At 38.8% G+C, this 144,179-nt stretch overlaps 2 long non-coding RNA genes across 5 annotated transcripts; both read left to right on the top strand.

Moving 5' to 3' along the window:
• The first annotated feature begins 23,326 nt into the window (after window positions 1-23,326).
• On the top strand, window positions 23,327-86,276 carry LOC117243662. Of its 4 annotated transcripts, none has more exons than XR_001520485.2 (3): window positions 23,327-23,448; window positions 80,456-80,563; window positions 84,192-86,276. It is a non-coding gene; the product is annotated as an uncharacterized LOC117243662 (long non-coding RNA). The 4 variants fall into 4 exon arrangements; XR_001520482.3 differs by lacking the exon at window positions 23,327-23,448 and adding an exon at window positions 44,780-46,428; XR_004496388.1 differs by lacking the exon at window positions 23,327-23,448 and adding an exon at window positions 68,313-68,960.
• Window positions 46,424-49,804, top strand: LOC107201917. Its single transcript, XR_004496389.1, has 2 exons — window positions 46,424-46,480; window positions 47,048-49,804. It is a non-coding gene; the product is annotated as an uncharacterized LOC107201917 (long non-coding RNA).
• Window positions 86,277-144,179: the final 57,903 nt, after the last annotated feature.

The raw sequence follows: 144,179 nt of genomic DNA on the forward strand, positions 1-144,179 counted from the left end.
AGTATCAGTAGCCTTAAGTGTTATTTTCACTGTTGTGGATACCACATTTGATAGGCGTAACAAAAATGTCGTTTTCAAGCTGACCCTTTTAAGGCAGAATAGCCTGAAGGAAATGCACCCATTCTGCTTCAAAGAAGATCTGTCTGTAGGAAGGAGGAATAATATGCATGCATAAGTAATTAATAATGATCTGAAGCTTTGATATTTTGTAAGGCCCAGAAAATTACATTTTTGCAGGCTGTAATATATTGTTGGGTTAAAACCACATGGCTTAATTCCATATGCTGTGACAAAATTTCTGTTGAGATAAATAGGAAGCAAGCTTGAATAAGGACAGAAGTATCAAAAGCACTGGTTTGACTGCTGTGTGTGTCCTTTTATTACACCAGTGAATACAGTTGTGGTATCACTGCAATCCTTAATAGGATAATATGGATGAGAAAGATCTTCAATACGGAATATAATGAGGTGCTCAAATAGTCTGACTTTTCACTTAATTTAAAGAATTCATTCCCCTGAAAAGCTCAATTTCTACATACCTAATAGTACAACATGAAATTCAGAGGCCAAATCTCATTGACTAGATTTTGTTTGAATATGTTTTAAAACAGCTTCTTTGACTTCATTAGATGTCTTTAATGTAGCCATTTGTAAAGTCCTTTTCTTGTATAATAGATTAACTTGCAAAGAGGAACCGGCTGATACAGCGATGCCTTCTGACAGTCCTATTTTTAGAATCAGAGGGAGGTACAGTCAAATAAAACATGCTGCAATTAATAAGCTAGATATCTAAGTGTGGATCATTTTGAGGAAACTCCCTCTGTATTTTAACAGTCTTCTGGGCCTTCCTGCCCACCTTATAACCACAGAGAATCCCACAGGATATTTTTACCTGGTGAGAAAGTACCTGTGCACTGTAACAGGTATATACATATATTTAGTTTTTACTCTTTTTTTTGTTCAGTGACAAAAGATGAGAACCTGATGATCAACTTCCACCATCCATTTATGCCTCCTCTCACACGTTGTTTCAGCAGGACATCAGGACACTGAACTAACAGGTAACCACCCTATTACATGCCATGGCTACAGCTACACCACTCTAGTACTTTACACAGATGGAGGTTTGAAAACCTGGGGGAATATGTTGTTATGATGTGTTCTGGGGTGGGGGGGTGTTAAACTACTCAGGACCCAAACTGGTCAGTTAAATAGAAACACTGAAAGATTCAGGAGATTTAACAGTAAAACACAAAATTTGTAGTAGAAGGAAAATTGCCATTCTGAGATCACAGGAAATGGACTGAGCATGGTGTGACTTTTGGTGAACTATTAGCACAGGGAAACAGGGAAAAGATCATCCTGATGGCAGTCTGATAGCAGGTTAGTTTAATTCTGTGCCTGAGATATAACTGGCAGAGTTTAGATGTTGTCTTTATTGAAATATTACACATTTAGAAATTTGAGTAGCAAGACAATAGTGTTTGCAATTGAAAACATCTCAGCATTTTTGTATGGATAAAGTTTCTTTTACATGCAAATTGGGCACTAGTTGATTTGATATTGCCAGATTATGGTTATTGCCCCAGAAAAGCTTTTCAATGAACATTTCTGCCCATTAAAGCTCTCAGGAAAGTAGGCATTCAAACCTAGACTTCCCTGACTGGAAGCTTGGATTGGCAAGATGAGGTTAGTTAACCTAATTTAGGAATCCATTCCTTTGGTGCACTGACAAATTGTCTGGTGAGAAAGGCTGGAGAAAGGTTTAATCTATAAATGCAACTTCCCTGCAGGTCAGCTACACTCAGTGCCTCTGTTCTTCTCTGTTCTTGGTGTACAATCCCTTTACCTTTTCCACAGATGCTTGGGCAAATTGCCTGTGCTTTCTCAGTGAGCACTGGACAAGAATGTGCAAAGCAGCTAATGGTGAAGGGGATGAACTCTCAGGAGTCCTTCTGATGCATTTCTTGATGGCATTTACCTCTGTCAATGCCGGTGCTTCAATGCTATGGCACATTCACTAAGTATATGAGGCATTCCTGTAATTTCCATTTAGCACATATTTTTAGCCACATTCAGACAGCACACTTTAAGGTTATTAATAAGCAACAGAGAGCTAAACAGGTGTTCCCAGGGAGCCAGACTTGTTACTTCTGTCTTCTTCAATCCATTGTCAGCACACTGACATTTTGTTTACTACTATTGGAACAGTTTGTTATCTAATTCTGTATACTTACACCCTACAAACAAGTTATCTATTCTAATGCTCTGTCTAGACAAAGACTTAGAGGTGTGATGTTAGCATGTGCAACCAGCTTTAACCCATGCTAACCTGTTAGAACCTAGGTTCCCTATGATTCTTTAAGACAGTCTATTCAGCACGTTTCAAAGGTAATGTGTCCTGTCTAAAGCTGAAGAAAAATATAGTTTGACAAAAGCTCTAAGAAGACAGCAGTGTGCATCACTAGTCTCTTTGTGTAGCTGCTAGGTTCCATCCACCTCCCCCCCTTCAAGTTGGCATAGTATTTTTTTGTAAAACAATGTGTCTTTGTTTTATTTATAAACCTGCCTATCACTTTTGCCTTTGTGGAAGACTCCACAGTTTTATCGAGGCTCTGTTCACAATGAATTTTTAACTGATGTATTTGCAGTCGCATTTAATCATTATTGTGGACTTCTAGTTCTGCACTGAGCCACAGTTAACCCTCAGAGTTCAACTCTACCACTAGTACTTTTTAACTAAGGTAGTGCATCTGCTTTAGGTAGTGTTGCAAGAGTTGTTCTATATAATCCAAGTTGTCCAGAATTATGTGGTCAGAGTCAAGTGTCTTATGAAATATATGTTGAATTCAGTTTTTCCCAGGGCAGCCATCACAGTAAAGGAGATTTTCTGAATATAGAAATTACTTGTAGGTAATTTGTCTGATCTCTCATTTATTAGAACAGTTGATTGATGTGCAGAGTACTTCATTCTGAATCAAATAAAACATGTGCATAACTTTTCTCTCTAGGAATATCTTGAATTTTCATATTTAAAATCTGACAGCTGAAACAAGAGGGATTTTTATCAGTGTGTAACCACTGCACAACCATAGTAATGCAAAAAAAAAAAAAAAAGAGAGAGGGAGAAAAAAAGGTTTTAATGTCTGTTTATAACAGCCAGGTTAATCTCCCTGTAGTGCCTTGATATTTTTTTTTTTTTGTTTTTTTTTTTGGTTTTTTTTTAGGTAAGGCAAAAATAGGAGTCATTCTTTGATAAACACCTTATGTGATAACATGTGTTTCTTATTTGTGCTGACTTGTTTACTTGATCACTGAATATGTTCAGGTATCAACCCTTTAAGACCGATAGAATTCTAAGCTCTTATTGATTTAGATTAATTTTTGTCTTTATTGTTTGACCATGATGATGGCAGATGCTATACTGCCATCTTTCTCTCTTATTCTCCAGTACACTGAAACCATTTTTTTGGACATATTATCTACTTATTTTAATGCTGGCCCTTGTAAAAATCTATTTCAGATCCTCAGACATTCTTATGTCCTCTGTCAAGGTCTCTGCTGGTTCAGTTTTCAGTATTCCTACATCATATTATTTTGCACTGCCACGCCCTTTACACATTTTTTTTTCAATGATTCTTCGTATACATAACTCACTAAAATCAGTCTCCATTTAATTCTCTTGCCTTGCTTTCAGTTCACTCCCACCTTTTATAGTGATTTTTTTTTTTTATAATATAATTTTAACCTCTTTGGTAAGCTGATTTGTGTTCCTTCTTGTATTCTTAAAAACCAGGACAGACCTGCTCTGAGTGATACATAGAACCAAATCAGTATGTCCCCTCATAACTTTATTTTTCTACCACTGAAATACTGCACTGTATTTCCAGTTAATCATTTAGAGTATGTAGAATAAGATCTTTGCTTTTATTTCACAACTGAAGGGTTCTGTCTGGTCTGTTCAGCAGCCAGAGAACCACATTGTATGAGCAGTGCTGGTGCTGCCAGCAGGTCCTCCAACTTCAGCATCCACAGCAGCTCTGCAGGATCAGTTAAGCAGCCCCAGGCCACCTGCTGACCTGCAAGGTAGTTCTTTTCTCACAACTCAGTCAACTGGAAACACTGTCTTTTTGTAATCCATACTCTGATAAATAGTATTCTTAATTAGCATTGGATTTATTCATGTAGCTGATTTCATTAGGCAGAAGGACGATGAACAATCATTCTGCTTCATAAATGTAAGTCGCACTAGCCTAGTGTCACAATCTGGTGTGAGTTACATGATCAGTGTTCTTGGGGGAGGAAGCTGCATTTCAAACACAGACAAAAGAAATCTGACACCATTTTAACTTGATGAGAGAAACATACAAGTGTCCTGTCATGGACTGGATGCTCTACTTTATCTTTTAGCAAAGAGATACCATTTCATCCATAATGCACACAAGCTGCTTCAAATGATAAGGCAGAACAAGAGGCTTGTTAAAGGATGGTCTGCTTTTGCCCAAGGTGGGCATGGAGTTCTTTCCTCCGTATTCCCTGTCATCTCCCTGCCAACATAACAGCAACGAGGTAGGAAAAACATTCCAGAACTTCATGTTATAAGATGGAGACTTTCAAGTGATAATTCTTTGGATATTCACTTGATTTTGTGGCTGAGGTTTTCTCTTAGGTGGAAGTGAGCCCATGTACTGGTTTTGTAGGTCTTTATCCCTTGCCCATAGAACCCAAGTATTCTTACAGAACAGTGGGGTACAGAATGATCTGTGGGATAGAGATTTATTTTCCCTCATGCTGCAGCCCTGAGTAGTGTAACATCAAGGAATAATTTTCTTTTAGGAAGAATAGATTCATTAAAAAGAATTCCCCTTTCTGCACAAAATGTGATGGTGTGATCAAGGTTATAGGTGCCAATACCATCTAGTTACTCTTGTTGTCTGTAAAATTCTAAGAACAGCTTTACATTCTTTCATTATTTTGAGACAGGTGGAAGCACTATTCATTAAAAATTTAGCACTCTTCTCATTTATTCAGATAAGATTAACATAGTGGTGCACTACTATAGGTTGTTGCATATGAAACTGGTGGTGCTGTTACCCTTGAGCCAGACATGTGGCTCTTTCTTAAAAGGATGCAGTAAATGCACACAGTTCTCTATCAATCACAGTAAATGCACTGGATTTTTCAGAAGTGTCTATTAGTTTCAGGTGCGTCACTTCTGTGGTGCTTATCTTCATACAGCTTAAGAGGAGTCTGATTTTCAAAGAGCAGGTGTCCATCATTTTGTAAAAATCCAGTTATATTAAAGTGTCAGTCAACTGGAGGTATCCAGATGCACTAAGCCATTTTTTGAAGTCTTGTTCAAACCAATGTCTTCTGCAAGACTTTGTAGTCTAATTCACCAAATACAATGTATAGAATGAAAACAAGATGAGGCTTGAGAAGAGAGAGACATCAAAGGGAACAGAATGAAAACACAGAATTTGTCATATCAGAGCAGACCGTTGATCTGAGGAGAACTGTGTTCTGCTTCCAGCTGTGGCCAGTACCCTGTGATTATAAAAGAAGGGCCAAAAAATGTGATTCATAGCTTGCCATACAAAAATCCCCCCCAAGGTTTTTGCTCGTGTTTTTCACTGCAAATACATTGGTTAAGTAAGAATGAAGTGGAACAAGAAGCCACGCATGCCACTTGATAGTTGATGTGAAGAAAGTGTATCTGTGTCTAACATCCTGGGAAAATGCTACAAGACTAGTTCACCCTTAGGCAGGTACTATTCCTGTAATGCTGCCACATTCAGTGCCAATGGTGGATTGTATCTGCCTTGAACAGAAACTGTAAAATTTGCATAGGGCATTTCTTTGGAATTATTTTTCTTAATTTTTTCTGATTGTTCAGAAAACTTTGTGTTATGTCATTCATTTCTCCTTTGTGCAGGAACTGTTGCGTAAGTTGGAAAACAGCTCATCAGCTAAGGCATTGCTTCCTCAAAATGCAGATGTAAAGTTGGGTACTGAAGGTCATCCTGTGTGTCATATCCTTCTTATTTCTGTATCACTTCTAACTTGCTTCTTCCTAATTATCACATTATAAGAAAGTCTGCGCAGTGTCATGGATTGCGGTAGGATAGAGGGGATCTTTGGAAGTTAGCTGGTCACCCCTCTCCTGCTCAAGGCACTGCTAACATTCGGTAAAAATGCTTAGGATCTTGTCTAGGAAAACTTTGAATATTACCAAGAAGTCTCATGACCTCTTTGTGAGCTTGTTCCTTTTTCTGCCTATTCTTATGTTTTGGGTTTTTGTTTTTTTTTGGTTTTTTCTCCCTTTTGCATGTCATTGCAGTTTCCAGTGATGTAAGTTTTGAGGACTGCCTCTTGGCCTTTTGCTGTGCACTGCTGAGAAGAAGCTATCTCTGTCTTCTCTCTGTCTCTTTTACCCTGTTTAGGAAGTTGAAAATAGAAACTAGACTCTCCTTATGCCTTTTATCTGGGTTGAACAAATCCAATTTCCTCAGCTTCTTGTCCTATGCTTCACCAGAGTGATGAAACTTTTTGTTTTTAAGTATCCATTTTGTTGTAGGGAACCCCAAACAACACACAGTGCTCCAGATGGGGTCCCTCAAGCGCTAAATTGTCAGGAATAATTGCTTATTTATAAAATGGGTCATGATTGTTTTCCCTCTCATTCTTCTACATTAATACAAAGGTAAAGACAAAGAAGAAAAACAAGATTTTGGGACTACTAGAAGGGAGAAAAGAGATGCTGTGCTTAATTTTTCCTTCTGGTTCTTTCAGTTTTGCTTTTTTTTCCCTGCATAGTGACACAACTTCAAAAGAAAGGGCAGATGGTGCTGTTACTGATCCCAGCTATCAAAGAAACACCCTCCTGGGAGGGAGGCAAGAGATAGGGGTTTCAGATAGTTCTATCTTGGTCCTGTCACTTGTTTGGGAGGAGTGTGCTATCCATTCAGAGATTATTTAGTATCAACTTGAATATTCCCACAGAGATCTTTTTGCATGCAAAAATGTTGTTTTGAATTTTGAGGCTTTTCTGCGTTTGCAGACAATCTTCTTGCCCCTATAACAAGTAAAATGTGTGTGAAACACCTTAGGCTGGATTTTTGTACCTTTAGATATACTGCATCTATTACTTTGTTTGAGAAAGGCAATGCTTTGGTGATTTAGACATAGGAATTGCTTTTCTAATTTCTAAATTTTATTGCAGTTTAGACCAGGGGAAAGCTCTGTGCTTGCTCAAGCAAGGTAGTTCCAGGACAAAATGAAAGCTGAGTCTGGCTGCTGTCAGCTGGGTTGCCCAGGTACATAAAATCCCACTTAATTGTTGAAGTCCTCTTGTGGGGAGGTCTAACTTCAAGAGTAAGTTTCTAGCAGTATTTAGGCAACTAAGTGAACAGGTAAGAACATAATGTGATTTAAGGAATTTTCAGCCCTTCCATCTCTCAATTTCCTGTTTTTGACATGGACATATTCACTTCTTGCGAGGGTGTTGTGGAGATGAAGTTACATATTCAGGTCTACAGAGTTCTCAGACACTATACTGTGTGCAGGACATGAAGCTATTTCACCAGGTACTATGATAGAGGGATTTAATGCTCCTCCTATCTCAATCCAGTCAATCCTCTGCTTTCCTTCTGCTTGTTTGCCTTTTCCCTCCTGTTTTATTGTGATATACTTCTGTTCCTTGAGAAGCATATGTTGACGAATACTGATGGGTGACTGAGTATTGTGGAAGAGGTACATACTCGTCAGATTTCTTTTTTTCCCATGGCAGTTCTACAAAAAATAACTGCAAACCCATTAATGAAAAAAACCCAGGCATTTGGTATCACTGTGCAGAGTATAAATCACCAAAGAGGCAGCCTTGTGTTTGACTTTCTAATATGCAACAGAAGTGCCTTCACATCATCAGATGTTGATGCTATGGCTGCCATTCCTAAGTTGTTCCCCCCACACCCCGAGCTGCTGCTAATAAATTACAAACACATTTGCTCTCATTAATCATTCTTTGGAATGGCAGAATAGTCTTTGCTGATTGAAAATAATTATTAGCTTCTCAAAAGGATTAAACAGCCTGTTTGGATTTTAATTTATATCACCATTTTGATGGAGTGATGTGGGGGTATGTACACAGCCTTTGTCTTAAAAGTAGTAATAATAATAATTAATGCTGTGTAACAAAGAGTTTCAGAAGGACTTCAGACAAAGAGAGAAAGAAAAGGCAGGCAAGGTGAGCTGTGGAATAAATGTAGGACACAGAACTGAATATAAGCTTGCGTTGGGCAAGAAGCCTCCTACTGTAGCAGAGCAGTGATAAACACAAAGGAAACGACAGCATTCTCTACATAGCAGTGGAGAGACTTGAAATTTCTGGCTAACATTACAATCTGAGCAGTGTAATTAATCTGGAATTGAAAGAATACCACAGATGTTTAAAATTATTTTTTTCTACTGAGTCAGTATCCTGCACATTTACAAATTGTAGGTTGTGAATTAATAGCCTCTGAGGTTCATTACCCGATGGGCCTTGCTCCAAGCTTTGAATTTACACTCAGCAAAGTGTATTTGGATTGAGACAATTTCCTGAAGTCAGGTCCCAAGGCTTTAAAATAAAGTGTGTTTGCTCTTAAAGTGTTTTGTGGGCACTGGGATGGGAGTGCTTGCTGGAGTGTTAGGGGTATTAAAATCAAAAAAAAAAGAAAGAAAAAGTACGGCAGGTAAGATTTAGCACATGTAAACTTCAGATTGGGATGAAATGTTGAGATTGCCAAATTGTATAACCATATTAATGTCTTATGCTCACATTGTAACACTGCTAATATGATATTTGCCTCCTGAAGGGCAGGACTTATTAACTAGATCAATGTTCTACATTAATTTGATTGCACTGTCTTGGGACCTGAGCTGACACATTGGTGCAGTGCAATACACCTCTCTGTGGAGGTACCAGCGACTGAGGGTTCTTCACTTGATACAGGCAGGCTTTCTAAGAATCTGAGTGCTACAGAAACACTATGGGTCATTTTTGGGTAGGGTGAATGCCATCAAAATCCCCGTGTTTGATATTTCCTGTTCATTCTCTGTAGGCTTCTCTCTGCCTTGACCCTCATTTTAGTTCTTTAAGTCATTCCTTAGAGTCTGTCATGGAACTTGGATGTGGAGCTGTTAAAATAAATCCCTCTGTGACTGTCACGTTTCATTCATCTTCAGTGGCATGCTTGAAGTGAAAGCCCAAACACTGGGAGACCAATAATGGATTTTCTTCACCCAGGGGGACGGGACATGTGGCATTCCAGTTGCTACTCAGAAATATTTACATAGATTTCGCAAAATGAGAAAATCCCATCAAGAAGAGTGGAGATGTGATCTCCTTGTCTGGAAGTAGAGACGGTCATGTAACAGCTGAATTAAACCTGTGAAGAAGCAGAAAGGACAGCCACTGCTATCAAGGAGAGGAGAATCCAGAATGGTTCTTCCATGTGCTGCTGTTTACTGATGTAGACTCCTGAGAGAGAGATGTGAGTACAGTGCCTTTCTCGATTCATTTATGACCAAATAATGAATGGTTGGTCACTATTTAAATGGTTGTGTGTCTAATCAACAGCACCTTACTAGCTTTAGCAGTGGAAGAACGGGGTATTTTAAACACTGAATGTTCAAACTATGCTTTAAATGTTTGGCTAAGGAGTCAAGCAGGTATTTTGTGACTCTAACTCTGGTCAGCCCCAGAACTCATTTCCTGATGGTAATCTTTGGATATGACTTTCACTGAAAAGAAATTGTACACAGATACAGTGAAGTAGTGTATCTTCTGTTCCTCGTCACAATTTGTACCAAGAATCACAATACAAAAGCTTATCTGAATTTATGGTTGGATAAATGATTTTGTGACATGGGTCAAGGAACCCTTGACCTAATTATTTAACTAGCCTCTGGAGCATCATTTCTCTGACTGTACAATAGGAATCTGAATTTCTCTTGGACTTTGATATGCTTAATTAATGTGCAAGATCTTCTGGCAGGTGTAATATCTTAAAATGTATGTAAGCATTTTGAGGACCTGTGCACTGAGATCCCCATTTCCACTGAGTGCTGCAGTTGAAACAGGCGACAAGATGGGCTGTGTGACAGGGTGCACAGCACAGGGTGCTCTCAACCATAAAGTTAAAGACACTGTGTACTCCAGACAGCTTGCAACCTAAATACTGGGGATTTATTTTAGCAGCTGTTTACATAATTCTTATATCAGTGTGAAAATTGTCTATGAAAATATTTAAAAGTAAATGCAATTTATTCTTCCAAAGTTCAGTATCCAGTTCCTAAACGTGGAGCTCCAGATGGAGGTTTATTTACTAGAAGTGTGTCTGTAACATTATGTGTGGCAGTATATTCTATTCATTCCCTTTTTACAGGGTAATATTCCTATATGAAAGTTCCATTTTGAACCTACTCCATACCAAGTATTTTCTTTTTCGGTCACCTAGGAAGACATTTCTGAAAACTGTATATACTGAAATAGGTTAACAACCTTCTTGTTTTTCTCACAGATCACCTTAATAAATGTTGCATTGATTCTTTACTATGTTAATTGGTACTTTTGTGTCCTTAATTCAGACCTTTCCACGTGCAGCTGTTTAAATGCACAGAGATCAAGAAGCATAGAATAGGTGAGATCCATCTGTATTTTGCATGCAGAGATCATTTGATTTTATGAGGGGAAGGAACTCATCTAACCTTATAACTAACAGTTGCTGGTGGATTTGCTTAATGAGCTGATTGCAAAGCTTTCCTTGTCAACAATTAAAAGCAACATTGGATTCAAATTTGCAAAGTTGCAGAGAACAATAAATGAAAATATACTGGACCTGGGAATTAAGGCAACAAAATATCTGTCTTCCACATGTTAGCCTAATTTCTACTTTCTCTGGATTGAGATCTCCTTTCCAAGTGACTTCATGCAATCAGATGGGAAAGCGTTTTCCTCACCTCCCATGTGTGCAGGGAAGATCCTCTCTCCAGTGAAAACCATGATCCCTTGATGGCACAGCCATCTGATGAGTAGGTGGGAGGACGCTTGACTGTGTCTCTTCTGACACAATCAGCATCATGTAGAATGGGAAGGAAGGTGTAGGAGATACAGAACTTTCTGAACTTTAAACCACAAAACTTTTTTTGTAAGTTGAATTTGGGCGCATGTCGGCTCCTCTCGGTATGCTCCTGTATGTTAGCACCCAGTTACATATTTCTCACACACAAGTCTTAAAATTAGATAGTGCATGTTATATTTTTTTAATGACTGAGATCTTTGGTTATGAACAATTCTACTATTACAAAGCAGAAACACGCAAAAAAATCAGGGAATGAAGAACATTAACCAAGAAGATTAAGTTTTTATACAATCATTGGCATGATCTACTAAAATATGGGATTTTATAGAACAAAATACATTTACATCTCTTAGAGACATTGAAAAAGTGGGAATAGTCAAAATGGCATTGAACATTCATTCTTTTTTAATGCACTTTATTAACTTGGGTTACCATATTTTATTATCAGCTGTTTTTATATTTATGTTTTTTATTTTATGCAGTTTGGGCCTGATCCAGTATCTTCTCACCAGTGAGAAGTATTCTTTGTATAGGGAAAATAGGATTTTATTCTTTTGTTTGTTGATTTTGACTGCTCATTAGAGTTCACTTCTGTTTGAGCTGTTAACAATATGTCACTATATCTTGAGAGTCTCTTTGGATTATTGCTTGATAATTGGGAGACTGTATAATAAAACAAATTATTTTTAAAAGGGTATAGGGCATAACAGAAGGCTGCTCTATAATTTGTTGTAATCATTAGATTGACTCATTTGTCTATTCTAAACAAATTTTACTATGTTATTGCAATTACTGTATGTCAAAAAATAGTATAACAAAAGAATCCCATTGGCTTCTATTTCAAGAGAGTTATTAACAGGAGAACCTGAACTTAACCGCAGCATTAAGATACAATATCTGGTTCTGGCTTTTTAAATCCAACAAAAGTCAAATAAATTGTGTGGATGAAACTGAAGTGTATTTCAATTGTTTTGTTTTGCTCGGTGCTAGGGTAGAATGTGAAACTAAATATGTTCATCCAAAGATAACTGAGAAGTTCCTGCTCCTGTTTAGATTTCATCGTCTGTTAGAAATCTCCTAGGTGATTAAACTAATGCACTGTAAAAGAATGAATCAGTCCTGCAGAGCTCCTCTCTGTACTGAGAATAACTTGCTCGGTTAAGTACTGTTGGGGTTTTACTAAATTAAAATCCCAGGAATTTTTGTACATAATATATTTTATCTGTGAAAGCTGAATAAAATTTTATATCTGACTCTCAAACTAAATTCCTATGGTAATTAATAAAGAAGATTTGAATACATTTCTGTTAGAGTAATCTTTGACCAATTTAATAACTTGATTTTCTTAACAGAGGAAAATCCTTATCTCTCAAGGCTTGTGGTAACATTGGGACACACCATGAAATTGTTAAGAGAATCAGAGAGTCTTTGTTGTGAGGAGATGAATTCAGATTGGAAAGTTATCATTTACTGGCTCAGGTGGAATACATTCTTAGTAATTATTTAATATTTATATTTCAGTTCTTCTGTAGATACCAGTAGATTCCTGAAACTCTTATCAGAAGCGTCATGTAGGCTGTTTGCAAAGCTGACTCATTTTAACTATTCACCTGTTTACAGATAAATACAAATATTGTTTTTTCACATGTCAGCACAGATAAGTAAAAAAACAGTCAGATGTATGTTCTTAAAGCATACACACACACACACACACACACACACACATTTGCCTTTTTTTAGTAGATTTATTAAATGTTACTTATCCCCACCCCCTCTTGGCCTATTTTTTTTGTGACTGGTATGGCAAGGAGGAATGACAAGAGCTAAAAAAGAGATAAGGAAATGATCTTATCAGCCCGCTCAGAGATGGCATTTCCTGAGTGGCATTTTGCAATTGTTGCATGGAATAAAAGTGCAGATATAAAATAAATTTATGCTTTTCAGTGGGTTTGTCTTTTAACACCTGATCTCCAGCTGCAACTTACTCTTGTCCACTTCAATCAGTGTAGTTGTGGATAAAGATTACAATAAATTAATTTAAATGAAACAAATGCTTCCTTTTTTTTTTATATGACATAGAATTTATGTATGTATTCACTACTTAATTCAATACACAAATCACAGTTTGATTTTTGAGTGTAGTGAACAGAAATAATTCTCACCTTTTTTTTTTAATATATGTCCTTTTCCAGTTTTTAAAGTTTTCTTTTAAAATTTCATGTAAACATCTTACTGTGCTGTACCCACCAAGTACCTGCAAGTGTGCACTTTTCTGTAAATTGCTAAATAAATGAAAAATCTGACTAAAATTGACTGAATTGTGAAAAAAACCCCACAATCAAATATATGCACCAATTTGAATTCCATAGTAAATTTTAATTCAATCATATTTGCTGCCCTTTTATGCTTTATGTTTGTGAACACTTAATAACTTGATTCTTGATGCTGAGATAATTTCAGGAACATTTAAGACTGAAGATTTTATGAAATAAATGTGTATTAGGGTAATAACAGGGTGAGATTCCTTTGGTCCTTTTGTAATAAAGCTTGTGATGGCATTGTGGAATGATGCTTGTCTTTATAAAGGGCTGGGTGATGTAGGACTTGATCTAGAAGAGGGCCTTTCATGGTAAAATTCAGTCGTCTTACACCAGCTAGGGAAAACTCCCATACTTAGGAAGTAAAGCAGACAGATTTTCATAGGAATGTTACAAAGTCTATTTGATTTACTTGAAATGACCAGTATTTTCAGAAAAGGGTTTCTTGTGCAACAACACTTGGCAGAAGGCAAAAGAGCATTGCACAGTCTGGAGAAAGGAGTTGATAGCAGCTCAGCACTCAGTGCTTTCCTTCATTATTTTGGAACGGTACGTTTAGTTGGCTTTTGACCTGGTGTCCTCCTAAATCAACATTAAAGGTCAGACAGATAAATAACAGAAATTTGATGCACTGGTAATTAAGAAGGTATTCTGATTCAGGGCAGAAACTTTGAGGAAATGAATGCAACCAGGCAGATGCAAAAGGAGGGGAGAGACTTTCCAAAGCTACTCCAACAACCTTTGAGCTCTGCTTCTGCAGGGTACAGTACTGTGCCTGCTGTGAAGGCTGGTTTAGTTCTCTCTCCTATTTTGTTTTCAGTGTTTTCACTCTGTTCAAAAGATGTTAGGGACATGGCAGATCTTGCTGCAAGTGAGGAGGAATGCCCACACTATTTTTATGTGTGAGTTCTATTTCCATGTATGTGTTCCATTTCCATGACAAACATTGACCCAAACTGGATAGCACTGGTAGCTGATAGATTAAGACAGGGCACATCCTGAAGGAAAGAGTTCCTTTCAAGAGATGGGGTTTTGACAACTGTCAAGTCAAGGAATTTCATCTTTATTGTAATGGAGACTTGGAAGTTCTTCCTACTCAGCTGCTGAAGAGCCCAAAGCCAGCAAAGCAATGGGTTAAGAACAGCATCAAGCTGGATGGAGCATAAATAGACATGTTAATGAACTGAAGAGTAAAATAGCTCCTAACTGAAATACACATTCTCTTACTTAAGTCAGCAATTGCATTGGAAGGTAGCAAACATTATATTTATAAAAAGCCTGCATAATAACCTGGAGAATTACAGAGCAGTAAGACTTACTTCAGTTCCTGGAAACTTAGCTGATAGGATGATTAAAAATACAGAAGCTATAAAAAAATCTCAGAAATACAGAGTTTGATGATATGGTAGGGAAAAAATGACACAAATTTTGTAAAGGATTATTGCACCTCACTAGTTCCTTAAATGTATAAATGGTACAGTAGATGAATGAATGCCAGTTGTTAAAATATATTTCTGTACATAATCACTGATACTTCTCGAAGTGACAGCTAAAGAAACAAAAGAATGGAATTTCCCTAGAAAGGTGGTGAGAGGAGATAGAAGACTGAGATTCAAGTATTCCTTCTGAATCAGTGCAGAAGATAGATTTAATCTTACATTCTCTGTATTCAAAATAACTGTTAAAATTGGTGGATTTCTGAGATACCAAGGAGTGAATTTTTTGTTCCCTTTGTTCTGATAGGATTTACAGTGCCTGGCAGAATGCCTGCTTCAGCTGAATTGATGCCTAAACCCCACCCATTTCCTCTGTTTCACTGCTTAGCGGTGTCACATTCAGCCAGCTTTGGGAATCTCTTTAGCTGCATATTAATTGCATGCAAGTATGCCATTAGGCATCAGGGCATGTCTGAGTTAGGCATAGTAACACTTTAGTATCTTTGATATTCTGAGCAGAGTAATACTCTGAGAAAGTAGCATCCTCTGTGGATAAAAAAGTACAAAGCAGAAGGAAAAAAAAAGTTCATTTTCCTCAGGGGAAAAAAATAACCTTTGGAGTATCTCAGATTCCAGTTTATGGGTGGAAGTTGGTCTATTTATTAATCATTTGGAAAATGGAAGACCAATGATGTATTAAATTATAAATATGCTCCAAATTAATTTAATTAAGGTTGAAGAAATGTGGACAAACTTCAAGTGGAACTAACAAAGCTGGCAGCAAAATTGCTGCAATGGCAGGATAAAATCAGATAAATCCCTAAATCATTTTATGCCAATGGACTGTTGTCACACCTTCTGTTTTGTCATAGATGGCTTTTAAATTTGTGAGTCCAATGAAGACAGCATCTGAAATGAGTAATGAGGTAGAGATGATAGAAAAAATCAGAAGAAATTCAAGATGAGTACTAGACATGCACTTTTTTCTCATCAGATTTTTAATGGAGGAATTACAGCGCTGTTTGATATGCTCCTATGGACAATCCACAACCTAGTTTTCATGGCTTAGCAGAACTCCATGGAAACCACAAGAATTTGGTTTGGGATCTCTTGGCCTAAGAAAGCACTAAATATTGAAAGGTACAATTGTGAGTATTTTTACAACTTAATGGTTTCAAAATCCAGTACCCTGGGAAATTTATTGTAGAGGTGAAGGCTTTTGTGTAATAAGTGCAAGTGTTCTGATATGAGGCCTGCTTTTTAAAGAATTTTTTAAATGACCCCTTACAGATCCCAGCAGTTATCCACAGATATCCAGGAATACACAGATTATGGAAAAAAAAAAAGCAAGCCCACCGGTTCAATAAGGGTTTCTAAAGGATCCTTTAGCTGAAAACACTGATGATTAGGATTAGAGCAATTGTACCTAAGCTTGTGATAAATTGCCTTTTGCATTTCCTGCCATAGTTATTTTTAACATTGCTACTTTATGTTTTTCAGTTTGAACACAAGCCCTTTGTTTTCAGTGAAGTTGGAAAGGAAGACATTCTGGAGTAATTAGAACACTTCTCCCTCTTTTCAGCTTTAGTGTTCCCTTTATTCTCACACTTTAAAAAAATCAAACTAGTGGACTTCAGAGCCTTGGTGGGTGCTTGGGCTGGGAAAAGCAGCAGGGAAGCAATACACCTAATGTAGCAAAGGGTGAGATAGCAAACTTTTATGTACCCTGGATACCGTGTATTAATCTCCTGATAACTGCTTTCACATTTGAACCTTCTGTCTCTTATGTGAGATCCAGCAATCTTTGCTTTTTTCTGTTCTGGGAGCAATTTTCTGAATCATTAATTTTCAGTGGCCAGGCTTCAATTAGCTTAATCAGGCATTGATTAGATTTCTCAAGTCCCTGGCATTTATTTTCCACCTTGCCTATATGGTTCCTTGACTCCATTACCTGATTGTTCACTTATTGCATATAAGGTTGATTCCTCTCCATTAACATTCCCTGATGAGAGGTCTCCTTAGCCATCCAGCTAGCCACTTTCATTAGTGATGGTGGCAATTCATGGTGAAGGCCAGTTTCTACTGCCCTTGCAAAACAGAATATTTTGTTCTAAGTTGCATCACTGTATCAGCAGTTTAGTCTTAGATGAAGGTGCTGCTTATGAACAGTTCTGGCCCAAAGGAAAAACAATTTATTCCAGGTTTATTTGGAATATGTTTCATATTTTGTTTAGAAAGTTGTGAAATTGTAGAGAATGAGGGAAGTAAGCCATTATTTTTTTCAAAGCATACTTAATCCAAATCTAGGTGTTATTTTATTATTTCTGCTTTTCTTAGTGTCTAGCCTGACATATTAAAAAACATTTCCACGGCCAGTGCTCCTGATTTCTGAGGGAGTTTGACAAAGTTTTATAATCAAGGCTGGTGTGAGGCACATGTAGGCTCCAAGTGCCCATAGATCGACCCATGCCCTGTTCCTAATACCATTCCTAGTTCCTAAAATAATTCCTAGTTGCTCAGCAGTAACAGCTTGTGCAGACTCATTCCTCATATACATATTTTGGAGAAGTGTGAGCATGCAGCAAGACAGGTAAAGAATGGGGCTGGAGGGGAGGGATTGAACAGAGCTGGAAAATGGGACTTCAGGCTCAGGTGAATTTTTCTAGGTTGAAAAGCACTTTATTTCTCTACATTCTACTGAGGCTTTCACATTGTCTGTGGTCAGCTCTGTACATTACATTTTGTTTTTGCAAATTATGTCTTCTAAAGGCACAGACCTCTTTCTGAAATTCTCTTTTTAAGCCATGTATTATATTGAACTAGACAGACCTGAATGTAAATGAGCTTGTGCCAAAATCAATAGCAGTAAAGTTTTAATAGCACAGTTTTAAGAACTTCATGTAATATATGCTAATTAAAAACTCTAATAAAAATTTTTATAATAATAAAACAAAACATGGAATCAGATCTTCAAGCTTTTTTTTTTTTTTTTTTTTTGCTGTAGGATCTTTGAGTTGGGAGAGTTGCCAAAATTTCCTTTTTTTATGACAAAACTGAAATTGTTTAACTTCAGTTTTGATGAGTCAACATTTCTGAAAAAATATGACATTTTGCCAGGCAGCTTCTAACCCACTCTAATCTTCACTCTAATCTTCAAATATATGATTTGTTTTATCACAGTCCTAGGACATATAGGTGCTTTCTAATTTAATTGATAAAGTATAAAAAGGGATCCTTTCAAGGTTTAATACTTGATGTTTTAGAGATTGTTCTCAGAAATATTTTGAGCATCAGCTGCAGCTTTTGGTCAAAAATGTTAGAGAAAATAGTAAAAAGCAATTAATGATCCCTTTCTTCTTAACAACTAGTTGCAACAGTGATTAGATTCAGTGTGAGACTGTTCTGAAGTTAATTTCCTATTTTTGTACTCTGTTTTAAAGATTCTTTGTGATTTGCTGGATTTTTAGACAAGGAGAGAGATCTCTTATTTTCACTTTGTTGTTTATGCTCCATGTTCTCATTATGGCCCCAAACCTGTAGCAATTTATTTAAGAAATAAAAATGTGGGGGGTTTTCTGTCTTGAAATTATTCTAAAATTATATTTTAGGGTATTAAAATCTCAAATATATGAGAAATATTTGGCATTCTTAAAACATCCCCCCTCCCCATTTTGAATCTTCCCCTCCCTTTCGAATATGAGGTCCCCTTTAGCAAAGAAATTTTCATGTGTCTAAGGCTGTCTTTCTATAGAAACCACGATCTTCTGTGATGAAAAAACCCTTTGAAAATATCTGACAGTTCATCTCTGCAATTAGTAATTTTCAATTACTACATTCAGAATAGCAAGGGGAATTAACATAAAACTATCTCAGAAATCACATCCAGTATCATCACTCCTTCAGTTTTGGTCATTTGCTGTCTCTGAGGTTTCTGGGCTTGCAGGGACCATTCTGGGGGCACAATCTATTTGGACCTTTATCTTTTCTAACTAGTGAAAGCCACTGCTGATTCATGGCATTACTTGGGCAGTTAATAATGCTCCGCGAAAGACTGCTAGGAAGAGGTATTTTGTCAGCGGCAGAGGCAATGATGTGGGGCTCCAGATGATTCTGGGTGCTCCAGAATCGATGGCACACCTCTGACAATCTTGCCAGCTGTCCAAGCATGTCTCATTTTGCGTTTTGCAGCTGTAGGTTATTGATGGAGTATGGGTAAATGGCGTTTTCAACAGAAATGCTTTCAGGCGTGGCTTTTTACAAGCTTCACCCAGCTGAAGCACCCTAGCACAAAGCACATGTGAAAATGCTTGCCCTGAGGTGCTTTTTCTTCCTTCTTGGATCGTCTAGGAGGACACTGTTGGGTGCTATACTTCAGTGCACCTTCTACAGGGGTATTTTAAGCATCAGTTTAGAAATCCCTCGACTCCAACATGCACATAAAATAACGTGCTTGGTGAAGGGAGAAGTGATAGTCCTTGGTGGACAGTGCTTGTTGGGCTCCTTGCCTACTTCTTGCTAGTCAGAAAACTGCTGCCGCACGTGGCCCCTCATTTCTGTTTTTCCTGCTGAAAAGGCAAATGGGCTTATTTATGTCAGATCTTCACCTTGCAACTCCTTTTTACCTTCTGACTGGTGGATGGAAATGTTCCTCCAACAAGCAATACCTTGAGTTCTCAAAACAGAGCTTATCATGGCTGCTTGATTTATTGAAGTGGGTTCTTAAGGAAGTCCTATGACATCCTGTTGCTGAAAGCACAGAGCTTCTGACTAAAGATGAAGTTATTTGTTTTAATTAGGGCTGATCTAGATAAAAGGACCAAAATCATAATAACATTCTCATAAAAGCTCATTTCCATTTTTCATCAAAGGTTTCTTTCCAATGAAATTTTCTTAGAGGCAGAGATTAGATCTATGTAAATTTAGGTGCTTAACTAAATTGCCAGAGACCAAAGCTTAGGGTTTTTTTATTCTCTTGGCAGTCAAGGGAGAGAGATGGGGAAATCTAGAAGGACTTTAAGTCTGGTTTACGTGGGCTGGGCTGTACATTGAAGCAATTTGTCTTTCTCCATTGACTATAGACGACAGATGCAAGAGCTGAGTGATTTGGGAGCTTGTGAAAATAAACTCAGATGAAGTGCAGAAATGCAGAGGGAATAATCTGGACCTAAGCATCTCTACTGCAATGTGAATAGGTTGGCTAGAACTCCAATTGTCCCATATGGTCTGCCTCAGGAAATGGACTTAGGTAGAGAGGTAGTGATGGAACAAGCAAAGTCATATGTTGCAGAAATGACCCAGGAAATATCTATAACTATTAAGCAAATCTGCTTCTGCTAGAGAGACAGCTGTAACTGAAAGGCTTCATCTGTCTCAAAGGGTTAGGTGTTGAGAATTTTATTCTTTAATACTTTTTTCTTTGAAGAGAAAAAGAACAAAAGCCAAGAGTTGGTCAAAATCCTAATACCTCCTTATCCCTAAACATTTTGAAGTAGCTTGAACACAAAATTTATTGCTGAAATTCAGTGCTGTATAAAACAAGAGGTTTACAATTTAAGTGCTTCATATACATTAGTTCCTATTTTGTCTTTAAAAAATAACAGACCAATAATGTGTTGTGATAAACATGCATGTGAGTATTGTAACTATGGGCATTAATGCTCTGAAACAGAAATTAATGCATACCTTATTAACTCCTTCAGCCTGTGTTATGGTTAGAAAAAGAAGTCATATATTCCTGCTAGAAATTAAAATAAATGTGGTACACCTTGTATAGTATCTAAATGGAAAAATTAGACAGTGAAGAGTACAGTTGTATATTTGTTGTATATATACATGAAGAGAATACATTATATCATGATGGGTGTTTTTTTCAGTGTGAATTTGGGACAGCCACATTGTTAATGATTAAAATATAGTGACTTATCTCTTGCTGGTATGAACAGTACCCTATACCTTTGCACTTTGTACATGAAATATGATGCATGTATTGTGCCAACAGAAAAAATATTTTCAAAGAAGTTATATTTAAAAAGTTGGAAAAAAAAATTCACTTTTTGCTTGTAAACTCTGGTACTTTCCACCTGTATATCTATCCAAAGCCTTTGAGGCAGCCATAAAAAATAACTTTAAAATATTGTGAGTTTGAAATTTGATATTTCAAGAAGTTTTAAGAGCTAAATGCAATCACAAGAATCTCTTGGGAAAGAAAGGGTTTCTCCTTTCAGTTACCTTTACTACTTTACAAGGCTGGAAAAATTTCTGGCTTCAAGTTATGATTTTTATTAATATACAATTTCTCTGGTATATATATATATGTGTGTGTGTGCGTATACATATGTGTGTGTGTGTAGACATGTATATGTATACATTGCCTGCCTTTGTCCTTAGAAGTAATTTGTGGATGTAGAAAATCAAAGATTTTTGGAACTTCTTTTTACCCTAATATATTAAAATAAATCCCAGAGAGCAGGATTGATTTTCAGAGGTCAAAGATCCTTGATAAAGGTATTTTTTACACAGTTAATTTCTCACGTAGCTTTTACTGAATGTGCTATCTTGCCATGTCACTCTACAGAGACAGCTGGGTAAATTTATTGGATGGTGAGCGTAGGAATTTCTGCAGCTGGAGAAACATTTCTCCTGGCCGATTGATTTGAAAAGAAAATGGTTTGTCAGTGTGCAAATGCATCTGGAGGAAGAAGGGTAAAGGAATGAATTAGAGGTCAGTCAGGATAATCATAAGTGAATCACACAAATGTCTGTGTGTGCTCAGGCTGTGTGGACCTGGCTGAGTATTCACTGTTCTCATGAATATTATTCTGGACTGGGATTTTCCTGCAGAATATTGCAGAATATTTATTCAGTGAAACCAAATCTTTTTGTAGATACATGCATAGTTTCACCTGGATTTGGCTGGGAATATCTTTAGGAATTAGGAGAGAATTAGGGTGGCAGAGGTACACCAGCGTTTTCACTGGAATAATGCATTGGCTGAGGCACCTGGCACGGAGGTGGGCAAAAGAGTGCAGAGTTACCCTGTGGGCATACCTGGCTGGAGGAGGTGAACCTCTCACCTTTGCCTGGGGTAGTGCCTTTCCTCACCCTGCTGGCACTGTACAAGGAGGTTGTGCTCACTGTGAGCTTTATAACTGGGACCGCTTTTAACAGATTCATGTGTTTTTGGGGTTTTTTTGGGGGGGGTTATTTTTATTTTGTTTTGTTTTATAATCTGTAAAGATATTCTTGACTGAAATTTCAGAGAGAGAAAATTCAGCATTTTTTTGCAACCTATCCTTGAATCCCCATATTTGCTTTTAGTCCTACTGCATATTTAAGCTTCTTCACTTAAGAGAGCACTATTTGATAAGTAAATCTCTACATATATTCCTCTCAGTGTGCCGCTGCTTCCTTTTGATTCCTCCTTTTGTGTTCTCATACTTCTGTATTCTGCCATAGATCCTCTGGACCTGATGTAGCCTCCTTTTCCAATACCCCTGTTTTCCCTAAAACTCCTGATCCAAACATTCCTTAACCGTCTTTCCTTCTTTTTTCTTCACCTCAGCTGCAATTCTCTCACACAGCTCTTCTGCATTGTACAGATGTGTTCTAGTTTTGTAGCTGGGTTTTTTCCTTCAGAGGTGTTCTTTTAAGATATCCATAAAGTTTTAAAGGTTTAAAGGCCAAACTTGAGAGGAAGATCTGGTAAGTGTGCAAGGGACTTTGCTATTCTTTCCTTTACCTCAATTTTTTCTTCTTAAAATATTTTTTTTCCATTTGCAGCTTTGCTCCATGAATAGCAGTGAGAAACCCCGGGGGCCTGTTTATCCAGACACCCCTATTCTTACACATTTGGGGTGCAATAAAATGGACTCCAGATACCATCCTGCTGTTGGGTAAAAGTCTGACTAATGTTATTTTGATAAAAACCAAAGACCCCTCCCCCTTCCCCCCAAGGGATTCTGTATTTATTTTATGCTTTTAAATTGTACAGAAAGGATCCATCATTTCATTAGCTTCTCCTCCCCCTCCTAGCTGGTCTTTGGAAGGTTGAGAAAGGTGGGGTGTAGTGTTGGAGCACCCCTGTTTTCGCATTAGCAATTCCCCGTGCCTCTCCTCCTCCCCAGGCGCAGAGAGGCACGCAGGCAAACAACACTCTATCTGCAACCCGGTTACCACTGTGAGCAACTACAGCTTTTTGTTTAACTGTATAATTGCTCTCTCGGTGGGTTGTGGGTTTTCTTTTCCCCATCTCCATTTGTTTTCTTAATAATTAAGACCAGTATATTTAAATGGTCCTTTTTTTTTTTTCTTTTCTTTTTTTTTTTTTTCTTAACAAGTATACCGGATGTAACAAGATAGGCAGCTAAAAACATTAATCATATTAAAACTAATTAAAAACTGAAAAGTTTCTGTGCATTCCAAGCACTGGGGGTGGGAGGGGGCGGGGAGGCCTTTGGTCTGAGCACTGGCGTTTCCTGAGCGCAAGCAAATGCCTGACACATGGACTTCACCGAATTCCAAAATGTAGCAAAACAGTGCCTGCATATTTGGCAGGAATCACCACCAGTTCAGGTCAGTGTCTGTTTCAGTAAAAGACGAAGCTCTGCATGTTAACAGAGGAAAATAATTCAGAGGAAAAGGGGAGGAACAACATGTGACATTTTGTAAGAGCAGCACTTGCGTTACCCAAGGCGCACCACTCTCTGTAAACACTTCCTCCAGTGCCAGTGCCTTCGGATGCATTTTTTCGGATTGGGGTGGGGGGAGGCAGCGGGAGGGGTGAGGGGGAGGTCAGTGCTTTCAAGCTGCTGGGATAGGAATGAGCCAGGGTTTTTTCCCCCTTTTTTAAAAAAAAGCAAAAACTTCTTCTTTTCACATGTTGAGTGCCATAAATGTTTTAAGGAGATATCCGTGAATCTGAGGCCGAAAAGATGGGCAAGCAGCGCTCCAGGACACCGAACCCCAACCCAGTGGGAACATGGGGAAGAGAAGGGGCAAGGCTGCAGGGAAGGGGGTGCAAATAGTGAGTGGGGCTCTGCAGTGCAGTCTCACAGCACCAGGTGCAGGGGAGGCCAGCTGGCAAGGTTGGGTGACCCTCTGAAGCCCCAGCACCTCACCTTGCTTCCACCTCGGTGCTCCGTAAGCCTGTGCCATGGGTCTCGGTCACTGGTCCCCGATGTTGGGATGGGACAACCCCTGTCCGCCTAGGGACATAGTCTGACTCCCCCTGTTAATTTAGAAGTAAACCCATTTCTTAAGCCCTTTCCTAGTAAAAACAAGAGTAGGTCATTAAGATTTAAAATACTGTTTTGGTCATTGTCTTCTTACTTCTTCCTTGAATTTTTGCACCTTAAGCTGCCTTTGTTTTTGAGGAACTTGCTATTTCTTCAGAGATAGGGCTGGATCACTTGTTATTGTAACACTTCTTGGTGATAAAGTTCAGTCTAAAAATTAAGCAGCTGCAATGTTGCAGCACAAATTAGTTTAATGTAAGCAGTCAGGAGCAGCTGTTTGGCTCGGGACTCTGCTCCGGCGGTGGGGGAAGGGCGCTGTGATGCTGACAGTGTTTTTTTCTCTACATAAACATTTTCGGCTGTTGCAGCTTTTGTGCCGATCATGTGACAGTGTCCCTAGGCAGATAATTTATTTCTGTAGCTTTCATGAGCAATCATTAACCTTCAGACACTGAGCTTGCTTTCTGCTTTGTGGCATTTGTTGTTTTTTTTTTTTTTTTGTATCCTAACTAGTTTAATTCACAGAGTGTCAGGAGAAAATTACAACCAATTTATAATAGACTGTAATGCGTAATACTTATGTTTCTATTAAAACCGACCTTGCTTACAAGACCATTCTTACGGCTTAGCTTGTGTTCATGGATCAGAATAATTATTTTCAGTGATGTAAGTGCAGCTGTCATCATGATACTCCCATAGTGTCTTATTCTGAATGCAAAGCCCTTCAGAGTCCCGATTTGGGACCACCCTTTTGAATTCCCCCTTTGCTGGAGACACTGCGAAGTTTATTGAGATGCAACAGGCTTGGGAGAAAGGGCATAGCATTTATTCTGGTGATTGCTATTCTCCCACCATGACCGGCTGCTGAACAGGTATTGACCGCCACAGAAAGTGTGTCTAGGGGAGAGGCGAGGCATTACTGATAACAATTACAGCTCCAGCCTGTGCTAACTTAGTCTGGGGTTTCAGAGCAGGCTCAGACGACAGCATTGGATCACAAAGCGGTTGTGACTGTCAGAAAAAGACTTCATTTTCATTGCTGTCCATTTTGTTACAGTAAGGGAAACAATAAATCAGGTGACTTTGTCAAGGTCACTGAAGAAATACATGTCAGGATAGGAATTTCCCTTTCCCTGATCCTTTTCCCCAAGTCCTTGGGGAAGGACTTTTGTCTAGGGAAGATGACAAAAGAGTGAAAAATACAGAGTCTTGGGCAAAAGAACTAAAAAGTAAGCAATAAAAAAGCGGGAGGTGGTGAGTGGGGGCTGGGAAGAGAAATCATAAAAAGAGCTGAAAGCCAGGGTGACTGCTGACTTACTGTGAATATAATTTTCCTTCAGATCTGAATGTGGCTTTTGCTTTTGTTCACTGCCTCTCTGCCATATCTTAATTCTTTTTTCTAACTGGTCACTCACTAGCACTGGCAAGTTCATCTTTTTTGTGCCAGAGAGCAAGATATGTTTGTATATGCCTCTGAATAGGTCTAATCTAGACATGCATATTCCTTGGTTTGTTTTTTATAAAACCATAAAATAGTTTGCCATAGTAGAATCAGACATTTGTGACAAAAGTGCTCCCAACATAATGTTGCAGATACAATGGACGAAACAGACATGGTGGAAGGGGGCAGAGATGGAGAAATAAAAAGATATTTCCAGTGCTCCAAGGATAAAAAGGGACTTCATTGTAGTCTCTCAGTGAAATAGCACTACTAACCAGATAGTTCAACAATTGCTTTATTTCCTTAGGACTCAAATGAAAGTTTGTCCATCCTATGATTGACCATTAACTTATGAAAAAGGTGTGTAACTGGAAGGAGACCAAAATATACTCTTAGTCTGAGATGTGACAGCAGTACTTGCTGTATCATCTTGTAAAACATACAAATGAGTAGATGGATTTTTGCTGTCAATGTCAGGAGAAGTATTGCTTCCTCATTAGTTTAAAATAATGTCTGAAATTGGTGTTTTACTGATGCTAGGTTTCTGTGTGGAAAGATGAATGAATGAGTAGCTCACTGTTTGAAACCTCCATCTTTCAAAATGTTTAATGAAAATGAAGGCACAACATACGGTAAATGTGGACTGAAATCAGGGATGAAAAAGCAGAAGCCTGGGATGGCCACTGAAGGGCAAATGGGACTATGGAGGCGCTTGGTGTTGTGTTACATACAGAAGTGAGTAACATTTCTGGATGTATTAGAGTGATTTAGGAGTTATCTTCCCATTGACTTTTGACTAGAGTCAGGATGTAACTGCCTAAGTCAATTCTGAAAATGGGAATTAGATTTCTAAGTCATTTTAAGGTGCTTTTGAAATTTTTAGCTCTAATCCCAGGTTGATTAATTTGTAACAAGGTGATTCATTCGTATCTTTCTTGTCTTCAGAAGCCTGAATGACACATTTGAGATGCACTCTAAAAGCACAGGTAATAGTCAGAGTGCTACCTCAGCGACTTTAAAAGACAATTAATTAATTTGAATTCATGCTTTTATTCACACTTTTAGAGGATTCTGAAATTAGTAATAGCACTTTGGAGCTGCTTGGTTTGAACTGTCACTTCCATGCCCTTGCCTTCATAAAGGTTTTCCTATTTTTTTTCTTTCTTTTTTTTTTCTTTTTCCTGAAAATTGTCGCTATCCCTCCCCATTGCTAACAGCAGTGCAGCCCTTCTGGTCACAGCAAAAGCAGGAGTTCTAAGACAGTAGCTGCTTTGCTGCATGGAATGGCTGAGTAGCTTTAGACAAAACAGTGTCCTGGAACCTGCTGTGAACTTGTCTCTACTAGTTTGCACTGGGAACGACAGGTACTTTTGCTGGAGCTGCCCTACAGTGAGCGATGCTGGGAGGAAGGGCAGGTTAGGTAAGTAGTAAGACAAGACTTTCTTCCAGTAAATTCAAACCACCTAACCTGCTAGTTTGTCCAAAACTAAAAAAAAAAAAAGACTGGTCTCTTTGGGTCTCTTGGGTCTTTCACCAGATTTTGTTAGAATCTTGCTAAGAACATACTGTAGTGTTTTATGAACTTAATTATTTCTGTTATTACTGTCTTAATCTACTGTTGAAAAGCTGAGACTATAGTCGTACTGGTATAGATTTGATCAAGACATTATATAAATCTATATATACTGCTGCCTTGCATCAGCAACATTATTGCAAAGGTCAGTTTGCATTGCTCCTACGAGCCTCTGTGTTTTAGGGTGTAACTGATGACACAAAATCCTTTCTGGAGTGGAAGGAAGACTGCCAAGCCTATCTGTAGGATTTCTCGAAAACATTAGTGCTTACCAGCAAAGCAAATCTAAGTATTTGACTTGACTGTACTTTCAGAATCAGAGGATCTGATGATCACAACAACTTTCCTTTCATCCCCCGGTACAACCACAAGCAAACAGACATCTCAAATTAATTTAGAAGTCAATGACTGGTATTTACTGTTTGCAGTAAGGAAACCTGGGCTTGCTTGAATATCTTCAAGGAGAAAAGTGGAGTGGAGGGACTGAACGAAATACAAGTTTGATTTATGGACTAATATCACCAACTTCTGACTGTGGAAATTGTTTTGTGGAAAGATCTGTTTCATGCAGTTTCAAAGTAATCTCCTTGAGAGCTAGGAAGTCACCTAAGTTTTCTGTGCTGCAGGCTGGAGAGAATCAAGGTCCCAGGGAGTCCTCCCACATTTCCCAGTTTCAGCAGTCTCAACCACTACACATCTTTGGATGTAAGAATTCCTCAAAGGTCCAAAGGAATACTGGGGACATCCAAATATCAGGGAAAACATGCCTCTAAGCACATACTCTAAAGCTCCCTACTCTCAATCACACGAGAGCAAGAGAAAGGTAAAACTTCAGCGCAGTCTGAGCTGCAGTATCTGGGAATTTCTTTTTCCTGAGTCCCTTGTCTGAAAAAAGTGCTGCACATTGTTTGGCTCTTGAAGAATGGAATGCTTTACATTGATAGCAACCCTTGCAGGCACTTCTGCCTCCCACTGTCATTTAGGACACCAAGCACTGAGTTAATGAGTGACAGAGCTTTCCTTCTCTGTAGCCCAGAACTGAAGAGGGTGTATCTAGATCTAAAGACTACCATGAATTTTACCACCTTCAGTTCCTTGAACTTGCTTTTTTGAAAATAAACTGACAAAACATGAATGTGTGTATATAATACTTAAACATATTTTAAAACAGATCCCGGACTGTGCACCATGCTCTCAGGAGAGAATGATAAAGCAGATTGATTTGTGCAGTAATAGACAGAGCTAGGAAATGGTGACAAACACAGGGTGAGAATGTGTACGGAGGATAGTAAACCTAGTCTTTGAGGGCTTGAACTGGTAAATTTCTTTCCCTTGCATTTTTCATTGGTTAAAGAGGGAAAAAACACCAAACACCCTCAGAAGGCAAAACCACAAGACAAAACTCTAACTCAAAACCCTGCAGAGGAAATGAAACCACAAGAACATTTTTCACACCAGCTAATTTCAAGGGTCTGCCATATACACAGCAAGCCTAGGAAATTCACAGGTGCACTGTATCATTCTCCAGAATGCATTGAGCTTTTTATCTCTTGACATACACACATGTGCTTTAATGTAGCTTTAACCATTTCTTTATTTTCACTTTGATTTTTTACCACCTGTAATCCACACATTCTTTTCACTGCAATGCAGCTGACTAGACCCAGAGGCTTCACAGTGGAGTAATCTGTCATCCCAGAATGTGTATAATGTAGGGAAAGTTGAGCATAATGAATTTATTTTCACAAGAACATGGGACAGTCCTTATTTTCACAAGGACTTGTAGTTTACAAATCATCAGTGTTTCATTTTATATGAACTGCAAAACATCAAAGAAGGGAGGAGCTAGCCAGGAACAGGAAGCAAAGATCTAGAAATGTATTTTGACAGTTATCCCCCCACTGAAAGCCGGCAACACAGAAAGAACAATGGCTTACTAACCAGAAGCACTGCAGAAGGCTCTGGGGAGACCTCACTGCAGCCCTCCAGTACTTAAAGACTGATTGTAAAATAGAGGAGAATGACTCTTTACACAAGCAGATAGTGACAGGACAAGGGGAAAGTTTTAAACTAAAAGAGATTTCAATTAGATGTTAAAAAGAAATTCTTCACTCAGCGGATAGTGAGGCACTGGAACAGCTTATCCAGAGAAGCTGTGGGTGCCCCATCCCTGCAAGTGTTCAAGGACAGGTTGGATGGGGCTGTGAACAACCTCATCTAGTGGAAGGTGTTCCTGGCCATGGCAGGGGATTGGAATTAGATGGTCATTAAGGTTCCTGCCTACGCAAACTATGGGTACCTGGTCTTAGGAGTCTGGCTACAGGCATGTATATTTTGTCCTATTTTTTACTTTTCCCACTTGAGAATAGTTGTCAGCTTAAAAGAAGGTGTCATGGTGAGACCAATATCCTTTTATGGAGAATATGTTTCAAAGAAAAGGATAAATCTCTCAGAGAAACAGCAGGAAACATCTTTATAATTTCATTAGCTCAATTTAAAGTTAATGTTAAGCTTCTGAAATGTGTTTATTCATTTGTTTGCTTGGCAGTCTGTTTGCACATTCTCTCTGCTTAACACTGGTTTGAAAACTTGTATTTTTATTTATGTGTTTTCCTCACTGTTTCCTGAGGTAAAAGAAAAATAATTTTCAATAAAACTTTTGTTTTCTTTACAGATGATTGAATGCTAAAGGTATTAGATATCTGAGAATGGGTGGGTGAAAATAAAGAGGAGCAACATGCATAATATAAGTTAACAATATTATTTAATTGTTATATTTATAAAACTGTGCCTACACAGTTTTCTCTTGCTACACTTTCTACTTCACACCATCATTGATGATATTTAATTGACTCTTCTACAAATGCCTTCTCCCAGGGACACTGAAATATCCAAAATATAGTTAGATGGAGAAAAATTCCCTGAATCTCCCAATTAGGAAAAATTTCAGAGGGAGGTATAAATAGAGCATAATTGAGACTTAAGTAGTACATATCCTGTTGTGACCTTTTGCAGAGAACACATTCACCCTTAGCTAACTATTTGAGCAAAGATATGCCTGGTACTGGTCCTGCAGTAAATAAAAGACATTCCTTCCCTTTAAATGTGAACTACTATGTGATTTGCAGCTCCGGCATGTCAGTTCAGTTTTCTTGGAGGGGAAGAATCTGGTGTCTGTAAGCTGCTTTTTAAGTGCTTAAGTGGATTTGAGAAGCAGGCAGCCATATACTTGGGGGAAAAAAAAAAGATTCCCTGAAGAAAAAAATTGATTTTCAGATTTCCCATTCAGAATTTAAAGGCAATTCTCTTTGTGTGCTCAATATGTAGTAAAAATAGGACCTATTATAGCCAATCGCTACTCTGAGTTTACATCCAGTTTCTTCACTGGAGCTCAGATTTAGCCCAATATCTGCCTTGGGAAAGAAATATGTATGTGAAAAGAAATGATGGAATTTGATGTAATACAGAAATAGTCCAACCAAGTATAACTAGAAATAAGGGGATGAAAGTGAACAAAGAAAAATCCATGCTGATAATGAGGAAAAATTTCATAACAGTGAGGTCTGTTAGTCTGCTGAATGGTCTCCCAAGGGAACGAGTTGAACCCTCATTGCTTTAGTTATTTTTAAAATGAACAAAACAGTCAAAATCCTTGCAAGGAGACACTCTTAATTAACAAGAAGACAGGAAAAATGACCTAATGGGTCTTTTTTTCCATCTCCACTGTTCAGGACTATTATTGTAGGCAAAACCAGGTTTGGCAATAAAATTATGGATTTCCAATTTTCATTACAATTTTGCAGCACTCTTATTCCATAATAATAGCAGTACTTTCCCACTTTTCATTTCCCTCTATAAACTTTTGTGTCTTACTTTTCCTTCAAAGAGTGCTATTTTGTAGTCCTCTGACTAAAAGTGGCTGTCAGGTAGCCTAATTTACTTTAAATAATACTGCTTGTAAGTATAAGATAAATATTTAGACATTGTACCTTCTAATTTTCACCAGGAACTCTTCAGTCAGACCTCAAGTCCAGGGTAACAGTACTGGGCAAAATGTCACTGCCTGTATCTATGGGTCATCCTATGAAATAAGGGGCTGCATGTACAGCCAAGTGTTGGGCTTTTGTTGATTTCCAAAAACATCATTTATGAAGCATGCAGCACATCTTTGTGATCAGTAGTTAAGGCTCCTTATATGATTTCAACATTTCTCTTCTTTCCATTGAAACCAGTCTTTGACCTGGACTGTTTTCACGCTAGCAAGAGGCCCAGCCAGGCAAAGGTGATTCCTGCTCCTTTGTCCAGGCATCCCCAGTACCCACCAATGCCCTGCATCCCTTCCCTTGTCCTCAGAAACCCCACACAGACTTGTATGGTGAGCTGGCTCAAACAAATGGTAACTCAGCAAAAATATCAGGTAAGAAATAGTGCAAGGAGAACAGCAATTGCACATGGTCCTTTATGGGCTTGCTTCTCAGCGGCTGTTTTGTTTTGTTCAGATGATAGTGACATGAATTTTCATGGTTAATACTGATGTCAAAACTGAAGTAATGCTGCAATGAGTCAGACCCTGCTTCTTTGAAATGCTGTGTAAATATTTGCCAGTTACTCTTCCCAGTAGCCAGCAAGCTATGCAACCTTGTTGCTGCTTTATCAGAAGACAGATTGATGGAGGTGCAATCCAGGAAGATCTGATTGTTATGTTACCGTCATACAGCAAGGATGGGCAAAGGGCATCGAAGCCCATACTTCATAATCAGCCCCAGATAAACCTGTGAGTAGTATGACCAAGATGACAAGAGTACAAAATAGAGAGACACATGGTGCTAATGTGTATTTATTAGTGATTTACTGAGATGAACGTTCATCCCAAGAGTTAATCCAGGAATACCCAAACCACTGTAATTATCCCTGCACAAAGGCTCTCTATTATTTGCCTGTTAAGTAACAAAGCCTTTTCATTACCTGGCACTGACATAACTTTAGCTGCAGTGGTAGGTAGGCAGTGAACTAGCTTCCCCTGTTTGTGGGGGATGGGATGTCATGGGATGAAGCCCTCCCCCATCCCTGCGAGCTCTAGCAGAATACAAACGGGATGGCCAAACTCTTCTCTGAATAAAAATTACTATCGTTGCTAATATGCCAAATTTTGTCTACCACAAACAATTGACATCTTATGAACTGTACAAAAAAGAACAAAGGAGCAAATTCCTGTCACACACAAAAATGAAAACGTTGAAGCACTGGCCACAGGAAGGTAACTGTATTAAAATTGGGAAAGGATCCAAAATCTGTAGTAGCTCTCTAATCTGCAAAACAGGAGCAAGGATTTTCATTATGTTTTGCATTCCACATGCGCCTTTGCTTTGGAACTCTTATGCAATTGTTGATGCAGTAAAACCATTGTATTCATAATGATTTCAAAGATGTGGATGCTTCCAGGGTTTGACCTATTTTACCACTCATACATTATACACCGGGTAAAGCTACTCTCATAAGGCAGAGTCATTAGTACTTAAAATGTATCTGTCTACTGCTGTCCCTTTTCTCTGCTAGGCTGCTGATTTTTTACAATTCTAAATCAATTATTCTTTATTAAATAATTTATGCTTACATGCATCAGTGGAAACTGCCCATGCACATTTTAAGGCAGAGCTTGGTATATATAGATAAATTAAGGCAGAGATCAGTGTGTAAAGATAACTGCTGTTAGCCCATAGCAAATATTCCTCTTAAGTCTAAATAGTTCTTTTCAATTTGTGATATTTTTTACTTTGGAGATATAAAAACATACCTGTGGTCATTACTTCCACACCAAGAATAAAACTCAGGTTTTTGGAGGCTCCGATTCAGCAAAACTCCTAATCCCATGCTTTGCTTTCAGTGGGATGAAGTCTTCCCTAGTTAAGCATGTTTGAGACCTATTAATGTCTACAGATCTCAAACTTTGCTCTGCACAGTCAGGTGCAAACACCTTCTTGAACATCACTTTAACGCTTCAGGATTTTTTTCATGAGCCAGACTGCAAATTTTGTGTGCTGCAGTCATCATTGCAAGGACAAACCTTCCTGCTTATTTTTGAAAAAAAGAATTAATAACTGATCACCAAATAGTGTAGTTCAGGGCTTGTTTTCTTTAGATCCTCTGAGCCATCCTGCCTGGTACTGTCAGCAAGCTTGAACTAAAGACAGACTGATTTCTCCAGGCTCTACTATGGATTGCCACAGTAAGTACAAGTCCAGGACAAATGCATTCTCCCACTGATGAAGTGTTACCACAGGGAAGGCATGGGAGATGATCTCCAGAGGTCCCTTCCAACCCTAAAAATTCAGTGATTCTGTGAGGTGATGAGTAGTCTCAGACCAAAAGTATGTTTGCAGTGGTGGGGGAAGCTAAGTGAATGCCACCCTTCCCCCCTCCTTCCTCCACAGGGATCTTGTTTTCTGTGGGTCAGTCTTCCCCTTTCTCCACAAAAACTGGATTAATCTCTCTGAAGCAGCTGCACAACAAAAGCTTAGATGTCTGCCCAGAAAATTTTCCCTCTTTACCAGCTGCACTAGTGGTATTAGGGCAGAGACCTTCCGTTTACCTGCTGGGCAGAGAGGCCCTTCCACATCCTGTCACTCCTTTTGGGTCATCTGACTTTTTGAAACCATAATAAGGGAGATGCCACCGCACTGCTGAAGATGACCCATCTGTTGGTCACTGCAGCACCAGAGCACAGACCAGAGCTGCTCACAGGGTTGAATTCAGGGCAGGACAAAGAGTTTTCCCACTTCCCTGTTGTAGTCTTACACCTCAGCTCTGGGCTGAGGTGGATGGTGTTTCTCTGCCTTGCTCTGGGCTCTTGAGTGCTCTGGGGCCGAAGTGTGGTCTCTAATGAGAAGTTAAATGAAACCTTTGCTGTTTCTGTGACCTCCAAAAATAGGAGCAAAGTGAAAACAGAGGCAAGAGTCAATCAGCCAGTGATTACGTTAAAGAAAATGGTTCTCTGCGGAAAGCATGAAAGAGAAAACAGACTGGGTGCTGGGACTGAAGTAAGGAAAACAAGACTTGTGGGGTTTTGAGGTCTTTTACTTTACTTTTAATCCTTTCATAGTGTATTTTAAATTCATAAATAATGGAATAAAAAAGACACCAACAAAACTCAGCTAAATGATCTTGAGCCCTCAAGCCTCGATCAAAAAATAAACACTATAATACTTTTAAAAGGAATTAGTAATGCACAATTATAGTATTCCATGTTTAAAAATAAAGCTGTTGAATAAATGAACAATACCATGGCTGAAAAGTATTTCGGCTGAAGAGTGAAATCCCTGCAGAGAGTGATCTGTGAGATTCTGCAGGAAATCTGCATTACAATACACCATTTCCATTTCCAGGGAGGGACTCACAGAAGGACACATGGAGGAGAAGAAAGAAATGAAAAAGCCCCAGTCCTTTATGCCTAGGTTGTAGGGGGCCTTGGCCCATCATTCTCATGCTAAACAGTTACTTCTTCTACAGGTACCCAACTTAAATGGGAATATTTTTGAAAGAATAGTGAATGTGAAAAAGGCTAGCAGAATTAGTTCTTAAGTTAAAGAAAACTGGCTCCATAGCTCACTTAGCAGACATGAGTTTACTTCTCTGTCTTCCTGAAAATGAAGTAAGGAGTGTGTCTGAGGCACTGGGATACTCTGCTGCTCTTTGTCTTCTGCCCCTCCATTCCAGCTACTGCACCTCTTGTTACTAATTACGTGTCTTTGCAGTGGAGGAAAGGTTTCAAGCTAGATCATTAGCCCACTAGTCAGCCAGATTATGAGGGATGCGGGATGCCGGGGTGTGAAGGCTGCTCCAGGGACAATCACAATCTGGTGTTGCTCTTCTCCAGTACAGGGGACTACAAATAGTGTCTGTCCTTTGGGCTTGAGTCTTCTGGCTGTAATTTAGCAGCTGGGGAAATGGCCATCCAGAGACTTGGATACACAAAGTCCTGGCTGACTGCCCCATCTGAAAACTAGGGTGCAATGGGACAGCCTCACTTGCATGTGGAAATATTTACACAAGGCTGGTTTCCTTTCACTGCAGAGTGGGAAAATTTGTGAAATCTTTGTCAAATTTGTGGGATAGGAAAAACGGAAAGGCAGCAAGTGGAAGAAAAAAGGAATAAAGTTCCTGGCTTCTAGTCCCCAGGTTACTAAGCCAGGCATAGCAGAGTGTGATTGGGTCACTGGCATTAGCATGTTCACATGGTTACATTGGTGGAGAGCAGCAGTAAACACACAGTGCTGTCTGCATCATGCGTAACAGGCAGAGAAAGTGTTTTGGCAGATGGAAAGAATGGGCTCATCAGCTGCATAAATCTGTTTGTTGCAGTCTGTACTATAACTAATACAATGGGCTGCTACCCTCTTTGTGGGATATGACAATCCTGAAGACAAGTAGATGCCGTGTTTCTATCTCCTTAGCATTTCATTACACACAGAATATCTTCTGCTTGGGCACGTATTGAAAGGAAGAGAAACCACAAGGCAATCAGCATCTGGTTATTTCTGCTAATCAGAAGTTTGTGGTGATTCCAAAAAAGACCCAAAATTTGCCCCTGAACTCTACTCCTGGAAAGCATTGACTGTCATATTTGCTTATAATTTATTGTGGCTCTGCATTATGCCAAAATATGATCTAATTAGGGATAGAATAATTTGAAATTTCTGCATTTGTACAAACACAAATACCTGCCCTCATACCTAGATTTACTCACATTTTATGTATGTGCATTATATCTATGGATTTGTGTTTTAGATTATATCTAGATTATATCTATGTATTTATGTTTGTGTGAGTGTGTGTATGAAGGAGTGTGTGTACATTTCAAATAGGTGTGTATGTGAGGAGGCAGTTTTAAAAGCATACCTTAAATGGTATAAAATAGACTGCTACATAAATCACAGGAAGAATTCCATCTCTAAATTGAAGTACACTCCAGAAAGAGCAATTATTGCCTCTAAAATGTTTCTGTTAAATTCATGAGACACCATACAATTTTATTCATGTTATCATCTACGGTTGCCTGAAAGTGTAAAAAAAAAAACAACTTAGCCACTAGCAGAGAAATGTGCAAAATACTGTCAAAGGAGTGGCAAAGGTCATTTCTATTGCCTGCCTTTTTATGCGTTCCATTTTTGTCTTTTTTTTTTTTTTCATTGCAGTTTGTTTGTGTACATTGCAAAACTTTAATGGAAGAAAATATGAGGGGGAAAAATAAATATAAAGAAACAGACTGCTGTTCAACAGTGCTGAGCTGGTATTTCCATGAATGATGTTAGGTTCGTGTTTAGAATGGGAATTCGGAAGGTCCACAAACAGAAGGTTGCAGCAGTGCTTTTCTCCTTTTCTCTCTCTTACACTTGATATATTTTAAAATTAACACGTATTTCTGTGTAGGTTGATAAATGTGTTATCATTAAGCACAGCAGTACTGATTCTGTGAGGCACAGAAAGTAGAGGCCTTGGAACAGCTGGACCATACATTTTCTTTGTTGCTGTAGATGGCCCATTGCTCCGTGCATGGGATTTTGTTTGTGCGGGTTCAAATTCCAAACTAGCTTGCTTAACCCCTACAGTAATAGCAACTGATTAGAGTTTAACATGGCAATAACAACATTTCCATATGCAGGTGCCCGACAGCAGGCATGAGAGCTCCATTTGAGATCCCTAAGAAAAGGAACCATTTTCCAGAGATGGCAGCAAGCATTTTCAGTTTTTGTGGAATTCGGTTGTATCAGCATGTCCTTCATTTCTCTGAGAAGGAGAAGCCCTTAAGTCTGGTTAATCAGTTGAAATATTATCTTGATTTTCTCAGTAAAGTGTCTTAAATTCAGACGAGCTTTTCTTGGTCAGAATCACGTTTAGCAACGTGCATAAATAATTGCGGAGGTAAAAGGCAAGACTGAATATAATCAGGTACTTAAGTGCTTTGCTGTATAAGGGCACATCTTAAGTATTTCCTTGAGTCAGTCCCTAATTGTCTGTTATGCCTGCCTTAAAATGATATTTACAACTGTTCTGGCAACGTTTAAAGGCTGTTTAGTTTAATTTCTCTGGCTACTTCTTTACTTTTTTTGCTGTAAGTTTGCTTTCTCCCTCCTTACTGAAACACTCCTAGCAGTAAAGAAAACTCCATGTGAAGTATGAGCACAGTCCTTGAATGAACACTTTATTCCTTGAGATCAGGAAAAACATTTTAAGTAAAATGTGATGGATAAGCTGACTTCTGTAAAAAACCAAAGTGTTCCTGTTTCCTCCTAAAATACCAATCAGTAGGTGATGGTACAGGTTCTTACCCCTCACAAGAGTCTGCATAGTTGCAAACCTCCAAAAGTGAAAAATGGTCTAGAAAAGGTGACATTACAAGTAGAGGCTGCACCTCCTGTGCAGATGCAGAAATGACGCCAAGCAGAGTTTGTGCAAGCGTTTCTCCAGAAGGTCACTGCAGGGGTGGGGTGAAATGGTAGCTGAAACAAGGGTGTTACTGGACAGTGCTTGAGTGCCAGGCAATCCCAGCTGTACTGCCAGGACCACAGCCAAGAGAGGTAACAACGTGCTGTATGCAAATATTTCTGTCAAGAGGGCAGAAATTCCTGAAATCTCCATATGTTGAGTAATCTTAAGAGAGTTCCAGCATAATTTGTGAGATCGGAAGCTTTAAACTTCCAGAGGTTTTAGATGTTTAGACTAACTGGACACTAGGACCTCTAGGTCGCTTTTATAGTCTAGAACAAAATACTGACACTCCAATCAAGTAATACAAATTTCTTGCTTAGTAGCAACAGTTTATTTCAAGGCATTTTCATATTTATTTCACCTATGGAGAAGCTTAGATCTGGGCAGGGAACCTATTCCCAGCCCTTTGAAACTGTTTATGGTTGAAATTGTTTTTCCTGTTGGAACAAACCCAACGTGCTTTCAGATTTTTTCATGAAGAGAAAGTATATCACCGAACTGTTAAGAGTCTGCTCATAGTGAGTTAAATCAGGTACCCTGCAGAACTCAGTATGGATTACTTGTGCTGGGATTTGTTTATTTGGGTTCTGGACAATCCATGTATGAACTTGTGGAACTGTGTTTTTACGATTAAAAAGACAGGGAGAAAATTATATCTCAGAAAATCACTGTTTACAACTAATGTCCCAACATGACTTGAATCCCTGTAGTGGAGACTACCTCATATCACTCAAACTGTTTTGTCTACCCAGATTTCTGGCTTTACTGCCCACCTGCTTAGACAGTAAATATGACTGGCACATTTCAGCAATAATGTAGAATTAAAGTATCAGAAGCTCCACATTTGCTTTCACCTGGTTCTGGACTGAGTGCAGCTCTGATTTCTGACATGAACAAAGCCCCAGATTCCTTAAATTAGCATTGGTTTCTGACTCAGACACTCCTACCTTCTCCCTGACCTGCAAACACTAGCCTAGGCCAGCCAGCTCCCCTTCCTACCAATATACCTATAACGATTTGTCTAAAAAAATAAATCATAAGTTCTCTGTTTGCCCCCCAGTAAAATAGTTTTGTCAGTCTGCATTTCTCAGGCCTTTATGAAAGGGACTTTCTTTTAACTGTGACTTGTGCAAGCAACTACATGCATAATTTCTGTTTGATAAACAGTAAAAACAATGCTAAAATTAAAACATTCTTTTTGTCAGCATATGTAGCTGGAATGCTGAAGGCTGTTCTTCAAGTAGGGAGAGATCTTGCACACATTTATTTATCTGGTTAAACTTTGTGGCTCATTTTTAAAGCCAGCAACTTCTCAACCCCAAGCAGCAGAGCACAAGTAAAGGCAGATGGTCGAATGAAGCAGAAAGACTGACTATAAAAAGCTCAGCCTTCCAATAATGTTGCTGCCTCCCAGTTTTTTCATACAAATCTCTCCATTTTGCCTTCCAGAGCCTCACAATTAAAATTCTATTCTGCCTGTCTAATCAAGACAGCAAATCTATTGAATTGCATAATGCTGGGGATAATCAAGGAAGGATGTGACATGAATCCATTTTTCTTTACAGGTAGAAAATGAAATATTTTCTCTCTTCCCCTGAAAACAGATGGGTGGCAGAGGAATTTTTATTTGGCCTATCTTCTACCTCTTGTTCCTTTCTACCTTTGGCACCAGCTACTCACTGCTGAGTACATCTGCTCATCAGGGACCACTGGCATGAGGGCACACAGGTTTCAGTGGTGACAGTGCCTTAGTGGTGTGGGACAGGCACTGCTTGTGGCTCTAGATGCAAGTGGATTTAAGTGGTGATGTTAATCGCCTCACTGCCCACCTTTTTACTTTAAGGTTATTTTTCCAGTAGCTGGGAGAACTGAGTAAAATGTGTATTTGCTCCCTGGTTTCTGTAGCTAAACTCTGATTATTAATGTACTCTGAAATCCCTTCTGCACCTCCTCTAATTCATCCTTTAGGACTGGTTGGGGCTCTGGAGAAGAAAACAGGGGCTTGCAGGGTTTGATCCTGCAGTCTGTGGGTTCTCACACTTAGTTAAGTGACCAAATGTAACTCTGGAGCAAGAGCACCTCACTCCCTCTCAGCTGTTTGAAGAGGACCTGCGTGAGCTTGTGCAACGACTGAAATTGGCACGTAGCTTCCTATCCACCAGTAAATCCCTGAGCATTGAGGTGAACAGGCAGAGTACTTTTTGTGTAAAGTCAGAGAGGGAATCAACCCAACTGAGCTGAATTGGTTTGTAACCCAATCACGCTTAATTTGGTTACAGGAAAAACAAGGCCCATGGAGTTTCAACCTTGTTCCTGTGCAACATCAGGAATCTGATTTGTGCCGATCTCATAATCGGGTGCAGACAACAAGGAAAACAAGTCCTTGCAGTGGTTTCTTTACTGAGCCTAACAAACCACATCTGATAAGCTATATAATTTGCTACAGCAATTTGTGCCAAAAATAAAAGGCACAGTCCTACAGGGCAGCACGTTTCTGAGAAAAACAGAACCCCACCTCTTGCCTTTGCAGCATCTTTCTCTTTCTTTTGCTCTCTCAGTGAGCTTGAGCAGATGCCTTCCATCCTGAATGACTGCCTCTGTGCTGCTGTGCCTGCTCTGCTCCCCAAACTGATTTTGGCTCCCTTCTTTGCAGGATGATCCAAGGTGATGGCACTAGCAGGGTTAGGAAATGATGACAGTGCCTTGATGACTTGAACAGAGAAGATTGTTTCTTGGCTGAGTGGCCCTGACTAGAGGGGAGGAAGCTGAAGATCTAAATCATCAAGTAATAAGCTATACAACTTCTTCTAAAAGAACCCAGGCTTTTTTTTTTTGTTGTTTTTTTTTTTTTTGTTGTTGATTTAACAGTTATTCTAATATTGCAAGAAATGTGTCTCTTTTAGGTTCAGTGACCAGAAAAGGAACTGGTTCTTCATGGGTATTTTATATATAATACATGGAGAAAAAAAAAATTCCTATGTTTTTTGGGGGGTGTGTCTGTTTTTTTCTTTGTCCTGTTGCTTACAGAGAGGGAGGGAAAGTAAAAAAGCAAACAATACAAAGTTCTGAAGAATGCAAGCTGTCAGCTATGCTGTGAAATAACTTGGAGGTTAAATGTGGGTCCCTGCAGTATATTTTCTAATTTGGATTTTTCCAAGGTTACCTTAAAAACCTTAATGCTTTTTGCAGTGTTTACAGCAGAAACTGCAGATGTGTTTCTTGGTTATTAAAGGGAAAGCATATGAGAGGGAGGTGGACTAAGAGGAAAGGAGAATGAAAGGTCAATGATTTTAATTCTACCTTGCTGAATTCCAAAGTTTGAAGGGATATATTTGCTTGAAAGGTCATGCTATGGAAGGTAAGCACCCTGAAAGCAGTGTGTTCGGGGTTGTACAGTGGAAATAAACAACAAGGTAACTTGCCGGGATGTTTGCGTGTCAAAGGTGACAAAAAACCTGCCTTTCTTTTCAAAGCCTCTCAGCCCTCTGCAAACTCATTGGGATCAGGACTGGAGTTTAAAGGCAACACACTGGTATTTGCTTTAACTCCTTAGACAAAAGCGCTATCCAGAAGCCAGCAAGATTTCACTCCTCACTGAAAACAACTAAAGGAGAGAGCAGCAGGCTTTGTATCAGAGTACTACTTGAAACTTTCAGTGTTTGTGAGTTCAGTGAGTTCACACTGTGCTCCCTAAAATATGAAAATTCTAGAAAAACAAATGCTGGGCACAAAGACCTGCAATGCTGACTTTGATTATGAAAGTCCTTCTGATGACAGTTTTGAAGCTAAATACATCATACTTTGGTCCTTTGCTTGCACATAACCCAGCATAATAGATTCCAAATTTATGACTATTGTCTCTGAGCACTACTACGACACAGCAGTACATACTGATAATGTTATTTATTCTTCAGTTAAAGCTGAAGAATGAACCTGGAAGGAGTGAGATCCTTTAAGTCAAGCATCAAGAAAGTTTTCCTTTAACACCCACCCCTTCTCTCTGCCCCCCTGGCCAATTCTTGCATGGTTCATTAATGGATTTTAACCATATAACAGTACTGGAAGGAAGGAAAGTTCTTACAGGCAAGGACGATGGAGGCTCACGACAGAATAAGTCACTTATACAAGGTCATGCAGGAAATCTGATGCTGTGCCAAGAACAGAGTGTAAGTTCCTTGAGTTCTAGTTAAGCTCTTTGTCCATTTACCCATCCTCCTGCCTGTTTGCCTAAGCCAAATAAACAATGACAGCCACACACACACACACACACACACACACACGCACACGTGTACCTACGTACATGTGCACACATTACAAGACAGTATTCCTGCAAACAAACTCAAATATTTGGAAGCAGCAAGCAAAGTGTGCTTGTGCACCTTTAGTTTAAGCAGCCCTGCCTGTATGCATTCTAATGCATGGTGCTTCCACACACTCAACAGTTTAAAACTGCAGCCCGTTGAGCATATGGACAGTGCAATCTTTGAAAGGGTTTTCATCTGGCAACATCTTGGTGGAATGTGGCTCATCCCAGGAATAAAGCACACTGGGTTTTAAGTGCCTTCCTCCAAGTGCATGGGGAACAAGGGCTTTTTGAAGGAGTTATCACTAGAGTATTTTAACATGGGAAACAGCTGATTTAGCCCTTGCCTCATTGTCAGAAATCTTTACTTAAGGCTGAAAAGTAGCACAAGCATTGTTAGCCTGAGCCATTACAGTCTGGCAGACACAAGCAATGGTAAACAGGATTGTATAATGGTGTCAGCAGCGTTAGGAGTTAGCTGGCGCTACTCAGTCTATATTTAACTGTACAGTGAATTTGACTCTCTGATTAGGCTCTACTCCTGTATCCCAGCAAACAGCTGAAATATTGTCTCCTGCCTTAAATGAGAGGAGGATCAGGCTTTAAAGAAAGGGGCTCTTATTTTTTGCAAAGCTGTACTCAATGAGCATGTTTTGGAAATACATCAGCATGACCTTTCAGCAATGTGCCAAAAAATGGGAAAAAAAGGGAAAGACTTTGGGAACTGCCAACCAGGAAACATTGTTTTGTTTGTTTAAAAAAGAAAACCAGAAACCCGTCCAAGAATTTTTGTGTAAGTTAGAGGCTAAGTCACTCTCCTTTATAATCACTCATCTTTTTCTGGATACTGTATTTTCAGTGAGGGTAGATAAAAATCTGGCAACATGCTTATTGGCTCTCTGTTTGGATTCAGTCCCCTTGACACTCATCTGCCTCCATAAACTTTCATCTCCTAAACTCAAAGCAAGTTCACCCAGGAAAGGAAAAAGAGGGAAAGGGGCTGGGGTGAAGGCTGGTGAACGGCACAATAAAAATCCAAATTGCAGCTTTTGCCATTTCTCAATGAAGAAAACATTAGCAATGGCCAAGAAGTGCAATAAAATGCCATTAATCACCCAGCTTTTATTTCCTGTATGTGAGCCCTACATGAAGATGAATTTCTGGCAATTTCTAGATGCACACAGGTTTTGCAAGTGTGATTGTTTCTTCAGGTTGTGTTGCACTGAGTAATTTCAAAACATGCGCAGAGAGTGAATTGAAGAGAGACCAAAAGGTGAAAAGCTATATATACTACTCCTTCCCCCTGCTCCCTTCCCCCTGTGCCGGCTGTTTTGCAGTGTCAGCCTTCCATGCATCATCAGCTCTCTACAAGCGGTACAAACCCCCTCCCTAGAAGTCAGAGGCCTTGTGCAAAGCCATAGGATTTGGTTATCCCAAATGCACTCTGGTGCATTTCTTATTCTCCTCCTCCCCCCTGTTTACATTCCAGCTCATTTCTCATTTTCCATGGGAAAGAAAGAGATACTAGCAGGTATAACAAGGGGCCCTTAAATATTTCCTGATTCCTGCTTGCTAATGGGACCCTGAAACTGTGTTTTACAGAGGTTCTCACACAATGTACTTTTAGTAGCAGCATAACTTTTATTGAAGTTTTGTCAAAGTAGGGAAAAAAGTTAAAAATAAATTATAAATTCTTTTAATGCTAATTGCTAATGTAAAGTGGAGTAACTGCCATTTTATTAAACACAAGCAAGTCTGACTAAGCCAGTCTTAAAATTTTACTTGGAGCTTGGTAATTTTTCTTAGGTGACTATTCAAAGGATTTAGACCCCAATTTAATTCACTTTAAGGCTTATTTGAATTTCGTAAGTAATTAGAGATACTTTTCTTCAGGTTAAACATACTTGATGTCACAGAACAATAACAAAATCCCCAACAATCAATGTTTAAATGGGACACACCAAAACAGCCCCCAACATTTTGTGCCCCCTCTAGCTTCACCAGTTGGCTAGTAAGCACCGAGCCAAATTCTGCCTTAGTGACACATATGCAGCCAGCCTCCCCCTGACATTAATGAGAGTTCTGTGCCTACGTCTAAGGGCAGAATTTGACCCATTTTTTCCCAGGGTGGTAAGGGGCTCAGATGCATCTTCCTTCTCCTATTTTGCGCTGCTGATGGATGAGTGCAGCACACCAGCACAAACAATCGTGGTATAGATCCTAAACATAAATGCGATGTTAATTTCAAGGTCTATTAGCAACACCACGAAAAAAAAAAATAAATGTTTGACAGGACAAAATCTGCAGGGGAAAAGAAAACATTACTCTCAAGCTTCAGGGAGGTTATTATTACAAACAATGGAGAATCGATAAATTATATTTAACACTATTAAAGGCAGTTGACAGTGTTCCTTTGAGCGAGCACACCGAGGTCCTGAACACTGTGTGACTGCTGCCCAGAGTGCCCAGAGCTTTCTAACTCACCATCGGGTCACGCTGGCAGCACTCTGCACAGCGTTTGTGGAAGAGCTGCTGGCAAGTGTGCTGTGCTGGGCACGCACACAGACAGACACACAGACACACACACACACACACACAGACACAGACACACACACACATCAATAAATTGAAACACAGTCTTTCCCTGCCTCAGCCCCCCCCCCTCCCCCTCCCGAGCTTGTTTTGCTTTATTTCTGAGTTGGTGAAGTGGGCTGCTGTGCACTCTCAGGGTTGTTTTTTGTTTCATTTGAAAGCAAGTGGAAAGGCAAAAGCAAACAGGGCTTTGGCTACGAAAGGATGACCTTCCTTGTAAAGAATTTAAGTCTTTTTAACTTCAGAGGGGAATGAGGCAGGAATGCTGTTTGTATCTGAACACTAACATGGTGAAGGGGAGTGGGGGGAGGGAAGAGGCATCTTCCTCCTATCACTTCGGTGCTTTCAAAGATCCCCATTTCCCAGAAGTACTTCTGTAGCGGGCTAATATAATTATTAGCAGCTGTTAAAACAAACAACAAACAAAAACCAAGAAGCGCAGGCCCGGACTGGCATGTCTGCACACGCCTGAGCGCTCTGACACTGCAAACTCCGCACAGGCCCCTTCCTTTCCCCGCCGCCCGCCTGCCTGTGGGCCTGCTGCGGCCCGGCCGCCCAACAGCGGGGCCACAACTGCGGCCAGAGGCGCTCATTTTCACCCATTTACCTTCATTTTCACCCATTCACCTTCATTTTCACCCATTCACGTTATGAATGCCGAGCACCCCTCCTCTGATGAGCGCAACATTCATTCTTTCGCTTCTCGGACGCGCTCTCCCATGAACAAAAGGCAGGAGAGATGACTTACTCGAGATTTAGAGAAACGCCGGGGGAGCAAATGAAGCAACAGAAGGGACAAATGCAAAAAGTTCCACGTTTTTAAAGAAGAACATGGGGATCGGGGGAGAAAGAGGTTAAAGGATTGTTTGCTCTGGTGGCTTTGAAAATGTGACAAGTGGTAGGATTTCTGATCACATCTTTTGTTGTCATGTGGCTCCTTCCTGGGACTGCGGAGGGGGGAGTGTTTTGGGGGGGATGCAGATCTTTCTCTCTTTCCCTTTTTAACAAGAGCCTTCAGGGCCTTGAATTCTGGCTAAAAGTTTATAAACATGATCCTGGGAATCTGTAAAATCCAAAAGCAAATAAAAGCATTCCCATGCGAATTGTTTATTAAAATCACATGATTTTTAAGTAGCTCTCACGATTCCTTGGGCCAGTTTCACGATTCCGAATGCTCAAGGCCGGCAGTATAAATTCTACCTGCTCCCTGGGACTACTTTTTGTGATTAGCCGGCTCTAGGCAGCTGCTTGGCCTGCAAATTCCTGTTCAGAATCCTCCATTCATTTATTAACAAGGCAGAGGGGCACAGGTAGAGTGTCAGCCCCATGAATATGAATGCCCTGCTCGACCGATCCGAGTGGCAGGCACCAAAGCAGCGACTCACAGCAATTTGAAACGTGACTGCCTCCACCAGTGCGCACCCTCCCTCTCTCGCTGCCTCCCTGCTCCGAGGATCCCATGTCCGGAACAGCGATCCGCTGTGTTAGTGCAGAGCCGCCCTTGATTTCGGCTGTTTCAGCCCTCAGCAGCGGCCGGGGCTGGGCTGTGCTGCCGGAGCTCCAGGGGAAGGCAGGCAACATCTGGCCCCGGGGCAGGGCGGGCAGCAGGGTTTGAAACCGCTGTAGCAGAATACACCGGCTCCCATCCCCGAGTCTGCAGCTAAAATGAAATGCAAAATGGCACATATCGCATGCATGTCCCCTTTGTCTGGGAGGGAGAGACTTCTCTCTTTAAAGGGGCAGCACGCAAAAGCAGCGAGATTTCTGACGCTGCTAAGCTTCCTGGAAGCTTTCCAGGCTGGATAATAATTGGCAAATGTCAAAGTCTTAAACAATATTTAGCGGTAGTTAAAAATGTGACTAAACTCCGAAGGTTGGTATTAAATCCAGACAAATCCCTTTAATATACTGGGCCAGACCTCCTGTAAGTATTTATAAAACTTTGCAGCTTGGACCCCTCTCCACTGATAATGACGGTCAGTCTTGTTATCATGGACCTCTTCCTTTGTCCTTCCCTTGCCTGCCAGGCAAAGAAGCTCTGCCGCTTACATTTTCTTCTTGACCCTCCTTGTCCTTTTCTCAAGTGCCTCTTATGCTGGTTAGATAAAAGGTAGCAGTGTTCTAAAACGCTGCCTCTGTAGTTTTGCTATGTAAAATGACATTCATTCTGAAGAGTGGTAAGAAAATAATGATCTCATTAGAAGAGAGTTTAGCTGTGTAGTGGTTCCTCTCTGTAGTGGAGATTAAATAGCAGCTAACTACAAACAATAGTCATTTAAACAAAGAGCCGGCATCAAAGTTATTATCTTTCTTTCTGCCCTTCAAGAACATCATCAGAAATTGATCCTTTCACCACTGCACATTTTCATCAAAGGTTCTGAATTTTAAGCTTGAAACACTAATTGTTTAGTGCATGCGTGCATGTGTCTGTGTATGTTCTAAACTGGTTTCTCGGGTTGGTGTTTTTAACTAATTATTGGTGACATTTCACTTTTGTGGCCATGAACTTTTTCCATTGTTGTTTTTTTTTTCTTTCTTCTCAGAAGGATAAAATACAAATCCTGTCTCAGAATACAATTCCTCTCTCAAAAAAACAGAGGTGAAGTGGCAGAAATAAAGGAAATAATAGTGCAAAGAGCTTTCTTCTGTGTATGAGGAATGGTTGGAGTGCATGGTCACTGCACATTTGGGAAATGGAATAAAAGAGATGGTTTAGAGCTGCAGATGCTGCTTGGACTGTAATCACAATAAGAGAAGGTTGGGAATGATGAACCTGGGCTTTCCAGTTTCGTGCTGCGTCTAGGAGAATGTTAGAGTGGAATTGCAAGACAAGAAACAAGGAAGCCTTGAAAATAAACAGGCACCCCTCTCTCCTCTGACCCAGCACCTTCCACCTCCTCAGGTGATGGTAAATAATTTGTTTCCTTTCTGAAATGAGGACCTGCTTTCCTTGGTTGATGCCTGCTCACAGCAGCGCGTCCGCTCTCAGCACTCATGCGGCTTTTGAGCTGTGGAAGGGGAGAGGCATGAAAAGCAAACCATCTTAAAACTGGAGCTGTCTGGTTGCTGCTCATGCTGTTGCAATTGGTGCCATGCAACACCAGTGAGGGCCCTGCGTTTCAGGGATGTCAACAAGCAAAGGAGTGGTGTATGATGATGATTGTGATGCTGGTTCATATATGCATGGAAGAAAAAAATTTTGAATTTTCTTCAAATTTTTTTCTTTGTGGTTGACTCAAATTCAAGCATACATTCTACATCAGTTAGGAAACAGCTTGTGAGAAAATTACGCTTGCTGTAGTGCATGAAAATGCTTCATTTTTCTAAACATCTTTCTTCAATGTGAAGAACCAGATTCATGAAAGACCCAAAATACACTGTTTTTCTAAGGGCAGATGCATGCAGTCACCTACATTTATCATGACCTCCAAATGCCTGTTATATCTCTGGGAAATTTGAAAGAAAAATGTCAGGCTTTTTGTTTGAGAATTCCTGTGAAAAGTGATAACTGAAGCAATAGCTTGGGTAAAGCCTCAGACTAGTTGGGATTGGTCTCATCTGAACTGATTTCTTTCTGGAACAATTCTCTTTGCTGTGAAAAACATTGTAAAGTATATTCTTTCTTATTACTTTCTTAAGTATTTTTCTTTCCTTGAAAGGACATTTTTATTGAAAGAGACTTTTTTTGTCTTTTAAATGAAAAATATTCTGACCAAGTCAGCTAGGGTTATAAAAGTGCCCAAATACTAGCGAGTCTAAATTTCTGCCCTCTGATCTGGAGAAGTTACTGAATGCATAATGTTGAAGAACAGCAAAAAGGGAAGAAGTATTATAAAAGATAATAGCAGTGACTTCTACTACCCACATCCAATCGAGAAAGAAGTTATCTAAGGACATTGTAGCACTCATAGAAGCAGCTAAAAAGAAAGCAGGAAGAAAGAGAAAACAAATTATGATTAAATGGCGAAGTTCAAAATGCTGTTTGAGGTAAGCAAGATCCTCTGGAAAATGGAGAGAGAGCAGGAATGAAGCCAAAAGTAAAGAGTGCAAACTATGATAAGAAAAAGGAAGATGAAAATTCTGAAGAATGGCAATTATTTGATACTAAGGGTTATTTAAATATGTGAGATACTGTAAGCCCATCTGTCCACAGGATTTCAAGGATGCAAGGAAAGCAATTAAGGGGAACAGGGTTCTTCCAGAGAGTTTTGACAACTCCTTTGATTGCCAGCGGGGTAGATGGTACAGAGGAATTCAGTGAATTTGTGGAAGAGTCAAATTAGTTACACATTGGTCCTGTGCAACAGTGCACAAAAGCATTGCCTTGCAATGCCAGGCCGTCTGTGCGACCTACCTGGGGTTGTGGCTGGAAACACTTCTTCCAGAACTGGTGACAACCTGCAGGATGGGGACTTGCGTGGATGGGCTGAATCCGTGGGAGCTGCCTCTGCTATTTCCGAAAGCTTTTTTCACGCTGTTACCAGCCTCTGGTAGTTCAGCTCTACTGCTTGCCCTGTCTCTCTGGGGAGCAAAGCAGTCAGGACAGCACTGGCTAATGAACGGAGCACAGCAGCAGGAGGTCTTCCACCCTGGTTTATTCATTGTGGCCCCAGGTTTTACTTAGCAAAACTCCCTCACTCACAAAACAAGTTTAATGCTGTCTCTGATACTGTGTATGGCTACTGTACCTTGACTTTCAATTACATTAAATCCTATTATAATCACTTTCTTTATAACAAATCCTCTTTAACACCTGAAAAGCTCAGTTCCCATGGGTGCAGTGCTGTGTTCTTGAAATAAAAAACAGTGGAATTCTAATGGAAATGCATTAACTGGGAGAATACTTTGAAAATGTGCCTGGCATGAAAGGCCTTCAGCACGCAGCTTACATTCAAATAGCAGAGGAGAAAAAAAATTTCCAGTGCCTAGCACTTGTATACCAGCTGCCTTAAGATAGAGTGTCTGAATCACTGTGTTATCACAGTAAAACATCTTGTATGGAAAATCATCACTATCCAAAGACAGGTCAAGTACAGGTTATCTAAGTACTGTTATTATAGAACTGAATGTTTTCCATCAAAACAGGAGCAAGAATTTGAAGAGATTTACAGTGATGGCCAAGAGACTCAGTGGCATAGTTGATAAACCATGGAGCTTCTTTGTGATTTTTTTTTATTTGTTGTTGCTGCTTTTTTTTTCCTGGCTGGTAGAAAGGCACCAAAAGTAGTATGCCACTATTTGTTAACAGTTATTTTCAGGGTTCTACCCTTCCTGGAAAAATAAAAGATTTTGTGCATGAATCACATGATATTTGGTTTTTCTTATATAAAAATTTCCCTGCTGATTTCTGTTAAAATGAGAAATAATGACTCAGTTGCACTTTATTGGGACAGAGAGAGAGAGAGAGAGAGAGAGAGAAAGAGAGGGGAAGAATATTTCTAATACAGATGCAAATCTTGTACCTCCATCCAAACAACTGGGTCTTTCTCAATGCGTTTTACATACAGCTTGAAAAGGAAATGCTCACTCAGGGGTTCTAGAGGATAGCAGGTAAAATGAATGACATGAATAATTCATGCCTTTAGGGTACCATATGAATCTTGGTGTGTTTCCCATGCTAGTTGAGTTTGCTGAGGGAACCTGAAAGCCTGAGCTACACCTTTATGCTTACAAACTACGTGTGGGGTTCCCTCACGCACTGGTTGAACACTGAAGAATAGATAACACTTTTGCATACGGTTTTTAGCAGTAGAAAAATCCTCAACCCTGATCTTATTCTGTCTGGGTACTGGTTCTTGCCTTTGCTTTCTTGGCACTACCCCTAAGTGCGGAATACACTGCAGACACAGTTTGTAGTAAATGCTTTCTTGTGTAGATCTTGCTTGTAAAATAATTTAACTTACACTTTAACTTACATGACCCCTCTTGGTATGTACATACCTTCTTTAAAAGTCACCAAATTTGGTTGCGTTCCAACCAAATTTCTGTCAGTGGTACTGGTAAATGCCATGCCGAACTAGGAGGACTACTCACGTGTCCTTCTAGACCACATCAGCAACAAAAAAATGAAATAATTATCACACTTTTCCAGTGTAGGCAGCTGCCTTCAGACCTAGAGCTCTGTGTTGGTGATAGTTGGGCCCCATATCAGCTTATGATGACACTAAACCTGCACCCTGAGGGACTGGAGTCTGTCATTAAGTATGTGCTCGCATTTCTCCTTTTTTTTTCAAGCTAGGGACACAATAGTGTATGCAGGCATGTTCTGCTGCTAGAGTATGGTAAAATGTGATGGCTTTGTTGAATGGCGAATGTGCACTGACATAAGGCAATACTCTCTTCCAAAGGAAAAGGAAAAAAAAAACCCATTATTTTTTTCTGCATAGAAATCTTTTTATAGATTATTGTGTGTATAATTCTGCGGAAGTAGCATACTTCTTGCAAAGTGGAGCTAAAAAATTGTCTGAATTTTGTGGAAAGGTTATGTAACTGTACTCTTTCTTTAAATAGTACTTTTTATTCATACTGCTTACTCTCTCATCAGTAGGAAAAAAAAAATATTTTCCTAGCACAATAGGTAATTTCCAAAGGACTGTAATTAGTTCATGAAAACTCTGCCTTTTGTCATATCTCCTCAGCTGAAATGGAAAAAAGGATGGACCTTTTTCTTTGTTAAAACAAAAACATAGCATATGAGGTAAGGGAGCCTAAAGGAATCATATGACAATTTATGTCTTAGGTCTACAGAAAATGATATTGCAGCAGTACTGTAGATTCATGACTTCTCACTTTGATTGCCAACTTTTGGAAAACCTAGAAGTGGCAACTGTCATCTATTTCTTTGCTCATCTCTCCTGAGAGAGAGCCTGGAGCCTTATGAAAAAGAGGTATAGTTCAAGTGCTAATGGGGAGATAAGAAGGAAGCTATAAAAGCCCTAATACAACAAGGTGACTCTAGCACAGTAACACTTTTGGTCTCTGAGGATCACCTGCATTCACCATAATTTTTTGGTCCCAAACAGGGGAAAAGGGGTGCTAACAGAAGGAAAAAGACTGCCATAGATTTGGGTAAAATTAAAGAAGAGAGATGAAGAAAGAAGAGAAAAGGCAAACATTGATGGCAGTGGATAATAAAGAATGGCACCTAAAAAGAATGGTCTGGCAGAAAGAATATTTAAAAAAATAAAGGTAATAATTTCATTTTGGGTGATGCTTTTTAACACTGTAAAAAGATCATAAATTTTAGCAATAGTCAAAGACAAGAAGAAAATAAAGAAATTATGGGAATAAGAATAACTGAAATCTTCTCACCCTCTCATGTTCATCTTTCTTCTATGTTCTTATTGTGAAGCACTGCCAATAAGTGATTTATTTTTTAATAACAAACACATGATGCAACCATTTCTGCTGCATCCCCTAGATTATGGTCATGGATGAAGAAGGGAGAAATATCTTCTGAACAAAGTTTCTTATTTACATAAAGATATAGCTAATCCTAAAATCATAAAAAATGATACTGTAAATAAATTTTGGGCCTATAAATAGAACTCAATTTTAAAGGGCTTACTTAAATAGGCTCAAACCACAAAATAGAAGTTTATTGAAATATGGTTTTAAATAGAAGTTTATTTGAGTAGGCACAAGCCATAAATTTCAAATACAGATTTAGAAACCCCCAAATTTTAGGAGTGTTTGGAGCTATGGTTTTTGTTCCATCCCATTATAATGGAGGTTACTTTTCATTTTAGATTAGGGTTCACATTTCATATGCATCCAAAATCTGGAGCTTGATTATGTGCTCTGCTTAAAAACTATAACTAAAGAATGAACAAGGACCTCTTTATTTTTGCCAGTTGTATTCTAGTCAAGTACTATGATTTTCTTTTGTAGTTCTGTTGCTCTGTAACAACCATTTTTAACCTGAGGTTTTCCAATAAGCATAAAGACATTGACCATTAAGTTAATGAAATTAGTGAAGGTAGGGAAACTATAAAATACATTATAAGGTGTTACTAAACATGCATCTAAGGAGATTGGGAATACTATATGGTTTATTACTTGAGAAGCAGCATGGGATATTGTAACTAAAATCTGCTTCATAATTCATGTACACAAGAGGATAGACTTAGGGTTGCAAATGGTGAAACTCAGCATAAATGTAATGGAACTACGCCAGTTTATAACAGGAGGCTCTCTGCATCTCAGAAGGGTTGACTTTTGCTTCTGAAAAGAATTATCAATGCAGTGACGGTGTCTCCCACTGCAGCTGGCACGGAGGGGCAAGGTGGCAAAAAGCTGGTGTTGCCCTTGATGGGAGCTGGCTCTGACTGCAAGCAGTGGCCATGCTTTGACTAAAGGCTTGTCCCTGTGGGGCTAGAGAAGAAGAGATGGGGTTTGATATTCCCTGAAGTAGGAAAGGCAAGAAAGATGCTGCAAGATAAGCACGTTGCCAAAACGGCAGCACCCAACATTGGTCTGCCTGTTTTCTCTGCTGGGAAGATGGGCACAGGGAAAAATGTTTGTGTAAGGGGGGCAAGGTAAATATAGCAGTAAATGGCAAAGCGATGAGTGACTGAAGCTTTTTGGTAGGGCTCCTGGCTAAATCTGATGAGTCATTATGCTTTGGGGAAGGAGAATAGCCCGTGTGAAATACAGGATCACGTTCACAGGGAGCTGCATCTTTCCTGCTGCAAAACTGCTGCTCCTGTGGCAGGTAAAGAGATGCCTCTTAAGAAATGACACCAGGTTGCTTGACATATCTGCTCTTTGGACTCAGTTCTGGTTTTCAGCAGCAAAGTGTGCTACAGGGTCCTTAAGTGAAAGCCTGACCGTGGTGAAACCCGTGAGTTTTTTTGTTATGACCTGCAGTGTAGCAGGGATTTTAGCCTTAGGTCAAATCTGCTCTGAAAAAGTCATGTGAAAAAAAAAAAAAAGTCTAGGTCTTCTGAGACGGGAAGTGCTTAAAATTCCCTTACTAAGATTGTGCTATTCTGCCCTTTGAATACTTTGCTTATGCCTTTGTAGGTGGCCTGACTGCACATAAGAGTTGGAAATTAGAGTGGAGGGCAGTCAGTATTAGCAGGTATTTGTTGATTATAACAGAATAAGCTAAGGGAAATACAGAAAAATGTCTTAATTTATCTCTAACTACATGGCCATCCTTACTCTGACTTCTCATAGACTCCTTGAAATTTTACTCGTGTGATTCAGTATTTAGCCATGTCTGCCTTCCAGTCAAGAAGAGTAAAAAGATCTTTTGCTTACCATTCCATTAATTCTTTAACACCTGCTCAAATGCATGCTTCTCCAGGCTGTAGCATGCTCAGAGATGTGAGCCTGCAAGATAAATACTAGCTAATACACTGGAAATAATGCAGTATCTCTGTGGAAGCAGAATTAAGTACTTTATTTTGGCTGGGTATATGGTGAGGCTGGTAGGAAGAATAAAAGAAGAAGAAGAAAAAAAAGGGATTGCAGAACCATGATACAGTGTTTTAGAAATTTTATAAACCTTCTTGTGTAGCTTCTGTAGGGCTGCTGTAGACCTAAAGGAAGCTCAGTTCAATTAATACAGGGCAGACAAACCTTTTCAAACAGCAGATAGCCTTTGAGTTTCAAAAATGTATCTTATGCTTTTGGCAAAGGTTGATGAGTCATATATATTCCTTGTGTGTTCAACATGAGGATCAGGCTAAAATTAACCCCATTTTGAGGCAGAAGGTAGGCAACTTGACACTGTGATCCATTATGCTAAAGAGAAATGTTTCTGTCTAAACCCAGAGGTAAACTGCACAGACAAGGAGTCATTGAAATGAATTATGTGGCCAATCTTGTTAGGCCTAGGTCAGAAGCAGAGCTATCTCTCTATTTCTGTTCTTCTACCTCCTAAGTACATTTAGCCTTTACACTATTAGACTTCCCTGGGCCCTTTTTTAAAATGTCACCTGCTCCACAAATTCCAGCATTTTGTATTTTTAGATGCTGGGGTCAGGATGAGTGCAAAAATAATGACATTTCTGCCCTTACAAGTAATTCCTTCATTTTATTGCTTGTAGGAATGAGCCATTATACAGAGTGAAGGAAAACTGCTTAACCATTTTAACCTCTCACAGTCTGAGAGAGAAATTACAAAGAAAAGGAGCCTCTTCCTAACCCAGTAACCTTCCTTGTACCTACCACCATCATGAAGAAGTCCATTCCTGGTGTGCTTTTGAAGCTGCTTGCATGGTGGACAATGGGGGAGTGTATTGTAAGGCATTTTGTCCCTTTAACCATTCTGGAAAGCAGATTTGCCAGAAACCCAGCTGATCTGATACTCTCATTTCTCCATTCACTTTTTTTTTTTTTTTTTAAAATTTCATTTAGCTTTTACTATTTTTCCCTCCCAGAGCAAGGTCAAATGCTTGTTCTAGGCTCTCTTTCTGACTTTGAATTAAGATCTTTTTCTCCCCCTCTGCCCCCCTTAATGTGCAAGGCTATGTCACCGCTCCTGAACAAGGAAGTGAAGCTGTTTTATGTGGAATCAATTATCACTGGCAGAGCCCAACACGCCATTTTCAAATGGAAAGATCTGGCTTAAAATTATTTTCTTCCAAGACAAGTCTGTCTGCTGAGTCCACAGTAATTCCCATTTTATGTGGGTGGGATATTTTCTCATACGAACTTCAACTTTCAAAACATAAATTAAAAAAAACCCATAACAACCCATTTTTTACTTTTTAACTAGAAGGTCCATTATATCTGAGACCTTGCCATAAGTGTGATAAGAGCTTCTGAGTGTTGCTGTATTTTAAGGTTTGGATCAGAAATACTGGTCTTTGGTGCTTAATTGTCTCAAAATGGTGTTTTATGTTCCTGCCTTTAGCTGGCTGAGTTTGCTTCGAAATACGAAGAGCAAGACTATCAAAGGGAAAAGACAATCTCACAGAGGTATTCTCAGAAACAGTGTATTAAACTGGGTCTTCTGGGAATACATTTTTAAAAAAGGATCCCATTTACCATAAGGCTGCCTTGCAGTGGTTAGCCTGGTGTAGTTTTCCTCAGGGGAATACATTCAAGTGTGTGGTGGTGGGGTAAAGAAAAGCATGTGTTTTTTATTAAGAACTTTTAGCCCTTCACCATTTCTGTAAGGAAACACCACCACAGATGATAACTGAGCAAAGGAAAGATCGTATTTTAAGTGAATTCCTATGCAATCAGTGATGATTTTTCATGCCTTTTCATCACTTTTATTAGTATTTTAAAGGAGCAATAAAGAATACATAGCTATTAAACCCATGAAACCCTCCACAAACCCTCCAGTGCAAAAAAAAGAAAGAAAAACAATCTAAACCATTCATTATAATTTCAGCGTTTGTTAAAAACATGATTTAAAAATAGAAAGGAAGGAGAAATTTCGTGTTGATCTATATTTAGTGTAATCAGGCTTTTGAATGAAGTTTTGAGGCTCATATTTTCATAATTGTGTGTGTGCAACTGATTGGAATTTTATGGCAGGCGAGCTTTCCTTGAGGGAGGGAGATAGATTACTGAGTCAATATTTGAGGGCTCTTTTGTTTTGCTTTGTTTTAATGTTATTAGAAAGTCTGGGTGGCAGCCATGATAAGTGCTTTACAGCTCACAGATTATTAAAAAAAAAGAAAGATCTAATTATTAAAAAAAAAAAATAAAAAAAGCAATCAATTGGTTGCACATGGCCAGTACAGGAGAGCAGTGGTTTAAAATATTTGTCGTGTGTGCTTTATATCCATAGAAATACCTTATGAAGCTGTACTAATGATCAGGATGATTTACTTGAGAAGAGACTTCTGGATCAAGTTAGTTTGTATTAGAAATTCAGACTTCATTTGAATGCTACCAGTGAGGCCTTTACTGAAATGAAGAGGCAGGGGAAGAAGGGTGTTGTTCTGTCTGCTAAATATTAATAAACAACGAAGTAGAAAGTTTTGCTCAACACAAAAGCTTTTAAAGTATACTTCTCCTGTGCTAAAAACATCCTTGGTATCTCAACAGCTTTGAGTAATTCTTAAGAATCTATTGAAAAAAAAGTATATCTTTATATATCATTACCCACTTCTATCCATGTATAAGAAAGTTTATTTCAGCAGGATGCAGGTGACCCTGAGACCACTACTGCCTACATACAATATTTTCAGAATTCTGGGAAACACATTAAGAAGTTACACTTCTGGAAACAATACTTCTCTGTCAAATCTCATAACGCAATACAAACCAGAGAGATTCCATAAACTTTGCAAGTTTTGTACAGCCATGTTTCTTGAAAAATGCACTCTCCTTTTGCCCTTGGCTCTGAGTAAACTTTTGGACTTGCCTTTTGCCATGCATTTGGAATAAAATGAATCCTTCAGCTTAATGAGATATTGTCAATTAAAGAAGCTGAGAGGCCAGATTTTATTCTTTTTTATTTCTTCTAAAATGCTTTAGAGAACCAAACATTAATTAAAGTATGTAGGTACACACGTGTGCCCACATATACACACACACATATGCAGATGGAGTCTTAAATGGAGCAGCATTTTATCTCCTAAAATTTCAACTAAGTATTTTTTTTAATACATATAAAATGAAGCCAACAACTATTTGAAAAACTTGACTTGAAATGTTGTGTTTGATTTTTTTTCGGTGTTGCCAGCCCTCTGTGTTTCCTGGAGCTGTGTAATCTCACTAGAGAAAAGATAAAGGATGTACAAACTGCAATTCATAAGTATGAAGTAACCTAAATCAATCGCTGCTTTAAGAAAAGTAGCCTTATTACCTTGTTGTTTCTCTGTCAGCTTATACAGAACAATTTTGTGCCAGACTGAGTACTGGATAATTTGTGTTAAAAAAAGTTGTAGAGTCATAATTTCTGGTTTATTCTCACATTAGTTTAGCCTAATAATAATAATAATAATAATAATAATAATAATAATAATAATAAATAATATCAACACTATCTAGCTCTTTTCTGAATCTTTAATTGAGGGGTCTGAGAGAGCATAGAAAATAAGGAAATACAGGAAAAAAAGAAGAAAAAAAATGTTAAGTATGTGTTTTCCTGATTTTAAAGTTGGGAAGCAGAGGCAAAGTAGAGAAAAGTGATTTTCTCAGTGTCACCTGTGAGGCCAGAGGCAGAAAGGGGGACAAAATCCCGATTTGCCAAGAACCAATATGACATGGTATCCACTTTCTCCCTTATCATGGGTGATATCACAAACGCTCTTCCTCAGGCTACTTGTCTACCAAGCATGCACAAGAATGATTTTTCTCTTGTTTATTATGACTGAATCTATTTTTTCCCCTAAAACTAAGCACAAGAGACCCATGCTAAATTTCACATCTCAGAATCAGACATTTTTGCAGGACCTGTGTTACCACCTTTTTTTATTTTTACAATGAGACTATATCCTTCGTTCTTCCATTCCTCATAAAACTGACAAAATCATTTCCATCAGGATTTCTTTCTAAGAATCACCCCAGGCACAATATAATAATGAAAAATTGAAAATAGTCGTAAGACTGAACGTTTGGAGAAATCATATCCATGATAATGGTGTCTTAAATGCAACATATTTTGTTTGGGGACACTTAGGAAGGCAGTCATATTCATGGCCATGGGCAGTGTTTGGGACACCCTACAATATTCCCTGTGTTCAAGGTGTGGCTGGCTGAGTTTTGCCCTCCAATAACAGAATGTTTCTTCTGGACTTATTTCTTGATAGCTGCCCTACATCTCATGGTAAAGGACTACATGTATTAAAAGCTGAAAATATATAGGTGAACACAACTTTAATTTCAGTGAGTCAGGTGGCAGATCACTTGAGAATTAGGCTGAGATGGTAACTGCTACCATTAAACCAGACTTTCGGAGGTAATAATGATCCAGCAATAAAGTGCTGACTGTAATAAGAAAAACCCAAAAAATAAGCCCAAACAAGTAAAAAACTCTATGTCTCTTACGTCTTTCAAAGGTCCATGTGGTTTTCTTTGTCAGATATCTGTAAAATAGAGCAGATATGGCATGATGTCTTGGCAGCAAGCTTTGGTGTGGTCCGGGGAAAATGGAACTGAAATTTTGGCATCAAAGATGTTTTGTGTGCATAGTGGAAGAGCTTGCTTTCACCTCTTCAGCTTTTGAAGATGACTGGAAGAGTGAGAAGGTTACAAAAATTGCACCTGATTTTCTCTGGCTGTGAAGCAACAGGGGGAGATCTGGACTTGGTGTCTTGTATCTTCATATTTTTCTTATGTTTTTCACAGGAGATTCAGCTCCAGTGGTGTCATCCCCTGGCTTAGTGATGACTTGGCAGTCATCTGACTTGTTACATTATAAAATTCATTGTCCTTACAGCCATATCCTGCCATGGAGTTGCATGCTTCTGACTTCAGTGGGAATTTTGTATATGAAACAGTGACTGGATATGCCTTTAAAATAGCATGTAGTGACATTATATCCCATGAAAGCAACAAAGAACAATAGCCAAAGTTCTTCCTAGGTAATAAAATTATGTCTGGTTTCTTTTTCTCCTCCCCCCATCCCAGGAAGCTTCCATAGTATGACATTTAAATTTTGGTGCTGTTAATTTCAAATATCCCTTTTCATTGAATGAGATCTTAAAAATATGCCACAATTCTATTGACAAAGTATCCAGTGAAGAAGCTTTTCATAAAAAAACAGACACAACTGACATTTGGTCTTGTAATTTTTTTTTATTCTAAAAAAGGAAATGAAAGAGTTTTATTTTGCTAAAATTAAACAATGAGCCCTAATAACAGGAATGATACTGGCCTTGGTCCAAAACCCTCTGAAGTTAATGCGGAAGCTTGCATTGATTCCAGTGGGCTTTGGGTCAGACCAATTTTGAACTAAAGACAGAATATTAGCTTTGTTACAGAAATGCACTTGTCCTCATTTACTTGGCATCACACACCTGCTGTTCACATAGTGCATGCATTTTTACCTGTTTTATCTTCTTCAGGTGTGACACAATTGGAATTGAAAGAAACAGCTGAACCTCCACCCATAACATGTGTGAATATTGTCCTGGAGAACAAAGAATCAACAAAATTAATGCTTCCTTAGAGATTTCTTTATAAATAAAGATATTATTTTTCTTGTTCTGGGTAGGGGATTTTCCTCTTCTACACGTACCTGGGCAGGGACTTCCCCCTAAAAGATACCCTTGGATAAAGAAGTGTCTCCCTCCAACTGCCCCCTTTTTCTCCCACACACTCTCAAGCCCAAATTCTTATTTGAGGAAACTGAGTTTTCTTAGCCGTTTTTCCTCCCAAGTTGTCCACAACAAACAGGATTCCTAAGAGTGAGGTATTGGTCACAAATGTATCAGCAAACTGCTCATTTACAGAAACCAGAATTTTTTCATTTATATGTCCACTTATTTGGGAAGGCTTTTCAAAATCGTTGCCTTTACAATGAGTGTGGCAATGTGAGATGACAGTTTCTTCCACATAAATTGACATCAGATTACCCCGCCCAGATAAACCAATAGCAAATGTGACTCCAATAGCCAAAATGTGTTTTTCTCTCTCATAGGGTAAAGCATCCATATTTTAAGTTTGCATTGCATCCTATCAGATAATGTTAGACCTTATAATCTAATGCAGTACTTACAATACCCATAAATCACTCAATCTGACATGAATGCAGAGAATATTAATTCTTTTCTTTGAGCAGAATGCAATCATGCCTTCATACTGCCTTAAAACCAGTGAGGAGTCATATCCAATAACTATCCCAATTATCTCTCAGCACAATGTTTTCCACCTGCAAGGAATGATTATGTGTCAGTAATGATGATAAAGTCCTTAAAGAGATGTTGATGCCTCATGGAAAAATTTGAAAGACATATTGTTCAGAGAGAGTTCTGCTTACAGACTGCATCACATATATCTGATGTATTTCTTTTCCCTATTTTTTATTACTAAGGACATATGCATAAAGAGATATTGTGTGTCAGGGAAATCATCATTATATAGCTAAAGTAGAAACTGGCAATCATGTGTGTTCTATTCTTATTTTGACAGAGAGTTCACAATGACCTTGGGGAAGTTTTGTAAATGTTGTGTGTCCTACTCCAGGGTGGAGACAATTTCTGTATGAGGCTAAGTGTCAGTTCATGGCAAGATGTTCCATACTGTTGATGGAATATGCCAGAAAAGGGTTAGAGCATGTTCTTACCATTTATACCACAAGTCGTTGGTCTCTTCCTATTGAGCCTAAATGCGGAAATTAACACCTGTCCATTACAGTTTTAGGTGCCATAGTAGAAGATGTACTGAAAAAATTGCAATTTAAGTAGTAAAAATCAAGGAAAAAAGGGACAGAGAAGAGAGTGATGTTGCGAGGGGACAGTCTTTTATCAAAGTTACAATAGTTTTATGTATCAAAATATGGAAAAGAATCTGTATTTCCTGTCTTAGTTGTTACCTCTGCGTGGGCAGGTAGAAATAGAGCTGTCCTAATCTCACTGAAGCTCCACTGCCAGAGATGTCAGATCATTGCATTAGCTGGAGCCTGCTGTTACATTAATGTAGCTGGATGGCTTCTAGACAGGAGCTATCAGAGGAGCTTTGGTCTCTCTGTGTGAACAACTCTGGGTCTCACAGCAAAAAAAAAGTTTTCTAAACCACAGCCCCTCTGACTGCAGGAGGTAGTGAATGTGCTTGCCTTGCAGAATTCAACTGATTTGCCGACCTCACCAACATTCACTCAAAATCTGCTTTCCTAGCAGCTTCATTCTGAGTGCGTTTTAATAATTAGTACCTCCTGCAAAACAAGCTAAGTACCAGAAACATATTGCTTCCAAGAGGTAGTTCCTTCCCTCTTTTCTTCCCTCTGTTTTTTCCTCTATTTCTCTCTCTCTTCTGGAACTCTTTGAAGAGACTCTCATCTTGTTATTTAAGGGCTTTCCAAAACATAGGCTCTAAATTTCAGGCTTCTCTTCACCTGTTTCTATTTTCAAAGCAACATGAACACCTTTATACTAAGTATCAGTTTTCACAATGACCAAATGGTAATTTCCAAAAACTAAATTTTCGGAAGTCAGACTCTTATATACAAAAGTTTTAACTACCTTGCAGCACCCAGTAACTTTAGCAGGATTAGCACTGACTGCCATTTCTATACAGAAAGTCACCTCTCTACACAGGTCTGTGTTTGAGTTTGCAGGACTTGTGTGGACAGCCAGGAGGAAAGTTATGGTTCTTTGCAGGGACCCTTCATCTTGCTTCCATGTGACTGACAGTCGGACAAGTGAACCACAAAAGTTTACATAATCACCTGGACTTCTAATTGCATCCCTGTCCTGAATTATCTCCTGTAATTTCTTTATTTATCTATATATATTTTTTAAAGTTTAATTTTAATTAATTAACAATTTTATTATCAATATATTAATATATTAATATAGCTATATATTAATACTAATTTATTTTTTTTTTTAATTGACAGTGCTTCTTGATCTGGCTGTCATCATGCAAACTGTATTGTTAAATGGTTCTAATAACTTCCTGCATGCAGGTAGTATGTACTTCATGCAGCAAGTAGTATCTACCATATGTTAAGGGACATACGTCAATCATAATTGACTTAAACTTAGTTTCATTGCTTTTGTGGGTTTAAATCAGATCCTTAATGCCACTTGAAAAATTTTTTGTGGTTACATTTTAATACTTTTTTCGCTAAACCTTCCAGAATTATGTCCTTTCCTGGTGGGTGATACATCGAATTTCCAGAGGGGGGGAAAAACCTACCATTGAAAAGCATGAAGATATGCATGACAGATTGTTCACTTGACTTGCACATTCAAAAATATCTAATTTGTGCTTACCAGAGTAAAATAGCTGCTTTGACATGATTGTGGTCTCTTGTATGATGTTAATCCATAGGGCTAAAGCCATTGTAATTCTAGTTCAGATGTGCATATTTTAAAAAAGAATTATTAAAGAAGGTAATTTTAAATACTTGGGCACTGACATTTTTATATGAATAATATTGGTTTTAATTTCTAAAAAATTTAGAAATATGTCACAATAGGGAACTTTTGGATTTAGTTAATCTGCTAGCTACAAAATTCCTTTTTAAAGAAGTAAACTTTGTAATCCAACTCTAGCAAGCTCATTATTTTCCAGAGGATGTTAGCATTCATGAAATGTATTTGATTTACAATTCTAGAACATCTGTTTGCTCAAAGAAAGCATTAGTGTAAACAGTAAAGAGGTCTTCATATTATTCTGCTAATATTTTGGCCTCAGTTTGAAGTAACTGTCTAGTTTCAATTTGCTCATGTCCACTGTCTGCTTAAACTCTTAGACACAGTTAATTGTTCTTTTCATTATTTACAATCTTTATACCTGTTCATTAGGAGTTGCAGGGAGTCACAATCAAATTTATGTTGTTCAGTCATTCTTTTAGAGCAACAAAGAGCAGCAATCCGGTTTCATCCACTGCCAAAGCATTTCCTGTCTGTTAACCCTATTTTATTACCAAAACCTTTTTGCACAGGATCATGTGTTTATTCTCAAAGCGTTCTTAGCACTAGGATGACATATAAATATTTAATATCAGTTTTCAAGTAATGTGAAAATGTTAGACTATTAAAAATGTTGGGAATAATATTTGAATAAATGGATCCTCTGTCGTCTGCAGTATCCAACTTCCTGATACCGTAGTGCCCAGTTTTTTCCTCTCTTGTTAGAAACTACTGAAGAGGTATAGCTCACTACTAATGTTGTCATCAAGAAAAACAGAAATTTTAACACTTTACAAGTGGCACAAATCAACACTTTAAATGTGAATGTGGGATCATGGTAATGATAAAACTCTAGAGGTCTGAACTGAGAAAACTATTAGGATTGCTCCAGCTTCAGTGAGCGGAGAAACTGAAAGGATCTTTCCAAAACATACTGGATAAATGCCAGAGGAAGGAGGTCCCACACCAAGCTGGGAAAGCACTCAAATGTTTATCTTCAGGACACCAAAACTCTTGGCCTAAATATTTTCTGTAAGAAATTATGTGATAAATTTTGCATTGCTCAATAGTATTGGAGGAAATCAGGCAAACTTTTAAAGCTTGAAAATGAGTAAACTGTGAGGGAAGGGTGCTTTAATTCTACATTATCTTGGTCAGAATCTAAAAGATGCAATACATTAACATCTGACTGTGGAAACAGGCAAAAGTGAAGAGAAATATGGTATGTCCTACATTTTGATCAGTCTCAGAAACGGGTTGGAAAAATTGCCAACATCATTTTATGTTATATGTGTTGATGTATAATCGGAAAAGCTGCCTGTCACACAGTGCACAATCCAAATAAAAACAAGGGCAACAGGTGTATTCAGAAAGATGAAGTGAGAGAAGACAAGAAAGGAATGATACAATAATGCTGAGAATTATATTTTCAGCATAGCAACAAACTAGTTCCTCAAAATCTTTTTGTAGGGTGAAAAATGTTTTTAAGATGAGCTGGTATAAGAGCAGACTTTGTGGGTTTTTATGAAAACTCCTTCCAAACTTGAGTGGAACCTTGGGTGAAGCATTCAGAGCCAAGGATAGCAATGAAGAGCCTTTAGAAGAATAAAGAAATACCTTCTATTGCAGCAGTAGAGAAGATGCAGCTGAAAAGATACGAAAAATAAATTAGTAGTTGGCAGAATCAGTTGATTAGGATGGTCCATGTGTATAGACAAAAGATGAAGTGTATAGACATGAGATCTACATAGGAAATGCTGCTTAGGAGATGTGGAGCACAGGATTTGGATATCTAGAGAAAGGTGCATGACATGGGTCTTCCTTAGCATTCACTGGAATAAAAAGTTGTGATACTTGGGATTAGAAAGAGGAATACATTCAAAGGTGATATAAAGCTGCATAAAAAGTGCATTAAAGGATATAAAAGTGAGGTTGTTCTGGCTTGAGTCAAGCAGACTGCTGTGGTGGGAGGCTTTGCTCTCTTTCTGCTGCTTTCAGCCTCAGGAGTGATACACTCCACTCTTCTTGCACATTAGATAGGAGCCTGGCTACCCTTCAGACCAGTCTTTCCTTTTAGGTCAGTTCTTAGCTTGCTTTCTAGCAACAGTCCGAGTTGGCTCTGAGAATTGGATCCAGCACATATAGCATGTAAGGGTAATACCTGTTTTGAGATTTCTACTGTAGAAAAAAGTAGTAATAATAACAATAATAATAGTAATAAAACCCTAATGCCTCCAAACTGAACAGTATGATAACCTTAGCTCTAAAATAGTTTCATATTGTGGCCTTAGGCAAAATGCTGAAATTTAGATTCTGTTATTTTTATATGTCATACATGAATTCAGATAAAGTACACTTCATACATATTTAAGATATTATAATCATAAACTGACCATGAAACAGCAAACAAGTTTCACTACCTTAGAAATATCCTGACTGACAGGATATAACTAAAATTTAGATTTTGCTCTTTGTGCTGTAATTGTTACTGTAAACTTATGGCGTTAATATATGAAGAACACTGTGTTCTGTATTTCCCATGCTATATATGTGATCATGTAACTTAGGTATGAGAGTCTCATATGACTTCTGAAATCATGGAAGAAATTGTAAACTAATCATATATTTTCTTTTAAGCTGAGTCAGAACCTTTCAAAATCTTGGGAAAGCGGTGTGGAGACTTACAACTGACTCCCATTCTTTTTCTTTTTTTTTTTAATAAAGCAGTAACACTAATTCCTAAAGGATGCTAACAATGAAGTGTCTTGCAGAAATAATGTTTTAAAGACTATAATGTTTCTGTCTCCTCAGAATTTGCGCCACAGAATTTATGCTGCTGCAGAAAAGTTTGTGTTTATGGTAGGTTGAAAAGAAAACAAATTTCTGATGTCTGAAATTGCAGCTTTGACCTGGGATCTTGGCTGAAGTAAAGCTCATTGCAAATCTCAGCTTCAAAACATAGAACATATCTTGGAGTTCGATGAAGGAGGGGTTTCTGGGATTCAGAACTTAGCCTATAGACCTAGAAAATGGAACAGATGGTGGATCCATGCTCTAAGTCAACCTTCAGGAGAATACAGCATTGGTTATTACAGAGGACACTATAGGATCACTGGTTACCTCAAGTTTACAAGTGCTATATCCAAAAAGGATATAGATATATGTATTTTCTCAATGGTTCCTTTATCTGAAACATTTATAGTTAAAAAAAAAAAACTAGAGTGGGGGTTTTTTTTAGGTAATAAAATATTTCAGTGGGTGCGTTTGTATGAGCAGCATGTTTTTCAATCAATTAATTAGCAGTTAATTAGAGGTAGGAAGAGATACAAAGGAATTGAATGATCAAAGGGAGGAGGGAGGTAAGTGTAGCCAAAGGGAGCCAGTATGGAAGAATTTTGAGTGTCACTAAGCTGGCATCACTAGGACCACTGGTCTCAGGTTGTTTTATTTACCCACTGACCACTTATTCTATTAAATTTTCCAATGGCTTCTTCAGATTGAAGAAAAATTGACCATAGTCGTGCCTGTCATGCCTATCTCAGATCTAGTTCACATCCTCAAGCTCTTCTTGGTTTATGCAGACTGAGTTAAATTACTTTTTTAATTGTATTTCAATGAGAACCTTTTCTTTCAAGTCAGTGCTCAACAGTGATTGATGGAAGGATGTAGGGAAACATTGGCTTTTCTCAGGATATACTGTAGATGACCTTATGTCCTATGTCCTTGTTTCATTTGAAAAGAATAATTACTAATCAATAGTGAAGGGTTAGGTGACACAGTAGGTTAATTTACTAGCCTTTTGCCTCTGGAGAGCTGGATTCTGGCTTAGGTCACTTGTAAAATGGGTTTGGTGGTTTCAGCCTCGTCCCTGGTGGATATCTGGCTATATCACAGAAAACAGGCATGAATTTGATATGTGTTAGATGCCTGGCAGTTTCTGCTTAGGGAAATCTCAGAGTTCAAGCTGTGGGGAGCCAGGCATGGGCAGGACGGGCACACACTGACATCTACAAGCAGAATTAGGGCCCAGCACCACAGCCTGCCTGGCATGGAGCACCCAACCCTCCAGCAGAGTTTGGGGCATGGCTCCCACTGCAGCCAGGTGCATGCACACTTTTAAAGACATGAGCTCCTCTTTCTCCCTGTAGCTGCTGAAATCTGACAGGGAATGCCTTTCAGGACATGCCTTTATAAATCCAGGATCACAGTTACCTTTTTCTCAGAAATACCCACCCAGGAAGCTGCTTTCAGTTTGTGCTTCAGGAAAGTTCATTTATGAGAGTTTTATGAGTAAAAATATCTTATCTGTTTATAAATTGGGACAATAATATAGTTTCAGACATTTTGTAAAAATTATTACATGTCTTTGTTCATCAGCTCCAGATATTTAATGTTTTGAATGAGCATCTTGACATTGTGTAGGAGGCTCCCCTGGTTGCTTATGTGATATAAACCATTATATGATTCTTTAATATCAGAACTGTTTTAAACTTGATAGCCTGTTGAAACTTTATTTTGTTTTCAAAGTGTAACTTTGATTGCAGTCATTAGTTTAATTTAGATTTTTGATGCTTGTAGCTGGTCTGTCACTGAAGTTTCTGACTTCACTGAGGGTAGAGAATGGGATTTGAGAAATTCAAGTTTGATTTGTGCTTTTTTGCTGTGCTCAGAGTGGTGCCCTCCCTTTAGTAGTCCGTCTCATTGAACTGCAGAAGGTGGGAAAAGAGTGAACAAGGAATTGCAGGCAGAGAAGAAGCCTCTTGTTCAGCACTCAGTTACATTTCAAGTTAAGTAGAACTATAATTTGAGTATATAAATAACTGTAAAATACATGATGTTAGGCACAGAAAACTAATGGACAATTTTGACAATTTTGGATTTACTCCCCTTTTTCTTCTGCTCTAAGATGGACTTTTAATACTCATTCTTCCCTTCAGGAGATTGTAAAGATTGGTGCTTGAGAAGGATTTAGAAGTGACTGTGAGTAACCTAATGAGGAATTGGAAGGGGTGAATAATTTTATAATCACTGCTGGTTTTGATAGGCATTAAATAAGTTCAAATAACCAATAAGGAAGATGAAATGAAAATTTGAATAATCACCCATTTAGATACTGTGCCAGGGGAAGTCTCATGGGGAGGAAAGTGTGTGAACATGAGTGAAGACAATCATGCTACATATACAAAAGGGGATAATGAAGGCTGGATAGACAATCTTAGTACTGGCATTCCCTAATCCTTGTAGGAATAAATGTGGTGTCCTTCTTCAGCTTTTTTTGTTTAATAATGTGGGCACGTTGCATAATAATTCAGACATGGCTACTGTTGTGTGTTCAGGCTGAATTGTCAATTGTCATCTGAATTTTCATGTTATCCCCCTGCAGGAACAGGCTGACTGTAGCACACTGTAATGCTGTCACTGCCTATATCTACCCTGGTGGGAGCTGCTTGTGTAGGCACAATGCCCTGCTGGAACCTGTACACTGAATTAGTCCTTCCATTGGAATGAGGAGGCAACTTGGAAAATAATTTCTTAAAAGGCTAAATGCCTCAGGCTTCATGGAGATGTTCCAAAGGGACTTCCCCACTGACACCATTTTGATTTGACCCCACGGCTCATTTTCTAAGCTATGAAGACTTTTTAAAAAGAAAATTTCTAACACATATTTCTAATTTGTAATATATACTTATTAGGTTTGCCATGTCACGCATTTTAATTGTGAGTTCTAACTGACTGGTTTAACGATACTTCGCAAAGTAAACTCAACATGCAGGTCATAAGTTCAGAATGAATGAATCCCTGGATGTTTACCAAACACCAAAATTAAATTACATTCTTAATTGTTTTGCAAATACTTTGGCCTAACTAATTAAATAGGAATGACTTTCTGCGTTGCTATAGTGCAAGGAATATTAAAGTCTTTAGGAGTAATTTCAAATTAGCAAACTCAACTACTTTCATTGTACACTATGTGGTCAGCTAGCACTTCAAAAATAGAAACCCCCGTATCCTCCCAAAGCAGACACACTAAAAAACCAATAATACGTTACAACTTCAGTTGTGAGAAATACCTCTTGAGGACAATTATTAGACTGAGTATATTCAGTGTTTCTAAATTTCCACCTACCTTCCCTGAGGCTCTTAGGGAGTCTTCCAGAGTATTCTAATGAGTTCCCAGACTAGGAAGAATACGTGTTAAGAGGTATTTTCTCTTTGTTTTCCCTGATCCTTTACCAAATCAGTGAGACACAGACCTCAAAATACACAGGTGGGAAGGTAATTCAAAAAGTAAGTTTAGCTGTTCGGTACAGCTGAGGTTGTATCTTGTCTTGATCTCTTCCAGACATGAACTTCAGCTTCATGTACTAGTTCCCTGTGTTCAAGAAACATGTTCCTCTCTCAAGGCTAACAGTTTCTTTGCTCTGGAATAATAAGGACAGGGCTGTGAACAGGGATACTCATGCAGGTGAGTATCTACAAAGGTTTCTGAAACCTTGGATTTGACTGTGCCCATCAGAGAACGAGAACAACATGAGCTGTGTATTCTCTGTGATAATGTGATTCTGAGCCTGTGGACTGTTCCTCTCAACTATGTATAACCTTTTGGTAGAAGACTCTCAAATTGTGTCATGTTGCAAGGGATTGCAATACACCAAGGAATTATGAAAATTTGGATTACACAGCAGCTGTGGATAGAAAGATTAAGATTCGGATGTCTAAACCTTAAGTGTATCCTTGTATATAAACCATAAACCCATGTGTATCCAGTGTATTCTTGCAAGAGTATGACATACAGACATCAAGGATTTAAAGAGTCCTTCTGGCTCTTCAGTAGAGTCATTTGCCCCTCTAGGAGATATCTTTATCCATTTGCTGTTTTCTTCCAAGCCCTTGTAGTCAATGCTATTGGTGTCTAACAAGACTGTCTGACAAATGTAACCTCTTTTTTGGAACTGGAGGAGAAAACTCTAACTTAGATTGTATGCATATACTTTGCTACTGGGATAAACATGGCCTCTGCAGGTCACGATAATACCCTTGAGTCCTGCTTGGGTCATTTACCGACTTATTCTGCAAAGCAAATTAAAAATGCAGAAGATAGAGAAAAAATATATAGTGTTTTGCATTGTTCTCAGAGCTAACCATTATTAAAATGTTAGTCCTGAACACAGCCATTAAGCTGTGCTGGGAAAAGAAAACTTGTGACCCTTTTGACCTCTCTCCTAGTATTCAGAAGAAATGGTTGTGTGTAAAGCATCTGATGACATCAACCATTAAAGTAGAAAATGGTTCTTCTACAGATGTCTGAACCAGAAAAATACCCCAGTCTGCTAAAACTTCCCAGAAGTTTTAAAGGGTTCTGCACTAGTTGGTTAACTGATGTTTCAGAGGGTGGCTGGGATGTCGATACTGGAACCTGGACTCACATGTAATGTTTTCTAGTTTTTTAATATGTTTTTCTTTGTTTATAAGGCCTAGTTGAACTCTTACAGGAAACTACATAAAATTTTTAAATTATGACAAAGGCCTGGCTAGCTCAGCAAGCAAGCAAGCAAGCGACTAGTACAATTCCCAGTATAAATGTCTGAATAAGAGGATTTTGAGGAACATGTTCAGCATCTGAAGTTCCACTGCAAGTTTAGGTGGTTTCTTTTAGTTGTATGATTTTACCTTTTCCTTAGAATAGAACCAAAGAACCTTCAAAATAACATCTTCCGAGAAAGGACCCCCCCCCCCGCCCCAAACCAAATAAGGACAATTAGTGTCCTTCAAAGTAAATTTTTAAAACTCTGTAAGAATAACAGTTTTGCTAAGGAATGAAGTATTTGTGCAGTCATACATGTGTCAGAGATAATTGTGCCTGTAAGACTGTTTGTGCATGCTGCAGCACTCTAACAAGTGCATATTCAATATCCTAAATTGGGATGGGCTGTGGAAAATTTAAGCTCAATGCTACCATTTTTGAAATTTTGTGTAAAAGAACAGATTTTGCTGTTATGAAATTCTTTACAGATCAGTGAAACTAATCTCTCAGGAGAGGAACATAGCAACGAAAACAAACAAAAATGTACACAAGATAATAGAGTTTTGAAATGGAAATAGAGCTTAAGCAACTTTTTTATTTTGAAGGAAGGAAAACAGAGCCCTTTTCAGAGAAATTATGCCTCTCAACTGATTTTACTTAGAAAATGAAGAAGGGTTTATTTGCTGGGTAGATTTCTTCTCATTGGAGAGGATGTATTTTCAGGTTTGTGTTGATGATTTTGAGTAATCATTTCCTGTTTCTACTAGCAGCTCTCAAACAAAGAGATTTCTTGAGTGATAGCTAAAGAAATGCCATATTCAGCCTTGCTGAGAATGTTCATAGTAAACAAAACTTTGTGGTTTATTGGTGTCAGTTGGGAAAGGGGCTCTTTGCTCCTTGTGTTGCTCATTGTATTTCTATTGTTTACCACAGCTCTTGGTTTTATTGTACTTGATGAGAGGCTACATTTTATATATGTGAAACAACAGTTTCAGTGCTTGATACAACTTTTTTTTTTTTTTTTTTTTTTTTTTTTTGTTTTTTTTTGTGGCAGAGCCCCACCTTGTTTTTCACTCACCATAGTATGGCTTGAACTTCTCTGTCCGAAGGTCCTTTGTTAGAGAGGCAGGAATCAAACATCTTGAAAAATATAATTTCCTTTAAGTAAATGCATTGTCATAAGAAAAGTACATCTATTTTTATATCAGATATCTTTTGGGACAGTTTTTTTTCCAGTATTATGTCTACTTCTGTCCTGAATGAAAACCTGATATGACCCTGAAGAGAGTTCATATTTCATCGTTTGTGACAAAAAGATTTACTTTTGTTAATAAAGGCCACAAAAATGAGAGAGTGCCTCAAAAAGATGTAAGTGCAAATATGATTTCAAAGTCCAGTCATATTATAGGAGAAAAGAAGTGAAACAGAGTCCTAATTTGTGTCTGACTGCCTTGTAATTTACAACACCTTTACAGACTGTCAACACTGAGAATTTGGATCATATTTGTAAATTACAACCTATTTTTCCCTAAGTGCTGTTTATCTCTAAATTTCCTTTTATTGCCAAGGTAAATATATATAGTACTTAGAACTGAGAAGTATACAGTACTTAGAAATAAATTTCTGGTTTCTTTATTTGAATAACCTCAGAGTTTCAAGGCACATAGCAGAAGAAATTCAGAGGAATAATATTTTTAGTGATTTTTTTTCTTCCAAGGACAGAGTATTCTGTGAGGCATACAATGACAGGAATTACTGTGCACAGCTTTTTGAGAAGGGTAGTGATTTAAAATAGTAAAATGGCTAACCATTTTTAATAGTGCATTCTAATTGCAGTAGCCTCTTTCTCTGAGCAGGCTCTACTAAGAGATAATTGACCTCTGCGTCTGTTAAGCACTCTCACATTTGGCTTGGGAAGCATAATTCACATCACAGCCAATTACCTTGTGATATAGCCTGCAAAAAACTCCTCAACTATTGGCATAGCCTTGCCATTTCTTTTTCTTTCTGTCTTCCTTACGTCTTTCCTTCTTGGCTATAATATTTGGGTTGTCATATTTGTCAGATGCCCTCTTTGTTCTCTTCCATCTATTCTTTACTGTAGGAATGCAAACAGAAGGAAATAACAGACTCAGAACGGCTCCACCATTTCAGTGCATAAATCTGAACAATGATTTACAGTGACATAGAAAATAACTCTCTGTTAAATATTGCTTTTAGTTAGTTTTGTGTTTAAAGCCTTTCAAAATAGCTGCTGAACTGTATGTGATAAGGAGATCTGATAAAAGAGATTCTGTGTTGCTTGCTGCTGTAGAATTGTCTGTTGTGGTAGGTATTTTTTAATAAAGATTTAAGCAAAGCCATTCAATTACTCAGGGCCCCTTAACTGTTTCTTTCATATCTACTATACTGACCATCCTGTTGGCACCTGGGCAACTTACATAAATTCAAAGAGTGTATAAGAAAATATGAGACCTTTGGGAATAAAAGTCTCACTAACTAGACCTATGCCTCTGTTACTAAGAATGGCCCAGAGGTCAACTGAATATCAGAGTGATTAATAGGTCTAGTAGAGTCTTGCAGACTGCCAAAGTCTGGTTCCCTACTGGAAATATTTAACTATTGGACCAGGCTGACCATAAGCCAAGAAATGACAGCAAAAGATGATCTGACTGGCAAATGGGTCTCAGTCCTACCTCAATAACTCATAATCAAAACCTTAAGCTGCTTTGCCCTAAGTGTCTGTACTTGCTCAAGCAGGCAGAAAAGTTCTGTCTCCACAGCCATTACAAACATGTTTGAAAAGCACCAGTTGGATTTCTGCTGGCATTATCTTATCTAGGCTGATCCTAGTTCCGGCTGTCCCTGTCCCTGCAACTTTTAGAAACTGGTAAACCACAGAAATACCGACGCTGCATAATTCTGGATACTGAATATTTTGGATGCTGAAAGAGTTATGACTCATGACTTTATTAAAACGTATATTGCCAAAAGCATTGAAATTTAGATTATGAGATTTTCAAAGATGCATCTGACACTGAAGAATCACTACTGCATACCAGAGACCTGACAGAAACTCAGTCAAAATCTCCAAAAGTAAAATACTTGTCATATTTCTGGGAAATAGTAACTTTCTATCAGCCACATTTTTCTGTGCCTTAACACCTCCTTGAGAATGGGAACTTAATGAATAACTTGCACTGGATGATAGGTTTATGAAGCAATCTTCTATACTCCAGTGTGTCAGGTTAAAAGCATAAGATACAGTGCTATTTTGTAGAGTAGAATTTCTGAAGTTCTTTCCAGGAATGCATTGATAATATTCTGTGACTGAATACACTTGCTAAGTCTTTAATTTGCTTAATATCTGTGACAAGATAGTTAATAGAGGTTTGAATTTAAAAGGTGGTGTAATATATATTGTATATACTGTATTTATATTATATTAATCCCATGCTTCAGGGCTCCCAGTGATTACTTTTAGGGCTAGACAGAATTTTCCTTCTTTGATCCATAATGGGAGTTCTTTTTTTCACCTGCCTTTGGGCAATGGAGGTAGAGATGTATAAAGTACTTTTAGTGGCATTAAATTTATACATGTCTGATTGGTGTATATTGCTCACACACTCAGGATTAAACCAGTGACCAGATTTGGGGTCAGGAAGTGTTTTTCCTGTGGCTGAGACTGACTGCCTCAGTGGTATTTTTAAAACCTTTTCTTGTACCATGGAACATCATGTGCTTCCTGGCATTTTGTTGAAATTTTATTTGAATAATTCCTTGCTGCCAGATCCTGGGAAGAAACTCTTAATTTTGTGGCACAATATATTTGTGTTCCTTGCCTTTTTATGAAATAACTGAAGTTTATTGCAGCACAGTTTTGGTAGCTGCCGTAGGTGTGGCATAAAATACAGATATTTTATGGACTAGTCTAGATGATAGGCATAAAGATATTTCTAATATAGTAGCCCATGACTGATGTTCTGGACAAACTGTTGCATGTATACCCTTCCACTCCTATTTTCTTGTGTTTTGGACAGTCACATCAGAGATGGGCTGGAAGTGATTTTGTTGTCCGGCACCAGGTTGTCAGCTCCAATCTTTCCTTTAGTTTTGTAGAGAGAAAATCAGACAAAGAATGGTAAGATGGGGATTTTGGGGGTGGAAATCCAGTGGTTGACTGCCTGTGTGCACCAGTGTTTGGAAGAGACACTGAGTACAGCTGGAGAGCAAATTGGCTGGAGTGGTGTAGAAGGTTTTGATTGTTTCCATTTCTGTTTTGTGTTGAAGAAAATGGCCTCAGTTGCTTCTAGGTTACACACAGTGCTTGCAGTCTCAAGCCTGACGCCTCATCTGTTTTTTCCTTTCTTCTACTAAAGCTAATAGTAGTGTAAATGTGGGAAATTGTAGATATGTTTCTGATTTAAATAGAGAATACAATGTGAACCTATTAGATTAATAGTTATAATGAAACCTGCATGCATTTTTCTTGGCAGTCATTTCAATCACTTCATTGTAAGCAATCCAACTTTCCTGTGTTTCCTCAGTGAAGCATATTTCTAGAGAATTCAGTCTTTCCAAGTGCACTGTCAAGTGCTGATAAATTTTTATGAGCTTCAGCTAGTGGGTGACAGCCACCATGGATATCAGAAATTATAGGAGAGCACTTAATGTGTTCTAGTCCTCCTCTGGAGTACATCTGCTTCAAGTGTCAAATCATGACTGGTATAATCTTTACTTTTTTTCCCTTGGTTGTTGGAATAATAACTAAAGCTCTCCCTAGAAAACCCAAACAAGGATCATTAGGATAGAAGACGTTTCATGTTAATGTCATGAAATCCAGCAAAAGCTGAGATGGTCTGGGGTGACAGACCACTGCATCTTTACTTACCTGTTCCTTGGTCAGGGTATAAAGTGAAACAAGCCAGGACCTAAACAATTCTTAAGTGACTGTCTCTTGTGCTGAGCTGGGACATGTTACAAAGATTACACCTGTCACAATAGGATTGGCTATCCACAGAGGCCAAAATTAATTTTATCCCCCTTTAGACAGCTGAGGTTTGTAACCTGGAAACAGAGAGGCTCTGCTATACATAGTGAAGGAGAAAAGGGATTTCAACCCCTAAGAGATCAATATTTACTCTAATATGGTTGTAAATGAGAAAAAAAAATCTACACATTTCGAGGCTAATAGAAGTATTGAAAGCAAGGGACATGAGAAAAGTAGAATATAATGACAAGCTCTAGCTTGATTATTTTTACATACTAAGCCAAGAAGTGGTAAGCACCCCAAAGGAAATTAGCTATCTTATAATGTTTATCATCCTGAGAACTCAAAGTATTTAATCAAAACTGTGAATGTAAAGTGGAGATAAAATGGCTTGCCTAAATATCATACAATAGAGAGAGAAGTGTCCTGGTCTATATAGTCTGTAATCTAGTAAACCATCTAAAAGATTGCATCATATTAGAAGAAGTTCCCCCAATGTTCTAATTATAATTTCTGGAGCCGATAGCTCCGAATTTTTGAGAGGAAGTTCCTTCAATCAAGTTTAAACAAGGTCTTCTGAGCTGGAAAGAAAGAAAAAGTTCTAGTGGAGCATGGCAAGAAGACAGAGAAGGGGTGATAAACAGATATGGTGAACTGGCATGTATAATCAAGAATTATGGACGGAGTAGGGGGAAATGTGGTAATTAGTTAATAGCGGCAGAAGCAGTTTCCGTATATAAATATTTGACTTATTTTGTGGAATAATTCACAGTGTAGTTGAAATATCCACTGACACTTAAGTATTTTGACTTCCATGAAGTGAATTCTGTACCCTTTAATGGTTTTGTCACATCCCTTGATATAATCCTTGCAGATTTGAGCACTGTTCACTTAATTTTTGACATATTTAGTTAGAATATAATGAGCATGTAAAGAAAATAAAACATCATTATATGTAACACAGATGTACCAGATTTTATTTTTACATTCCTATGAGTTATAACACTTACATTGCAGTACCATCTGTAATCCCTGGCAGAGCTGAGGCATTCTACAGATATATAAGAAATGACAGGTACCCTATGACAAACAGCTTACTGCCTAGCACACTGAGCAAGCTGATGAAAGAAAGAAGGTACAGAATATGAGCGAACAGGCTGAGCAAGCTAGCGAGGGAGGTAACAAAAAATAGAAAATTAAATTTACATAGGCATGCAAGTCATCTAGGAACCTACCTCAGAAGTCAGTAGGTTTCAAAACTGGATTTTGCATCATTGTTTTCCAGCAGATGTTAGTTTATTAAACACCACGCTATCACCAAAATGAGATGTTGGTTGTTATGCCAACATGTGGTCTATGGTGCATACCAAAGAAGGTGTGAGAGATGCTGGGAAAGCCTGGGAAGACATGAGAAATAACAAGTTGCACTTTATGTCCATACCTTACTGACGTCACTGAGTATTGAAACCTGCAGAGTCAGAGGGTAGACTTATACCTTCAACATCCCAAAGAATAATTTAATAAAGCATTAATTAAATAAAATATTAGGTTGCTAATTTGAATTAATTTAAAGGGACAGTCTCAGGTTCTTGCTAGGCTATTTATGTTCTCTGCACTTGCATTTACATTGCAAGTAAAGTCCAGGACATGGCTTGTCTGGAAAAAAGCTCATTGTGCTTATTCGTAAGAGAGATACCAGAGTCCACGGTATTTTGAAAACAATTAATTGGGTACATAGCACTACAGTGAAAGCATTGCAATATCACTTGATCCTGTGGGAGTACCAACAATACAAGAAGTGACTGAATATTTCCTTTTCCAGGATACTACACTCAATAGCTTTTGTTCAGTTTAAGAGGACTTCCACTTTGCTTTAATTATGGTATTTCATTACTGTCCATTTAATGAAAGAAGTTTATTGATGATATCAGCTTGGTGCATGATATATGCAATCAAAAACCATCAGTGAATCACCATGAAATAAAGGCCATGAACACAGGAAAGGCACCAGTCAAATGATGCTTCTGTGCTATGAACTAATGTGTCTGTATCAGCGTCCAGCCCCCCAAGGGGATTACTGAGTCTACCTTAAATTTTTTCTTCAAGATGTCTGAAAACAAAGAATTACTTGGCCATATTTATATACATTTAAATAGAATCACCAGTTCTAGAAGTGTAGGCATTTACTGCTGGTAGAAAACCTAGAGGATTTATATACTTTTTGGCATTCTTCCCACAGTGACAAATTGTCCTTTATTCAGGGATTCATTATTCCAGGTGATGAACTCTTGCCAAAATTTTCAAGCTCAAGTAACTAAAACTAGATACCCAGAGAAAAGGTTCCTAAATTGTTCACATAGAGTTCCAATTCCTGACAACAAATGAGATAAATTAAGGAGTGTTGCACACATGAAGCAATTTTGAAAAGAATTTTATTAAGTCATTTAGATGACAGAATGTGGTTGCTTAAGTATGGAAATGCCTGCAGATTTTACCTGAAAAAGCAAAATCCATAAAAGTTACACACAGGGAGGACAAGTGAATAAATTAAATGTTTTAATAAGCTGGAGAGTGATACGGCAAGGGAAAAAAAGTAAGTAAGTGGTAAATGATTTATCATTTTCTATGTAGCACATTTTTTTATGGTTCATTTCCTCCCCAATGTGAAATCTATAAAAAGAATCTTCAAGGAAATTGTGCAGAGTGTGGGGTTTCATTAACATATTACAATTACCCTGTGGCCATTCCTTGCTGTTAATCACAAGACCACAACAACTTCTAAAAATACAAACCCACAAAAGGGTAGCTGTTATGAACAGATTTCTCCCCTCGCCACAAAAAAACCTGGAGCTTAAGAAAAGAACACAGACTCTTCATCATAAGTAGGCTTTAATTTCTGTCTACACTGTGTGCTTCTTACTTCAATAACCTCAGAATTTGTGACTGAACAGCACTGTTTGGGCAGCCTATTGCCTACTTGAAAATCTCAGAAGCAATTACTTTCACAGAATTAAGATTTTATCATACAAACTGGACAACACAAGTGAGGCTATTTGTTAAGCATTTAATCATATTTTATCAATTGTCCAGAGTTTACATCTCACCACAGATAATATCTCACTTTGAATGTGAACAACAAATGGAGGAGAACCTTAACTAAATGAAGTTGTCTCTGATTGGTATTTGAATGGCTTTCTTGAAAACTGACTGCTTGCCTGAGGCAGGGAAGGCAAGGAGACGAGGGTGGGACCTGAGATGCTGAGCAGTGATTAAAACATTCATAGTTCACACACAGCTCCTTCAGTGGGAAAGACTTCAAACGGGTCACAGAAAAACGGAGCTGGTGAAGTGTCTGGAGCACAAGTCCTGTGAGGAGCAGCTGAGGGAGCTGGGGGTGTTTAGCCTGGAGAAAAGGAAGCTTCTCTTCAACTCTCTGAAAGGAGGGTGTAGCCAGGTGGGGGTCAGCCTCTTCTCCCAGGTAACAAGTGATAGGACAAGGAAATGGCCTCCACTTGTTCCAGAGGAGGCTTGGATTGGATATTAGGAAAAACTTCCTCATTGACAGGGTTGTCAGGGAACATTCTGCCCAGGGAAATTGCTACCATCCCTGTAGGTATTTAAAAGATGTGTAAATGTGGTGCTGAGGGCCATGGTTTAGTGGTGGACTTAGTGATGCTGGCTTAGTGGTTAGACTTCGATGCCCAATGCACTTGGTCTGATCTTAGAGGACTTTTCCAGCTGAAATGATTTTGATTCTATGTACGTGAGGTAAATTATGACCAGCTTTTCATACAGGGAACTGCAGTGGGGCTTGTTTTGTATGCAGATGTTGGGTAGCACTGCTTTTAGGTTTTTAGGCAATGGATTGGGAAAAAGATCTGACAAAGGAGAACTGGTCTCAAACATGTCTTCAACAGAAGCTGGTGCTATTGAGATTTTAATTTAGATGAGAAGATTACTAAAAGTATTACTAAAAAGTTGGTGAAATTTTACTCATGCCATGTCATCCAACATCACTTTTAATTCCATTTGTCTCTCTTGAAAAGTCTCTGTGATTGTTGCAGCTATACTGGTGGCACTGGTACTAGTCCAGGAGCAGCTTCTCTTTACCCCTCTGTGTTAATTTCAAAGCAAATACTGAATAATCACTATCAGGGCCAGCAAGCTCATTATGTGTGAGCTAATTTGTTAAAGTCAATGTTTTCCTTATAAACTGAAGCCATATTTTGTAAGCTAATTTTCATTAATAATTCTTAACAGTGCCTAATGATATTATTATAGAAACAATTTTTTTTGCCATGAAATTATTTTGTATTAATATTGTACAAACTTTAATATTTTTTGAACAGTAGGATGGACATTGTAGCTTATTAAGGTTTCCTCCAGTTTCTTTATAAAAAAATTCTATTACTATATATAAGAATATTGCTTTTCTTATTTACCTTTAGATATGGAGAATTATAATTCATTAAAATATTAAAGAATTTGGTTAGCAACCTATTTTTAGCATATTTTTTCCCCTCTAATTATGGTACAATTTTTCCCTTTTTGTCTGTCAGTAATATCGCACATTGACATGTATTCAGAAGGCATGTTCACACATTGTCCATGAACAGAGATATTTTATAATATATTTTTCTTTTCTAAGGTGTTCTAGGAGAAGAAATTTCAGCCTTAGATTGAAAGAAAGGGTTTGTAGTAACAGTAGATATAAATTCTTGATATAGATAAAAATTTCTTGTTCTTGCTATTCTGTTTTATGGCTGAGGGCCTAATCTTCATATTCCTGACTTAAACTGCAAGAAGTTTTGTTTAAGTATGGCTAACAAATGGGTGATTAATTATTAACTTGCAATCCCATTGCCTGAAAGCCTTGTACTTGGCACCCCAAGTATTGGTTTTGTTAATTTTATTCTTATCTGATAAATCTGACCTGATGTCTTCATACTTAAGAAAACAGTGAAAGACCCGAAGCTAAAAGCAAGCCTCTGCTTGGACAAAAACATACTTATGCTAAAGCCATTTGTTTAAAAAACATTTAAACTTATGAGTTCAATCATAATAAACTGAAGTCCTTCGGAAAGTCATTGAAGTTCTTCACGGTTATACAAACAGAGCAGACTCTGATTCTGCAATTAGATATACATCTGCTTAAAGGAACATTGACTTTAAGCAGTGTTTACAGGGCTTTCTCAAATACTTGCCAATGGTTTTACTAGCCTTCTCCTCCAGATGTGAATTATGATATCACATCAGATACTACAGGTAATTTCACCTTTTGATAATGTCCCCTGGAATTTATTCTATCCCTCCTCAGTACCTCTTTGTTGGACTCACTATAAAAGTGAAAACATTAATCTCATCACCTCAAACCTTGCTGCTTTTTTGCTACAGAAATTCCATCTTTCTCTGTGGATCTGCATATATATATATATTTCTTTTTTAGGTCTGAGGAATCACTGCAGTCTGAGTGTGTGTAGGTGGCCTCTACCCAGACAAAAGGCAGAGGAACACGTACAGCCCTGACCCAGCATCATGTACAGCCCAACCAAAGGTAATTTCTCCTAAATATGTTACAGATGAACCTCAGATAATGTCTCTGATTGGTTTTTGGTTTTTTTAAGCTACTGAAAGTATTAGGATAAGAGTTAACATGGAAGAGGAAGAAGGGAAGGAGAAATGGCTGGCTCTTGCAATGGGGAACAGATGAGGCTGCTACTCAGGATAGCAGGGCAGACACCTGGAGCATAACCCTGGCTCTGCACATGTTGGAGAATGCTCCAAGGCTGTGGCCAGGGAGGAAGTGCTAGTGCTACAGGTCCTGTCCTTGTAAAGCTTTTCTCTAAAAGTTCCTACACAGACCACATTGCTTCAGTTTGCCTGATCTGTATTAGGTTTTGTGGATTTCTTTGCTGCTTTTAGTTTATTTATGGTGTCATGTGAAGCAACACTTTAGGTGTAAATGGGTAGAAGAAAAGGTAATCACTACTGTTCTTAAAAAGGATAAATAATAGTAAAGCAGGTCCTTTTGGGGCATTCCAGCTAACCAGGTATCTGCTGGAGGGAGAACACGGCAGAGCAAAAGCAATCCTGGAGGTTCTTGGAATGTGTCAGTGACAATTTCCTTACACAAGTGATTGAGGAGGTGCCATACTGGACCTCACCAACAGGGAGGAGCTGGTAGGGAATGCAGTGCTCCAAGGCAGCCTTGGCTGCAGTGACCATGAGACGGTGGAGTTTGAGGCCCTCAGGGCTGTGAGCCGGGAAAGCAGCGAGCTCTCTGGAATTCAGGAGAGCAGGGTTTGGCCTCTTCAAATATCTACTCAGTGGAGGGTGATGGGATGGAAACATGGAAGGCAGAGGGGCCCAAGGATAAGGCTGATATTCAAGGATCACCTCCTCCAAGATCACAGACAATGGATCCCAACAAGGGGGAAATTGGGAAAAAATGCCAGGAGACCTCCACGGATGGACAATTAGCTGCTGAGTAAACTCAGAGTGAAAAAGAAGCTTTCAGGAGATGTAAACAAGGACAGTTAGACTGAGAGGAATACAGGGAAATTGTATGGGAAGACAGGCAAGATTAGGGAAGCCAAAGCCCAGACTGTATTGGGTCTGGCCTGTGATACTGAGGATAACAGGAAGGGCTTTTATAGATATGCTGCCAGCATGGGAAAGACTAAGAATAATGTGGGCCCTCTCCATAGGGAAATGGGAGACCTGTCTAACCTGGACAAAGAGAAGGGGGAAGTTCCCAATGACTTCTGTTCTTCAGTCTTCAACAGCACGTGCTCCAGCCATGCTGCCCAAATTGAGAAAGGCAAATGTGGGGAATGAAAACTCTAAATCTGCTGTAGGAGAGGATCAGATTTGAGACCATCTGAGGAACATGAATGTGTACACGTCTGTGGTACTCGATGAGATTCATTTGTGGGTCTGGAGGGATCAAGTTGCTGAGCTGCTCTCCATGATTTTTGAAAAATCATGGCAGTCAGGTGATGTCCCTGATGACTGGAAAAAGGGAAATATAACCCCCATTTTTAAAAAGGGGAAAACAGAAGACCTGAGGAGCTACAAGACCAGTCAGGCACATGGAAAACAGAGAGCTGATTGGTAACAGCCAAACACATAGCTTTAGAAAGGGGAAATCAAATTTGGTCACCTTCTGTGATGAGGCTACAACATTGGTGAATACAGGCAGAGCAACTAACATTGTCTACCTGGACTTAGGCAAAGTGCTTGAGACTGTCCCACACCTGCGTCCTTGTCTCCAGGTTGGAGAGACAGGGGTTTGATGGATGGACTGCTCGATGGATAAAGAACTGGCTGGATGGCTGCACACAAAGAATTGTGCTCAACGGGTCATTGTCCACATGGAGACCAGTGACTAGCAGAGGAGACAAAGAGGAGAAGGTTAGGTTGGATATTAGGAAAATATCTCTTACTGTGAGGGTGGGGAGACCCTGGAACAGGTGGCCCAGGAAAGCTGTGGATGCTCCAACCCTGTCAGTGTTCAAAGCTAGGTTGGATAAGGCAACCTGGTCCAGAGAGAGGTATTCATACACATGGCAGGTGGGTTGAGACTAGGTTGTCTTTAAAGTCCCTTCCATCCCCTTAACTCTTTATGATTTCATGACTACGTATGTAGAAATTTATTTGCTAGCCAAAAGTACAAACAGAATTCCTACCCTAAATTGTCATGGTAAATTCAGCTTTTTGATTTTTCTGTGGTCTTCTGTCATACTTAACATGTACCAGAAGGAACTGCCCATGGGTGGTTCACTGAGGCATCTTTAAAGACAGGAATTACTCATCATCATCCACCCTAAAGAATTAAAGTCATTATTTTCTATTCTCCCTATTAGATTTGCATATGCTGCAGAGCTAACCAACTTTAAGAGCAGAGAATAATAATAATTCCCTTTCCTTCAGCAAAACAACTTAATTTAATTTGACCAGCCACAGGGAAAAAAAAAAAAACAAAAAAAAACAACGCAAAGAAATAATCCCTTCAAGAAAAACATCACTCTTCTGCCAACTGTGTTTCCCAAAGTGTCACAGACTGAAAGCCAAAGTTAACACTGCCTTCTCAGTCATATAATGGCAAAGCAGGGAGTCCAGGTTGAATACAGGTCATCCAGTGAAAGAAACAGCTTCTCATCTCACTTGCCCACACTGCTGCATGACAAACATGCAATATTTAAATGGAAAATGCAATATTTAAATGGCAAGCCAGATAAGGCATCCCTCTTGTTATGATTACATTTTGACCTTTTCTGAGTTGCATAATATTAGAGTAATTGTATAATCGGTCTCATTTCTTCTGTGCTCTCCCTTGAAAGTACCCAACCAGCAGTGATTCTCACCCTCTTGTAGGCAAAAACTATTTCAAACCACCCACCTATCAGTTTTATCGCCTTCTCTCACTCTCAACTGGTTCATGCCCTTATTGGATATAATATACCTTCCTCCCTGATGGCATATTGATGCTACTTAAATTGACTTTTTCTGAATGCTATGAATATAGGATGCAGAAGCTATGAAACAGATGAAAGATTTGGATCACTAAATCTTTAAAAATTATTTCTGATTAGCAGGTAACATGCTTCAGACTAACTTTCCCTTTCCATAGCTGCTCCATTTCCTTCAATAGTTGCATTTTTTGGCAAGTTATGATATAATGACTATCCATATCATGATTTGAACTAGTGGTTAATCAAATTGTGTGTAATGAAACAGCAGGGTTTTTTGTTTGCTTCCTGTAATGCTGTTTGCTTTGAATTCAATCATTTTAAAATTTGTGCTGTAGCTTGGCTATGGTTCTGTTATAATTATTTCAGATGTTTAGTTAGCCATTTGAGAGATAGGCTGTTACCAACAGGAATATTGTCAAGGACACTTCTAAAGCAAATAACTAAACAGGACTTCTTAGGTGCTTTGATGTCCTTTGTTTTTCAAACATTTGCACTGACATATTTTCCTATATAATTATCACAATCACAAATGAGATCTGATCAAAGCATTCTGCTGTTTATGAAGGTTGAAACTTTTAACTTTTCATTTTTGGTTTTAGAGATCTTGTGCTTATGGTTTTAAAAGCATCTGGGGAAGCCCTAGTTGGCAGGTTTATATAAATTTGGGTGTCTCTGCTACAATCATATATTTTGTGATTTTATCTGCAGAGCAAGTACTGGATCTGCCTTCCGAGTTGATGGTGCTGCACTGCAGTGTAAATACTGAAAAACCAAAGCATTGTGTTTCAAGAGATTGCTAAGGAGGAAAGCTGTATCACGGCTGAGAAGAGTGATAATTTCTTCTGCATTATTCTATACTAAAAGTAAATATATAATATTTATATTATATTATTATATAAATTATATTATTCTATACTTATAAAAGTAAATACATGATTGACATAGATCTACTGGCATGCAGAAGTAAGAAAACAGTACATGAAAGTGGTTTCCACCCCCGTGGTCAGGTAGCCCACGTACATTGTTCCTGTAGCAGGGCAGGTGGGCTATCACACCATCTCAGTAGGCTTCAGATACCTCACTGGCCATGAGCTGAACGTGTCTGTGGCCACAGGACTTCAGGAAGCAGCCTGCCCACAGCTCTCCCTCACCAGCTGGCTGACTGTGTTACCTGTATCCAGAACTGTGATAATCTGTGAAACCAGTCCTGCAGCTACACAAACTGTGAGCACTTTGGCTGTGCTGCAGCAGGGTGAACAGGATGGTGCTCTCATCATGTGGCCTGTCCTTGACAAAACAGTTCTATTGTTGGCATTGCTACCACTCTTCCTGTTATCATGACTATTTTGCTACTTTCTCCACTCTTCTAATAGTTGCCCTTTGTTGATCTTCATTGAATCTTCCCGTCTTTCTTCTGCTTCCAGCTTTGCTTTTAATGTCTTTCATTACAAACACAGAAGGAGAAACAAACCTGTCATTTATTTTTGTGCCCGTATATGTTGTTGCCCATCCTCTTAAGTGCACTCTTTCAATGAAATTTAATTTAGCTGCTGCAGCTGTACTCATTGCTTAAAATAAATATATAAGGAAGTGTAGAAAATGGTCAGGTATTCAAGAAAAGTGGTTGCACTTATGCTTGTTGCTGACATTTGCAGTGCTCTTTAAGAGGCCTGAGCTATTGCAATATTTTTCTGCAGGATAAAATGACTTAAGATTCTATTTCCGTCTCTAATTTCTATTATTAAAGGAGCATCTCTGGTAAATTTAAGTTTCCAATGCATTTTCCAAGAGGAATAGGAGATAACCCAAGTGTCTTAAGCAATGTTTGAGTCACAATATCAGGATGGGAGATGAGCCAACATTAAGGTCTGTGTGGCAGCTGTCTCTCCCTAAGCAAGTTGACTTAATGCTCAGTGAGGGCTGAAGTTTAAGAGAACAGATTTAAAAGGATAACTTTCAATGTGACTTTCATGGAATTACTGAGATGCTTTAAGAAAGGTACATAACTAGAAGTTTACAAACTTTTTTTTTTTTTAATTTGTACCTTTTGAGTTGTGCTGGACACTTGGCTCCACATTGTGTTTTCTTGCTTTCTAGATGTAGCACCCTGCATGCTTCTAGGGTTAAAATAAATTGCTGGTTTTCAGTGTTGGAATAAAAAGCAGATTTAAAAAAAATGTGGGGAAGAAGTGATTTGCTCTGGATAGACATCCAAATGATACACACAGAGAATTATTATTTTTGAAGCTTAGGATGACAAAGTAAAGAAGGATATTTCATACTGTCCTATTGTATGTGGGGAAGTGTAATCCATCAACTACTTTGATAAGCTTTACCATTTTTTTGAAGATTGCTGTGAAATGATCTCATGAGCTGAATCAATTTAGACATTCCAAACAAATGTCTTTTAAAATGCCCAAATGATGTATATGAAGAAATGATTGTTGTGTTTGTGTCTAGAGATCAATGCATTTTTCTTCATTTGCATTATGCTCTGACACTGCTGTAGCTGCTGGAGTTGCATTTCAGTAGTACTTGCTGTTGATTTATTTTTAATTTGATCTTAATCAGCTCTGTGTTTTTATCTCCTTTCTTTTTGTCATTTTATTTACTTAAGTATTAGCACAGTTCCTCAATAAGAAGCTTGGAAAGAGAAAGCTCACATTGTCTGGCTTCAGTAACCATCAGCTGTATTACCACATGCACATCTATCAAGATTAGTTACTTTTCCAGTACATAAAATCCATTTATGTAACAAGAAAATCAAATAAACACCGCTGTGTTTTCTTAAAATCTCTAGTGTCCACATCTTTCTTTGGCCACATAAAAATGATTTCTGGGAATTTAACAGCATCAGGTTTGGTTGTTATGTTAAAGTCTCAAGTGAACTGAATAAAAAACTGGACCTGTCAATATCCTATCTGAAGAAGGAAAATAGGTGAGGTTGCCTTTTGTTTGAACAACGTGAATTTAAGTAAATGCTTTGTTATTTCAATATCATTTTACATCTGATACATAGACACTTGCCTGCCTCTCTCACCAATGAAAACACATTAGTCTCCTCCAATTGTTCTGGAGCAGACACGTGGAGCAGTCTCACATGCCTCCAAAAAATACTGGTCATCCAAGAGATCCTCAGGAGGTGAGTCAGTGATCTATCACAGTCCAAAAGCATGAGCTGAATAGACAATATGGCCAAGTTCAGAGTGAGGGGCAAACTTGGTTGCAGGGGCTCTGGGAGATGTGTCACACCTGTGGCTGGAGACCCACCTGGCTTGTCATGGACACCTCAACTTGGGGTGAGCTGTGGAGCTGAGTGGAGGTGGGAACAGAAGGGCTGGTGCCACTGCTGAGAGCACAGGCAAAGGTAAGATAATGTAACAGGGTCTCTCTTTAGGAGTTTTGGGAGGAGTGTCCTGCCTGCTCCCTCCTCTGAGACCTTGCACTGAATAGGTGGAGTGCATGGCAAGGCACTACAGATACCACAAAGTAGAGCAGCCTGTTTCTTCCTCAGACCATGGCAAATACTGACAGAAGGACTTTAAGATCTCACTAGACAGCTCTCTAGAGGGACACCTTCCTTTCCCTGCCCCAATTCTCCCTCCTCTTTTCCATTAACCTTTCCTGTACCCAGGATCCTGGCACCCTGTGTTGCCAGTGGGGCAGCTGACTAGGCTCCTGGAGTCCCTCACACCATACAAGTGCCTGTGCCAGTGGGAAGTTTCCTGTTTCCCCCTCAGTTTTCTGAGAAGGACAGCTCTAAGGAAGGTTGCAACAGTTCCCTGAAAAACAAAGATTATTACCTCTTATGTTTTCTTTTTTTTTTCAGGCACATTCATATGAGAAAATATGAGAAAAGTTCCTAGTAAAGTATGAAGATGGACATTTCACAGAGTCAAACTGGTGCCAAGACAGGCTTTTAAGGATAAAGAATACTGTGCAGGATTTATTTTAGGGCGGTTTCTGATTAGCTGCTCATCACTATTATGTCTGGATCACAGTATTGGCAGCTTTTACAGTCAGGTGTTTGGATAGCATGCTCATTATCCAAAGGTAAAGGAAATGTGGGAAAAAATTACTCTAAGAATTTCTTTTCTGCACCTTTTTTCTCTGTCTGATAATGTTCCTTTATTGCATATAGATTCTTTATAAAATTAAGAAGGGTTTCTAAATGGATTCCCTGTCAGCAGCAATAGAAATGGACTAAATTTTTAACATTTTCCTTAGATTTATGGGTATCTGGAACTCAAGGAAACATAGTATGAATACATGGAATTTTTTAATGCTGGTCTTTTCATATTTGATCCATAAATAAATAGCATTTGATTCTCTAGTTCTCATTTCCCTATCCACCAGTATCCATCTTCATTTCCCAGTGGAAGCCAATGCCATTCACTTTGGCATATTCTTTTTTGGGGTGGTATTTCTACATGGGAACCAGGATATGTGAGTCTTTGTGGGGAGGGGAATGACGGTTACCAAAACTGGGATTTGCTCCTGGAGTCCACAGAGCAGACATAGGTTATGTCAATATCCCACTATGGGGCACAGTTTAAGGCATTTCCCAGAAAACAGTCTGAAATTATTCTATTCAGGTCAGCTCCAGTTCTGGGGAAGCATGAGAGGGGATTCTTTGGTATTTTTAGGGCAAGCCCTTTACATGTTTCCTAACATGAATTTCATTTTTGGTACCTCTTACTTGAGAAAGCAAATGAACAAATATACATGTCTGTGTGAAAGGTGATCTATGGGGCACTCCTTAATTCAGAAGGTGTATTTAAAAAGAAAGCTAGTTCCTTCTTCACTGAGCATTCACCAAGTATAAGCAAGACATGACTGTTTTGTGAGCACTATTTTCACAATTTTTAAGCCAATAATGTTAATTTGAGGAAGGACCAGGAATTTAGGATGTTTCAAGTTAGAGATGAAGAACTTTTATGCTGGCTTCTGTGGATGTAATTTTCTCCAATGTACTGTGTTTGGCTCTAGTTAGGGTTATAAATCCTTCATTTCCACAAGCACTAAATTCACTGACAAATTTTGAAAAGTACCTTTCATTTTTTCTGAGTGCTGTGTCACAGAGGAAAGTTGAAGACATGAGAAATGCTTGGGCTAAATGCCTCCTTTGGAGTAGCTGATTTGGGTGAAATATCTAAGGAATGTTAATCCTTTTAGTTTTAGTCATGTTTACAACTAGCCATTTTAAAGTGATGCAATGTGAAAATTCAGATATCACTAAGCATGTTATATCTGCGGAGGATGGAGAATGATTTGTCAAGTTATTACCCAGTATCCTCTTAAGCTCTCATCATTGTGTGATGTTGCCAGGCTTGCAATAATTCACAAATGCAGTAGGTTCCTTCAGAGAGCCTTGCAAACCACCACTCGCAGGTAGTGTAATCTGACACGATCCTTGTAGGCTTTTGTTTACTCTCCACATGCACTAATAAATCCTCAGCAAGCTCTTGTTTACAGTTTGAGGAAAGGTGGTTTTTGAAGATAGCAGGGTCACACAATCCCTGGTACTGCTGCCCCCTTTTAACTGCGGGCTGGAGCAATCCATGTCAAGCCTCCCTGAAGGATTCCGCACTACAAAATGCAGCAGTAAAAAGACAATACTTGGACATTTAAGAAGTCAAGGATTTAAAGAAGCAACCAAAATCAATTGGACCTTGATCTAATGGGTCTGAAAACAGACACAGAGAAGCTTCAGGCACTTTGACTTGAAAAGAACATTGCATAGTGTAGCTGGTGTCTTTTATGTTTGGCAGGTGGAAAGCTCTTTAATGTTTCTAGAAAGCAATGTTCGTATGTGTTCTGAGCCTCGTGGCCTCCCCTTGTACTGCTGCCTGGGAGGACATACATCCTCCTAGAAAAAGAATGGTGAATTGCTTCTTTCCTCATTTCTGGGCCTGCATTGATATGAGAACCCTGATGGCTGGAGTAAATTACTTCATTTCAAGTAATTACTCCAATTTCACCAGTTACTGGGCCACTTGCAGGGGGTTGACCCTGACTGGATACCAGCACCCACCAAAGGCACTTTACCACTCCCCTCCACAACTGGACATGGGAGACAAAATATAATAAGGGGTTCATGCATTGAAATAAGGTCCAAGAGAGATCACTCACTGAATACCATCACAGGTAAAAAAGACTCTGCTTTGGAATATTAATTTAATCTTTTACTAACAAAATCAGAGCAGGATAATGAGAAGTAAAATATTCTAAAAACACCTTTCTCTCCAGCCCTCCCTCCTTCCCAGCTGTACCTCCTCCCCCTGAGCAGCTCGGGGAGATGGGGAAGGAATGGGGGTTGCAGTCAGTACATCACATGTCGTTCAGGGATGCTCTCTCTGCTCAGGGAGCAGAGTCCTTGCTGCCTGAGAGCCTTGGGTAGGGCTGTGTTCAATCTGAAACGCTTTCTTCGGACTTTGCTGAAGTTCAAATGCAGGTATGAACAAAATGTGTGATACTGCCTGGTTCAGAAGCTGAGGTTTCCTGAAGAAGTCGCATTATCGCACATATTAAAATATTCATGGCACTGTGATTCTTTCTATCTGTTTTTTTGCATTATTTCTCACCATTTCTTAGATTGTCCATCATTATTTTCTGTTTAGGCTAAACTTCTAGACAGAAGTTCAAAATATGTGGGTACACACTTGTCCTGAAGACTTCTGTTTTCTTTAAATTAAAAATGAAATCCAGTCAGTAGTATTCATTACAGACTTTTGCAATGCAGACACCCTGACTCTCTTGAAGTTTGTGGAGAAAAAGAGATATTCCCAGAAGGCAATTCATTTGGCTTGTGTGGATGATTACTCTGGGAGGTGATTCATGCTTTAAAAGTTCCTTTTTTTTTTTTTTTCCAATGGATTGTAAAAGACTCTATATGACTAACTTAGACCAGTACTTCATTCTTCTAAGTCATAGATGTCTAAATACTTATCAATCTTACCCTAAAGCTCCCCTATATGCAGGGAAAACAGCACAGGATGGGAGTAAAGGATTGGAATTAATGTGGGGTTTTTTTCAGTTTATTTTTTTCTGAATTTGATTAAGTTTTCCATGTCTGTCTTAAGGGTAATATAATAATTTTCAGAAGGAACATTGCGTGTTAGGGCCTCTGTGCCTACAAAAGGTGTAGCTCTTAGTAATAGAAATTTTGTTTTTCAAAATTGTAGACAAAATGTAGTTGCATGTAACATATCTATTAAAATCCATATATAAAAAAAATAGAGCATGGGGAGAGAACACATACATGCAAGTGTAACCTAGACTAACCCACAAAAATAGCAGTTTGAAAATTGAAAAGTCAATAGTGGAATCAAAATCAAAAATTTCTTCAATGTTGATATGCTTGTAATGATTTTTACATTCAGTTCACTTGAAGGGGAGCTGGATTCTAATCTGAGGTCCCTCCTCTAGATGATTTCTGAAATAATCAGTGATTTTTTTTGCCCTCAGAAATTCAGTCCACTGTTTCTTGTGCATGCCAACTCTCCAGTAACTCCCTGCAAAATTTCAGAGTTCACTCAGAGGTGAAGTAACTTTATAAATTGCAACCTGGCACTTTGTATTTCCTGACTGATTTTACTGGCATAACACTACAAAATCATAGAAATCTCCTCTTGCTTACCTGTAAAGCACCAGCCAGAAAGGGTGACTGATATTGTGCCAGCATAAATACTCAGTTTTTAATCTGTCAATAAGAATTTGCAAGCAGGGTAGCCACATGATTATTGGGAACCCCTCTTCAAAGCTATTCTTCAAGAGGCTAAATGCATGCAGCCTGCCTTTCAGCCACTCCACAATTGCATTGATTATGTCTCAAGGAGGAGACACTTGGCACTTAATTTGTGAAAAGCTTTTTGTCTGAGTTATGTCATGTTTGTTATAACAGTGCTATAACATTCTTTACTCCTGCAGATTTACAGTGTAATTTGATGGAGGAACTTCTGGCAGCAGCCCACATACAGCGTTCCTCCTCTTTTCTGGGTGTTTCTCACATTGCAGTGATAAAAGAAAGGTGGTGAAAGTTGCTGCTTGGAGCAGCCCTGCTTTTAGCAGGGAAAGGATCTCTTTCTATTTCTTCACTGCACATTCCATAATTACCTAAGTATGCACAAAACATGAGTGTGCTCTGGGCTTAGTGGCATGTTAGAGGGCTGTTGATATGTAACATGAATTGATGTGTGAGATTGGACTGTACTAATTGAACTGATTACGTAATTAACTGGAACAAAAGTGAATTGTTTGCATTACCTGTATTTGGAATTTGTAAATTTGCTGTGGGTATTTTGGATGGATAATTTTCAAGCTGAGTGCTGTTTGTAGACTGTCAATTTTAACTACTCACTTTTCAGGGCTTGCATTAATCATGAGGTTCAGTTTCTGTTCTTTAATTGCATGACTAAAGACTTAAACAAATTTATTTTTTTTCCTGGAAGATGGACTTTGGGTATGCAGTTTTGAGGATTCACACACTTTTTGAATGAAATTCTCATTTCAATATTCGTGCATAATGGGTATTATAAGGACAGATATAGTGTATTGAATTCAAGCTGTGTGCTAGATAAAGCACTTTGGGGATCTTTTCCCATCATTCAGCTTTAATTATTATACCTACATCTTTGTAATGATTGTGCATGTCAAAGATTGGAGATAAAGATCATCCACTGTGCAAGAAATATGTTTGTGAAGCTCTTCTCTTCATAGAGAGTTAGAGAGTATCTGGAAAATGGATACTTAGCCCTTAAACACTGACATCCAATAACCATCTCAATATGACTGGAAAATGTGTCAGATGGAACAAGTAATTAGTAAGTGGCATGAACAAAGAGAAATCACTCCTAGTTAAGTAGAATATTGTAAATAATGAATTTTATTCAAACAAGCAAGGTTCTGAATTACTATAAAGTAAATATCAATTATTCATTTAGTTGAATATTTTATTGCATCCCTCATAAACATTTACATTAGAACAGCAGTGAGCATACCCTAGAGATTCAGGCTGAGCAAACAAGCTCCCTTCCTGCTTCCCAGGCTTACAGCCTGACTGTCCATCACCATGCAAACCCTGGATGAAACGAGCTGAGAATTGTACCACTCCTCGAAACTCCAAGTAGTGACAAGCTGCTCCATCATGCAGGGAGCCAGTGGAGTATCTGGAACTCTAGTACCTTGCTTAGCATGAGATGCCTGGTATAATAATCTCATTTGGATGGCATATTTGTGTAGAAGTGAAGCAGCATGAAGAGAATTCTTAGAAGCACCTCTATATGATATTTTTGAGGTATCAGACTGAGAGATTACTGACTTACAAGAGTCTTGCTGAAAGAGAAAAGTGCCTGACTGAGAGTGAAGGACACAGATATATTCTTGTTTAGGCCAAAAGGGTCTAGATTTAGATGAAACCCTTGCACAGGGGCTCTGTCTGTGGGTGAAACGTCCCTGGAAAACTGCCAGAAGGAAAGCTCCAGGAACTTTTATACTTACTTTCCTACTGTTGTCTGAACCTTGCTAGGAGAGAATTGACTCTGAGGATATGCAGGTGATTCAGTTTTTGTGGCTTCATTTTGCCAGCATTTTCATTACTGTATCTCTATTGCAGGTTGCAGCTTAATATAACCTCATTGATGGAAAGCACCTAGCCATCACTGAATTGACTTCCACAAAGTCTGCTTTATTTTGCTTCTTAATGAAGGCTAGTTAGAGTATTTCTGAACAATAATTCAGTCAGCTGGCTGTGTAGATGTGCCACTAACCAGGGTATTAAGTTGTGGCTATTGTCTTAGCCATGCTGTGCAACAGCTACAAATACGCTGTAAGAAGTGGTTTTAGGCAATATATTCACTTCTCATGGGTCATTACACAGGCATGGCATAACAAGCTTCCATCAGTATCAAGTAGGGCCAGAAGTCAGGTAGTGCTGAGTACCATGCTCTACTTAAACTATCCCTTGATTAATTTGGAACACTTTTGTGGGGATGTGATTCCTTATTTTAATACCTCCTTATTTAGCAGCCTTTCCCCCCAAGTTTTCAGGCTTCTAATCTCTGTTTTAATACATGTCATATAGTGCAAAATAAAAATTAATTAGGTTGAAGGAGCAGATGGTTTGAGTGAAATCCTGGACAAAACATCCTGAGAATACAAGAAAGCAACCTGGCAATCTTGCAGAATGATGTTATCATAAAGTGCTTATTCTAGAAGAAGTAGCTAAGAAATCTGGGCAAGCTACTTGGTGCTCCACTGTTTGACTTCTGTGACTGAGGGCCGGAGTTTCACAGGGTGTATGACTCTAAAGTTGAAGGAAGGTATTTTGGAGGTTCTGCCAGGGTTTACAAATGAGTATTTTCAAGCACCTAACTCTCATGGAAAACCTCAGTCTGAAGATCCTTGGAAAAACAAAGGTGTCTTCATAACATCTTTGTGCCCTTTGGATTGCTCTCCCAGGAACATAGAGAGAGATTTAATTTTCCATCAGAATTATGGGTGTGTATGGTAGCACAGTAATCTTTAAAAGCCCTTTACCCCAAGTGCGAGCTGCACTGTTTGGTGGAGCTCTAGACTGACACCAACCAGGCAGCCAAGAGATCTGGGCTGTGAACCTAAACACTCCCTGCTTCTCTGAAAGCAGGAGCCTGAATGAAGGAGCCAACTCGACCAACACTATGGTAAGAAGCCAAATGATTTTGGCTGTCTTCTTTTCCAGTCTTTTGGATTTATCCAATTAACTTATTCCACCTAGTTCTGAAGCTTTTATGAGTGAATTTTTCAGATTTTAAGCTCCATGGCACGTGTAATGATCATGACTACATGTTTAACTATCATTACTTGGCAATGATTTAACATGACACAGAAAGTTCTTCATCATAATCATAAGAAAAGTGAATCTATTCTGAGGAACCAGCTTTCACTCAATTCACTAAAGACTGGATGTCAACTGGACATATTAAATTTGCTGTAAAAGCTCTTGTCTTGAGATGTACTTTTCCTCCTGGGATTAATTTTGTTATTATTCCATTTGAATGAGGAAAAAAATGCCCTTTGGGTAATACTTTATAATTCAGTTGTTTTAAAAGGCTCTTGTGGAACATTGCAGTTCCAGTATTTTATTGAAACAATGATATTTGGAGAGCTGAAAATGGTGAAGATTTCATGGAAATAAAAATGACATTAAGATTCTGAATTGTTGAAAACTGGTGCAAGTGGGCACTGACAGTTGTCTGTGAGTGCCTGAGGATTCAGAGATACACTTCCTGGGCACTTCTCTGTATTGAGTCCTAAGAAGTGGTGAATAAAGAATAATGGGCTGTTTCTCTTTTCAAGATAATACCAAGCTCATGAGAATGCCATATAAAGATTTGCTTCAGCCAGTCAGGTCTAAAGAAGTCTTTGATACTGGAATTCTCACCTGCAATTATTTTACTATCTCCTGTAAGCTTCCTCCAAAGCTGAAATCTATACAACAACAGGCAAGTGTCCCTCTCTCTGAAGGTGCACTGGCAGGAGTGTTTTTATCCCTGCAGCACAATGAAGTGTGTTTTACACCCTTGAAGAAATATTGCCTGTCCATAGCACTATGTTATGCTTGAAGAGGGTGAATGAAAGAGCCAGACAATTTGACTGTGATAGGGAGAAAGAAAAAGGAAGGAAAGGCACCTCACTTCAAAATGGGAGGTGGCAGGAAGATGGATGAACTGAGGAAGATGCATTTGGGAAGGGAAATGAGTTCTTTCAAGATGAGTGACCATGCTCTCCCTTTCATCTTGCTCACTGATTTCCTTAGGCTCACACTTCCCAAGCTCAGGTGACAGATGAAGCAGCCCATCCATGCACTTCCAGCTGGAGGAGCAAGGAAGAGGATTCAGAAGGGCAAAAGGCTGGGAAGATGCACCTTTGTGTCCCTTGCAGTGGCTAGCAAGAGGTCAAGTCTCACTTTCACCAAAGTGAAATCAGCCCTTGATCCCCAGCAGCTCTGCTGTGGATGCTACTGGAAGGTGTGAGTGTGTTGGTCAGAGGTGTCCCCCAGCCTCCACTTCACCTTCTGTGTGGGGAGAGCTCTGCCATGGCTGTGTCGGGCTGGGAGGGCAGAAGAGAGAGCGTGTGGCACTCAGGACAGCACTTCTGCAAGGTGCTGAGACATTTGTCTGAACCCAAGCATTCAACAATGTGCTAACCATTACTGAAGTGCCCCTGAGAGCTGGGTCTGCCTTTCCAACTCTGTTTCTTCTTGGGTGAAAGTGGGAGAGCAACCTTCAGGGTTTTTTTTCCATGTTCACTTAGTAAATACTTCAGATATTTACTGAATATTTACGCTCCTCTTTTGTTTGTGGGGTTATTCAGTAAGTGTAGTTGTTTGTTAGGCAAGCTGAAACTCTTCCATGGTGAAAGACCTTCTGCCAAGTATTAATATTTTGCAAATATAAACTGTATTTTGTGTAATACAAGACTTTTGTGTATAATTGTATTAATTTTGGCACTGTAAGTTCAAGGACAAGCTTGCCAACTCAGTATTCCTGGAATAATAAAAATAAAATATGTGATTTCTTAAGATTCTGTTTTCAATATATATTTTGAGGGCCTCATCTTAAACTAACAAGATGATGTAACCTGTTTTTGTCTCTTCCTCAGCAGATGTGCCTCAGGGCAAAGGTTGGTGTTCAAAGAAGGATTTTATTTTTTTAAAACAAAGTTGATTGTAACATGAACTGCCTAATCTTAAGAAGCCTTAACAGGATGTTTGGTGAATGTAAAAAATGTTAATTTACAACCAATGCCTGTGATATCCAAAAGAGTCTCAGTCAAGAGCATATTCTTACTAACTTTACAACTCCTATATTTGCTTAAATTAATTTAAAGATCAACTGAAGTTTGAAATTCCTGAAGCTGACTAATGCTATTCTTTCTAAAGACTGTGTGCTACTGGCATTATGCTTTTAATGTTAAAGCTCTTTTACCTGGGATGTGAGCACATGAGAATGAGAAAAGGCCTTTCTGAGTAAAAGAAATAAAAGATTACTGGTCTTTCACTCACAAAAATAATTAAATATTTCCATTTAATCTGTGAAGGGGTGATGAGTATGTTATCCTTAATGCTGGTCCCAGAAAAAACCTGGGAGTTGTAATGCTGCAATGAACAATGGCATTGGGTATAAAGGTGGATGTGTCACCAGTTTGGTGGTTCTACCCTCAGTATGGCTGGTCTGGCTAAAAGGTTTCATCAGCACTGTAGGGCATCTTGGTCCATTCCTGATGTTTGCCACACTCCTCTACTAGCCACAATTGTTCTCCCTCTTCCTCTGTAGTTTTTACAGAGATATTATTATTTTTTTATTTTTCAGTGATAAAAAGGATAACTGAAAGAATCTCACTTATCATTTCAGGGTCTTGGAGATTCTTCAGATATTTTTTTTTCTAAACCAAAGGGGTGCAGATTATCTATCTGTCTGTCTGTCTGTCTATCTCTATCCATATGTATGTAGTACAGTCCAAAATGACATGGTAGCCAGGTTTTGTGAGGCATTTTTAGAATGATTCATACAACTCATTCAGCACAGGCAGATAACTCCTTGGTATCCCATTACAACATTGTGTAATGTCTCAAAGGCCCCTCCAAGTCCCCCATTTACCATGTGTGCACACACCCCCCACCTCCAGTGAAGCAGGTGCACTAAAAACAGTTTAGCCAACAGCTCCTCTTCCCCCATTCTGCCACTTATACCTGTCGACCTAGCAATTTGCTGAATCCTATGTGAGCAGCTCAGAAGCTTTAGCACTTCTTTTCCCCTTCATGATAGCAGAGTGCTACAAGTGATCATATGTTCGTAACATCAGGATAAAATATTCTATCACTTTTCCAACATCTTAACAGCTCTGCTTTCCCTAAGATTAGGGGGTGAAAGTGGCAACAATAACGCAACTGACATTTATGATAATGCCAGATGCTGTCACTTAGAGTCAGACATCCTACAGGATTAGTAGTAAATGTTGTAAAAATGCCAGCACCTTCCTATGTATTGGGCCCAATTCCTTATTTTCTTCTGCCAGTGTTAATCCGTTGACTTTCTTTAAATGCCCAGCATTCAGGGATTTGTCATAGTCTGGAGGAAATCTTAGGCAAGTATAGCTCATGTCACTTCCCACTGATTCTTGTCTGATGTGTTATTTTGGTTACAAGTTCTGATATCTCTTCAGGGTGATTTTTTGGGTCTGTTTTACTTTATTTGGAAATTAATTAAATCAGTTCTGGGTACCAGCAGGCTTTCTGCCATCCATGAGCCTACCAGAAAATAAATCTTTCAGATGTTCAGTCTCTTTGGCTGGAACTTCACTTAGGAAGGCATTTGTAAGTTCTCATGATGAAGTCTAAGCCTGAAAAAAATTCTCAGTGGCGCGAAGGCACTTACTTGAAGGTTATCAGAATTTTCTTCTCTTTCTCTCTGTGTTCTCTGTATGGGTTTTGAAAGGCACTGTATTATGCTCTGACACTGTAGAAACCTTCTATCACTCTGAAGCACTTGGACTGAATCTGAAGGAATTAGAGTTAGCAATGACCAGCTCACTCTCTATTCTCTGTCTGATTTGGCTAAGTAAAAGCAACTTTTCCCAGGACCCCCTAGGGCTTTCCAGATGAAGTAGGATGCAGTAGGGAAAACGGCACTGTTGCTTTCAATAGGGCCAACAAAATCATGAGTCACGTGTGATAGCTCTTTAAATTGCATGCAGAGTGTGAAAATTGGTCTGGAAAGTGGCAGCTTTTTTTATTCAACAAACCTTGTCCTTTAGTGTGATGTGAGGGAGAAAGAGGTAATTAATCTATTTCTTCATGTGCATTGTGCATTGTCAACAGTCTAATACATTCCAATCAACTTCACCAATAATAAGGCACTGGAATTTGAGTTATGTGTGGGTACCAGAAAGAATAATTTGAAGCCAACAGGGCTGCACAGGTATAAATGAGGAGTTACCTTGGCCTGCAGCTCCCTTTGTTGAGGATGTTGAGTGGAATGAAGGAAGTCCAGCTTCATTCTCAGAATCCAGCATGATCTTGCAAAGTTTTGCAAATTGATGGAAAAGCCATAATTAGAGTGAATGCATTTGATGCAGATTTGGAAAGATGATGAAAAAATTGCAATTATTGGAGAGCAGCACTACAGTTTAGTAATTGTGAGTAAGCTGTAAAGACTGTGAATGTTGGTTCTAGTAAGGAAAGTAATTGATTGCAGATGGAGAGGTCTGGGCAAAATACGTATGTTGGCAGTAGCAGCTTTTAGATTCAGGGGTGCAGTGTTTGGGACTGTGCAGTGTGGTTATTCAAGTTTATAAGCACACTTTTATTAGAATGTAAATTTGAATGCCAAAGGCGTAAGCCACACTGCTTTTAACTAAACCAAACAAAACTTTATTTGCCAAGAAGATTTGAAAGAGGGCTTTAAAAACATTCCCCACTATAGTGTGTGCTTTTCTTACTTTCTTGAAATATTTTTCTCAGAAAATAAGATTTCCTTCTCCTTCATTTTTCAGGCTTCTGTCTGTGCAATGGAGTGGCAGAGTTCAAGTCCTTTGGTTTCAACTGGTGCTATTTCTTGCAACTCCTTGTATGTAAATACGTTGTAGTAGTCAAAAATATTTCTTTCCCTCTTCTACTTCTCTGTTCCTTTATCTCCCTCATGTTTAGAATAGTATCTAGGGAAAGAAGTGATTTGAGTCAGAATGTCTATTTGAATTGGAAACTCCTCAACAGATATTTTGTTCACTCTAGAAGTCATCAATTAGACTTCACTCCAGATTACTAAATCCTCGCTCAAAATGCATGTTCACTTTATTTTTTTATTTTTTTTTTGGAAAGAATAGGAGCTTGGTCTCTTTTACTGCTAGTGACTGTGACAAGAGAATGAGAAATGGAAACAGGAATGAGAAAATGTCATCTTTGCAAAGAGGAATTGAAGACAACTGGGTGTAATTACTCTTGGTGCCTTGCTGGCAATATTTAATAAATAGTTTCATCAGTTATTCTCACATAAACTGGCTATCATTTCTTCCTGCATGTTTCAGCTGAAAGCGTTTTACATATTTCTCTGTACTAATGAAAAAGATTGCACAAGGAGAGAGGAAGATTTTGGCAATGCCTAGTGTTGAGTGAACAGAAAGTAAAAAATAAAAATATTGCGTTCAACATCTGTATTGGCCTCAGCAGAGTTGAAAGGAGTCCAAAATGTTCCCAGTCTTGTGTGCTGAGTACAAATACCATAGAAGTCATACTGGAAGGGAAAATTTTAAGGGGAAAGCATTTTTCTGGCATTCATATACCTTTATTTCTTCAGCAGAGTGTTACTTTGAAGTTGTGGGAGATAAGAAATTTTTAGAATTTACCCTCATCTTCCTCTGAATGATTAATATGTCTAAACACCATTATAGGAGGCAAATAAAATGCTAAAGAATATTAAAGAGCTCTTAAAATAAATTATTCAAGAGACCTACCATGAATTATCCATTGATACAAATATAAATAAATAGCTTTATATCAGTTGTGTAAGCCATCTGAAACATCTTGACCAGCTACACAACATGAGATTTGCCATCAGGTGCCTAATCTGACATGAAGTATATTTCCTTCCCTAACTCCATCTTTGTGCTTGCCTTACTGTGCTGCCCTCTTACTCAGATGTTGTGTCAGCATTTATGTTATACCACCACAGTGCAAAATAAGATGTCAGTTAAGCAATGTAAGTCTCTCAAGGTGCATGTTTTGGAACAACAGACTCTTTTTTTTCCCAGTCTGCACCCTTTTTCATCAATAAGCAGTAATATGCAGAATTTAAAAGCTCTCATCTGAAATATGAGATCCATAAAGCTTAGGAGGCCCCTTAAATGAGCAGATTTTTAGAAAGGAGCTGGGCATAGGCAACTGCTCCTACCTATGTGTTGGAGTCTGGTTCTGATTGGCTGGCACCACAAAAAAAAAATCAATAGTTTTCTTTAATTAAGTTTTTTTTGGGGTCAGGAAGTGCGGAGACCTGATAAATTTAACTAAACTGTGTGTCTGGCCACCACCACCAGTGCCAACAAATTGAGCACAGCCCACAGGCAGCAGTAAATCCCAATTTGTTCCCCTTCCCTAGATGACCATGAATTAAAATTGTGTGAAACCGGTATGCCTGAGAATGAAGTATGCAAAGCATGTCAGCATGAGTGTTTTCCCACATTTTCCCAAGAGGAGCAATTTTCAGCTTCTGTGCTATTTGGTATTTCTCTGTGGAACAAACTTTGAATTCATATAAAACTTCACAAGTCTTAGGTTTCAGGACTGTTGTAGTGAAATCTATGTTTTCTCTGACTCAGAGATACTTGAGAGTCTCAGGGAATATGATAATCTCTTTTCTGGGATTAGGAGAAAGATAAAAATGGGGTTGACTGAGGTCAAATAAGAGGATCAGACGATATGTGAAGCTCCAGATTCAGGTGTTTGGTGATTTGTGGAGAATCTGAAGACCACAATCAACACATACCCATCCTCACGAAACAAATATGGATTTGGCACAGAAATCTAGCAAAGATCAGAATTTGACTGCCCTCCTCCTGGCCTGCTGCAATTGCTGAAATCTCAGGGTGCCTCTAAAGGATTCTAAGTGTTGACTTGGCTCCAAACGCAGTCTGTGCAGAGCACTTCTGGCTGGTGTGTACAGATGAGGACAAGTTTGTTCTCTCCATGACTTCTGTAGGAATTGTAGGTTTCTAGCACCATGACTTCACTTTTTGGTGAGAAGGGACATCTGTGGGGGATTTTCTCCATGATGATTTCTGATGTGTTCCCTGCAGCTGCAGCTTAGCCAGTAATAGCCCTGCAAAGTCACACTATTGATTTCCCTCTCTCCGGTGGTTCTCACAAACACTCATTAGATTAATAGTCTGCAGAGGGTTAAATAGAGGGTTAAACTTAAATATCATATCTATTTCACTATTTGATTTTTATGCTTTGAGGAGCCGTTTTATTCTTCTGGCCAAATAAATCCGGTATTTATAATCTTCTTTTTTTTTATTTTAGTCCAGATACTTAAAAGAACAGGAGAAAGCTGAAACAGTGTGATTGTCAGGAGAGACATGGTAATAAAAATAAACAGTATTTACTTTTTCAGATTTTTGTTCTCTAAAAGCAGTTTTTTGTGTGTGTGTGTAAATGGTGAAAAGGGGGAATGAATATGTATTTCCATACTTACAGCAGCACAGTTAACTATCCAAAAAATTTTATGTGCATATGCGTGCATGTGTATAAATATATTTATATACCCATATTTACTACGTACCGACTTGTGAACTTTTAATGGTATTGGTTCAGGCTATGTTGAAGTGTGTGCGGGTATGTGTAAGTGTGCCCAAACTGGGACATATTGAGGAACTGGGAATGTGTTAGTTGTTTTACTTGCCTGAAGCATGACTGACAGCACTGTTGTTTTTCTCACTGGTAGCAAGGTCAGCGGGCTCCATGACCAAATTAAATATACTTTGTGGGAACTGCAACAGTTCACTTTGCAGTGAGAGCTGTGAGCAGAGTAGGTTTTGCCCAGAATATCCAGGGCCAGAATATTACCCTTTGTCATCAAGTGCTACTGACTGTGTCTTCCTCTTCTCCAGCCCTGAAACTGGGAAACAGTAAATACACAGTTTGTTCTGCCTTTCGCTTTCCTTCTGTGTGTTAAGTAATAAGTTGGCTCACTATGACACAAAGCTGCAGAGCTTGGCTCCCACTGGGATTGCCTATCAGAACATGCTATCACACCAGAACCTTGCTGTAACTTTTGTTGGGAACACCTTCCAGTAATGGTGAAACCACTGCACTGTCTGCACCTGGAGCAGTATCAGGTGCTGCCAGGAGTCTTGTCCTGCCCATTCACAAGCCTTCAGGGAGCTTGACTAATTAATGCACTGAGATAACCACAGATTTTTTTATATGGTGCACTCAGTGATTTTCAGTAGAGGTCAGGTTTTAAACACAGGCAGGAGAAGGACAGGGAAAGAGGCTTTTGGAGCTATGTTTGAAACTTGAAAACTTTATCTTGGGAAAAGACCTAATGCAATAAGGGCCCAATGCAAACTCTCCGAAATTCAGTTGAAAGGATCCCACACAAATCAGTATGCTTTGGATCTCTGCCTAGTTGCAGTGTTTCTTAAATAGCTCCATCTTACTACAGGGACTATTTACAATTTATAAATACTGTGATTAAGTTAGTTATCTGAGGCAGCTGGCAAAATTTTAAGGGGTGACCATACATATGGTTCTATTTATAAATAAGAAGCGATTTATTGAATTATATTATTTTTTTTCTTTTAAGAATATCTACTTTATAAGACTCTTTAAAGGAAAAATATCAATACATGTGTCTTTTTTAACTAAATGAACAACAGAGAAGTTGCTTACATTAGATTTTTAGAATTCTAAAGCATTCTAAAAGCAATTATTTGGAATGGCCAAAGAAGATGCACCTGAGTAGCAAGCAGTAATGTTTAATTCCATCTGTTGCACATATATATTGGACATTCATTTTCTAGAATGCCTTTTTGAAAAGAAGCTCTGATTGTAATTACTTCAAAAATAGGTTTTAGCTTGAAGTTTTAAATGAATGTTTAAGTAACCAATAAAGTGAAAGCATGATGAATATTTTTTTTTCTAATATGGTAACAGATCTTCTACAAAGACCTCTTTGTAGGCATGCATAGGGCTTGTTACTACCAGCGACTGTAGAGTGTACCAACAAATTTTGGGCAAACATGGGATGCTTGCCATGAAATCTCTTCTTGCATGGATTTCTTTCCCAGCTTAGTGGCAGCTGTCCCTCTTGCAGTTCTTTTGTATGTGCAAAGCTTGGATGCACACTTTTGACAAGAGCTCAGTCATTTCCTTTCCAGAAACAACTTGTCTGAATTTCCTCATTATGAGATCACTGAGCTAACAGTGTCAGTAATTGCCATCAATCGTTTCAGACACCGACCATCATCAGAAAGAATTGTCCATCAGTGTTGCTTGCATGAATTGATTTTCTTCTTCCTTTGAGCTGCTTCTTCTTAGGAGAGTTGTGAAGTTTAGCATGTACTTGTGAAATGCCTTACAATTAATAGGTTAAAAGGGTTCTTTGAAATTGCATAGACATAAAGTGGTTTTTTTCTACTAAAAATTCTCTCATTGTGCTCCAGAAATGTCAGGACCGCTGTATGTGTATTAACCAAATGAAGGGGATATAGCAGGCAGATGCTTTGGGACAACCAGTTTTGCTTTTACACAGACAAATATTTCTAAACAACTTATTTAAATTTATTTAACTTATTTAAGCAATCAAACATATAAAGATTCCTGAACTAATGGCAAAATATTTTATTTCTGCATATTTTGGGATGATGGGTATAATAGCCACATCTTAGTTTGGGTTACAGGAGACTGCATTTTGAAACCAGTCAGTAAATAAGAGGTAGTACTCTGCAGGTAGAAATCTCTGCAGAGCACAGGGCTTGCTGAGAAAGCTATCATGTGTTTGCCATCGTGCTCAGAACCCTATCATAACCAAGTGCAAAAGAAATGTAGGCAGGCCCATAAAACTAAATAGGAACTCAATGAATTGCCACTTAAAAGCTTGGTGGCCACTGACTGCAATAAAAAGTTTAATTTTTAATTATTTTTGTTCCAAATTAGGTTTGTGCATGAGTGAACGTGAAACTCCATGCAGGTTGTGCACCCTTAGCTGCACATGCAAATTGTCACTTGGACATGCATCAGTTTGGTTAGATCAGCAACTTGTTCGAGCTTACCAATGAGCTTGGAGATGAGACAAATTGGCATGGAAAGTAAGGAAAGTTTCCACAGCTGCAGTACCACCCCTTTAAACAGGGAACACTGGTTTTGTTCACCTCTGCTTTGGCACCTTTTATTAAGTTTGCTTGCATACAGAAACGTTTGACAAAAGTAAGTTTTTGGTTGGGATTTATAAAGCTTGGTCACCACTGCCTTTGAGTGGCAATGTCTAACTCATTATGAATAGTGCAGGTTTTGGATAATCTCCTGTTTGCCAGTCTGGTTAGATGTATCACTACGTAGGGAGGGCTTCCCCCCACAAAACACCCTTACAAGCCTTGTTAAAAAAATGAAAGTGATTCCATGCATATGTGGTTACCATGGTTATGAAAACAAATTGGGTTTTTGCAGGTGCAACTGTTAGTGGGCTAGCCGATCACTGCTTCATGCAGTTATTTCCACACAAATCTGTGGCAATTGCCATGGAAAAAATTATGCTCAGTGTGGTGCCCACATCTTGGTGATTCCAAACTTGAGGCATCAGGAGAAGCCAAAAGTTCAGTAGGATTCAGAAAAGCCTTAGACACTGTTATGTTTAAGGAAGTCCTTTCACCCAGTGGGAGCAATACTACTGCGTCACTGTGTTGGTGAAGAATAAACTGTTTTTGTGAGCAAGCTGTTCCAGCACTGACCAGTAGAGGTTTAGCCAGATCATCCTAGGTCCATTCTTAGAAAATGAAATACAGAATGAATGGGTTTGTGCCTCAGAACTATTATCTCTTGCATTTCTTGGAAATTAATTTGGTGGAAATTATCATAGTTTGTGTCTAATTAAACTGATGCTGATTTTGTTTGATCTTTTAAAAATAACATAGTTTTCTTCCTTTTTTTGTATTTGTGGTATGGATACATTTGAAAATGTTATCAGAGAGTCATGTTCATTAAATGTCTTTAAGTACATGTTTCTTGTTTAATGGGTATATTTTAACTTTTCTATGGCAAATCGTTAGCATATGAAGTTCATATAAAGGAACTACTTTGTCATTACCTTTTGTGTAAGTCTTGACTTCAAGTTGTGCATGTGATCCCCAATAAGAGTGAATTAACCAAGGCAAATATAATTTTATAAATGATCCATAAATAGTCTCTGGTTAACTCTTGGAATGTGGAAAGACTAGGTTTCTTAATTTTTGATGAACAACTTTGCATTTTAATTTAGACTTTTAGGCCAAATCCTACCCCATTATGTGCCTGCCTAATCCCTGATACATGTCTGTGGTAGTTTATAGCTTCTCATTTTTGATGATATTGGCAGTAGATCCCAATGAAAAGTTCACAAAGAACAGTGTAAACCTTATACGTGACTCCACCTGTTTTTGTTCTTTTCTCTGTGCCCATTCCTTGTGGACAACTCGTGGCAAACTGACAGACTTTGGCCCTGATGCTTTCTCCAGAAAGAAATTCCCTTTACCCCATAAGGGAGAAATCCTGGTTAGGAATAATCAGGTGCCCAAATATAAAGTGGGACTATCTGGTTGGGTGGCAGTTTCCTCTGCTGTGAGGAGTATCACATGTGAATATGAGCCTACATACCCTACTGCTACCTTGTTCTAACCAGATCCGTGGTGTGCAGCAGGTTTGAAGTGATCCTCCTTGGTGTTGGTGGGGCTGCAAATTGAGCACGGTTTCCACACCTGAGCTTTAGGAAAGGCATGGACTAGTCAGAGAGCCTGGAAGAGGGCAAACACCGTGATCAGTGAGCCACAAAACATGACTGTGAGGAGGTTTTAGTAAATTGGCTCTTTTCAGTCTATTAAGAAATTTTTGAAGACTGGAGAGGACATAGTATAGTAATTTGCAAATAAATGACAGATGTGGAAGACAATGATGTGGAAGGCAACTATGAAAACCTTGTAATAATAAGGACAGCAAAGAGCTCAAATGGGTTACTCACAGAGGTTTATGGCATTGCAGCTGGTGTATCTATTACATAGACCTTTTAAAGAAATGACACAGATATAGCTGATTGTATTTGAAGTGTAGCAAAAGGAACAGCTTCAATGCTCATTTACACGCCTGTAATTTTTTGATTTACCAATAGGTTGGTATTTATTGTTGTATCAACTTAAGACAACGTTGTTTTCAGGATGGATTGAATCATACTTTCAGTAAGAATGTTAATTAGACACATCTGATAGTTTTACCACATGAAAATGGACCTTAACTACCTTGCTAAATGTAATAAAGATGAGAATAGGAAAGCTGATTTTTTTGTTAGTTTCTTTTTCTCATTTTTCTTTTTCTATATTGCTGGTGAATTTGTTTACTGATTACAACTGGAAACATCTTGTTTGCATTTTAATGGTAGCACTGCAATGGTGTGGTTATGTTCCTGCCTATGTGCAAGTTGACCATCAACCTCTTGAAAAATTGAATGACTACTTTGAATGAATTTTAAAGCCACAGTGTGTTTAGCTGCATTTTAGTCTTTTGCCTATTCCCAGTGTAAAGCCAGTGTCACAGGACTTGATCGGTCTCAGTGATTTCTCCTTCTGTCTGAGCCCCTCATCTTCAGCTGTCAAGATCCAGCCCATTCACCACTTAAGCTGTCAGAACTATCCTCTGTGTCTGAAGGAGGAAGGATGGTGCACATGGAAGACTCTGGACAGGTTGTCTCCATGTCCACCTCTAGGGATGTCAGTTTGTTTTACTCTTGTAACATTGGGGCTTCCTCACTAGTGTTTCAGGCAGTGAGAAAATGCAGTCTGAATAAAACCCACAAGCTGAAGAAGGAAGGCTTGGCTCTTTGTGCTACTGCTTCAGACAGACCCCCTTTAGTGTTTCTTTATAGCAAGGTGTGAAGATGCCTTCTGCTCTGCATGCATTCTTTTGTCTTGTTAACTGAAAGGAGCTATAGGAATAACTGGACTCTTGGGCTATTTTTTATGCTCAGTGGTGATGACAATGATTTCAACCAACTGCTTAGAAAGTTAGTAGTGTTTTCTTCACATAAATAATTCCCAGCAAATGAAAAGCACCGATCCACACCTTTCCTTGACATGTATAGGTGAACATTCCAGAGAGAATAGCTGCACATAATTTCCTCTTACTCTTGAAGGGTGATCAAGTGGAGGGCTGAGTGATCATTCCTAAACAGCAAAAACCCAAGGGTCTATAATAATTAACACAGCCTTTGTGTATATATCATTTCACTCTGCTAGCTTCTGCAACAGGCAGACAGGATTCAGTGCTAGTGCCTTCCTGCTTCATATGCCAGAAGTCTTCTATGCGACAAGTAAAGTCCTTCTGGGGCAAATGAGTCAGATAGTCAGTTTTTTCCAAAGAGACAGACTTGGCAGGTTTTTACTTGGTGCCTCAAGGCAGGAAGCTAGAAGAAGATACTCAGCATTGTGAGTGTACACAGTGGGATCAGGTTTTTTTTTTAGCAAAGGCTACTCTCTGATGCCTCACAATTTTATAATAAGGGTCTTTATGTCAGATTTCTTAAGTTTAGTGTACTTGGGTTGTCAAAAGAGCATTTTAAAAACACCAGTAACTGCCACTAATTCCAGAATGAGCTCTTAGTTCGGTAGGTGTCTGGTGCTTTCTCTAATTGGTCTTAGCACTCTGACAGGGAGAGCACACAGGTCTGCCTTTGATTTGAATTGGAACTGAACATTTGTATCAGTGAAAACATTTGACAAGTACAGCTGTCCTATTTGGGATTAGAAAACTGTTATGTGACAACAGTAAAAATATCATTCAGAGAGTCTTTTTTTATTTTCTGACAGTTTATGATTAGACTTCATAGAAGAATAAAAACAATATCTTGATCCTTAAAGTTAGCCTATTCACTTCAGTGAAGAGCTTATTTCTTAAATGCCCGTTCTGACTGACTGCCAATTAAAAACTCAAGCAAACCATATAGGACTTGCATATTATTTCCTTGATCACACAGTATTCTTGCTGACAGGTATGAATTTATGGCAGCAAACCTTAAGCAAAAACATGAAGAAATTGGATGAAATGTGAGTTCAAAAACTGTTCTGATATCTCTGAAACATTTTGACAGTTTAGAAATGGTTTATTTGCAAGTATTAATAGCAGAACTTCAGCAATTTAAGTGCTGAATTAGTAAAGTAGGAAGACATGATGTCTGACTGTCTAGGGATCAATGGTCATATTGAAACCAAATTACTTCTCCACAGTAAAATAAATAGTATCATTACAATTTCTTTGACTTTTGTCTTGTTGCCATGGTCCAGCTCTCCCCATATGATTTAATTTTGCTGATTTACAAAAATGATTTGGAAATAATTTGGGTAGTCTAACTGTGTAACTGGAAAAGATTATGAGTTAATTTCTGATTCACACCTGGGAATTGATTGGGAGAATTTTGGTTGATCTGAGCAAAAAGCATGCCAGGGACTCTTTTCATCACTTGGAATAGGGAGTGAGCTCAGAGAATCTGAACTTTGAAAAGTATTTCCTGCTATAAAGACAGCTTGAGATTTGGATTGCTCTAAGCTAAGTTCAGTGGGGAAACAGTGGGGAAAAGAGGTTCCAGCCACCTAAATGATCAGGTAGCTATTCACTCCAGTTCTGGGTTATTCCCTCTGTGTGGTTATTCTCAGTTCAGCAGCTACTTGACTTCGGGCCCTTCTGGGCTTCACTTTCCCCGGCAGACTCAGTATTTGATGTGGTTACTTGCTAGAGTGGTACGGTGGAGTGCAATGGGTGTGCTAAGGTAGAGGAGAGGTATTATCTAGGTTTTGTCAAAGTTAAGGCATTGTCAGAATGTTTCAGAGATGTCAGAATAGTTTTTGAACTCATGTTTTCTCCATGTCTTCCCTATTACAGCATAACAGTGCTCTGGGAAGAGCTCTCACTGAGACTTGGTTGCATGAACAATCAGAAGCAGTGTCCTCTCTCACCTCGCTTGAACTGACAAAAATCACACTATCTTTGAGGAATATAAAGTGGTACCCACAAAAGTAAACAGGTTTTTCCTTTTGGGGATCTTTCTAGTATTGGAAGTGTGGCCAGTCCCTAATGAATCATGACTTGAGTTGGTCTCAGGATGAACCTCATGACTGAGGCTGACTCAGCAAACACAACAAAGTAAAGACCCTGATAAAAGCTTGAATACTGGAGAATGACCAGGTGCCCATGGTGTCTTGTACCCCGCTAACACAATGCACTCCCTCTCTGGGGAAACATCATGAGACAGGTTATCCTCCCTTCCAGCACGTTCCCAGCTCATGCATCACCGTGTCTGCCACAAGTTTTCTGTGTGACACTGAGTTTGTCACATGTGGTACATCTGCACTCATCCTGACCTGCGTGCTGTGTCATAATGATGAAGTAGTATCATTTCTGAGGTGAGTGTCTTCAGAGAGCTGTGCTTTGTGGGCTTTCTGGGCAAACCAGGTCACCTGGAACTAGTCTGGAATTTTTATTGTACCTTGTTATGTACAATATTAGCATATCTTTGATTGCTGTGTCTCATTTGTCTGTTTTAAAATAGGATTAATAATACTTAATTTCTTTTATTCATTGATTGTATTATCTATTTGGGTATTAAGCTTTTCAGGAGAACGTGGCCCTTTTTAAAAAAATCTGTATAGAAATTCAGTTTCTAGCACTACATAAGCCAATAATATAATATCATACAATTATTTATACCATTATGATGACTGACTGATTATGAGGGATGGTAAATCATTATTAGGAAGTTGTAATTGTCTCAGATAGGTAATTTATTTTGCAGCAAAATTTCACTCCCTGCAAATATTAGGTTATTCTATCTTTCATTCAGGCAAAAATTAAAGTTTTAAGTGTTTACTGTCCCTCATCTTTTCTTCCCTAATCCCTTCCTTCCTCCCTCCCCTCTTGCCTCCCTTTCTCATCCTTCCCTCTTTCCTTCCAGGGTGGGATTAGGCTAGTTTTTTTTGATTTGTGGATTTCCAAAATCTCCAGGGAGGACTCCAGAGGAACCTTCTTGTATCGGGGTTGCTATATGGCAAATGTGAAAATATACTTCTTGGGCACCACTCATGGACCTCTTTGGAGTCCATGGCTGAAAAGTTGAAAAACATTGACTTAGACAATTATCACAAACCCTGATGATTGGAATGTCTATTTTTTTGATGAAAACACCTCTCAAACTTTGTGAAGGTTTGTCTGTGTACATGTATGTAAAAGTGTATTTCTGAGACTTATGAACTCATACTTTTCCTTCACAAAAATTGCAGGATCTTTATGCTGTTGTTGGAGTATGTTATACCTCTTGATATTATTGCTTAGTGCCTCTTGGTATTATTGCTTTTGGTGTTCACTGGATAATAAATAAGAAGTTGAAAGTTCTTATTCAAGACTTCCTTATGGCTTAGAGTTTTAACCCTAGTCCCTGGATTCAAAGCAAAATTACTGTCATTAAAAGACAAGTGATAATAATCTGTGAAAACTTTTCAGAGGGATGAGTGGGAACAGAAATAAAAACTCTTTCCTTACTAGCAGTTCTGGATATCCAATGATGTAATCTTTATCTATTCAGCCTTTAGGTGGGAGGGATGGGATGAGATTTGACTGAGTGTCAGTGCTAATCTCATTATTTTACAAAACTATGTCATGTTTTTCTGGTCACTTAAGAAATACTTCCACTGCTGAAGAAATATATTCAAATGTCATTGGAAAAAAGTGTGGAACAATTCTGCCAGACTTGTGTTTTTTTCTCATCTGTTTTTTTAGCACATATCTAATGGAACTTCAGCACATTCCATTTGAAGAAGTCCCATACAAATGTGTGACATAAATACCTCTGTGGACTTTCTTCTCTGAGTGACTCTGTAGTTGTTAAACCTTTCTTTTCTTCATAGAATCATAGAATTGTCTAGGTTGGAAAAGACGTCTAAGATCATTGGGTCTAACTGTTAACCCAGCACTCCAAGTCCACTACTGTACACTGTATCTGTAAAGACCACATCAATGTATCTTTTAAGTAACTCCAGGGATGGGGACTCAACTACTTCTCTTGGGATCCTGTTCCAATGCTTATCAACCTTTTCTGTGAGGAAATTTTACCTAATATACAACCTGAACCTCACCTGTCACAACAACAAATGAAGTCATTTCCTCTTGTCCTTTCTCTTGTTATTTGGGAGAAGAGACCCCACCTGGCTATGACCTCCTTTCAGGTAGTTGTAGAGAGTGATAAGGTCTACCCTGAGCATTCTTTTTATCTGGCTAAACAGCCCCATCTTTTCATAATACTTCTGCTCCAGTCCTTTCACCACCTTTGTTGCCCTCATTTGACACCCTCAATGCCTTTTCTTTTAGTGGGGGGCCCAAAACTGAGCACAGCATTGAAGGTGTGGCAGCTTTCCAGCCTCTCCAAACTCTTAGTGTTGCATGGAGTTGTGGCCCAAGTGCAGAACTTGGCACTTCATCTTATTGAACCTCACTTCCACATGACCATTCTCAGGGACTTTTGTGGCTCTTAACACATCCATAACTCTTGTGTCTTTGCAGTACGTCTGCCTCCATCCCTTACCTCCACTGAGGTCAGACCATAGGACCTTGCTAGCACAGTGCCCCTCAAACACTGGTGTGCTGACCCCAGGCTTATCTCTAGTGACCCTGGTTTTATCCTTTTCCCCCTTCAAATCTAGTTTCAAGCCCTTTCCATGAGTCCTGCTAACTCCTGAACGAGAAGCATTGTTTAATATATTTAATTTCTCTCTCTTTTGTTAGCACAGGAGAGTCAGGGGGACAGCTGCTTTGTCTGACCTCCTCTCCATGGGAATAGTAACTATAATGGGTTTAATTAACTATGTGGTATTGACGTAATTAGTTATCCTAGTGATTATACTTCTTTAATAAAAGCACTTCATTTGGGATGCATTTCTCTTCTGCTTGTGCAGAGCCCTACACCTATATTTCATAACTGTCTAGACATCAGAACTCTGTGCATATTTTAGCATCCGCCCTTGAGCGAGAGGTTATCTTGCATGGCTTAAGATAATTGGGAAGAAATTGTTTTGCCCCCTGGTTTCAGGCTCACTTGCCTACTGAGAGTAATAGAGATGGGCAGAGGAACTGTAGCTCAGTTTGGGGAAACCAGAATGGCGAGAGGGGAAGGGTTGGATTTGGAAACTGTGTGCTCAGACACTGGCTCTTTCTAACTTTTCAAGTTCAGAGTCAGTAACACTAAAGGGAATGGAGAAAGTTTGTGTGCAGGCAAAGTAAATGCTCTATGACTGGTTTATTTATATGTATTTATGTACATAGAAGCATAATTGTAGGTGTTTATGGCAGAACCCTACATCCATTGTGTTAAATTTACATACACCAAGCCTCTGTAGCATTGTTACTGCTATCACACAGCCAAATCAACAATAAGGAATGAATTTTAGTTTTCAGTTTGGTTTTGCCTTTTGTTGTTTTGTTTTTTTTAATTTTCCTGGGAAGTCACTGTTTTTTGTGTTTCATCCCTCTGGCTAATCTTGAAGAGCAATGCTACAAGGAGGAGAGATTACCATATGAAAATGTCATTTTGTATCATATGAATACTGAAAGAAAAAAACAACCCCACAACCCAAAGGTAAAAGGTCTAAGGAAGAAGATAAATTCACTGTTCATGAATCAATCTACCACAAAACACTATGAGCGAACTCCTTTAGTTTACATCTCATTTCATAGCTGGGGGGAGGGATTCCTATCTGATAAAATATACTCAAAGATTAATGCATTCTGCACACAGCCTACTTCATAGGTAGGAGGTGTTATTCCTGTTGCTGTTGCTGTGTTTTATCTAACATTTTAAAAGTTGTTTTTTTTTTTTCCTCTTTCTCTGCCTATCTGCTCTTCTTCATCTCTTTAGTTTACAGAACTGTGCTGCAATCCCTTCAGTCTTTCTTCCTTTCCCTGTTGAGAGAGACAGACTGAAATCACTGCAGGCATTTGAATGCTTCGTGGAGCACAGGAGTGAACTCTGCGGGTCATTTTAACAGCCAAATACATAAACAAGTTCTCAAGAAATGGGGAAAGCCAAGCAAATGGGGAAGAACTGGTTGTGAGACCTGCAAACACGGCTTGTTCTCTAATCATAAGGAATGCTCCACTGAAGCCTCCATCCCTCATTAAATCAATAAAATCATGTGTCCTTTATTTTAATCCTGTATTCAAGAACCAAGGATAGAGACTGAGGCTTTTCATTTCATTGTTTCTAAAAAATCACTGAGATGATATTGACAAAGGTTGATTCTTTTACCTTGGTGTTTCAGAAAATGTCAGTATGGAGGCAGGTGCTGGGCATTCAGCCACTTCTTTCAAAAGCAGAAAGGGAGATCTGTGACAGCCTCATTGCAAATACTGTAGCTTTCTGAGACATTTTGTTTGGTTTGATGTTGTGCTGCAATGACGAGAGAGGAAGGATCTGTTATGTACAGCTGCATGAATCTCTGGATTGAAGTTTTTACAGCCTCAGATCCTCTTTTATACAGTAAAGGGGAGATGAAAGCAAATAACTCACATGCCATGAAACAGGTACTATGGGATTCTGAAAGGCTTAGCATTCCTGGTAAGTATTTGATCAAAATTCAGACAAGGGAACTTTGCACTGTCATTTGGTGGAGTGAGAAACATGGTAAAAATACCTCCAAAATCTTCATTATTTTGTCAGCTCCATCTTGATTGAATTAGCAAAGAATGAGTCACAGTTAAAAAAAGAGCCATTCTCCCCTGAAACGTATTAAAGTTTGGGTGGTAAAGAAACACATGTTTATTTCCTAAATGAAATGCAGGCAGAATATGCATCAAGCCATGGAAACAGTGGTGTTAGTTTCCTATGCAAGGCATGTCCAAAAATTATCTTTTACTGAGATCATCAAATGGCTCCAAATCTCACTGTAAATGGGGTTTCTGTTCCCCACAGTTATTTATCCAGTGTCAGATCTTGTATATCTTACATGAAAAAATGCTTGGGTGAAAATGGTGAATAATGTAAATACAGGCTGGTTGTTTACTGAAGATTGTTCGTCTTCAGGGAGAGATTTTTGGGTTTTTTTCCTCTGAAAACCATTCAGAGTTGTATGTATTTCTTTTTTGAAAGATGCCACCAACACTGTTTCTCTGGTCAGTTTAGGTAGTGTTTAACCAATGTACATGTTAGTCACAAATCTGATATAACATGTGCTGTTACTTATGATAACTTCATACACTATGGTTATTGACCAGTCTCCTGTTTACTTAATTTTTAAGAATGCTACATGGTAATAGACTAAAAAAAAAAAAAACAAAAAAACAAACCCCATGTTCAGGGAATGGATCTACTGATTCTTGGATAATGCTGGGTAATAATAATGAAAGCAAAACAAACACACAAAAAGCACAAATGAAGAGACCCTTAGAATAATGTGGATCATTCTCACCTTCAAATAACATATGCCACCACACAGCCTTTCACTTGATCGATGAGTAGTTGTAGTTTGAAGTCAATAAGACCCCAGTGAAAATCCTTGAAATGTTCTACATGTACCATGTTCACAATTGCAGACCTATTAGGCACTTAAACTAAAGTAACCTGAGTCAGCAGAGTACTTTCCCCACAGATTACCTTTAACTGGTAATTTGCTTCCAAGAAGTCACTAAAAAAAGTACTTATAACACATTAGAACATAACACATGCAGTCAAAACTTAACTGATTGCTGTAGCACTAATATGTAAAACAAAAGTGCAGTTTTACCAGTTGTAGAAGCAGTGAAGAGCCACAAAGATGACTATGGGCCTGGAGCATCTATTCTATAACAAACATCTGAAAGAGCTGGGACTCTCTCCTCTCAGGAGAAGGGGAGGTTGAAGGGGGTCTTACCAAGGTGCATCAATGCCTCAAGGGAGGGACTGAAGATGAGGGATCTAGGCCCTTTACATCAGTGCTCATGGCAAGAGGCAATGTGCAGAAATGAGAACATGGAATTCCATCTGAGCACAACTGAACACAATGCTGTTACTGTGAAAGTGCAGGAGCAGGCTGTCCAGAGAGGTTGTGGAGTCTCCTCCATCTGTGGAGATACTCAGAATTCAACTGCATGATCCCAGGCAACCTGCTCTGAGTCACCCTGCTTGAGAAGAGGGGTTGGATGAATACAACCTCAGGAGGTTCCTGTTTGCCTAACGAGTTTTCAAAGTAGAACTTCGAGTGCTTAGCCCAAAATTAACAAAAAACAAAACAAAACAACCCCCCCCCAAAAAATAACCCTTGAACTGCAGCAGCTGCTATGCAATGCTCTTAAGCAAACTAGACCAATATGATACCATCAAGAGATATCTGTCTATATTTGCAGGCCCTAACATACTGCTAGATTGATCACCTTTCAATCAGTCTTTAAATTAATATAATATGGTACTCAGGAATATTTGTTTCTCCTTGTGATAAATCCATTTAGTATGTTATACCTCATGATAAGTTGGTAACTGTCTTCCTGTTCTTTTGGCTCCTTTCTGAGGATATTAACTAGGGATGACTGGAAAAGCTCTCATTGAATAACCAGAAAATGTCAACCACTTACCACAATCCAGTCTTTTCTTGAAAATTTTGAAATTCCATTTTGAAGAAAAGGGAAACAGCAAAGTTGTGATGGACTCAAACTGTCTTGTTTTTGATAGTGTCAAAATGTAGTCCAATGTCTTCACTCTAAAACACTTTACATATGCATTTTTTATATTATTAAACCAAATTGAAATTATTGAATTAAATCGTTAAATTATTTTATTTTCAGTAGTTTAAGTTCTGGTTTGTCTGCAAGCTACAGAATATTTAGATAATCCCAGTGAATTATCTGAATTCATTGAAAACAAATTCAAAATTCTCTAAGGACTAGAAATCCCCATCTCCAGAGAGCTTGCAGAATGCCTTCTATATGCATGAATAAAACACCCCAGCAAATCAGTTTAATAATGCTAAGCTGCATGTTGGCTGTGGAAGATATACAGGACCCTGATGCATTTCAGATTGTACAAGATGTGAATATGAATAGTGTGAGAGATGTCACATAACAGCAAGGATGATACAAGTAACAAAAGACTACAGATACTGTTATGCAATGCAGTGTAAAGCATAACTGAAATAGATATCTACTGTGCCAGACTACCTCTTGATAGTCATAGATTTGCATGAGTTAACTATAATCTATATTCCATTAAAGATTATGGGAGGAAAATATTATAAAAGTTAAGGCTGCTTAAATGATGTAATTGCAGGCTTCAGTCATGCAGCTCCTTTACTAGCATCCCTATCACTGATGTGAAAGTCATCACGGCAGAAGGATAGAAGTGGGAAACCATATTATTATCACCCTCATTACTTCTGTATTTTTGGTTAAAAATCATGGGAACATTCCATTCTGGAGAATTTCAAGAGCTGTTTTACAATTTAAATGGTATTTTCTTATTCAATCCGTTTCAGCCTTGAATTTAGCCCATTCTATTTATTCACATTACTGGCATAGAAATAAATCTGTATCTCTATCTCCTCTCTCTAGCCTTGAAGAGCCACTACAACTGTTACTGAGAGACCCAAACTTTTCCTGTTAATCCCATGAACAGAATAGCTGACATGGATTATTTTGGCTTTTGGCTCTTCACAGCTGTAAGACACTAACATTTGGCTGTAAACTCTTACAGTGGACTGTGAGCCAAGAATCCCAAAAGAGACACCTGACAGTCAGAACCAAGGTTAAGTTGGAAGAGATGCCTGTTTAAAAATGTGTCTTTTTGGAATGTGAGCGAATAAATGTGACTTGGAAGTTCAGAGGCTTTGTTGACACAGCAGCAGAATATGTACAGTCATCTGGCTAGAGCAGCATGCAGAATTGACTAATATACCTTATTTTTATGGAAACTGAATGTGAAATACAGGAAAAAGACTGATCCTGTCCTGTGCAGCTTTTACCATAAGTACTGGAAAGAGCTGCAAAAACCCTCTTCTATGTTTAGAAAACTAGCACTGGCACTTCAGTCAAATTTTTCCTGTATTGTCATCGTGGGTGAGAAGTAGTAACAGGAATATTTTGATGTGCACTGCTTGGTCCCTGGAAATCCCTGGCTGTGCATTTTAATACAGGTACTAAATTAATACCTAAACCAATGTTTTGCAAAGCAAACACCAAAGTTTGGTGAGCTTTACAGAGTTTGTCAAATCTTGTCATGCGTGATTTGTCAAATACTTTAAGGCACAAACCCAAACAAGTAATCAAATAAATCACAGAAATATTATCCAATGAACTCTGCCTGTATGAATTAGTGTCATTCTGTTATGTTTCAAAACAGCCAAGCTTCACTAACTATTTAAAGAGACTAGAAGCGAGATGAGTTCAGTGGGAACACAGAATGGTGATCTGCCCAGTCTGAGAGTACATCTCAACTGGGACCAGTTCCAATAGAAGAACAAGAATCCTATAACCAATACAATTCCAGTCAAATGTAACGCAAAACTCTCTGGAGCCATCAATATGGTAAAAAGAAAAAAAAAAATTCTTCAGTAGCCTGAGAAATGAAGATGCATAATTAAAGATTAAGGGAAAGTGAACGAACTTTGGAGACCTTTCATTGCTTGAGCTTTAACTGTATGGACACGTTCCAATTATTTATAATATACCCTCAATGCTAAGTTGCACTGAAGAGCACTAGGAATGCAAAAGGTGTATGCTAAGAGCCACTAACTCAAATATATTATATTAAAGGAAAGACATATCAACAAAGAGAACCCATAGACTGACTAAAGGACTAAAAGACTGAGATCATGGAAGTTTCTAGTCAGATCACAGGCCTCTGAATTGCACCTCTTACTCCTTGTACTGAGCCTATAAAACTCAATGTTATCTTTCTCTGACCTGAGCAGTTAGCCAGAAATCCAGATTCCATTGAGTAGTTTAAGTCTGAAAGAAAGAGAAGTTGATGCTAAAATCCTATTTATAAAAAAAAAAAAAAAAAAAAAAAATATTACAAAAGCTTCTTTCTTTTCTTCAGTACAACAAATATCAAATGTGGTGAGATGCTATCTTTCCTTGAAGCTCTGAGCTCTTTTCTAATCAGCACTTATCCCATACAGCTCTCTCTTGGCTTGGCAGTGGGCTGTGTTCCCAGTTTGTGTTCTGGCTTTGGCTGCTGCTCTTTTAGTACATTTTTTTTCCACCTACATTTCAGACACATAATAATTCACAGATGTCATTAAGCCAACAAAAAACTATCTAAGAAAGAGTTAGCAAATTTGTTCTAATAATTTATCTTTTTTTTGGTTTTGTTTTTTTTTTTGTTGTTGTTTTTTTTTAGTTTTCTTGTTTGTATCTTCCAAAGAGATAGCAACTTTTTCCAGAAGGTATCATGATATGAAGACATCAGGAGACTGAATCTTTTTCTTCCCTTGGCAGGTTATTCATATGGTTAATCACCTTCACTAGCAAATATCTGTACTTAATCTGTCGCCTGATTTTTCTCAAGAACAGTTTTTGGCTTCTGATGTTTTTATTCTTTCTTTACTACATTTAAAGGCCTTCAGTAACTGCTGAGTCCTTCTTGTGAAAGTACTTATACTCTATGATTAATTAATTAATCTCTTGGCATGCTTTTTGATGAACTAAATAGAATGAGCTCTTCAACTCTCACTGTAAAACATTTCCTTCACTATTCAGTTTCTGTGACTCTTACCTTTGCCAGTTCATCAATGCTGCAAAATGTGAACACCAGAATTGAAAATTAGGTATTATTTCTACTGGTATCCTGTACTGAGCTTAGCCACTCATCTCTGCTCTGCTTTTCTGCATTAGTCTTCTGGTTATACATGCAACAGCTAAATTAACTTCTTTGCAGGAGCTCTGGGATTCATGCTGAGTTACTTATCCAGTGTAGGCTTTACAGTCTTTTTGGAAGGCCTCTGCTTTCAGTGATGTTGTGACACTTCTAGAGTAATGAAGTTCTAAAGCTTGAATGGTTGGGAGAAAAAAAAACAACTCTGCTGAGTTGCTTAAGTTAAGACTGATAACTGGTGTAAACTAGCAAGTGCACAGCTCTGAGTTTTCCAGTAACAATTTGCAGTGAGCTGCTGTGTACTGAAACAGCTCTGGTCCATCTTGCATGTAAAACTGGGAAGCTTAGATGTCCTACAGAAGGCCTTGACACAAATATCCATGGCTGTGAATTGTGGTCTAAGCAAAATCTTATTCCATTGCAAAGGCTTTAAAGAAACCATACTGAATAATCAGCCTGCTCAATCACTGACTGGAGAAATTTCCTGACTTCAGGGTCATGACCTAATTTGCATTATTTTTTGAAGTTAGATTAAGAGAAAAGGGAACACATCTCTCATTACCACCAAGGAAAATATATAGCACTACACAATGAAGTGGCCAAAGGATAATATAAATTGGAAAACCAGGAGATTACTCCCTAGGGACCTAATTTTTTCTGTGGGTTACTGCAGCAAGAAAATCTGATTTGTTTCTTTTAAATGTCTATTAAACATCTGGAGAAGCCATGTGCCAGGTGTGACCTAAATGTAAGCTAAAAAGTTGGGGGGAAGGCATGGTCCCATAGTTTCTATCACCAACTCCATTGTGCTAAATGGGAAAACAAAGTCCTCCATTTTCACCTCTGGTCTGGAAATATAAGCCCACAAATCTGAGTAATATCCTTTTCACTGGGTCTTCCAATTATCTATATGAGCTTTTAGTTTTTTCACTCTGTATTCTGGACTATCGCATGGAAAATGGGGCTAGCTGAAAAAGATAACCTACACAAAGGTTTGATGTCAAGATGAGAGAATTTGGGTAATTTCTATTTTGTCACATTCTTCCATATGTAATCCAGAATGTGCAACTGGTCCTCTCCACAGAACTTTCAGGCTGACTCCATTATATTGATTTGAATAGGAAATCCTCATAAGCATTGCAATTACCATTCAGATGTACCTATATTTTAACAGAAGTAATAATTCTGTTACTGATTGTATGATGAAATACACACAGGACCTTTTTTTTTTCAGAGGGAGAGATCAGAGATACATATAAAGCTAAGTTAAAGTAAAGCTAAAAATGAAGCTAAGTGTATGGCTCTTCATCTGAAAGCTGCTTTATCCACATTCTCAATCCCCATTTTATTTCTGACAAAGCCTCTCTGAAATCCATGGCTTTGACAGAATTGAAGGAATCCAGGTTAGACTCAGTTTGAGGTATGTATTTAGCCATTTTTTTAAAAAAAAGAGTTGGTTCTTGATGTATTACCTTTTTGTAGAATGTATGTTGGAAAACAAAAAGATTTACAACAATTTAAAGTGCAAGTTCATGAGATTTACAGACTGTATACACTGATTAGTATTTGAGCTTATTTAAAAGGGATTCTATGGGCTTTGCCAGGATCATATATTTTAAAAAAATCCATATCAAAGTACTGTTATTAATACCTTTGATTTTTTAAAAAAAGTACATTACAATTTAGAATTAAAACTAGAGTAAATTTCCACTCTGGAACAGGCAAATTTATTTTGGCAGTATCAGAATCAGGGCTGAAAAGGGTAAGATACATCAAGTTAGTTTCCAATAGGTAATAGATAAAAAATACTTTGTATAGATGGGCAAATATTTTGGCATATAATACAGATATGGTTGACAAAATTCACATGCTTTGCTAAATGTGTAAAGTTACTTTGTCTGAAAAAGAAGTAGAAAAAAGAAAAAGTGTTAAAATGAAGAAGTTTTACTTCTGAAGCACTGTCTGACCCTGGTTTCCTGCAGTGGGTGGCAAGAAAATTAGAGAAAGAACAAGTTACTTCTGACCAAGCTCAGCCATAGAAAGGAAAGGTCCCCGAGGAGGGAGCAGGACAGGTTACCCAGGAGAAATACAGAGACACTCTCCAAGGTAAATTCAGAGGGAAATGCTTAGGGAAACCAAAGGCCATCTGAAGCTGAATCTGGCAGGCAATGTGAAGGGCCACAAGAGGGGCTGCTACAAATAAAGCAGCAGGTCCTTACTGGTAAAGTTTGTGTTCAGCAGTTCCAAGTCCATTGACAGGGCTCTCAATTGGCATAAACTGAGATACATGAAATTCCAAAAAATAAGGAAATATTTTTACTGTGAGGGTTGTCAAACACTGGAAGAAAGCCAGGAAGAGTGGCTATCCTTTGAGATATTCAAAATCCAGCTTGACATGGTCTTGGACAACCTGTTGTTGACTTAATCTGAGCAGGGGGCATGGAGTAGTTCATCTCCAGAGGTCCCTTCCCAGCTCAGTGACCTTCTGAATCAGAGAAGCTACTTATGCTCAGAACACCTGAAAATTAGACCTCTTGTTTAGAAGCCTCTACTGGAATTTCTTTGCTTTCTCAACTCATAGAAGAAAGGTTTAAACTTTAGACTTCAGACTTTTAGATTTAGACTCTGTACTAGGAATTAGTTTTCTTAATTATCTGACCACTGTTAGTCCAAGACAAAAATCAAGTTATTGATTCAAAAATTTACTATTAGATGCAAAAGCAGAGTCTGAATTTTAAAGCTGATATCAAGGTCTTAAAACTGAGTTAGAGGTGATCTGAGTCATCTTTTCTGGAGCTTCAGACACTCCTCATACAGCTTCCTATCAGAGCCCTTCCCCATCTTTGTTGCCCTCCTTTGAACACTCTCTAATGTCTTTTTTATACTGTGGTGTCCAAAAACATGCACAGGACTTGAGGTGAGGCCACACCAGTGCACTGTAGAGTGGGACAGTCATCTCCCTCGACCAGGCCTGATGGACCCCAGGACATGGCTGGCATTCATTACAGCTACTAAGTGGATGGTTTACCTTATCTGCTTTTACATTTCAGTAAACTGCAGCAGTGGTCTGCTGGAGATAAAATCCCATTGGTTCTAGACCAGGAAAATGGACCCTGTTTCCTTTAATAGAATAGCAGATCATGCTTTTTTTTTTTTTGCCAAGGTTTGCCAGTAGAGCCATTATTCTGGCTGGTTACATTAATTAATTAAAATAATTTTAATAGACAGTTTTACAAGGAGGGCTATTTTTATTTTTTTTTTTTTAACAGAAAAAGATAGAAGTACAGAAATGCTTCTTATAACATAGCTTTAAACTACACAATGGCTTATGAGACAGGTAAAATAGAATCTAAAGCATCTTTCTAGATTGCATTATAACAAAACTAGCCCTGGCTGGCAGACATTCAAATAGAAATTTTGGAAGTTATTTGCAGATTGCTAGAATCATTTTATTCCTTAAAATGATATAACTATATACATAGGCAATTTTTAGGCATGATGCTATAAAGGATACATTATTCCAACCAGTTGAGAAAGTTTAAACTAGAAGTTACAGTGAGATCTCTTGCAGAGGTGCCACCCTGTTTGTGCAAAAGAATAAACCATACACCAAATGTCTGACAGGGGTACATAAAACAGGGAAGTCTCAGGAAAACAATGTTATCATTAAGGAAGTATTCCAAAAGCCAGCAATTTTTTTTGCTGCAGGTTCCTTAGCTTTAGATTTTTGATGGGTGATTCATGTGCACTGTTCTCCTTTAGGCCTGGGTAACTGTTTGTAACACATGAAATTATATCTATCTAGTCTAGAATTCACATGGACATGGCAATAACAAAAGTTCTTATACTTCTAATAATATGTTGTTCTTTTTTCCTTAGTAAAAATGCAGGTATTTTTTGCAGACATGCTGTTGCTTAGATTTATGGTGTGCATATTGAAGCTATTTTTATATGAAGAATTTTCTTGCTGTGGCTCCCAGAGTAACTGAAGTGCATGTTTTCATTGCAACACATACTATGCATTCCTTTCTTGGCGAGTTAACAGTGAATGACATTATCTGTGTCTCTCCAAAACATGTTTATTCCAAAAGAGTGGGCTTTCATAAGTGAATAGTTAGTTTGTGCCATGCTCAAAGGACAAATGTTTCATCATGCTTGCATGGAACTACAGGAGTGTATGAAATACTGCTTAGGTTCACAGGTCTTTATTAAAAGAGTAATTCTGTGTTGGAGTACACAAATGCAATGGCTGTGATTCAAATAATTCTCTTTATTCAGAAAATAACAACAACAAGAACAACAACAATAACAACAACAATAATAATAATAATAATAATAATTCAGAAACAGTAGCCTTACAATGTGCCTAAGACTCCAAGGGAAGATCCATAAAGAGCCTACACTGTAAGTAAGTGAAAGACAATTGCTAGTGATAAATAGAGGAATCTACAGAAGCAGTAAGGCAGACCTATACAACAGCTTCATCTTACTGGTGCCTAAACACTTTACAGTTCTTTCTGGAAACTGATTGGCAAGAGCGATTACTAAGAAAGAATTAAAACTGTATAATGAAATGTATTTTTTAGCTGAAAACTTCTCTTAAAGAAAACCATAGGAGCAAACATGAAGGTTTTAGTGAATTTAGAAGGGCAGTGTAATTAGAATGAGAAAGAGTAAAAGATATTGATATAGGAATACTGTCTTTAGACAGTGTTATACTGTCTGAATTCCTATGCTGCTTTCATTACAGAATTGCCATCATGCAATCTCATGCACTTGCTTTATCTGTGTAAGCAGATCTCTGCAATGTGAGACTGGCCCTGGAGATGCTGCAATCTGAAAAATTTAAATATACCCTGCAAATGAAGACCTGGGGAGTGATATGAGTCACAGATACCTTACACAGGCAGAATGGTGGTCCAGTATGCTTGAAGGAAACTGTGCTTGCATGAACAGAGAATCAGCCTGGGACTTCTGTTTGATCTAAAGAAGATAGACATACAGCAAAAGGACAGCTTTGTGAGGTGCTTGCTCAGAAATAGCAACTGAAAGAATGTTTGCTTAAGTGATTACCCAGGCTATAGGTGGTAGCTGAGTTAATGTTTGCAGAGGAGATTACCCCGAAATATGGTAGGTGTAGTGGGATGGCCATTTTCCAGTTTAACATTTTAATTTTGGAAAATGCTACCCTCTATGAAGTGAAACATTTTGTAGGGGAAATTATTCTTCAGTGTCAAGAATCTGACTGGTAAAGATTACAGGAATTTTGACTTATGAAAACAGAATTTTGGTTGATTTACCAGGATTGTATTTAGAGAATATCTGGCAAGAAATATACTTTTTGCTATTCTACTTCTGAGTGGAAAAAATACAAAAATCTCAGGAAAGCAAAAATCTTGATTCTTATCTAGGCTGGACTCTGTGGACCCTGTGGTGGAATTAAACTGTATCCTGTATTGAAAATGTCAGTCCATACATGGAAAATACAGAAGAAGAAGTGGCTGTTGGACAAGGAAGAGATTATTGCAGATTTTACTGAGTGATTTCCACTGAATGGATTCTCTGTTGTGTGTCAGTGCTAGAAAGAGATGAGTGGATTGAAAACAAGGGCATCTCTCTCAGACAAGATCAGTAGGACTCTGTGAGACCATACAGACAATGCTGCTGCTTCAATCCCTTTGAGTACTGCTTTCAGCTGCCCCTTAAAAAATTAAATATGGTTCCTTGGAATCCTATTTGGGTGGGTGACTTCATGAAACCTATGCTGATCTCTATTTAATCTCAGCCAGCGAAGGCAGTAACAGTGTTTGGATTGAAAGAAATCAGAACCCTTTCATTCTGGGTTCTACCTGTTCTTTGCTAAGCAGGGTGTGTGTAGGAGCCTTTCTTGAGTCCATGTGGGTTTCTGGTAGCTCTGCTGAACTTCAGAGCAGAGCTGGAACTGGGAATCACCACTTGTCCCCTGTTAATTTCCCTGCCCAGAAGAAGAAATGGAATAAACACGGTTGATACGCAGAGGTATCGCAGCTTTCTAAAAGATACAATTTTCTTGCATTGGTGGCTTTTTCCATCCTACTTGAGTATTATTTCATTTTAGCTAATTCTTGGTGTTTTCATCATTATATAAAGTTATACAGCAGATGTGATGAGAAAAGACATCTCAAATCATATGCTTAGTAAATACTGGAGGAATCTTATATGCTCTCTGTTTTGTGCTCACTGGAAGCATGCAAATTTGTCCTAACTCAGCTCTTGCTAGCAAACTTCCGTACTGGAAACCATAATCATGTGAGCTGCTCATGGTACAATCATGAGAAAACCGTCTGTGTGTGAACCAGCTGAGTGTGCTCACAGGGGGAAGAATTCAGCCCAGCAATGCTATGCATTTAATAGCTTTATCCATTCAGCTTTATAGCTTGCCATTGGGTGCAGATGTTTTATGACTTGTAACAGTTTAATGTGTCCTGGTGGATTACCCTCCAAGTTTCTCTTCATCAAAGCGCTTGCTGCAGGTAACTGGAATGTCAGATTTAAATGAAGTGCGATGCGAGAATGGGGATTGTCAGATTTTAAATGAAGCACACAGTGGTGCTAACTAAGGCTTTAAGCATGGTATGACAATTCCATGGCCTGTCTTACAGGCTCTCTACACCTCTTCTTTCAGTGTGCAAATTATTGTAGAGAAAGAGGTAAAACAGTCATATGCTGCATTCTAGAACAGCAAACTGGCAAGTAAAATATTATCTGAAAAGAGAAAATGTTTCTTGTGAATTCAAAGTCAGATAAAAGGTGTAACAGACAGGGCACTGTCACTTCATTCCCCAAAGATAACCAGGCCCCTGATGAGCACACTGTTCTTTGCAGTGAATGGTGAGCCTTTGTCCACTCCTCCTTTGCTCCTCCTGTTGCCCATGTCCCACGGGGCCATGAATATGCCCAGCCCTGCTTCCCCTCTCTTTCCAGACATTCCTTCCTTCTTCATCTTCCAAACAGGCATCCTCTTCCCATCTGACCCCACCCCTTCACTGCTCATTCCAGTTGCTCTGGTTTAGCCCTGGTGAAAAAACCGAGCCCTCTGGAATGCTTTTGTTGCTACACAGAACTGAGTGGTCAGGGGATCCATGCTGGTAGTCCCTAGGGTCTACGAGTGCCTTCTTTTTCTCCTCTTGCAGAAATTTACTGAAGCAATAAATCTAGTGCAATGATGGAGAAAAACTAAGGCAGGGGAACTCTGGAGACAGGGAGAGGAAAAAAGAACAGTAACAGTGCAAGAGGGGTTTTGCTACTTTTGCTTGCCTCGTGTCTTACTGTCATGTTTTTCTACAAAGCTTATGTACTATGAGAGGGCAAGGGAAAACAAAAATCCTTTCTGACAGAGGATGAATTGCCATGAAAGTCCCACACGGCAGTGAAGTCCATTTCTCAACATATGGAGAGCCAGCATAAAGTAGGTTATCTGAAACCTAAAAGAGTCACAAAGGTGGCACCATGAATGGTATTTTTTTCTTAGGCAGAGAATGAGGTAAAGACAATCACAGTATCAAAAAGACAATGCATGTCATGCTGAAACAGATAGAATACAGACCTGCAAGACCTCAGAGTGTGTCAGAGAAGGGATCTTTAGGTCTTTCTGACAGGTTTTGCATGTTTGACTATTATTAGCAGAACAAAAGGTTGCACATGGTTATTACTGAGGTGCCAACCTCCCCTGGTTCACTTTTTTTGTTTGTTGTTCTAAGAGGAGTGCAAAAGAATCACTTATTTTCTGTCTTTGCACATTTAGGTTGTGATGGCTGGGGCAAAATAAGTTTTCAGATTAAAAGTCAAGGTAAAGAGCTAGAAAACACTCACTCACCTGAATGGAATTTTATTTTCAAAAAATGAGAGCGCTTTGGAAGTCTTCAAAGTGTTACTCTATAAATTCCACTGAGAAAATAATTTGCATGGATAATATACTTTGGTTTTCATTAACAGAATACCTGAGAGCAATATTTTTCATCCTTCTGGCTATCACTGTTTGTATTTTGTAGATGGTTAGATGACAATAGGATTCCAACTAACATTATTGTTCTGCTGCACTAAGAACTTTTTGTACTTTATGGGTCTGCTGGCCTGAAGGAAATCAAACTATGTTTTAATATAATGATATTTTAATAATATATTGTAATAATTTGATAATTTATAATAATATTGTGAGGCCTGTGAATTGTGTTGTGTTTCATTTGGGTCTGTCAACCGTACTTCCTCATATATGTGGTATTGTCTCTGTTTTCTAGGTTGGATGGAGAGAACTCACAACAATGTTATTCCTGTAACTGCAGCAGGCAGCAAAATTAAGATCTGAGGGAATTTAAATATATAACCTACAATTCTGCTTCCCATGGGTATTTCATACGGGTTACATTGAAACTGAAGAAAGAAGGACAGGATGAATGTGACTTTATGTAAATCTGTTGAGAATGTGGCATGAGTATTCACAAAAAGGCTTTTTATGCATTAGTTATTCCTCCATAGTTAAATATATGATGCTCATCAGCTATGGCAGGGAAATGTGCACCTGCAGAAAGAAATCTGGTGAGAATATGATAAAGGTCTTGCTTGGCTGAAGCACAAATTACCAGTAGACTTAGGTGCAGAAGTTAATCTTGTGATGATGATGATGATGATTCACTTGGGGGAATTGTGAGGAGTTTGTAATATGAGTTATATCAATTTGTAGTTATTGCATAAATGCAAATATTTAGATGGAGTGTTCACAGTAGTTTGCCACAACAGGAAAAAGCAGTGGTAGAGGAAGGGTTTTTTTCCATCTCACTTATGTATGTAACCGTTGTCCAAGACACTCTGTACACTCCATGGGGAGATACAGACACTTTAAGGAAGTGATTCATCTCAGTTTTAGACATCTAAAATAAGGCAGATGGAACAGTCTATCTCTCTCCACAGATGAACTTTTAGTCTGAATTGCATTCTAACAAGCAGGCCCACTGCATAAAGAATATGACCACCTGCAGGCAAACAGAGATCCTGTCTCAGCACCCTACCACCAGTATGGTCAGGTACAAAGTGATAGTGCCTGTCTATACAACAAATTCATTTTCAGCTGCAGCAGAAATATCTGATGAACCAGTCACAGTTGTGCTTTAATGTATAGCCAAATTTGCACAACACAAAACATGGCATTCTAGTCTATCAGGAATTAAGCCCCACCATGCAGAAAAGTTTCAGTTTGCATTTTTGAAGTTTGTATTAAGGAAGAACAATTCTGGTGCGGCTAAAAATTCAGATTATTTTTTTTTCCTTGAAAAATTGATTTTGCAAAGATGCAGGGCATTATCTGTATGCAAATTCCCCTGGATACTTGGAAAGGGGAGGACAGGGTGCCTCATGAGATCCAGTTCTCACACCATGCAGAATGCCTGTATCTGAACTGCAGTGCTCCTTAGATGTGTAACATTTTGAAATGCCCTGCAAAACTATCACTTACCCTCCACTACAGCTTCCAGATGCCAGACAGAATGAGTCAGGTGTCTAAGCGTGGCTGATTGGCCAAGCTCTATCTATAATTGATGGAGACAAGCACCTCTGAGGGGAGATTCAGCTGTTCTATGGAGACTGTGAATCACATTGCCTACCTCTTGCCCGGGGTTATTTCTTGGCACCACGACTCACTTTGTGGCACCTTGCAGTTGCACTGATGCTGCTCTCTTTTTTTTGTGGCATTCATTAAGTAGCTTAAATTTTTTGGGTTAAAAAAAAACAAAAACAAAACTCCAAGCACTTCTCCTCATACTACCAGCTGAAAGGAAGTCTATTCCCTGCCTCTACCTTACTGTGTGTTGGTGTAGAATTTTATGAAAATCAAGTGTTTTTAGAACAGCAAAGGCAATCTATCCAGGGAACTAATTTAAATAAAAAATGTGCTTTTGTTGTGTCTTATGTGCTTTCGTCCAGGCATTAAAGAATAAAATAAAAGGATGTGTGTTGAACAAAATTGCCTGCTTTGTAGTTCTTTTTTTTTTAACTCTTCAGATCTTTCCCTGCCTCATTCAGTCCTTCTCAAGTCCTGCAGATCCTGGCAGAGGGAGTATGTACTAAATTCCTTTCACCCTTGGTAAACATTGCACAATCTAAACCAGGGTAGTGTTACACTACTTTGCTGGACCTTTTGAGAGCCCTGAAAGGGGTAAAAAAATATAAAAAGGTAGTTGACATCTGCATTTTACAGGAGTAGCTACAAGCACTGTCTGTTATGGAAGAGAGGGAGAGAGACAATGCTCAGGATTTTGTACTAAAAGGAGCTAGCCTGGATTTTTGGGCCTCCTGTGTCCCTTCCTTCCTTGCCTGAAGGGCACTAAGCCTGCCCTGCTTCCCACTGGAAGGGAGTGGATACTCCATGACAGGCAGGCTGCAGGAGGGACATTTTATTGCAGATGAGAGATGACCTGTATTTCACATTCTAAATGCAATTTTCTTACTAAAGGACCCAGCCTTTTGCATTTTAATAATATATCGGTCTTTTTTGTTGCTGGTTGTACTTCCCTTTCTCTCTGAAGTAAATGCTGCTCCACACAGTTCCTTAGGATCTGTGATAGCACTAGTAATTACAATGAAACCCTTCACATTTAAATAAACAAATAACATTAGATTTACAGTTAGGGTCATGGATGCTGCTTGTGCTCCTTGAGTCCCTGTAATCGTAATTTGTAGTCTGGGAACTACATTTAGAGGGAATGGGATTTCCCCCAACTGTTAAATGCTTTTTGAGATGGTCTTTGGTTACTAACACAGGGAACTTGTTTTTTATCTTTGTGCCCAGGATGTGTGAGAGCAGACTCTCCTGTTTAGTTACTTTGGTCCCACAAATGTATTCATTATTAAAATCACCTACCACAGTCTCCTCTCATTCCCCTTTAGCAAGCAGCTTGCTTTGAGGGCTTGATATTTGGAACTCAAGCTGTTGGTAACCAGCCACAGGATTGACTCCCTGTCTATTGCTTCAGTGGCCAAACACAGCTAACATACAGGAGAGGGCTTTGAGAATCCACTGAGAATTTGCTTTTCCCTGAGAGATAGCAGATAAACAGGATTAGAGTATTTACACAGTCTTGAAATCTGGGTCGGCTGGGTCTTGCTCAAGGCATCCTTTTTATTTAGCAGCAAGATTTGATTGACTGAGTGCAGTGTCAACATTTAGCTTTCTATCCCCACACCACACAAGCTGATCATCTGAATACAGGTGGCTCCAAATGTAAAAGGTGTGGTCAGGTTTTTCACTTGGTATGTGAATTGGCTCAGCTCAAGGCTGTGGTGGATGGTTTGGGAAGCACTGTTCATATCCTCTGTCAAACGGTGTCCCAGCTCTGCTGAAGTTCAAGCCTTAGTTTTGCTATTGATCTTGTCTTAATACAGATAAGAATTGAACTCAGCAGCGGATTTGCCTGTGTACAGGGTCTTTGTTAGGGCTTATCTTGCCTGAGCAGTCACATGGTTGTGTGTGTTGAACTTCTGGGTGAGCACGATGCCTGCAGCTGAATTTGTGTGTGCAAAACCACATGTTGGGCCTAAAGCTGCTCAAGAAGCTTCCACTGGCGGCAGCTCTTCCTCCCACCCTGGCCCCAGTGTCCTGCTTGCTTTCCTTCTCCACTGCAGCAGATACTCTTTGCACTGGTGTAGCTGCATTCAACCAGCCCTCCCAAATAATCTACTTTAAAAAACTCCTTGCCTTCTTTCCAGGAAAGCAAAACAAAACAAAACAAATTTTCAGTCTTTTCTTGGATGCAGCTTATGGTACAAAACAAATAAGGTGGCACAAAAATAAAGAGTTGTAGATGTTTATGGAAGGAAGCATATTGTGTAGCATGACAGTATCTTAAACAGCATCACAAAACCTGAAAATGTAGCATAAGACCATGCTTTGATGATAAAAAATAAGTAGTGTCAGTTCTGACCTCAGTCTCCCTGTTCTCTATTGTTTCATTTTTAGGTTTCTGGTTTGTGTGTTTTGGTGGTTTTTGTTCTTTTTTTAATTGAATCCGTTTCCTGATTTGGTGGAACCCTGCAAATGGTTGTGGTGATGGAAACAGGAACGAGCAGCTGGGAGCAGGGCGGAGGGACAGCTTAAACTGACATTTGGTGTCATTGACCACAGCCACAGCATTTCCCTGGATAAACAGTAGAATGGTATCTTGTCATCTAATGACATTTCACAGGTTATCTTAATTCTGGTTAGATACACTTGCCTCTATATTTATTTTCTCTATTGAAACTGTGCTATGAGCAAGTTAAAATAAAGATATCAGACTCAATTGTTTTATGGTATTGCCATCAGCTCAAGGAGAACAGTATTTTTTAGCTTTTCTGGGCAATTTCTTTGAGCTAATACCCAGAAAACTAGAACTGCAAGGAAGCAAGCAAGACACTTAGCTTTGAATGACCTGGGTGGACTGCTCACTTGGGAACAAGAATGAAAAAAATAAACCAGAGTTTATCACAAAAGATCTTTGCCTTACTGCAGCAGCAAAAGTGATACAGAAAAACATATTGATTCTCTGGATGGACTGATAAAGCTGCAGCACTGAAAGGATTCTTTGCAGTAAATCCGAGTTTAATTTTTCCATTCAAATGCCTTGAATAATGCAGCCTTCATCTGCTGGTCACCTGTCTGCAGTGCTGTTGGAGAGGATGATAGCACTGTTTATCCAGGATAGGATCCTGAATTGTCCTGCACTATCACAATTCCCAGGAGCTTCCTCGTGCAAAGAGTGTTGCATCACATCTAGAGTGATTATCTGAGAACTTGCCCATTGCACAACAATAGGAAGGCTCTTCATTGTTTCTTTTTTTTTGGCTGTTATTCTCAGCCTGGTGGAACTACTGCTGGATTTTCATTAAACCAGCACACTTTTGTGTGCACATGACACACACACACACATGCACTTTAGGCTGCCTGGCAATCTGAACTCATTGTATATTCATCGTGTTTTCCTTGTGGCAGAGTCTTCTTCACCAAGACGGCTCTGAAATGCCTGACACCGAAAGGTTTCTCCTGTGTGTGAGGATCCGTGCGCACACACAGAATGCAAAACGTCCGGGGCTCTAAAGAGCTCTATCTCCCTGTATCTCTGCCTGAATGGTATCATATCCCACAGCCGTGCCTCCCCCCCTCTGCTGTACAGGATAATAATGTGCTGGAAACCTTGTGTCTGTGGGGGGAAGGGTTTAAAAGCATCATACTGAGGCTGGGCATTCTGCCAGGGGGAAGGGACAAAAGTGAAGTGCGCCTGGAGGTTTTCTTTTTTTAGACAGTGATTACTGAAGGGGAAAGAAGGCCAGTCATCATAGGACTACAAAAAGACAAAAAAAAAAAGTATTTACTGTGGGTTATTGGCAAATACTTAAGTCTCACTTTAAGCAGTAATTCCTCACCGGAGATAAAAAGAAGGCACAAAATGATTGTGCGTGAACAAGAGAGTCCAGGCTCACCAGCTGTTTCAAAATTAGTGATTAAAATGAATGATATCTCTATGATTTCCCTTTTTCACTCCCAAACATACACAGATGTATTCACACTCATAAAATGTGTGTCCTTAAGGTCCTAGGGACTTGAAGAAAAGGAAGGTGCAGAGGGGAAGTCTTTGAAAATGAGCGACTTATTTTTACTTAGAAACTGAAAATTCAGTGTATGCAAAGTCCCTTTGAAGAGATAAAATAACAGAGTTATAGAAATAGCAGGTCAGTAAGTCTCATTTGCCCTGAGCTCTCTACAGAGTCATTCAGCTTCTTGTTACAGTGAAATGCAGAATATTTATACAACTCAGAACCTCTGGCATCAGCAACAAAAGCCTCATGTCTTGTTGGCAAGGCAGGATTGACAAAAAAACCTCTTATATCTGGTGTTTTGATTTTTTTTAGGAGCCAGGAGGGGGGCTAAAGTCTCCAGCAGCCATGTGAACTCTGTTGTTGTATTAGTACTTGTGGACAAGAACATCTACAGGATTGCACTGTCTTTTCTGCACTTAAAGAAAATCGTAATGATAAGCTTTGAATTCACATTCCTTGTTAGATGACAGAATGTTTAGGAAGCTTATGTCCCTGTTAAGCTTCTGACTTTTGAAATTAAATTAGACATGGCAGAGGGAGGGCTTGGGGGATGAGGGAATATTTTTTGGCAAGTGAATGCAAAACTGAAAAGCCAGATTTGCCAAGCATTTTTCCAGGGATGTGTGCATGATTTGCATGTCCCCACTCAGTCTCATAACACATCCTCAGTGTGAAACTGCTGGGGAGTGGTTAGGGAAATGGCAGTGGTGGCTATGAAATTAAGGGTACCATGAAAAATATTTGGGCTTTTTGATGTAAACAAATGGATCCTGTTGAATCAGTGGATTTGTTCCCTCTCCCGCCAAGGAAAGTCTTCTTTTTTTTTTTTTTTTTAGTAAATGCTTAAAAATTAAACTGTGATCATTGCATTAGTACTGTTTTCTGAACCTCAGAAGGAGGTATCAAAATTTTTGTAGCTAATCCAAAATCACAACAATGCATTTTCTTTTAGAAATCAGAATAAAAATCTTTCAAGCTCAAATTCCCTTGTGAGATTTCCACTTTTATATGTGCAGAAAATATCACAAGACTGTTCTTGCATATCATATCATTGCAGTAATTCTCACTGCAGGACTTGCAGTTATGTGTGAATATTAAAGTAAATAAACGCCAAGCTAAAAAGTTTTGAGTTCATTTCAGGTTATAGGCAATGACTTTCTATTGCTGATGCACTTTCTAAACTGCTTCCTTTGTCCTTAGGCTTTAATTTAGCTAACCACTTTAAAACATACTCAAATATAAGCATCTGGGTTTTCCCATCAAAGTCACTATTCTACTCACATATTTAAAGCCAAGCAGGTGTTATAGAATTATTTCTAGGTAGATGATACAGAGAAAGATTTTCAAAAAAGAGTCAGAGCTGTCTACAGAGGAAGCAGGAGATTCTGCCCCAGTCTCCTTCCATTTACTCAAAATTAGAAAGTCCTACTTACTGCTCTGCCCAAAAACTCAATGTGCTCAGTGGGAAAGTGGCTCAGTTTCTAGCAAGACTCTGGGGATTTTAGGAAGATTTACCCCTAATCACTAAGCTGTCCTTATACAGCAGCTCCTTGCAGGATGGTTGGTAGTATCTGGATAGCAGATATCAAATCCAACACTTGGGAAACCAGTTGGTGCCATCAATGAAGCTCAAAAGTCTCAGAAATTATTAGACTGGATTGAAATATTTTTTATACTATGGAAACATGTGAAATAGTTGAAATTTTGACTTTTGGAGGAGAAGTAGTGCCCTGTTGAAAAGCAGTGTTCTTTGGTGTTGAGCTTTATTCAGATATCCTGTAAAAATTTTGGCATGGAAAAGAGCATACATAGCATCATGCATTGTTTTCTGGAAACCTCATAACATCAGTGAAAATGCAGATAAATCATAGGTGGAACATCATGAAAAGACAAGAAGAATTGGTTTATGACAAAAGATTAAAATAATCATATTTATCTAGCTTGTCCAATTAAATATCAAATCATGATAAATAAACACTGAGACTGTGAACAGCAAGGACAGACACATTATTCAGGGGTTTTTAGAGACATTACTGGAAATATCAGGATGAAAGTAAGCAGTAGATGATACTGACTGGGTATGAGTAGAAGTGATCTATAATGATAGAGAAGAACAGGCTCACAAAAATAAAAGTAGGTCAATAATTAAAAGTGTACTGGACAAAACATTGGAAAACTATCAAATCTCTATCTTAATGTCTCATTCATCACTATGATGATGCTCCTTTTAGAGAACACAATTTCACTTACACAGAAATGCGGTAGTGGTCCATCTTTTTCTTATTTCACTAACTTTATTTTCTATTTCCTTTTCTGCCTCTACTGTCCATTTTGTGCTGAGAAATGTGCATTGGTTTGATGCCTAAAATTGAGTTAATAATCAGTTGTGTCTCAGTTATTACTTTTTTCTCCCTTCCCAAAGAGATTTCTCGGTTCTATGGTTTTTGTCGGTATTATTTTGCTTTATCCTGTCTGGTGCACCTAATAGGAATGCTCAGGAATGTCAGGATGATTGGCTCCTTCTCCCTAGACCCTGAATTGGGGACATGCTGCTCTTCTGTAGTCTCACAAGACTTCTCCAGCAGCCGCCTTTCACAGTCAAGAAGTCCATGCAGTTGATTTTGCTGTTCTGGTCACTGCTGAAAACACGTCAGACTTTTTCACTAAGTTGGCTAAAAAAATACCCAGTTTGAGCTGACAGTAAAAGCCATCAACATATGCATTGAGTTCACATTTTTCCTGCACTGGCACACTCTATTTCTGTTGGACTAGATCCTCCATCATGCTTCCCAGTTGCTAAATTTTACTTTTTACTTTGTAACCAATTATTATTATTATTATTATTATTATTATTATTATTAATATTATTAATATTATTATTATTATTATTATTATTATTATTATTATTATTATTATTATTATTATTATTATTATTATTAAAAATCACTAAGAGGAAGAGATTTCACTGTGAAATGCAAAATAATTGCATTTACCTTCATGACCATTTCAGTGCGCTCTCACAGGTACCTATTTCCTTGTGCAGCACTTCCATTTCACTAGATAAAAGGACCTTGCAGAAGCATCTGTTCTCTTGCCCCAACTGTCTTAAATGCTATGGTAGAGGCGTCCAAAGCAGCAGGACTTCAGGGAGGGCAGCCAAACTTCAGTGATGATCCTGGCAGCCACAAGCAAGCACTGAATCTACTCCATGTGCAGGGAGAAAGGGTTGAACGTGCTGGTGAGGTGCTTTCGATGTCTCCATATTTCTGTTTGTGTATGCAGAGGAGTTGCAGAAAGAAAATGAATGGCTGTCCTTGTGAGTGGCAAGGGCAAGTGGGACTACTGGAGGAGGAGAGCTTCTGGCTCATTTTGCAGCTGTGGCAATGTGATTTTTACAACGTGCCTGTGTTTGTACCACACGGAGCCATTACATGTTGTACAAGCTTGACTGAAGTACCACTCTTTTGCCCCAGGCTCCTTAAACTCAGTAGATTTAAGCAATTTGGTGTTCTTAGCACATTTGGCAAATGCAAGCCTCTTTCCTTTCCTCAGGTGCATCAAATCCTCATGTCTTCTTTCCCCATATTTCCTTGAAGGGCATATTTGGCAGACCCTGTGGTAAAACCAAGCTGCACTGAGCCCTGTACGGCCCAACTGGACAGAAAAGTCTCATGGCACTGAGCTCAGCGCAAAATCATGGATTTATACAGGACTGATGTTTGTATAAGAATGATAAAACAAGTTTCAGAGTAATTCCCGTGGTACTTTCAACATGAATTTGCTCCTTACTTACATCTGTGAAATAGGGCAGAGCTCTAGCATTGGCATGGTAGCTGGTACCTGCCATCACCAACTGGTGCAAGTTCTGTAAGAACACGGTGGGAGGCAAATATTTAAAGAAGTATATGAAGTGTGTTCTGGCCATTGTAAACATGAAAATAAACTTTATTTCTGCCTCTGTTTTTATGCTCTGTTAAGAATGAGGATTAGTTTATTACTGAGAATCTCTTATTCTGGAAATTATGGAATGTAACAACGAAACCCCAAATCTGCCTTTGTTATTCCAGAAAAATACCTTTACTCTTTTCTGAGTCCATGTGGCAAGCAAATGCACACAGCTATTTTTGCTGATATTTGAAGTTTGGAAATCACAGGCTTTATGGAGGAAAAGTTGGGTTTTTTTGCTACATAGAATATGGCTGGCCAGTAACTATCTGCAGCTCATTCTACTTTATCTGAAGCCAGCAACAGATCTCTTACACTGAAAAGCTGTTGCTGGTTTAGTTATTGGTTGTAGCACATTTGAAACAAATGGTTTAACTGCAATTTATACAAGTCTATAATTATTCAAATTGCTCAAGGGGCTCTGTAGGTTCCATCCCAGCTGGAATTCTTCTTCTTACTTTTCTTTAAATAACATAGAATGTGTTAAACAAAATACACATTGTTTTTAATTTCAGAACAATCTCATGCACTGGTTCAGCTGTCCCCATTAGTCTTTCTATACCATACTACTGCAGCAGCCTCTACTAGAGGGTTTTTTTTTAAAGTTTATGTATCTCTCTTTTTTTTTTTTCCATTTTTTCTTTCCACCTCCCCCTTTTTTTCCCCTCTCTCCCCCTTCCCACCACCCTTCCCAACAATTGGCCTACAGGAACCTATTCAAAGCTCTAGACCAAGAAACTTCTGTGAATTTGGGAAGTTGGCTGCATTTTTGTAAGTGTTAGTGGTTTAGTATGTATAATTTTCCCGGGATTTTGTCTTTGGAAAAGAAATAAACAGAAAGTTGTTAAAAAAAAATAAAAAATGAAAAACCAAGGATTCTTTGGATCTCGTAGTAACAAACAACTTATTTTCCTATCTTTCTCAATCAGAGTATCATTAATTCTTTAGGTGGGGAGTAACAAAATGTGACATGCAATAATGGACAGCTATTAAGTAGCTTCAAAGCAAATACTGACTGGTCCACAATTTGTGGCAGATGAAATGTACCCTAGTCTCCTTGATGTGGGGATTGCATTTTTGAATTGTGTATTTAACTGGTGGCCATCTATATTATCATAGCTTGTAAATTACCAGAAATAAAAACTTGTGCTATGATTCATGGGTTAAGAATGGGGGACTTGGTTAGTAAAGCATGTCTTTGCTTGGCCCAGTGCTTTCAGTGCTTCATCAGGCATCTGACAGGGAATGGTATCATCACAGATACCTTTTTTCCATTTGCACTCACATCTGCTTATGGTAACCTCTTTCAGTCACACTGTGAGTGGGAGATATCAGGCGAGGATCAGGATTACACAGTATTAGATCTGAAGCTTGTTTGGAAAGTCACACTGTACAAAATGATTACGTCTGACTGGCTTACCTGTGAGAATATTGCCTGTAAAACCCATCCTGCAATGGAAGTGAATATAGGAAAAACAATCAGTTCAGTTTTGTTTTGTGCCTCAGGTATCATCTAACTCATCAAATCAGAAGAAAAGGGGAGTTTGACCTTTCTGACCACTTGCAATGAGGACATAACAGTTGCCATATGGATCTAGCCTGATCTCCTCATACTATTGTATGTTTTTTGACATAGACCCGTAGGTGGAGGGATGCTGACAGGTTTACTTGTGGGAAAACACATTTCTGGAGTGATTAGAGGCATAGCCACTGGGCTGATACTGCAGCATTCCTCCTGGGGCCCTCTTCATCCAGCTTTCACAAGGTGGTATGAAATGAGCCCCTTCAGTTACTCAGGCTCATTTACAAACAAATCCAGGAAAATTATTTTGCTAAATATTCTTGGAAAAGAAGGTATTAGGAAAGGAAAAGTTAGAATTGTTTGTCCTTTCAATTTTATTTTTTTCTTTTTATTTCTGTCTGAAATAATATTGCTTTCAAAGCTGGGATTCAGTCATCACTGAAGGCTGATGTAGTCTAGTGGCTGAACTGACGTTTGACACTTGATGTTTGCAGTGGACTGGGAACAGACTGTCAGTCATCATGTCCCATCCAGGTGGAGCTGAACTGAGCAGCTTCCACCTTAGAGGGAAGGGCTTCATAACAGAATCAGCTGTGATCAATGAAGTGTAGCCTTTAGCTGTGTCTACAGCATGCAGTGTTCCTGGAACAGTTAGGTTAGTAAGGAGGGTAAAAATGCATTTGGGGATACACAGCAAAACTTAAATCAAAAACATTTCCTGCACACAGGTAGATGGAATTCATTTTTCCCTAGTTTTGCATAATTATGAATAAGTATTAAGGAACTTCTGCTTTGGCTTCTCATACAGTTTAAAAAATTATTTTATGGCTTTATTTTCAAACTCAGGCTTCTGCATCCTCCAAGTTGCTCTTCCCAAGGGACAATACTGAAATAAATAAATTAAAACATCCATGGTCTTTGCGTAAGCCTTGAAACTGACTAACATTTAGAACAAAAAAGCTCCATAAACGGGTCCTCGGATAAAAAGCTGATGTAACTTAGCTGAGAGTGGGAACAGAAAAGTTCCCGTTATCCATTTTAATTACACAGAAAGATGTAAGGACTGATTTCAATTAAGTTTCATATACAGTGAGCTGTGTTCAATACAGTTGCTTCCATTTACACTAGTACAAGCAAAAGAAAGGCTGGGACCATTTTTATACTCTGGATATTTTAAATAGTTTAGTAAAACTAACACATCTAAATGTCTTATTATCACTTCACTATGGTAGTGTTTTATAAGCAGGAATTAAATTCTTTCAGCAATGTCCCTGCTGGAAAGACTGTTCCCATTTCACAGCCAGGGAGCTGAGGCATGTAGGTCAACAACCTAACCTGAAGCCCAATTTTTAGCACTCTTATGAAAGACACTTGGCTTATTTAATTGTGAATTGAAGGTAAGTTTGCTCACATCTAAGCCAGAATATAATTCCGTAATTTCTTCGTAATGCAGCTGTGCCCAAGCATAGCACTTAAGGATAAGGCAGGAAATACTTAGCCATGAATTTCAGTTTTGCAGAACTTTTTTGTAGCACCCCTGGGACTCTTCCAGCCTATTCACAGTCTGGGGCGCTGAAACCAGTAGCATCATGGAGGTCAATTTCTAAAAACACCAGTAGGGCTAGCACAGAGCTGGTCTTGGGGCTGTGCCATCTGGAGAGAGATGTTGGTGGCTCCCACCTTCTGGCTCATTCTGAGAGCAGCAGGAGCTTCTGCCTTGTACAGATGCAATTTAATGATGATAGAAAATGGTAGCATATTGTTTCTGTAAGAGGCAGTCTCTCATGGATCCCACAGCGTTCTTACCAGCATGTTTAACCTCTAATCTGGGAAAGAAAAATACCATCTGGTACACACCATCCTTGAAAGTTTGTTGTCCCCCGCCTTGATGTGTACCTGGAGAGCTCATCTAAGTGCTGCACTGACTTATTTGTGCTACATAAACCTGTCCAGGCCCCAGAAGAAGTGAAGCAACATTAGTGTGACGTGCTGAGTCAATACAGCTGAGTTTGCAGCGGGGCTTAATGACGTGGTACAGAATGCCACGTTTGCCTGGCTAGGCTGCTTCCAATAAGGCAGCTGGCTTATGTAGTGCTCTCTGACCAGAACTGCACCAGGCCATGTTGGCAGATTCATAAACTTTTAATGTTTCATGAAGAATATTTTACTTCTTGATTTTATTTATCTTGTCAGGGAAATGTCACACTTCCTGCCCTTGTTTGCCGATTTATGCAGTGTTAATCCTTTCTTCACTATTGAGGTGAGAAGGATTCTGGCACGAATAAGAACTTGCTGTGAAGCCCTGACAGCCCTGGCTCACTGCAGTCTGTGCCTTACCTCTGCATTGTCTCTGTAGCAGAGACCACTGGAGGGGCTGTGTGTACAATCGAAATCTGCTGTCAACTGGCCTGTGGATTTGTACCACCACAGTCTCAGTACATGTCCCTGGGTAAACTGGACTGTGCTGCCAGAAACAGAGATGTTCTGTTTCTGGACCAGGTGGGTTCTCCCTTCCTTAGGCAACCTGCTGACCTGAGCTCAGGGATCATCAGACTGATGCCAAATGTGATGTGGAAACCTGGCTGAGCACACTGAAGCCCCAGGCTCATGGGCACCCACCCACCTCTGGAGAAGCTGGGATGACAGGCATGGCCCACCACACACAGTTTTTGCCTTAGAGGTGGTCAAAATATTGTCAGCGCTATTTCTGGTCATGAGGTAAGGATATTGGAACAGTTTTCAGTGAGTAAATACCATGCCTTGGATTGACCTTGCTGGTGAAGACACCACTGTTGTGTGAACACACAGCTTGTTCTGCTACCCCTGTGAAAGAAATGAGGTGAGACTTACAGGTGAAGTTCCTGCTGGGCACATGAATCAGAGCCCCAGCCCAGTGGTGGCATATGTCCCTTGCAAAGAAGTAATTCTTTCTCATCCAGTTCTCCAGTTCTTCAGTAATAAAGTGTCCTCTCACAAGCAAAATGAGAGTGTGATATAGAAGTTTTAAGAAGGAGGCTGGATTACAGGCTTTTGTGTGCACAGGAGCAGACATAACTGGCTGCTGCTGTGGTCTGTTTGGAAACCTCAGTCCTATTACTGCTTTCATTCCTTCAGCAGGTTGAAAATAGAGCTGTTTTGACTTAAAAAGATTCTTCATGTACATGCTAAAATGTACTTATTTCATTTTTTAAAAGTGTCTGTAAAGTACCACAGAAATAATTGGTCCTGATGTTTAATTAGGTAGGGTTTGAAAAGCACTTTGAAAATGAAAAACGGAGTAGAAGTGCTAAATATTCTTGCCTAAGGTTGATTAATTATGGACAGTAAATCTTACATTAGCCCATGTGATAAATGTGAGTGAGTAGACTGCATAATCTATTAAAAAAACCCAGGCATATACATTTTTTCTTTCTGCATATGGACCCGGGGATGATTATCTGGAGGTTGGAGAATTGTGTCTGCTTTATAGATTTGCATCCCCTTTTTCATTCAATACTGTTGAAGACTTTAGCAGAGAATTTGGGATCTGGCTTTTCGGAGCTAGCAGAGGGGCAGTCCAGGGCATGGGAGCCCACTGGGCCCTTTCAGAAGCTTCCATTTTCAATTTTACAGGAAGTTGTTAGACTGTGAGGCTACATGTCTATTAGAAAATCAAACATGTCCATCTCTTTGCTGCTGAAGTCGCCTGGCACTGGATTGCCTGCATCCACACAATTAAACACCTTTACCCTTTGAAAGCAAGGTGGTTGTAGCCAGATGCTCTTGTGGGGAGAATCCCTGGTCTGTGACGGGTCAAGAAGTCTTCCTGCAGATTGCTTGGGTGAGTGCAAGTCAGCTCCAAGTCAAAGTCATTCTAGAAATTTAACAGTGGAAATGGTTGAGGCTCAGTGCCAAAGCTGGCCCAACCCTGTTTATTTCACCAGTGCAGATGTAGCTTGAGGGGCTGTAGCCTCACCTAGAGCACTCCCCTTTGTTGTGTTCAGGGCACCTTCCACTGATGGAAGAGTACAAGGCTGCTTTCCTACAGATCATGTCACGGTTAGATCATGTCACAAGCATGTGCATCTTGCCAGCCCCTCTGAGCTGTGGCTGTTTTGAGGCAGCAGTAGTGATATCTGGTCTTAAAGGGCTGATGAAGCCAATCACCCAGCTTCACTTGCAGTGCAGAATAGATGATATACTGCAGGACCACTTGGTGTCTTTGACATGTTTTAAGTGGGGCTAATGTATAAAGAGCAAATGTTCTTATCACACCTAGACCAAATATGTGAGAGGTCTGTGCTAGTTCTTGCAAATATGGTAAGTGCTTTGAATAAACTGAAAACCACTTACCTCAGATAAAAACTCTAGAGAAGCTTGTAGAATGAAAACAGAAAAGGGAGGAGATGAGTCCAGAGACACTGCATGAGAATCTGCAGAAAATACAGAGAATATTTCTGCCTTTTAATTTTTTTTCCTATATGACAATATAGCTTATATGCTATAGAACATTGAACTTTTAAGACTGGAGGAGCAAGTTTTCTATTTGAAATCAGGGATTAGGTCAGTTGTTAACATTGGAGTCAGCATTGAACGATTCATGTGAAATTGTTGCTTTAAGAGGGTATTACTTTGGGGTATAAGGGTAACTGATGACTAGTCATTAATGTTGTTGACTTACAAAAAGAGGTAGGAGATATGAATCACAGAATGAATTAGGCTGGAAAAGACTCTCTCCAGCGCTTCAATGTCCTCCTTGAAGTGAGTGGTTCAGAGCTGGATACAGTATTCAGGGTGTGGCTTCACCAGTGCCAAGTACAGGGGGAGAACAAATGCAGAACTGCCACTGAAGTCTCTGATGTAGAGTACGGTGGGAGAGTTTGGTCAGAAAAGTACAGAAGCTTTGCTTTTCAAATTCAGGTGACAGATCCTAAAATGTTACATTATGGTCTGTTTGGAAAAGATTGTCACATGTCCATGAAAATGAGTCCTGACTACCCACATAAATACTTCAGCAAAAGCTCTGGTTCTTTTCACCAGGCTTTAGTGAACAAGCTACAGTGTGAAGAAGTAGGGAAGGTCAGGTTTAGGCATTGGGAAGTTGAGGTGAAGAGTAGGGCCTTAGGCATAGACTTTGCAGCCCCCCAGAATTTCCTTTTCTTTGCATCTATTTGCCAGGCTCAGCCTGGTGGGAGCAGCTCTGAGAGAGGTCTGTGAGCCTGAGTGTGATACCTGGTCTGCAATACAGGGAAAATGCTTAGGCTGTGAAGACAGGATGCTTCTGGAGACAGGGGCTGTTAGATTGTCACAGGTGTTCTGCTGAAAGGAGGAGCTTGCTGCTTTTTCTCTTATCCCCATCCTCTTGCAACACTTTCGCATGCCAAAACATTTCTGTTCATGTTTAGGTAGCAAGGTGATACTTTTTGACATGAAAATTCATCAAGTAGATTGTACAGAGCTCTTCAAAACTTCTCTGAGATGACGATGAGCTGGTCGTGGAGGAGCTGATGAAATGGCAAGTCACCCAGTGGGTAAGAAGTTTGAAGGCATAGTGTTCATTGAAAGGAGGCAGTGGGAAAGAGAGATATTTGAAAAATACATGACAAAATCTGAGGAAAGAGAATATAAACTTGGACAGCAGGACTTTTTTCATGTTTAAATGGAAAACCCATAGAATGTGCATCTCCCCTGTTTCTTGGACTCACAGAAACTCCTAGAAGCTTCTGAAATCTAGTTAACTAAAGGCATGCTATTTAGCACCTCGCTTTTGATTGATTTTTCTCTCAAGAATGTGTGAATGAGATGCTGAGGTGTGAACAGGGACCACGAGATATACATCTATGGTGAACTACACACACCCATTCTATTAGCATAATTCACTTGTGTCAGGTGCTTTGTGCAGCATTTAATTTATTTCATTTATTTCAGCAAGTTTCTCCGTTGCAAGAGAAGCTTCAGAACACAAAACCAAGAGATCTAAAATGTTTTCCCTATTTTAACATCAGGAATTCTTGATGATATAATATGTGATGGTATCTGCTTCACAGCGCTATGCAA

This window comes from Parus major, chromosome 3 (genome assembly GCF_001522545.3).
Source record: "Parus major isolate Abel chromosome 3, Parus_major1.1, whole genome shotgun sequence".
Lineage (NCBI taxonomy): Eukaryota > Metazoa > Chordata > Aves > Passeriformes > Paridae > Parus > Parus major.